Raw genomic sequence first — 119679 nt, 5'->3', positions numbered from 1 at the left:
ATTAAGAATAAAAATTCCCAGGAGTTTTTTTCCCTTTTCCCATTTTTCCTATTCAAATTCAATGGGAAAAAACTCCTGGGGAACAAACTCCCGCAGAATTTTTTATATATAATTGGGCTGATATATAGGAAACTCTCCTGCCCAGACCTAACTCAGTTGTCAAAAACATAAGTGGTGAGAATGTATTTGTAAAGAAAACTATGTGAAAACAAAAACAACACACATAGGTGTGATTATTTTGAGTAATTTTTTTCTAGTTTCCGCTCTATGTGTATTTCTCAATGGTTAGGTTTTTCGCAAGTGACGTGAAGGCATCATTTATATAACTGGGGATCTCTAAGCCAGCCCCTTTTGCAATCATGAAAACAAACCATAACAATTAATTTCGTAACAATTTTCTTTTATTTAGTATATACAATTTAAACTTTATAATAATTTGTTTTTTTAGTTTTAATTTCTTCTTCTACAATAAATACACACTCTTGTTTTTGTTATAAATTAATTTATACAAAAAATCCTTAATCAATCACAATTATATAATAGACGAAATTTGTATGTATTGTATAATAGTAGCACGACTTTTAAATTTAAATTTCCAAGCCATTGATTTTTATATGTATGTAAGTATAATCATTGAATCTATTATATAAATTCATGAGTTTTACATGAAAAATTGCCTATTTGTTATTGTATTATATGTATGTGTATAGTAATTATTATGAAAATGATTTCTCAATTGTTTCAAAATCTTGTATTTTTATGTAAATTATTTATTATTGTCTTATATTGTGCGTATTTAGTTTAAATAAAAAAAAAATAGGCGTATACAAAAAAAGTAATAAAACAGGAACAAAATACAGTTTGAAACAACATTTTAATTTAAAAAATTTTATGTATATTTAGGTTGGTTTAAGCTAGGGAAGAATCTAAAGATTTAACAAAACCTATTTAAATCAATTTGTACAGCTTAAATTTTGTATTATAAATTTAAAAAATATTCTAAGAATAAAAATTAAACACTCGTTTCTTTCAAGACTTTCAAAATAACAACTATTTCTTATAAACTTTTGTTTTTTGGTTAAAGCTTAACTAAAAACAAATTTACAATTTGTTTTTTTTTTCTACAAAGACAAAATTATTATTAAAGAAACTAAGAAAACTTAAATATTTTGCTTGTGGTTAAATTATACAATTAAATAACAACAAAGTATTGACATTGAGGGGTTGTAATAGTAGAACAAACATAATATAAAACCTAATTGGAAACTGGTGTCAAGCTTCGGCCACGTTTCAAATGAAATAATTCACGCAGTAATTCTTTAATCAAATCGTAAGCAGAGAAACTAATGCCAACAGCAATGGGGCCTTTAATCCAGTTCATACTTAAACCTTTATAAAAACCGTTCTTGATGCCTTCCTCCCTGCAAGATAAAATAAATTAGATATTTTTATTTATTGGAGTGGGTTTAATGCCATTCACTTACTTATATATAGTTTTTAATGTGGTATAAATGGTGGGATATTTGTTGTGTCCATCTTGGGTTACACCCATTGTTTGCATACGTCTTCGCACAATGTCTAATGGATAGCTAGATGTTTGTCCTACAGCACCAGCTACAGCGCCAAATGCCAAAGTGACTAGAGTATTTGGTTTAGCATTGCCAGTCATTTCTATAAAGAAAAATAATAGTTCGTAAATGTTCAAGTTTAATAAAAAAAATCAAGTAAAAGACCGATTGTGACGAATAAAGATTGAAAAAATTTTTGATGGAAACAAATTTTACAAAATAAATTGGGTTAAAAAAAATGTTGTTGAAAAAATCGATTATTTCCCCAAAAAGTTTGGGGAAATAATTGTTGATGAAAAAAATCATAGTCGCGGTTTTTTGTTTATCTGGGTTTTCATAGAATCCAATCATTGTCGGAATCGGTTTTGAAAACGACAGAAAAAGTACATTGGTTTCCTCAAATTATAAGCCGTTTTCGTTGGATACCATACATAAAGGTGGGCGACCGCGGAAAACCAGCAAACGGGAAGTCAAATCTTTTAAATCTGCAAGGTTTATTGATCTTTATAAGGTTAAGCGCAAAAAACCGTTTATTTCGAAAAAAAAAATAGACGGGCCAGGATTGATTTTGCCAAGGAAAACTTAAACTGGACTATCTCTCAATGGAAAATCGTACCTTTCTCTGACGAATCAAAGTATAATCCCAGGTATACCAAAGGCACCGTAAAACGCGAAGTAGGTAATGTTATGGTCTGTGGATGTCCGGAAATGACATCGGGTCAATTCATAAAAAATGGCATGATGGATCGTTTTATGCACAAAGACATCATGCCTGCAAAACAACATGCTTCCATATGCCGAGGAGCAAATGCCACTGGTACAGGGGCCGGCGGTTGGACAGTCAGGCAGCACTTAAGGCTTTGAAATATCACTTAATACATTCTAGATTAGTGGAACACCGCAGGTAAGCTCTTGAAGAGTTATTCGTACACTACTTAATCAGATTATGTTGGGTACCAGGGCAGATCTAGACCAGGGTACTAGAGAACGGAGATTAAGACCTCCGATCTGTCAATTACTACAGGATAATATTAATAACCGGTCACTGCCCAATTGTGGTCTTCATAGGTAAATGGGATAATAGCACACATGATTTGTGTAGGATGTGTGGGGATGTAGAGGATTTGGGGAGAGTAGATCAATTATGTGCAACTGCCCGAGACTACAGAATCATAGTTTTAACTGGCTAGTTAACAGATTTATAGATGAACTTGGGAGTATTGTTGGCTAGAAATTGTGTAACATACTAGTTTTTATCGGGAAAATAGATTTTCTGTTTAAAAGATACTCTACAGTGAATTCACTCTTTTAACAAGATCCCAATATCTCTCCACTGGCCTTAGCTCCAGGCAATTTGGAGGATTTGCATCTCTTGGTACAAATAGCTTTATAAGATTATTTTAGCGGATACCCCTGAGTACTTGGTAAGACTTTTTGAATTTTCGAAATCTTTAAGGAATCCACAAATAATTTATCCTCGAATTAACAGTTCAATTTATGAGAGATCGTTTCAGGTTCGAACTACAAGGATTTGGAACATTCTACCCAAATCCTTAAGAAGATTTAACTTATCAGATAATAACTTTAGAAATAAACTTGTAGAATATTTTTACCTTAATGATCATGTAATTGAAGATAACTAAATTTATAAAAAATCCTATTTTGAACGTAATTTATAATTTATATCATGTTATTTAATTTTTTAATTTATTATTTTTTTTTAATTTTCATGTTTAATTTAATATCTTGTTTAGTGTTTAATGTCCAAATTATTTTAAGCGATTACAAATTTATGTAGTAGAATTTGTTAGTGAGTAGTTTGTAAGCCATATTTGGCCCAATGGGCTTGGTTAATAAATTGTATTATCAAAAAAATAAAAAAATAGCACATTATTGTTCTTGTACCACTCAAAAAATAAGTCTTATGAATGGAAGCATCCTCTTTTGTAAATATTCCTTGATGTAAATTTCGGTATTTATAGAGCCCTTTCTAACAAATGTTTGGCTTCTTTTGCCGCAAGTGCATATTGCTTGCCATTCCAAGACATTTTTGTAATTTTCTGCTTTTGGGTCGTAAACTTTTCTACAACATTCCCACGAGCATCAGCAACATAAAAATATTGACCCGGAAGATGCGAAAAATTTTCCATACGTACGTATCGTCATCCATTATGCAACAGTTATATTTTTTGTATAAAATGTTACTTCAATTTCCGTGCTCCGTATTTGGCCTCTAAATTTTTAGCAGAGCTTTTTAATTCTTGTATGTTTAAAACCTTTAACTTTTCATACCAAATAGTCCGAGTACTGAGCTAACCGGACTGATTTCCTACCGGATGTGTTGGGAACTCTTTTCTATTTATTGGCTATAGTAACATCATGAGGACCATTTCTTCTACATGAACCAGGTTTTCTATCAACGGACAAGTTCTCCCGATACTGTTTAATAACATTGGAATCAGTTTGACGGCAGACCTTTGATTGTTTGGCCAAATTTGGTAGGACCAAGTTGGATTTTGTTGAAAATATTTAATAATTTTAGTACGCACTTTTTTCTCGTGACTCATTTTAATCAGATTAACAACAAGTGAACATAATTGACATTAAACATAATAAAATGCTTTAAAAAGCTAACTTGATCAAAAAAAAATCAAATAATACTTGGGTTAAAAGTTTTAATGAAAAACGTGTGTTAAGGTTTTTTCGATCTCAGTCCTTATATTCAATAATTCAAACACAAATTCCTAAAATTCAGACAGTAAAAATAATACAGAATTTTAATTTTGTTAAGAACTGTAAATTTTGAAATAAATTTACTTTTAAACTGTTTAAGATAATTTCATATTTTTTCGTCATTATGTTAAGCATCAAATGTAGAATTCAGAAATATTTTGTTAAAAACATTCATCATTTTTGTATAATTCGCCAAAAAGTACAAAAGAACATTTTATGAAAATTATCCATTTAGAGAAGCCTGAAACCAAACAAATATCTAAACAGTTTTGTAGCCCTGAGTAAGAAATGTATTTCTGATTTCTTTTCACACATTTCTTTAATAAACTGCATTATTCTTGACGTACTTCCGTGAATGTATTTCAAGAGAACGAATTTGAAATGGCTGAGCATAGATCTTATGTCTATGAATGGACATACCATGGCGAAGGGTATACAAATGTTCTAAAGTAATTAAAAACTTACCCGTATATTCACGTTTTAATGTTTCATATGTAAAGAAGGAGGTGCCCGCATAAGGTATAACACCCAACACCGTTGCCCAATAACCTCTATACAGGGTGTGAGGACCCTCTTCAACCCAAATTTTAACAAAAACGCTGCGCAGAGTTCTGAAATATTGAAATGATTTAAAATAAAATATTAAACATGAAAATGAAATTATTTAAAAGTATGTACCTATAACCAGTATATTTATCTGTAACAGCCATACGTGCTCTTGCTAAATCCAAGGGATAAGTCAGTGATTGTGAGGTTATGCCCGCCAAAGAGCCCGCTAAAAATCGTCTCAGTTTGGTGCTAAATATTTAATTATATGTACAAAAAGTTATTGGAAATTATAATTTTTATTTTGAATTTTCTAGTTTTATTTCAAAAGCAAAAGTATTGCAATTTAAATGAACCTACTCTGTACCATCTTTATCCACGTGTAAAATTTTCCTCCATTGTTCGTGGGCCGTAAATTGTATGGCAGCATAAGGCACTATACGGGCCATGGTGGCAGAATTGCCACGCCATAACGCCAATGTACCCTCTTTGGCATGGGTTTGTTTAAGGAAATCTATGGCACCTTTTAATGTGTAGCGTACATTTTTGCTGAAAAAAATTCAAAAATTAGTTTAACAAATTTGGAGTTTACAGAAATACATGCTTTTAAAACTAGTTACTCAAAATTGTGAATAATACTTGAACACAGCATTTTTTTATTTTTAAATATATTCCCCCTTATTCATAATCAATTTTTAAATTTATAAAGGGTTTATAAAACAAAATTTCCATACATAATTTGTTTTATTTAAAAATTGATTATGAATAAGGACTATTGTATATACATAACTTCCAAAACTTACTTGATTTGGAAATTAATTTTTGTACGATCCAGAGGAGCAATGGTGGTTTTGGCTAGTGCCCCCGCAACAGCGCCTGCTGTTAAACTAACTATAACCGTTTGATAAGTATTTGCTATAATTCAGGAAAATTTGTTTAAGTTATTTAAAGATTATAATAATTTACTAAAAGTTTACCTATTGCTTCCGGACTTTTAATATCATTTTCTGGCTGGTGTTGTTGTTGTTGTTGATGATCGGATGCTATTGCAGACTCATTGTTTAGTTTTGTTGCGGTTGTATTGATGGCGTTTGTATTTAAATTAGCATTAGCGGTTGCAGTGACGGCGGCGGCAGCTGTGGAAAATTGACCACCAGTTGTCTTAATGGGCATTGCAATATTTGGCTTCTCCAAAAGATGGCTCATTGGAGACTGAAAGTGTGGAAAACAAATTATCAATTTATTAAGAGGAACAGTTTATAAACTTATACTATATAAAGGTTCTAAGGTTATTCTTTGGTTCCAAACTTATTAATAAATCCTCTCTCTCTCTTACTTGTTTTGCCAACAAAAAAAAAAGTATGTTTATGACCCAGAATAAACAAATTAACATTTTTTTACTAGATTACGTATTAATTTCTGCGATAACAAGCGTTAATAGATCAATTTTATAAATACTTTTTACTCTAAACTAAATCCACACTTATTCAAATTATTTATGCATTCCTACAATTTAACAATGTGTTTTTGTTAATTTTTAAGCTTATTCTTAATTATAATAATAAACAACTCGTGACATCAATATTAGCAGATTTGTTTACTATAAAAGCATATGAATATATAAAATAAAATAAAAATATTTGTGTGTACATATTCTCGTCTAACAAATGCAATAATTTTAAAACGCAATATTCGCATCGAAGAGAAAATGAGAAGATTTGTATGCTAGTAAGGGGCTTGGTTTCGAAATAATTAATAAAGCTTAAAATGAAAAGTTCAATTGAATATTAATCTAATCTCCGTATTCTGAACTTTTTGACAGTGACCAAATACGAAAGTTTAACTTTATTTTTTAAGCTTTACTTTTTCTACTTATAGCTACCCAGATATATACTACGATTCTACCCAATATTGTTCTTTAATTATAAATGTACCAATATAAGGAGTGAGACCGAAAAAACCTTAACACACATTTTTCCTTAAAACTTTTAACACTTTTCTAGTTACATTTAAAAAGTATGTCAATTATTAGGTTTAATGTCAATTATGTCCATTTGTTGGTAGTCTGATTAAAATGAGTGAAGAGAAAAAAGTGAGTACTAAAATTTATAAATATTTTCAACAAAAACCAACAAAAGGTCCTACAAAAAGTTGGCCAAAGAATCATAGGTCTGCCGTCAAACTGATTCCAATGTTATTAAACAGTATCGGGCGAACTTGTCCGTTGATAGAAAACCTGGTTCAGGTAGAAGGAATGCTCCAAGTTTCTAAAGCCAATAAATAGAAAGCATTTTCAAAAGAGCTGCCAACACATCCGGTAAGAAAGCAGTCCGGTTAGCCAATATTCCTGACAGGAACTCTGCTAAAATTTTAGAGGCCAAAGACGGATCACCGAAATTAAAGTAAAATTTTATTAAAAAAATATACCTGCTGCAAAATGGATGACGAAACGTATGTTCTGGAAAATTTTTCGCAGCTTCCGGATCAATATTTATATGTTCCTGATGCTCGAGGGAATGTTGTAGAAAAGTTTAGGACCCAAAAGCAGAAAATTTTCCTAAAAAGTTCTTGGTATGGCAAGCAGTTGTGGCAAAAGAAGCCAAATATTTGTTACAAAAGGTTCTATAAATACCGAAATTTACATGAAAGAATGTTTACTTTCATTCATACGACTTCGTAATGTGTCCACTTATTTTTGGGCTGATTTGGCATCCTGTCACTATGGTAAGCAAGGTCTTGAGTGGTAAAAGAAGAATAATGTGGTATTTGTACCAAGAGAGGAAATTCCTCCAAACTGCCTGGAGCTATGGCCAGTGGGAAATATTGGGCTCTTGTTAAAAGAGTAGATTAACCTCCCATTCATTATTGTTGGAATACCACTGAATGGCTTTTTTTCCATAGTGGCATGATGCCTAATCGGGTCAGAAATATCGTGCCTGATATCACAAGTGATTGGCTTCTTTTGCCACAACTGCAAATGGCTTGCCACACATTAATCTTTTTGAGGAATTTTGCTTGTTTTTTGTCCGGTATTATTTTTGAACATTACCTCTTCCATCAGCCCCCAGGAAGTTGTGAAAGGTCTGCCAGTATATAAGTTTCATCATTCATCACACAACCTTCTATACCCTTCACCTTCGTGAGAAGTTTGTCATTCCGTTTGTAATTCCCACAATATAATTTACCGACCCTATAAAGTATATATATTCGGGATCCTTGTAGATAGCGGAGTCGTTTAAGCCATGTCCGTCTATCTGTTGAAATCAACTTTCCGAAGTCCCCAAATAACTTACATACACGATTCATACATCAATATCTCCGGAATTCATCCGTCTCGGTTGCTATCTAAAATCGAGAAAATCGGTCCATTAATATAGACAATATGGATATATAATGATAGACATTTCAAAGACCATTGCAACGACGTATATAAGACCATAGTAAGTTAGACCTACAAATTTTTGAAAAAACCAAAAAAAAAAATTTTAAAAACCAATCCCAAATTTTTTTTTTTTCAAAAAATGAAAAATACAACTGAAAAAAAATAAATTTTGTTTACCTAAAAATAATTAAAATTTTTATTTTGAAGTACTATTTGGTGAAGGGTATATAAGATTCGGTACAGCCGAATATAGCTCTCTTACTTCTTTTAATTTGTTTGTGCATATTTAAATGTGCATATTTACGATATAATAATATTAAAAATGAAAAGAAAAACGGATTCTATGAGCGGAATCGGATACAGATCACTTTTGAACGATGTTGTGTATATCCATACACGGATTAAAATATATCCCTAGTTTGGAGATTCTAGCACAACAATGACCCCAAACACACTTCTAGGATTGCAACCAAGTGATTTTGCCTAAAAAATATCTTTTCTGCCCATGTCCGCTTTAATCTAAGTACTATGGTGAATAGTACATAAGATCGAATATAGCAATCTGTTTTCTTCTTAATCAAAATTATGAAAATAATCATTATTTGTATACATAATGCCTACTAATTAAAAACTTATGTTCAAAGCAATTAAATAAATAATCAAAAACTTGTTATTGTTCAATTGCAAAAAGACCTTTGAGCCTTAACAAATAAAAAAATCAAAGAAATATAAAAATCAATTTTATTTATTAATATTTTTCAATTAATTTCTACAAAAGAATATACCTACCAAAGTATACCTACATTCTAATATTTGTATTAAGCATATTCATTAATCTTGTTAGCATCATGACTCGTCACTTCATAATCATTCTACATAGTACATACATTTTTATTTTGCCATAACAATGGCTAGACGACTTTGTAATCATTTTCGTTATTTTGCATTTAATAGATTAATATTATTGCAGTTACAAGTTCAATTAAACAATTAAGAAATACATTATTTTTTTCTATTTATGCTTGAAAACTTTGCTGACCACTAAATCTATTGTGATGCTTTTCATTTTATTGCGGTGTGGCCGTCGGAAAAATTTATATATTTCTTTTTAAATATTAAAAATAATTTGGCTTTAAGCCAAATAGAAATAATGAAATATGATCAAAATTTTCAATTTACTTATGTATTTATTTAAAATAAAAACTGCAAGATGTCAGCATTTAAAAGAAATAAAACAAAAAACGAAATATTCTATAAATATATATTTTGTTCACGTGCACACTACTTGATATTTGTATTTATTATATATTGTATATAGGGACCATCATGTGTGTGTAAATAAGGGGTAGAGGTAAAGAAACCACGTTGAGTAATAATTGAAAATGTTTTTAAATTAAATGATAAATTCTTCTTATATGTAAGTAGTCTGTTAAAATGTTTATAAGAAATGTTATGCAAATAATTACATTTATATAGAACAAACACAAAGAGTAATAGTTATGTACATTGTGGTGGCCACGTTTGTATGGAGGAAAAATAAGGTGTCGATATTCCCAACAAAAATTAAAGTTTAGTTTGTTTCAGATCATTGCAAACAATGTTTGTCCTGGCGTCAGTATTGGGTGAGCTCCAGATCAGTCCTAAACATATAAAATATTGATATCACATTAAAGGTCTTTGATAGGCGCTTTCAATTCCATACCTATAGCCCGTTTCTGTATTTCTCGAATCGAAAAAACTTTCCGCATGAATTGCAACAAAACCAGTGTTTAGGTTTCATTATAATTTCTTTCTTTTGTTGACGTTTGTCTTGCATTTGACACTTAATAACTGAAAATATTCCAGCAAGAACAGAATCTGTGTTGTCTGTTTTCGCATTCAAATACAGAAACACTTTTTTCTCGCACATCGAAAAACGATGGAATTTTTTGTTTCACACTTCATGTGAGAAGTTTTCCGATGCGAGAAATACAGAAACGAGCTACAGAATACCAGTTTTTTTGCTTCAAAAATGTCTAAATTTGTGTCAACAAAGCGTCATATGCTTTACTTCTTTAGTTTGAAAAAAAAGTGCCACTGAAGCACGCACACCGAAGCTTATGGTGCATGTCTTTCATCGGTTTCAACGTCTGATAGATAGTTTGTGCGGTTCAGAAGTGGTGATTTTGACACGGAAGACAAAGATCTCCAAGGCCAGTCAAAAAAGTTTAAAAACCAAGATTTGGAGCCATTACACCATGAAGATTGTTGTCATACTCAACAAGACCTTGCAAAACGATTGAAAATCAAATTGGGTACCAGACGAATTAAAGCTGAGAGACCTTGAACTACGATTTTGTATATTTGAAATGCTGCTTGAACGCTATAAAAGAAAATCATTTTTGCACATAATCATTACTGAAAAATGGATCCATTACGATAATCCGGCCAACAAGCAGGAACGACAGCCGGTTCTACGCACCGGAATGACCCGAGTTCACTCGGCCAAGGGTTGTCAACTCAGCAAACACAGCTGCTACAACAACAACACCAAAGCCACATTCCCACGACAGCCGGTTCTCCGCACCGGAATGACCCGAGTTCACTCGGCCAAGGGCTGTCAACTCAGCAATCACTGCTGCTACAACAACACAAAGCCAAAGATCCATGTAGCCAAGATAATGCTCTGTATTTGGTGGGACCAAAAGGTGACCGAAAAAAAGTGCAATACCTCGTGCCGTCCGACTACTATTTGTTTCGATCGCTGCAGAACGCTCTCTCTGGGATACGATTCACTTTGAAACCGATAATCCGAAAAGATGAGCAGTTCTTTTGGCGCGGAATCCATAAGTTGACAGAATGATGGGAAAAGTTAACAATGGCCAATTTTTACTAAACTATTTTCTCTGCGATCTGATATTACCTACATATATGTTCAAAACAATATCAATATGGATATCAAAAGCTTTCCAACTGGTATAAAACACTTTATAATTTCATTGGGCTATAAAACAAACCTTTAAGTTTAACTAAATTAGTTGCAACATTTCACGCAAAAAAATGTTATGGGCGGAAATATTCTCGAAACTTGCCTGTTCAAATTTTGTTTAAACTTGATAGACATGTTAAATTTGAGATTAGATTCACATGCAATTCTTAATAAGAAATAGATAGCAGTACAAATAAGAGTACTATTGAATTTAATAGTGAAATGTTATGCAGAGTGTGCCAATCGGCCATCTGTAGTGATATACCCATGTTAAATTCATCAGTAAATAACGTTCGACGTGGCGAAACTAGTTCCATGAACTGCAGGGATTTTAAATGATTTAAAAAAAATTATGATTTTATTTTTTTTATATGAATATTTCTGTTGGTCACTGTATTTTGCTATAATTTTTATATTTGATAAAATATGAAACAAAACAATAACAATTTAGGTTGTTTTTATTTATATCTTTTTTATATTTTATTATTAAAGAAATTTTCCAATCTTTAAAATTTTCGGCGGGCGTTATTTTATTAGCATGACTTGCCACATTGGAAACGAATAATTTCATCGCACGAAATTATGTGTTTCAAACAATAAATACTTAGATTTATGTACATAAATAAATTGTTTTAAAACAATATAGCAATAATATATAAATACATACTGATTTGTTGTGCTTTCGACCCTGACCATGTATAATGCCAAAAATTGTTTATTTTGAAAATGCAATTTCTTATTTTTAATATATAAAAAAATAAAACAAATATTGTTGATTTAAAAATTATTTAATTGATAACTAAATGCCAAGCAAGTCCAATGTACAATATACTTAAGTACTACATACATAGTAAATTTATTTTTATTTTAATTTCACCGATAATCCATATCTCAGCCTTTCTTCCTTATCATTTTGTTTGACTTGATTCTTTGTTTTCTTATCAATTTCAAGAGTAATTAATTTAATCATTCTTGCTTACTTTCATTTTGCAAATTTTAGGCAAACATAATAATATATTTATATTACATATTATGTTGTTTGTGTTAAAATAAAATTGTAGAAATTTTATCAGCTGGACAGAACTAGGCTACCGTTTTGTCTAAATTAGATATTTGTTTGTTTCTATTTGTTTAATATTCGCTATACATAAAAAGTTGTTATCTAATCAACATTTTGAAATGATAATTTGTTTAATCTTATTTCAGTTTCAATTATAAAACACTATTTCAACTGTTTAATATTTTAATAACTTTATAGAGATTTTTAAAATAATAAAAAAAATAATCTTATTTTTGGAAGATTTTTAAAAACTAATATATTGCAGATTGTAGTAAAAAAAGTTTAAATATTTTATAGTATACAGTATTAGCTAAAAATATGCTATAATCATCTCAAAATATGTCAAATATTACGTCAATCAAAACTAAATTTAACACCCGCCTTTTTGCTGATCTTTAAATAACTTCTAAAGTGCATCAAATTGAATGGTAGTTCTGAAAAACTGCAAAAGTGTCAAGGTACTTTATTGATTTTTGTAGAATGTGCGAGAGCTTATGGAATATATCATCTGTATGCTACAATACAATAGGATTATTTATCGCTTTCTCTGTCTGAATATGTATTAATTTTGAAGGGAATCATAATGTACACTAGATCTCCGGGTGGATGTGTACATTGTAAACTACCCTTCCTAGTTTAAATTCTCAATTTGAAATTAAAGTAGAACAGTGGGCAAATAGAACACGTAAAAGATTTTGCAGTGTTAATTGGAATTTAATTTTTATGAACTCTTCCGTTATTCATAACATTTGATCAACCCAGTTCTAGACCTAGTTCTTTCATCAGTGATTTTTGTTTGAAATTGTCATCCTCGAAACTAGTTCTACGGACGCTTCACGGAGCAAACACACTTTCTTAGGTACCGTTCTAGATGTAGTTCTTCCATCTTGTTTCAAGAAACAAATGGGGATTTGTTTATTTTTTTTTTGTTCATTTATAGAATATGGTTAATAGAATTCTTTGAGCTGCGGTTGCATTAGATGAAAAGATTTTGGTAAAAGATTCGATTGCCAATATTGGCGCAGAAAGCAATGTTGTATTTTCTTCAATATTGCCAGTATTTTGTCCAATTACTTGTCATTGGAGTGAGAAAGCTAGAAGAAAAATTGGCCAAAGAGCAAACCACATATGCCAAGATGGCAGAGAAACTTTTTTACACTGTTCTCGACTCAAAATGCTTATACCGCAAAATGCCAATGGCACACCAAGATAAGGTGGAAAATGACATAAATGAGAGATTTATACAGTACGTCTTGGAAGCAGACGATGGGGTTGAAATTCACATAGATAGCTGAGAGAGTAATTGTTTCAATTATAATCAGACTCCTGTGTACAGATCTTAGAAGACCTGGCATCACAACCCCTTGCGAGGGAGAAGGGGTTGTCCAAAATATCATTCTTTATAAAAGGTTGGGGCAAGAAATCATAAAACCCTTAAGATAATTGGCAAAGAAAACAGATGGTTGGACATAACAAAATAGAAGGTATTCCACCGAAGACAACACTGACCGTGGATGATTTTGACTAATCTTCTATGTCCTATTTCGAAGAGAAGAAAGGGAAGGCCTTTTTCATTCATAGAATGGACGCCACAACCGACTAACAACCAACCTATTCCAAAAAAAAATATGAGGGAGAGTCTGAGATCACTCCGTCCCAAGAAAAATCTCTATTTGTTGAAAAATAATAGTGCTGATCAACCTTCATCGAAGTAAAATGGCAACACTATCACTTTTGGAAGAAATAAGATAAGGTAAGATACATATTGTTCTTATCCAGGAATCTGGGCTGGATAATAAAAATTAGTTTCGGCTCAGGACTGAATTTTCTTTTCTCGCCACAACAATAAGACCCCTTTCACACTAGGCAATTTAGTTGCGCAAGTCTCTTGCCCAACAACAAAACAGCATGTAAAATTTTCTTCTCCTTAACCCGACATTACCTCTGGCATCTACAAACACAAGAGACTTGCGCAACTAAATTGCCTAGTGTGAATACATGGCAGACGCAACATTTTGCTGGCAACGGTATATCTACCATTGGACATCCCGACATTACCTCACACGTCATACTATACTTTCATCTGCCAGCAACACAGATAGGAATATCTTAATAGACTGTGATTCTAACTCCCACCACCTCTGTTGGGTTAGTTCTAACTGCAACTTAAGATGAGATGTTCTATTAGAATTTCCAAATGCAAATAAATGCCTATTCAGCTTAAACACTTAAAATATACCAGCATTTATTAACAGATTTATGCAAGAAGTAGTTGATATAACTACATATATGTTCGGACAAGATTATAGATGAAATCAGCGACTGGTACGTATCGTTTGTTTTTGACAGCCATTCATAGCAGACTACCGCGAGACTTGAGAAGAAAATGGAAAGAATTCAATTTCGTGTGCTCATTAAGAATTACATTTTGAGGAAAAAAACATCACTCGGATATATCACCGAATGAGTATTTCTAGTTTCTAACCCTGAAGAAATGGCTCGACGCAAAGAGATTTGACACCAACAAAAAAATACCTATTTTGATGACCTCGACAAATATAATTTTTCAGACAAAGTGTATAGAGCTCAAAGGATTCTATGTTCTATGTTCAAAAATAAAATGAATTTTTATCCAAAAACCTGCATTTCATTCAAAAAGTCAAGGATCTTCTTCAATTGCCAAACAATTTTAATTTACATATCATAATTGCTTGCTGTAGGTTATTGAAAATGATTGTAACATAAAATCAAATATGTCTAAATAGAAATCTTGACACTTCTGATAAGAAAAATATACTATTTGTATAGATAACCAAGCAAACTTAGCCATTTAAATATGTATGTATATGGGTTTATTAGTATGTATGTTTAAATGTAAAAAAATTCCATTATCTTGGAAATATTTACTATATTGAAAATAAAATAATATTAAAACAAAAACACTTGTTCAATTCTATTCAGGTAGGTTCAATTTATTACGTATTTAATAAACAACAATATTAATGTTCTACACAAATGTTTGTAATAATAATTTTATTGACATGAACACATGTCGTCTTTTTTTATTTAAATGTAACTTCATTTTCAGCCTAAAGTTGATGATGGCCTTGTTGTTAATTAGATTATTGGATTTTGTAATTTATTTATAAATCTAATAAATAATACTAAAATAATTTAAGAAATCATTCATTCAACTTTCTAAAAAAATTGAAATTATTTCGGTTCGTTAGTGGTATTAAAAAAAATTATAGATAAAAAAAGTTCATAATTCCACTGTTTCTAAAAATTTCAAGGTCTTGACAATATGTATTTTTTTTTTCTTATTTTCCAAATTTTATCTTTTTTTAAAAAAATACTTAGTTAATTTTATACAAAAAAAAAAAAAAACATGCAAATTCATAAATCGTCTATAAATTTTCGCACATTTTTTGTTCTAGATTAGTCAGGTTATAAAAAAGAAACAAAAAATAGTCAATCTAGGTCGAACAAATGATTCTGTATAATTAAATTTTCTAAAACAATTTTAAAGTTTAGTTTAGAAAAAGTATAAAACAATATGCAATTTGGTCCATAAGATCTATATGTAGCCGATTTATTTAATTTAAAATATATATGTACCTATTTAACATAGAAAATATATAAATTTTCTTTTTATTAACCCCCTGTCATCTAGTCACGTAAGATATTTCTTTGCAGCCTCTGTTTGAATGTTTGTTATTCGTATACATTTTGACGTCTTTAAATTTTCTCCAAAGTACAAAGTCCAAACAACTTCGTGTCTTACTCTTTTATTTTATTTTTCTTCTTTTTTTTATTCTAAAAATAAAAACAAACAAACCAGGAAAAATTACAAACAAATCAAAAATAACGAAATGAGAAACATTAAACCACTTCAGAATAAAACCAGCAGAACATACCACATTATTGTTATTAAATAACTACTTGTATAAATGTATTAAATATTTATGTACGTAATTGTATGAGCTGAAACTTAAAATCACCTTGATTTTTGTTATTGTTTACAAATTTACACTGCAATTTATTAATATTTTCTAAAGCAAACACTTAAGTTACACTATCAATGTGTTATAAAGACTTTATTTGAACTGACATGAACAAAATATAGTAATCAAAATATATTCTTGTTTACACATTGTTTGCCGGTACTTGTTGGATTAGGAATAGAGATAACCCGCCTCCCCCAAACCCCTTTGAAACAATCACGTACATAGAAAAGTATTTAATATATGTACATTCAATCTCATGTAAAGCTGTTTGTGTATTATTTAGTTTGTTGTTTATTTTTACAATTATAGTTATTTGTTAGCCTTTTTCTATTTTTATTTATAAATAAACATTATTTAGGTTATATTTTTATTAATTCTACTAATTTATTGTGTTTTTGTTGATTAACATTTCAGCGATTGTGGCTTCTGTAAAAAAAAGCAGGAGCAATGACGCCTACGCCGTTGCCAATTGACATTCGATATTGGCTTGTAGTTTTTAGTGTTCTAGTCTAGTAAGTTTGATATTTATGGCTTCTCTGTAAATCTATTACAATAAATTGGTAAATGTTTCCTTCAATATTGAAAAATACGTACTTTTCTAAAAAAAAATTCAAGTCCCACAAAAACTGTTCGATACGTAGACGAACATCATCACTGTTATGAATGTGCAAGTCATTTTCTGAGGGTGACCTTGTGTGGGGACTAGGGACAAATGTTGACCAATTCCGGTGGGACATTTGTATGGGGGCTAGGTAAAATTAGAAATACCCCAAACAAATATTATCAACAGTGAAAATTTCAGCCATATAGCTCCTTTCGTTTGAGCCTTATATTGTTTTCAACAGACAGTCAGCAGGACGGACATAGCTATATCGTCTTAGAATCTATTGAGCACCCATCTATACGTTACAAACGTTATTCTTAGTATAATATAGAGAAAATAATGACAATAATAATGGATTAATTTTGATTAAAAATAAATCTGCTGTAAATTGATAAGTTCTTTTTTGGGAATTTATTTCTATTGTTTTTAATCTACAGTTGAATTTTTAATGGAATGAAGCTACGTTTTTGTATCAGTAGTCGAGGTGATAATACGTTTCAAAATGATCAAAAATTTCTTTAATAAAAATTAATTTATTGTGCGTTGTTTTTGGTTGAAATTAAATAAACTAATAATATAAGTAATACTAATTAATAGAAGTTTTGAACTTTTAGATATTCAAAAAAGTAGTTATAGCCAATCACATTTGCAATTTTGGGCAAAAAAATGGACATAGCACTTTGGAAGAAATTAAACTTTAAATTAAATCAAACTAATCTATATATATAAAAATGAAATGGTCCATGTATGTAATGTCATCACGTGAGAACGGCTGGAGCGATTTGGCTGATTTTTTTTTTATTGGATTTCAGGAGATGGTTTGTAAATTCAAAAATTCCGTGTAAAACTAGGAAATTCTTTTTTTGTGAGTCCAGTCAACTGTAATAAAAAAGCTCCCTAAAGTATGCAGTACAAATTTAGATATTTTATTTGCAAATAAATAAGAACAGGAGAAACTTGAAGAACTAACATTAGTAAATGCTACCGGGCGAAGCCGGGCGATCAACTAGTACATTATATAGTTTATATGATATAATAGCTCGCAGCGATATTATCCTGAGATCGTGTTGTTTCGACTTGCAAAAAACCACCACTATAAAGAATCTTTGTATTTCTTTGGGTCTAGATATTAATGCAATTAACTGAAATGTGATTTTAACTCTGGTAGAGTAATCAACAATTATAAATGCATTTCCACAAGGGGAATACACATCATTCTTTAGAGACAGATGATTATTTGAGCCATTCTTGATAGATTGATATAATTGTCAATGTTAAAAATTTGATCATTTGATTTTGTTTTATTTTTCTCAACATTCGTTAATTCGAGTACAAAATTATTGAAACGTGCGTTATATAAGATAGTTAATGCTAGAAATGTGATTGTACGTTATATCGGTTTTTCGTTAAAGTGAGATTCGATACCCGGATTTGCCTGTATATATAATTGTATAAGTAGTAATGAAAATATCGAAAATACCATCAAATATCGTGGGTGACAAAGATTTCTACGGAGATCGGTGTTCAGGAAGCTAGACGTTATTCTGCTTTGAATGCTGTATATAATTGTTAACCAGGGAGTATTCTAAAGCTAACAAATTATGTTTTTTTTAGCTTTTAACGTTTTCTTCCGTTAAATTTATAACTTTTTAAAATTTCTCAAGTTTGAAAATAAAAAATATGGGATCAAAAATAATAAAGGGACAATGAAAATACAACAAAAAGATCTTAAAAGAGCACGTAGGAAGGAGATTTTGAAAAACAAAAAATTTTGTTGTAGGCGGCCCATATTGTTCGAGATATGAGCCTAATTTTATTATATTTTTTTTTATCGTTTGAAGGCTTTTTGAAACAACTTTAAAATGGGATTTAAAGTATCGCAAATTATTAACACATTTGGATCCAATTCCGGATTTTAAATTTTTGATCCGATATCTTATTTTAAAAATGTATTTAAAAAATTACCGTAATAATGATATGTATTAAAATTACTTAAGCACCTACAATTTGTTAACGAACCATTCGAATCTGTATCCATCCAGCCGGTATAAATTACCTAAGTAAATAAAAGTGTATTGTGTCTCAGTAAATACTAATAATAATAATTAATAAAATACATAGATATTTTCTGCACATGTTAAATTTAAATTCATTTTGTTTGATTTTATGCTCCACACTTTTTTATTCCATTTATTTCTTTTATTTTTGTGGGGCTCGTTTCGCACAACATATTTAACTTTTTAATTATCTAATATTATTATACTTATGTGTTGTTGTTGTCTTCTTAATTTTTCTCTCACAAACTCACACACTCATATCAATACGACTAGTTTTCGTTTGTTATCATAGAATTGTTATTGTTGTTTGGTAAAACAAAGAACAACAACAAAAATACTACGAAATAAATAGAATAAGAGATAATCAGAAGAAAAAACACAGATTTGCCCCCGAAAAATATATTTAATGCTATGACGTTTTTTCGTTTCTTATGTAGAATTTAATTATATAATTTAAATAAAACTAACAAAAAGAAATTTCGCATAGTTTAGTAAATATTATTAACAAATTTATATACGCACCCTGTACTAAAACAAATTTAAATAATTGTTGGACTTTGTGCCCCACAGGCTAGCTGTAGTCAATAATATAATTTACTCAATCACTTTAAATTCTTAATTGTAAAATCATTGAATGTATTATTCACTTTGTTGCTATTTCTTTATATACAAAACTGCAAATGTCTATTCGACACCCTGTTTTTAGATTTTTTTTATTTATTTATTATGCTCCTCTCATTTATCTTTCTTTGCTGAATAATTTCTATTTCATATTTTTCTTTTTGCACACACTACTAGAGAGATTGCTTATATCTTTTTTGTGATTTTGTAACAATTTATTGGTTTTTATTTTCGTAATTCTTTAATTTATTTTTGAATATGTAATTTGTTTTTAGTTTTTTAATAGACACATGCTCATATAAAATCACACCGTCACACAACTTCACCGTTTAATTCGCTAAATCGAAATGACAAAAAAATCGCGTAATTTTTTTATTCAGTTCTCATTGCATGAGTGTGTGTTCTTTTTTATTTGATATCAAAATAAAAAGCGAAAAAATGTGTTGCCAGAGTGATTAGAGTAAAGTTTTAATTTAGTGGCAAAGCTCAAAGAAATTGATCAAAAGAACGAGAAATAATAACAAAAAGCATAGAGAATAGACAACAAAAAGTTTGTTTTGTTTTTGTTATTTTGTTTTTATTTTATCATTCATGGACCACGGTTGCCAGATTGTGTTTAAATGGCTTATTAATATCAATATTACAGCTAATTCGATAAATAAACCTTTTATATATCAGCATTTGTTATTTTTAAGTCCATTTGCGGCTTGAAACCATATTTTATTATTTTTATTCATAACAATAAAGTGTTACCATGATATTCAAATATAAAAATTTCTGGGGAAAATGTTAGGTTAACAATTTTTATAGATATTAGTAACAATTTTATTTATTAAAACTAATGAAATTGCTATTTTTACGAAAACGATAAGCATTAGTGGTCATTTGTACTATTTTCTTTTACAAAAATACATAAAATAAGTTAAAAATATAATTATTATTTTACCACCTTCTGATAAATTTTTTAAAAGCTATTTATTGGCAACTCTATTTGTCATCACTTGTATGAAAGTGTCGAAAATCACTGTCCACCTAAATTCAGTAGGCAGTGAGCTGCAAGTGGCTGCATGTGTGATTGTGTTAGTGCAAAAGTATGTATGTATTGTGTTTTTCGAACTGTTACTTGCATGTGTAAACGCTAGGTAAAAGACTGCCTTTCATTTCTGCATTGTAAAAGTGGACTTAGTATAGAATGTGTCAAGGGAAATGTATATGTTATCCCCAGTAACACGAAGTCTGGTTATGTTTTAACTAATAGTTATACCACAAAGTATACAGAGGCGACACGACAAAAAATATATATTTGTCTCTTTCGCTCGAAACAATTTCAACCGGTTTGGTTTTGTGCTTATTTATATAGTTGTTTGTTTTAACGCACTGTCTGTATTAAACCGCAATTTTTTTTCTCTTTCTAACGAAACAATTTCAAAAAAAGCTGATTTTAGTGTTTTTGAACTGTCAAATTTGACACCTCTGTATACTTTGTGGTTATACTGACAGTTTTCATACGAAAATTATTTTAACCGACATTAAGGCATTACCAGACTTCGTGTTAACGGGGTTAAACAATTTTTCTGAAAATACTTAAAAATTAAAATGTTTTTACTTGTTTTTTTTTTCAAAATTTTTAAATTTAAAATGAAACTAAAATATTTTTTTCAAGAATCTTATTGTTTAGAGATTATTTTAACAGCTTTCAAAGTTTTTCTAACACACGTTCGAATTTTAAAATTTAATTTCGAATTTTCGAACATATTGCATGTATGATCTAGAAATTATTTCAACAGCTTTAAATACTTCTTAAACATAACTTCGAATTTAATTTTGAATATTGGAATATAATATTGAATTGTCATCCTGTATGCCAACTTTCAGCCTATTCGTGTTACAAAAACAGGTTCTAAATTCAGTTACAAATTTTGACATAAAAAACATTGCAAGTTAAATAAAAACTTTTAAAAATAATCATTAATTAAATAATGATACATGTACAATTGGCAAGGGGGCATTCCATGCATTGAAATAAATAAATAAATATTGGAGTTCTTTAAAATAAACAACAAAATCTTATCAAGAGAACAATGTATCAGGCATAATCTTATGTTGAACGAAAATATATAGAAATATGCCAATAGTATTAATTATATTGTTAAAATATTCAAAATATAAGACTTAAAAAAGTAGATATTTTTAAGGCATTGTCGAAGTTAGTTTAAATTTTTATTGCCCAGGACGATTTTCAGTTGACTGGATCAATGTAAAATATACAATATAAAATTTTGTACACCTTAGTTCTATTTAAGATGTTTTGCAATATTTTTATATATTTACCTATTGAATATTGTTATTTGCCTTAAAAACAATTCACTTGGTGTCAAAATAATATAAAAAAATACAGTGCAAAATTTCGTACACCTGTTGATGCACTTTCAACCAACAAGGGTTAATTTATTGCAGCTGTCTGGCAGCATTGAGATAATGCAGTGAAAAAGAAAGAAAGACAGACAAAAGAAAGTACGAAATTGAATGAATGAGTGATTTATTTTTTTCAACTCATCACGTTTTTAACATTTTATTAATTAAACACAACACAGACGTACTTAATTTTCAAACAAAATATTTAATTAAAACAAATTTAGTTTAACAAAATATATACAAGCCAAGTACTTAAAATAGTTTTTAAACAACGCGTAGAATAATTAATAACTTTTGTAGTCAATTAAAAACAAAGTAGACTTTTTGCAAAATGTGTGCATCAGCTTCACTAGATAATGGTACATCATCATCTCATTCAAATTCGGAAAGTATTGAGTTAAATGAAGACAATGCCGAAGAAAACATACCAATACCAGCTATAACATCGCTTGAAGAAATCTTGGAGCATTATGGACCCAATTTTAAATTGTTGCAATGTAATGCACAAGTTGGAGAACTATTGACAATTATAAGGGATAAGTAAGTAAATTTGTTTAAATAATTTTTTGGTTATTGCTTGACTAATAAATAGGTTAGATTAGCCAGCCTGCCTGCCGGCTCTAGTTGTAGATAATATTAGCAATTATTTTTTTGTTTTTGGGGGCATGTGGTCACTAAAATGTTTGTAAACAAATTTCTTTACTGGAAAATAATGCTGAGTAACTTCACATGGTATTGAAATAGATTTTTGCAAAAACCTTTTAGTTCATTAACAAAATTTTTGATTTTTTTTTTTTGTAAACAACAAAAATAATTTCTTGATTTTAATTTTTGTTCGTCATTGATTTTTCCTGAACTGATGAGACTTATGGTGAATAAATTGGCTGCTCAATTACATAAAAACAAAGTACACATTTTCACAGAAATATTTAAAATTATAATTTAAAAATATGCAGTGGTTCTCATGCAGCAATTCTGTTTTGTTGGTGGTGTCCATAGATTACGGAAATACCTACTTATAGTTTTTCTCGATCACTTCGTTTTAGTGAAATAACGATATTCTTAAAGTTACAACCATAGAGAAATAGACATAGAGACGAGACACTTCGATTTGCCAAACAAAAATACAAAAAAATATGTCTGAGACAAAAACTACATAAATACATTGACTAGCATGTATTTTGATGTTGCAAGAATTAGGTTTTTGACAATTACGTCTCATCTCTATGCTAACCTCTGGTTACAACACATAAGAGCGAAACTAGATATAAAATTCAACTAACAAATTACTGAAAATAATCACACATTGTTTTTCTTTTTACATGGATTTTATACTAATACATTCTCACCACTTAGGTTTTTGACAACTGAGCTAGGTATTTGACCAGAGTTTAAGTCATTAAAATTAAGTTTATAGAGATATACACACGATTCACAAGGTATCCTAAAATATCAAACATACGAGTGTTGTTTTTGTTTTACATAGTTTTTTTTAGTAATACGTTCTCACAACAAACGTTTTTTACAACTGAGTTAGTTCTTTGACAGGAGACTTTTCGAATTTATTGGTACTTAACGGATGTTTAGAAAAATATCGTAAACATTTCTAACTTTTTTCTATAAAATTATATTCATTATATGTAAGACGCTATTGATTTCTAAAACAGTTTAATTGTTTATTGATTCTATTTATACTTTCAGGAATACTTCACGCAGCGATTTCAAGTTTTATGCTGATCGCTTAATACGTCTAGTCATAGAGGAGTCGTTAAATCAATTGCCCTATTCGACCTGCAGTGTGGAAACTCCCACCGGAGCCATATATGACGGTTTAAAATATCAATCCGGCAATTGTGGTGTATCAATTATACGGTCAGGCGAAGCCATGGAACAAGGACTGCGTGACTGCTGTCGTTCCATTAGAATTGGCAAAATTTTAGTAGAATCTGATTCGGATACTCATGTGGCACGTGTTGTCTATGCACGTTTTCCTGACGACATAGCACGTAGGCAAATATTACTCATGTATCCTATAATGTCAACCGGTAATACGGTAATACAGGTAATTTATTATATCAAATAAATGTTGTTATAAAATGTATCTAATTAAAACATTTCTTCTTAGGCTGTTAATGTTCTTAAAGAACATGGTGTTCCCGAGAATAGTATAATTTTATCAAATCTTTTTTGTACTCCAATGGCGGCTAAATGTATTGTTAGCGCTTTTCCTCGTTTAAAAATCTTAACCTCAGAGTTGCATCCTGTGGCTCCTAATCATTTTGGTCAGAAGTATTTTGGCACCGATTAATAACTCTACATTATAAACGATAAACGCACGACTTATTTTCTCTACATACATTATACTAACTACTTACTATATAAGATAAACAAAAATATATTAAAGGAACTTTATAGCTTAAGCTGCAATTCAACTAGAATTTATTTCTGTGTATTGTATGTACTCTTGTTCATTTTTATTCACAAATTTTTTTGCCAAACTTTTTTGTACATACAACAATATAAATTATTATTTATTGGATGGATTTATTTTACAAATTTTACAAAGAAAAAGATAACAATAAAGTTTTAGTTAAAAATAGGTGAAATGACATTGTATGCATTTTGATATTTATTGACAATTTAGTTTTAGATTAAAGAAATAAATTATAAATTTCCCAAATTTTAAAATTCAAATATGTTCGTTTGCTTAAACGTTGGAGAAAATTGTTTTTAATTTGAAATAACCAATTTGATTGTAAAACAAATTGAATTCCAGAATAGCATTCTCCAGGTTTGAAAGAATTCTTAATTTTCTTCAATTCAAATCTATTACAAAAAGGCTTAAGTGAATAGTTTTTAATGGATTTTGTAAATGATTAAAACCTTTATCGTTACCACTAAGTCACCGTTACCGAAAAAATAATTAGCGTTACCGGTACATTTTCAACGTTTTGATTCGGTAGCCAACCTTGATTTTTAATTGTTTCTTTTTATAGTTTTATTTTAATAAATCCTTTTTACAATTTTGATTAAAAACAAATTGTTTGCCAAAAAAGAAAAAAGTAAACAAATGTTTAAATAATTTAAAAATTATGCTTGATTTGAAAATTAATTAAAAAAGGTCTGTAATTCAAATTTACTTAAAATTTCATTTCCAATAATTGAAATCACATTTTTTGGGTTCTTATTGGGAGTAATGTTCATACATAATTTAAAATTAAATTTTCTTACAATGGCATCAATTTGTAAAAAAAATCAGGTTTAATTACTTTGTTATTGCTTTCCTGATTTATAATTGTTAGATAGATGTCCATCAAATACACTTTTTACGAAAAATTTAAAATTATTGAAAAAAATATAATAAGCGTTATAAAATTCTAGAATCCAACCGAACCAAACATATTATTTACCTTAATCCGAAATTTTTGTATTGTACTAGAAATTTTGAAAATTTTAGTACTTGTTTAATTTTTTAAGTATGGATGGATTTCACAGAAATTTTAAAATTACTTTTTTTTTCTGTAAAATAATACCTAATGCTGGCGAAACACGATTTTCCACCTAATACGAATCAGAGGTGGAATATGTATGATATGAATAAATTTAGCAAAACATTTTATTTAAAAAAATATTGCTTTTGTCGCTGGCATTGTAATTCTGTCTACACTCAATTTAAAATTATCTGAATCACTCTGTTGCGCTTTGTGAACGTTTTGTTTATATTTTTTAAAATTCACTTTTAATCTCGCTCTCTTTCTCTCTTTCTGGCATACAAAATTATGTATGACAGGCAAATTGATTAGACAAAGTAGGGTATAACAAACTTTAACATGTTTGAGGTTGTGTGTGAAATAGGAAAAGAACAAGCATCAAAAGTACTTGTAAAAAATCCAAAATGGTTCACGACGTGTTTGAGTTGATGACGAACATTTTATTTTAATAACAAAAATATAAAATAATTTAGTAAAAAGTGAAAAATGAACACAAATTAACAAAAAAAAGTGTAAAAGAAAGAAAAGAAATTTGTAAACATATTGTTAAAATTTATTTAAGAAAGTTCCAAGAGAGCATTAAGTGTTTTTTGGTTGGCACGAAACGTAAAGAAAAAATTCTGGCGTCTCTGTATATTTGTTGTATGTGAAGAAGAAGTGTGAAGCAGCACTGGTATAGAGCAGACAAAAAAAATTGTAGTGCTTTATTGCAAGTTGGAGTAGTGTTGTATTATTGCAAAGAAAAATTAACAAACAAAATAATTTGTATGATGGCCAGTGTTTCACAATTAAATGATTTAAGGAGTTATTCCCGCCATTGGCTGGGCGAGTTTATCGACCTGTATCAGTTGGAGGAATGCTTGTGGCAACCAAAACATCCCGACTATAGCAACAATACAGTGCGCAATAAAGCCTACGACAAGCTAGTGGAAAAACTAAAAGAGGTCGAACCGAACCCCGACCGGAATATGGTGGTAAGAAAAATCAATTCATTGCGTTCAGCCTTCAGACGCGAATTCCGTAAAACCAATGCCAAACAAAACTATGAGACACGCTTGTGGTATTACGACAAACTGTCTTTTATAGCCGACCAAAACATCAAACGCACCCTAACAAGCTTAGGCGGCAGCAGCAGCGGCTCGGATGTTAAGCCGCCAAAACGTTCCCTTACATTGGCATTCGAAGATGATGATTCGATTGAATACGAAGATGAGCATCAAATGGAGGCTAGCAGTGCCCATTCGACGTCACAAACGGACTTGCAAAATGATCCCAGCATGACGACGACTATTGCAACAGTGGCCAATGGTGAGATAGTGCCGGTGTCCATAGTCAAAAGTGAGGACCAAAAGGTGCATCATCAGCAGCAACAACATGAACAACAGCAGCAGCAGCAACATCACCAGGAGCCACCGCCACTGCACCATCATCATCATCAACACCATCAGCAGCAACATCAACAACAGCAACAACACCACCACCAACAACATCATCATCATCATGCTGCTGCTCAACAAATTCACACTCAAACCCAACCGCAACATACGACAGCCGTCAAGGTGCTAGAAATCACATCACTCGATTCGAATTCACAAAGGGAAATTCAACAGGCCGTCAACTCGCTGGAACAACAGCAACATCAAATACAACTACAACAGCAACAACAACAGCAGGCCAACGGTGCCGCCACCGCTCAACTAACACAAATCCATCAGCAAGTTCCCACCATACAAATCGCACGTGAACACCTTCAACCACTATTTGGCACCTCGGCCGCCACCTATACCACCGCTGCTACAACTGGCTCCCAACGGCCGGAAGACGAATTCGATGCCATCGGCATGAATGTGGCCAGCAAATTGCGTGTCATGAACACGCATCAGCGTATTGTGGCCGAGAAACTTATCAGTGATGTTCTCTTCAATGGCCAATTAGACAATTTAAGTGTTAACTCACACTTGACCCAGTAGGATGTTGTGACGTTGAAGGTGGAAAAACTTCAACAGCAGCGACCCACTCACCATCCGCATCAACAACAACTACAAGAAAGTCAACAACCATTATCGTTATTGGAATGGTTTAGTCATTATTGTCTATCGTCTGCTGTTTAAACAAGTGACCCAGCCCCTGGTGGTAACTGAAATGTAAATCAGTAGACGATAAAGAAACTCTAGCATAAGGCAGATAATTTAAGAAATCTTAAGGTAACTTTACATACAATTTTTATGCATTTTGCGAATGTGTTTGGGTATATCTTTTTAATTTGAAGCTTAAAACTGGAATAGGCAAATATTGTAAAAATTTAACTGCAAAACTTAGATAGTTTTTTTTTTTTGGATTTTTTTTAAATATTGAGGTTAAATCCTGTGTGTGTTCTCATTAAGATAGACTTTGGTATGAATATCGGAAGTATGTTAGAAAGCAATGTATAATCTATACATTTTTATTAAATTTCCAGATCCTCATTGTCCCACTCTGAATTTTTTTATGTTAGATATAATTGAAAATGAGCGTTAACACCATTCTTATATAAATTTTGAACTTCGAACGTCGATAAAAGACAAACCAAAACGAATTTAAAATGTTTAAGCAATTTTGTATGACCATTAAGAACCTGTGTACCAAGTTTTAACACGTTCGGAATGGGTAAGGTCTGATGCCTTGTCGAAAATTATTTGTTTCCTCCCCATAGCTTTAATATAAAAATACATAGACTCGTTTCACACTAGGTAATTTAGTTGCGCAAGTCTCTTGTGTTTGTAGATGACAGATGTAATGTCGGGTTAAGGAGAAGAAAATTTTCCATGCTGTTTTGTTGTTGGGCAAGAGAGACTTGCGCAACTAAATTGATAGTTTCAAAGGGGTCATATTTTCAATATTTCTATTAACTTAGGATGCGTTAAAAAATTTGATCTATAAATGATGGTTTTAATTTAATTTTCAAAAATTAATATACTTTTTGATTTATCCACATGGTATTATTACTACAACATGTAATTAAACAATACCGTTGAATATTATATTTTGTTTGTATATTAAAAAAATTCAAATTTCAAATAAAGATTTAAATTTGTGTTCATTCTCTCATTAACACGAATCTTGCTTAATCCATTTTTAATTTTCAAATTAAAAAAAATGTATTAATGCATAAGAATTCTCTTATTTAAAGTTTATGATAAAAGAAAATAAACATTTTTAATATAGATTTACATTTATTTATCTTTAGGTATTACAAAGGTTTAACTGTCTACGCCCATCTCCCAATATAGTCTATAATCTTTAAAAAAAAACATTGATAAATTTTAATATATGTATGTAAAAATGATAAACAAAAACTATTTATAAATTATTTAGTATTATTAAAATAATACTGAAATTAGTACATATAATTATGTATTAAATACATCTTAAAAAAAACAATGTATATGTACATAAAGTAATTAATTGTATTAAGTTGTATGTAATTTTTTATTGCTTTAAATGTTAATTATGTTTCTTTAATTTCTTTAACTTTCTAATTAAATATGTAATAGTTAATTAAGTAATAATGATTTAAATAATAAAATATTCAAACGATTTTATTAATGTATTGTACAATAAAATTAATGTATAATTTCATTAATAGATTTTTTTTAAATTTTCCCTTTTTAGTCCCTTCATAAGTTTGTCATTCCGTTTGTAATTACTGGTAATTACTACATTTTTTCTTTAGCGACCCCACAAAGTATATATATACTGGATCGTTTTAGATAGCGAATTCGATATAACCATGTCCGTTTGTATGATGAAATCAACTTTCCATAGCCCCCAAATAACTTACAAACATGATTGATACACCAATATATTCTCTCGGCTCTGCCCGCAAATGGCTGAAATATAACAAAAATTTTCTTTAATATAGACAATATCAATATCTAATGATAGATATTTCAAAGTCTATTGCACCGATTTATATATGTATGTAGTAAATTGGACCTACAATGAGTCAAAATCGGAAAAAATATTTTTTAACCCGAATTTTTTTTCACCAAAAATTTTTTTTGTCATAATTTGTTTATCACTAATAAATTGATAAAAAATAAAAAACAATTTCGAAATTTTTTTTTTTTTAATTTTGTTTACCTAAAGTTATTTAAATTTGTACATATTTTAAAGTATAATTTGCTGAATGGCATATAAGATTCGGCACAGCCGAATATAACTCTCTTGTTTGTAATATTTTAATTTTAAAAATAGTTTTTGGAAAATTATAAATTTATTTTCGAGTGTTAAGGTCATATATAAGATTATCCTTCCGTTTGTAAATTCTAAATTGTTCATTTGCGATCCTATATTCTGGATCGTTATAGATAGCGGTGTCGATAAAGCCATGTCCATCTTTCCGAAAACATCATTGTATCCGCATAGTCCCGGTTCGATCATTACCATAGACAATATGGGTATTTAATGATAGACATTTTATAGATCATTCCTGCGACGTACATATATAGTGCCATACAAATTGGGTCAAAATCGGGAAAGATATTTTGATTTCAATCTTTATCTTAAATTAGACTTTGATGAAATGTTATTGGATGTTCAGAATGAGTTCGATTTGTTTAAGGACTCAATAAGATTTGTATTAAAACCGAAATTTTATTTCACAACTATGTAACTAAAAAAGTTTAATACATGAATTATTTACAATACATTAAGCACAGAGACAACTTAAATTCTAAGGATTATCGGCCTTAACAGCTGCCACCTTGGTAGACGTCTCACCTACTCCCAACCTTCTTAGACAATACTTATAAAACTGCAAACAAATTAAGAAAGAAGACAAACAATTACAAATAAAATGCTAAGATAACTCATTTCTACTTACGGTTACAACGGGCAAATCAATTTCTTCATGTTCCTGAACCAATGATCGGTTTTTTTGCATGGCACTCCAACCGAAATGCAAAGCAATTATGGTGGGCACCATAACAATAGTCACCAAATTGCGTGATACAAAACCAGATGATGTTTTTGGTGGTTTATCCATATTTTTTAACTATTTCGTTTCAAAAATTTCTTATAAATTAAAGTTAAAATTAATAGAATTAATTTTTTTGCGACTATTACGCGAAAACTTGTGTTATTTCTTATATTTTGTGTTTTTGTTGTACAGCTGTTTGTAATTTGTTGTTTTAAAATGAAACTGGGTGCTTCATAGTTATTTAAATTTCATGTCTAGTGTTGTTAAATGTAAAATTGTGTAATAATTACCGTTATGTAATATATTAATCGTATTTTAAAGCGATTTGCGGAAAATATCATTTACAGATCAAATATTTGTATTAATGTTTTAACTTAAATTTATAAAAAGTAGATTCTTATAGTTAGGGGAGTTCATATAAAATAAAATTTTGGACACTATTTTTTTTTAGAAATTTTGCGTATCCATATTTACAATTTCAGTTTATATTTGTTTAATTTTTCTCTGGGCACAAAACTTTTAGGTTTTGTGCCAAATCTGGTCAGAATATCGGTATTAAAATTGTTTAGTATTTAGTATGTATATAGTATATACTATATATGTACATGTTATATAATGGCTTATCTTTTTCTTGGGGTATTTTTAATATAATATATACGCTAAAACATGGTATTTTCATTATTAACCACTATTAACCATTATTAACTGAAAATATTTTCGACCCACTTGGTAAATTTTTTATCATTCTGTAGAAAAAACACATAATTCATGATTATTAATGGGGGGGTTTTATAATAAACATTTTTTTCATAAAAATGGAACAATTTGACGTTTATTAAAAAATTAACCAAAAATGGTTGATCGAAAACCTATTATTAGCTTCTCATACCATTCACTAGTAGATGAGGAATTATATCCGAATGAAAATATTTTCCACTTACAATATAGAAAGCATTGACATTTGAAAAATTTTCATTTCGTATTACGAAATTGCCGCACAGCAATGCGCATTACATAGGATAACATTCCCACGACAGCCGGTTCTACGCACCGGAATGACCCGAGTTCACTCGGCCAAGGGCTGTGAACTCAGCAATCACTGCTGCTACAACAACATAGGGTAACATAGTGACGAGACGTATTTTTCAAAATCCTAAGTCTGTTTTCAAAAACTTAACTCTTGAAACAACAAAATACATGCTAGTCAATGTATTTTGTTTTTGTATCAAACATATGATTTGTTGTATTTTTGTTTGACAAATTGGAGTGTCTCGTCTCTATGTATAATTCTCTATGGAACATTATATACTTCTTAGTTCTCTCTTTGTAGTGTAGTTTATTTTTATTATTTTCATACAAAATTTATTTAATAATAAGCAAAATATGCATGTATATACTTTTTAAAATATATCTACTATCAAGGCCACAATGAGATTTATTATGTACTGAAAGTCATCATATAATTTCATGAATTAATAACTAAATTTCGAATATTTCAGTTTAAAAGACGATATTTTAGTTCACAAATATAAATACAAAATGGTAATACATGAATTATTTACAAACATTAACATAGGGACTACTTAAAATCTAAGGATTTCCGGACTTAGCAGTTGAAACCTTACTGGACTCCTGGTTTACGTCGAACTTTGTCTCATACTTGTAAAACTGCAAAAACAAAAAAAGGAAACTAATTAGTTAAGAATGAAATCGTAAAGAAATATATTTCTACTTACTGGCAAATCACCCTCTTCAAGCTCCTTAACATTCTTTTGCATGTTACCAAAAATACTGAAACCGAAATGCAAAGCAATTATGGTTGGTACCATAGCGATAAATACAAATTTGCGTGATACAAAACTAGTTGATGTTTTTGGTGGTTTATTCATGTCGTTTAAAATATATCTAATAAATACAAGTTAAAATTAATGGAATTATTACTTCCGCTACTATAAAGCGAAGTGTAACAAGTGTTATTTCTAAATTTTGTTTTTGTTGTACAGCTGTTTGGTCATCTGTGTTTACATTTTAAATGCAACAGGGAGCTTCATAAGTATTTATGTTTTTTAATGTCTAGTGTTGTTAAATGTAAAATGGCGGATTAATTACAGTTATTTCATATGTCAGTTCCATTTATTAAATGTTTTGCAGTAGAAATGAGTGTTTATGAGATACAGATAGAAAATGTTGTTTAATTTTACAAAAATGTGTTAAATTAATAGAAAAAAAATGAAGAACACAATATAGCATACCTTAAAAACTCAGAAATACTTTGGAGAGTGCCATGGATTTATTACGGAATATAATTAGAAAATTATATGTTTAATTTAATTTTTTTATCAGGATTCATTAACAACCTAGTCTCTTGGCCATAATCGGTTACTAATAAATTTGCGTTATGACTGTATTTTGAAGTTAAAATAATAAATTTCTGTGAAATTATCTGAAATATACTAGCGGTATTCACAATGTAGAGTACTTGGCCAAGTATAAAAGCAGAAAAGCTATTTATTGACAAACATTTCAATCTCTAAAACTTAAAAAAATTATCATTTATTAAATAAAAATGTAATAAATTAAAGTTTAACGCTAATAACGCGCACAAATCAAATGAAAATATAAAGTGATAACATCCATAGTTTGACGTTGTAGGGGTGAATATTGACAACTCATCCTAATAATTGTACTTGGTTGATTCTGCCATGGCAAAATTATAAACAAAAAAGAAATTAGATTTGGTTTGTTTATATCATATTTTTATTAAAAAATTATATTAAACATGTTTGCTACTTTTCTAATTGGTAAAATAATTGATTTTTATTCCCATCCAACAATCGAGCGGTTTTTGGCTAATTCGAACGAATTTTCGATTTTCGTTAATAAATTTATTCAATTAATTTTGTATTCGAATCGAATTACGAAATAGGCCCACATCTATGAACAATTTTTACAAAATTGTTAAAGCTTTCTTTGAAATTTAAGTTGCTTTTGTAATAAATATATTTCATTTTGAATGTGTTTAGGACTGCAAATATAAAAAAATAAATATTAGCTAATTATTAAAACATTTTACAAAAACTTACAAATTGTTAGTTAGACCATTGGCTACTGTAGCTGCCAAATTACTTATATATTTCGGCTGCATTACCAATAAATGTACCATATTGCCCAAAGCGAAAGGATAGAGAATTCTAGCATAGGGAATTGCAAGTATTAGCTTTAAAATCGTATTTTGTGTATCAATATTTGAAACTTCAAAAATTGTCCACATGGAGCGTATTGCTTGAACCAATGCAAATGAAAATAGGGTTGATTGGGGATACAAATAGTAACATGATCCTGCAAGGAATGCTGATAAAATATGATTCCAATTATCGGTGCAATAATTTTTGCCATTAAACCAACAGTGAGCGAACTGAAAATTAAAAGAAATACTGGATAGTTTAACAAAGTAGAGAATAATTCGGGTCGATGAAATTATTATTATTATTATCAGTATAACTTATTTATTATTCCAAATACTTTTAATTAATACTTGTTTTTATAAAAATTTGTATGGCCTGATTCAGAACTACGACCGGAAAATATTTTTAAAATATTGGTTTGACCATAGATAAATACACATTGATTGGAAACTCTCCTGTCACAAACACATTCCCACCACTTAGGTTTTTGACAACTGAGTTGGGTCTTTGACAGAAGAGTTTCCGATCTAATGGTATTTATCTATGAGTTGAGTGTTTTTTTGCGGTCATGTTTCTGAATCAGTCTCTCTAATCTTAATAATTATTATTTCGAGATTTTGATGATTATTTTTGAAAACAAATTTTACTTACTCTATAAATTCCAATATAAGCAGTAAACAAAGTCATTGAACGTATACGAAAGTTCTTCAATTTGCTTAAAAGTTTAGATTGATTTTGCGATGATCTCACCGGACTCATTAACATTTTAATGAAATCCAAAGATAGACCAAATATAAAATATTTACGCATACCATCAAATATATATTGTTTGCAGGTACTTTGCGGGTGCAATTCACATTTCAGACATTGTTCTGCGTTTTCCATTGGTTGTATTTTTGGATTAGGACGTAATAACCAAAATCCCTGAGCATTATACATTTGTTTGCCATGCAAAATAATGGCACTGCAGGTCATAAACAAACAGGTTTGAATAATTTTTGAATTCACAATCGTACGACTAATGATATTTTTACGCATAAGGAAAAAAGTTTCAAATGCCTGAAAAAATATATGTATAACAATTTATACAATTCTCAATGTTATTTTCCAACTTACACATTGAAAGATAGTAGTTTCGTATAAATTAATTACACGTTGTGGACCCAAATATAGTATATTGGCACTCAGAAATGCGGGCATAAACAAAAAGCTGTAATAACCGAACTGGCCGCAAATGTTTCTTGGAATACATATAAAAGTGACAGTTAAATTATTTAAGCAATTATAAAACTTGCCAAATTTACCTTAGGATACATATTAGCATATCTGTTGCAATTCCAACACATGAACCCAGCACTGAACAGCTCAAATAATATTCCAAAGTTTTCCGTAGCTTCTTTTTATTAGTGGTTCGTATTTTAACGAGAGCTGGCAACTGCAGAAACAAAAAATACTCGTGAGATCCAATATTTATTGCAATTGTTTAAAAATAGCTTACTAAACATATTGGTGCAAAATATTTAAAATTTGATAAAACATATAATAATATATCCTTGGTTAAATGCTCCCTGCATGTTTCCGTGTGTATAATATCTTGACAAGTTCGTGGCCGTATGTGTTCTTGGAAAAATTTACTGAATGTCGTCATTTTATTGAGTTGTGTTCTGAGCAAAGGTTTTATTCGAACTAAAATGAAATTTACTAAGTTGAGTTTTAAAATTATACACATAATATCGTAGCTGCAGCTGCAAAAAGAACTAGGTATAATTGTTAACAAATATTTTATTCCACAGTCTTATTTATCATGCATTTACTTACAAAACTGATCGGTCATTAATATTCAATCATTTGAGTAGTAATACAATAATATTGGTTTATATTTGTTTGTGATATACAATATTGAATCAAGACCGATTATTATAAAAAAATTATGGGATTTTGGACTAATTTAGTATTAAAAAATGCCAGGGAATGTGCCGATTTTTTTTTAAAATCCCGGAAAGGAAAAAATTCCGATAAATGAGAAATAATTGAAATTTTAAATTTTTGGTAAATTATAGAAGAGAAGTAAAGGAACATTTTATGTATCAAACTTTTATACACTCACGAAAAATTTTTGAAAAAACACATAGCTTTTTTGTAGGCTCAACGACGATATGTTCTTTATTTAGCTTATGCATACAACAATACTTTGCGTATATTTACATTTTCTGAGTTTTTTATTTGAATTAATGTTGAATATATGAATATACATATGAATTTCGACAATTGTTTTGTAAACACAAAATATCTTACAAGAACTTATACGTTTTCTAATTGATATTGATATTTTTCTATTTTATTAATGAAGTTCTGTATATTTAAACCATAGAGAAACATTTAAACATTAAATAAAAATATAATCATTAAAATAAGTAGGAGATACACTAACATGATTTATTGTTGAAATCTGGCAGCTTTTAAATATGTTAATTCCGGTTATTGAAAATGGAGCGCTTTACGCAAGAACAACGCGTTATAATTTTCAATAGAGAAAGTGCACCGTTCGAAGAGTGGTCAACAAATTTGAAGAAACTGGGTCGATTATGGACATTAAGACTGCTTTTGACAAATGACCTTTGGAATGACCGGGCGATCCTAGAAAGCGCAGGCAATTCGTTCAATGGGTAATGGAGCAAAATGAAGTCAATGCCAATTTTTCGAAAAAAGTTATCTTCTCCGATGAAGCTCATTTCCATCTGAATGGCTTCGTGAATACACAAAATTGTCGAATTTGGGGCTCAGAAAATCATCATGCAATCCATGAGAAAATGCACCCACAACGAGCAACTGTCTGATGCGGATTTTAGTCTGGTGGCCTGATTGGGCCTTACATTTTGAAGATGAGGCCGAAATTGCAGTTACAGGAATATTATAACGAAGTTCTTGTTATCCGCAGCACAAATGAGGCAGGTCTTGATTGCTATCGCACGGGGAAAAAATTTATACCAATATTTTAAAGGAGACGATTGACTATTTAATTGGCAAAATACTGAGTCACTAAAAGGGCTATACAAATGTTGTAAAAACGAAACCTAAGTTTCCATTGTCTTGTCAATTTTAATTAATATAATTTAAAAGAAATACCAAAAAATATAAATAATTTTGGATTTCTTAAAAGTTTCCATTGTTTTGTAAGCCACTGTATATAAATTATGTGTAATGGTATGTTAATTTTTTTTGGAAAAAGGCGATACATATTAATAAACAATTATTTAAATTTTAATTGAATATATGTATTTAAAAAATTATTGTAGTTTTTGCATTGTCGTATTTGTAGCCGCGACGCAGTCACCTTATGAATTCGCCTGGGTTCGGTATTTATAATTTTTTTTTAAACTATTCAAAAATTATTTATTTTCTTAAACTATCGGGTATATATTTATATATATGTACAAAAAAGAACACAAAAATGCAAAGAAAGTATAAAATAAAAATATAATTGCAGAAATTTAACAATTCTAAATAAAACAAGTAAGAGAGCTATATTCGGCTGTGCCGAATCTTATATACCCTTTACTAAATTATACTTCAAAATACAAATTTTAAATATTTTTAGGTAAACAAAATTTATTTATTTTCCAAAGTTGTTTTTTTAATTTTTTGCACATTTTTTTCGAATTTTTTAATTTTATAAAATTTTTTTGTTTTTAAATTTTTTTTTGGTAAAAAAAAAACAATTCGGGTTAAAAAATATTTTTCCGATTTGGACCCATTGTAGGTCTAACTTACTGTGGTCTTATACGTCGTTGCAAACTTCTTTGAAATATCTATCATTAGATATCCATATTGTCTATATTAATGACTTAGTAATCCATATATAGGTCAAAAATCGATGTTGTCCTGGTTTTCTCCTCATATCTCAGCCATTTGTGGAACGATTTTGCTGATTTTAAATAGGAAACTTATCGAAAGCATGTCTCACAGAATTATTAAAGATTTGGATCCCGAAGATATCTGGGGTCTTCAGAAAATTGATTTCAACAAACAGACGGACAGACATACCATGTCCGTATTAATCGACTCCGCTATCTATAATGATCCATAATATATATACTTTATAGGTTCGGAAAATTATATTGTGGAAATTACAAACGGAATGACAAACTTATATATACCCTTCTCACGAAGGTGAAGGGTATAAAAATAGTTTGTATACAATTGTGTAAACAAAAAATTTTTTTTTCAAAACTATTCCTAATGCTTTTAATAATGTTTTCATTTTCGGAAAGCATTAATTAATACACGGTGTTGGCAGCTGAAAATAACTTTAAGAACACCAACATTTATTTGACATTAGTGCATTAGTGCATTTAGTATTTTTATATTATTTTAAGTTATATTTCCGTTAATTATTATAAAGGAATTTTGAGTACTGAAACGCTTCTTGTGATTTTAAATGGATTGTCTGGGTTTCCCTTCTGGATCATACATCCGCAAGTTATTACCCAGCAGTTAAGCAAGTAGTCAATGTATCCTTTAAAGAAAGTAATTGTCACAAATGTCTTATCACTTGGATGACTCCATTTTATATATTTTGGTCATTTGGCACGTGTGTGCACTTTGTAGTGCAGTGAGAAGACAATTGGTTACTTTGTGCATCCCAAGTAATCTAGCATGAAGACAATTGTCACTTAAGTGTCCTAAGTAATCTAGAGTACAAACTGTTTTTTTACAAATTGTGTTAATATAATTCTCATACAGTTTATTTTTATTTATGCTTAAGTATACTGATATCCCATAGCATGAAGTCAATAGTCACTTTGGGGTCTCTTAGTAACCTATGTGAAGTCACTTGAAACTTTTTTTGTACTGCACTTTATTTTACCCACCAGAAGCGTTGACTACTTTCGATCAGCTATCCGATAGTCACATTGTAATCAAAAGGGTTAAATTGACACCCTGCTTAGGACATGCACGTGCTAAAATAACTAGTCAAGTAACCAGTTACAAATCTAGCAAGGTAACTGACGCTATGTAACCAGTATGTGAATCCAATGCGTTTCCTACTTTGGACCAGCTATTTGACAGTCCCATTGTAATCAAAAAGAGACAATTGACTCCCTGCCTAGGACATGCCCATGTTAAAACAAGTAAGAAAGTATGGTCGGTCAAGCTCGACCATATAATACCCTACACTAAGTAAAAGAGCAAAAACATTTTTCATTTAAAATTTCAATAATTTATATTCTAGTCATTATACCCTTCCCACAATGGTGGTGTAGGGTATAATGACTAGTCACGTGGCTATTGAAGTAACTAGCTCCCACCCTAAATGATAGGTAAAACCACTAGTTCGGTACTGTCTCCTAGAACTGCTGGGTAGGATTCGAAAAGTTGATTTCAACAGACATACATACATATGATCATACATATATGATCCCATAGTGTTGAACTATAGACGCAAATGAGGGAAAAATATATAACTAATATTTACATTCTCCCAAATTTAATGACATACATTAATTTACATGTACAAGAGTTAGGTTTTTGTTCCCTCTCAGTAACGCCAATTCATTTACCACTCTGCAAAAACAAACACTTCCTTTCATGGTTTAGTAAAAAAAAACTGTATTACAAAATTATTTTATATAGGATCAACAAAATTAAAAAAGAAAGAAATATCAAAAACAATACATAAAAATTCCAATTTAGTCAACTTCCTCTACGGTGGGACCACCACGGCCACCTTGACCACCTTGAGACTTTTGGCCAGCATCGCCGGCACCATGCATTTTGGACATAATTGGACCACAAACACGTTGACAGTCCTTCAAATGATCATCAAATTCTTCCTTTTCGGCCAAAGTATTATTATCCAGCCAAGACATTTCGGAAGAGCACTTGTCACGCACTGTCGATTTATCGGAATCGGTAAGTTTGCCAGCCGGAGCTTCTTCAATGGCCTAAAATAACAAAGACAATAATAAATTTAATTGTTATGCTTACCAACACCCAAATCTCTCTAAAACTTACTTGCTTGCAACTGAAAATATAACCTTCCAAAGCATTACGAGCTTGAACACGTTGTCTTTGCTTTTCATCTTCATCTTTGTACTTTTCGGCATCTGATAACATTCTATCAATTTCAGACTTTGACAAACGTCCCTTATCATTTGTAATAGTAATCTTTTCGGACTTGCCAGTACTATTATCTTTAGCCGATACATTTAAGATGCCATCGGCATTCAAATCGAAAGTTACTTCAATTTTAGGTACTCCTCTGGGTGCGGGTGGAATACCAGTCAAATTGAAAGTACCCAACAAATTGTTGTCCTTTGTCATGGCACGTTCACCTTCATACACCTGAATGGTAACAGCATTTTGATTGTCACTATAGGTGGTGAAGGTCTGTTGTTGTTTGCAGGGAATGCGAGCATTACGTTCAATCAATTTAGTCATAACACCACCGGCAGTTTCAATACCCAACGACAAGGGGGTAACATCAACCAAGAGGACATCTTGAATCTGAGAACTGCCAACTCCAGTGAGAATAGCTGCTTGAACGGCAGCACCATAGGCTACAGCCTCATCTGGGTTAATAGATAAATTCAATTGCTTGCCACCGAAGAAATCTTGCAACATTTTCTGGATTTTAGGAATGCGTGTTGAGCCACCAACCAAGACAACATCATGAATGGAAGATTTATCCATTTTAGCATCGTTCAATGCTTTCTCAACGGGTGTCAAGGTGGAGCGGAACAAATCCATATTAAGTTCCTCAAAACGGGCTCTGGTGATTTTGGAATAGAAATCAATGCCTTCATGTAAGGCATCGATTTCCAAAGAAGCCTCAGTGCTGGAAGACAATGTACGCTTAGCTCTTTCACAGGCAGTGCGTAAACGTCTCAAGGCGCGCACATTGCCAGACAAATCGCGCTTGTGCTTGCGTTTAAATTCATCCACAAAGAAGTTGACCAAACGATTGTCAAAATCTTCACCACCCAAATGTGTGTCACCAGCAGTAGATTTCACCTCAAACAATGAACCTTCATCAATGGTTAAGATGGAGACATCAAAAGTACCACCACCCAAATCGAAAATCAGCACATTCTTTTCACCCTTTAAGTTTTTATCCAGACCATAGGCTAAAGCGGCAGCAGTAGGTTCATTAATAATACGTAGGACATTTAAACCAGCAATGGAACCAGCATCTTTGGTAGCTTGACGCTGGGAATCATTGAAGTAGGCCGGTACCGTAATGACAGCATCGGTTACTTTGCCACCCAAATAGACTTCGGCAATTTCACGCATTTTGGTCAACACCATAGAACTGATCTCTTCGGGTGCAAAACGTTTACGCTCTCCCTTGAATTCTACTTCAATTTTGGGCTTGCCACAATCACTGATCACCTGGAAGGGCCAATGTTTCATGTCTTGCTGAGTTTTAGGATCATCGAATTTGCGACCAATTAAGCGTTTGGCATCGAAAACGGTGTTTTTGGCATTCATGGCAACCTGAAAGAAGAAAAACATTAGATATTGATTGAGTGAGGGGGTATATAAAATTAAATGTTTCTGGGTCCTTATAAAATTCTAAAACGATATAGATATGTATGTCTGTTGGTCTGTTCCCTATGGACACGTCTATAGAGCCCTAATATAAATGGAAAAATGGTAAGAGTCGGCTCATGATTTCTCCTTGAACCCATACAAATATCAACCCGGAATATGGATCTTTGATACATAAATATCTATAGAATAGTAAAATCCATACAAAATTTGGTATTGAAAATAGGCAAAATCAGATAAAAATAAATGTACAAAAATCAATTTCAGTTTAAAATTAGGGGTGGGTATATAGGATTCGAAATTTGAGATCTTTTCAAACACATTCGTTTCTATTTTGCACTCTCCAAATGTTCAATAATAACTTCAAAATATTAATTTCAATAGAGGTCATTTTATATTTATAAATTTGTTAACATTTCTAAATTTATAAATTTAATGTGCATCACATCATTTCACCTACAATATAAATACTTATGTATGTTTAAAATGTATTTTTTTTATTATTATTGTTTTCGTATATTTCTAAACATAAACACAAGAGGAAATTATTTGGATGAACAAATTAAAAAAATATTTATGACCAAAAAACGAGAATATTCCACTTGTTTTTCACAACAATCTAAATTTATTCATGTATAATTTTAATGTGTTGCAGAGAGACTTCGAAAGAACATTTCGCATATAACAAACCTCCCACATGTATTGAAAGTCGAAACGCCTTTATTCATCATCTTTACTAAACGTGAAGATTTTAATTAAAAAAATTTCATAAATGTTATTGAAATGATATTATTTGTTAAAAATTAAATTTATTTTGAATTTTTGTTTTAAATTATAATAAATTTTTACAATTGTAACAACATAGAACAGCATGTTTGGTTGCGACCATTTTTGGTGTAAAGCCATTATAACAAGAGAGTGTTATAATTTTAATATGTCCATTTTTAAATGTCTGACGCTATATAGGGGCTATGAGTATGATTAGTTGTTTTGTAACATTTGCTGACATTTTAAATTGAATGTAGTTTATGACTTAATATTATTAAAGTTCCTATAAGATCGATGATCTTAAATTTGTTTGTAATAGCTCATACCTCTTAATAATCGAGTCCATCAGGCAAAATATCAATTAAAGCATTACTGGTATCAGGGATTTTATTGGGCGGAAAGCCCTATCGTGCCTTCAACAGACGTACGGACATAGCTAGATCGTTATGCTGAACAATACAGTCTGAAATTCTAAATATTATCGGCGATCAATAGATCAATCCTTCAATTGATCTAAATTTTTAGAGAGATTTGTTTTCATTAAGCTGATCTGAAAACGCTTTTTAAATGCTTAAAGAAGAGGTTTTTATATTGAATGCATCCATCACAGAAGCTTCAAATCATACGCTGATCTCGATCATACACTGATATTTCATCAATCTGTACATACAAGCACTTTAGAAATCCTGGGAAATTGTGCGAGAATTCCCGGGAATTATTTTCCTTATTTTTATGTAATGCTTTTTGAACTTGACTTTCTCTAAAATATGCTTAAAGCTCCAAAAAAAAAATGCAGAAGATTCATACAACAAAAAATATATAACCAAAATATACCAATAACAAGTTCATTATTCAAATTATTCCAAAAACTCGTGAATGTTCAGAGCTGTCACAGAATTCTATTCCGATCGAAAATGGAATTATTTTAGTAGTTTGCTTTTTCACAAAGAGTAAAACGAAAATTTTATGAATAAAACCACCTTCCGTAAAATTCTTCAAGTTTTAATTAACATCTTTACTTAATTTTTGATTTAATAAGCTAAACATTGCCAATTCAAAATTAAAAAAATTAAATTTTTATTTTTTGCGAATTAATTGGAATCTAACGAAGTCATTCCGATACAAATGACAAATGGTGAAAGGTTTGTATATAACCAAAATTAGAAATCGAGTCAGTTTATCCTTTATATTAAATTTTTATTGGATTTTTTTATTTGTATCCAATTACATTTTAAAACCAAAGACATTTTTTAGCTTTTTAACGAAGTTTATATTCTTAAAATTTAATAATTTGTTCTAGGCGGGAATTCCCGGGATGCCGGGATATTTCAAAATTAATTCCGATTTCCCGGGAAAAGAAAAACTCTAGTTCTTACCTCAAATAGCGACTGAAGTAGATTCATAATCAGGGCTGCGTTGTTCATGCAAATGCATGTTTGCAGTCAGTAACCCAAAATAAATGTTGACCAATTACTTTTCCGATTCAGATAATCATGGATTTTTGCTTGAATTTGACACACTCGGAACTAGATCTACGGAAGCACTAAATAACTAACACCCCTTTAGGAACTAGTTCCGAGATGCAGTTAGAGGAATTTTACTGTTTTTTTTTTTATTATATTACAGACAAAGTTTTAACGGCTTGCTTATCGCTTCTGGAATCCGTGTTATATTCATTCATTATAATTGATTTTAAAAATGTCCGCCTTAAAATCCTAAATTTAGAAAGCAGGTGATCTGGATAGACCAATTTAAATTTATTTTGTCGTAGAAAACATGATTGGTCTCGTGTTGGATCCCAAACAGTATCGCAGGCATTATTCAAATGGATAGGATGACAAGAGTTGGGCAATCAGTTATCTGAACTAATTTTGGTATGTAATAATGACTCTTGCCACAGTCGCCTACGTGAATTTTTCGACAACTCTCCAGTAACACATATTGAAATATTTCGGTCCAAAATCAAAAGTATTGTGATGTCAAGGATAAATATATTATTTTTTCTTAATTTCAATTGGAATATTCCCAATTTCAAATTGAAATTCTCTATTTCATTTGGAATTATCTAAATTTCAATTTTAAATTCTCAAATTTCTCATTTTCATTTGGAATTTTCTCAATTTTAATTGAAATTTTCTTAATTTAATGTTGAAATTCTCAATATCAATTGGAATTTTCTCAATATCATGCATAATGTTCTCAATTTAAATTAAAAATGTTGTAGTCTAAAACCATAGACCTAACTCGGTTGTCAGAAACCTAAGTGGTGATAATGTATTAGTAGAAAAAACTATGTGAAAACAAAAACAACACTCGTATGTGTGATTATTTTGAGTAATTTTTTTGTTTGAGTTTTTTTCTAGTTTCCGCTCTATGTTTCTCTATGCCTAATGTGCTGTTTTTCTATAGCGAACGAGTACTTTGAGTGGAAATTTAACATGTGTTTTGTTATTGTAACAAAAACAAAATACATGTAAAACGTCCACTCAAAACGTCTACTCGCTATAGAAAAACAGCACATAAAACTAGTCTCTATAAAACTCTACAGAATTACTTCAGAATCATAATAACATACCACAGAACAGGTTCCAGAAGTGCTTGTAATATCACCAGTTGTATGGATGTTATTAAATAATATAAAGTGGTTTTGATTATAATCATTCTAGAAGTATTGATTCATATTTTTATTAACATTTAAAATTCAAACATATTTTTCGATTTATATTGCATGTTTTATTTACATGCAATTCCATAAAAAAAACGAAACACCAACAAAGGGATTTTGATATTTCTTTCACCAAATAATGGTTTTCTATCAAAATCTTCTGGCAACGTTGATTACGCAGGCTGTATAGCAGTGGCCGGCACTCTTAGCCTCCACGGCCAACGATGTTCATAAAAATTATCAAATTAGAAACAAGAAAGAAAGAATATGTCTCATAACATGTTATTAATATCAAAGGTTCGATAGAATTAATTAATTATTACATTCTCAATATCAAATTTCATTAAAGAATTCTTTACAAATTAATTCCTGTGCATAATTCTTTAGTACTTCAAACATAGGGAATTCATTCCTTTGTGAGAATTAGTTCTCAATATAATTAATTTTTTATAGGGTGCCCCGATAGACCAGTCGATAGTGTGCTGAACTATTAATTTGAGGATTGCGGGTTCGATTTCCGCTAGATACTTTGAGTGTATCTGCAGACAAGCAAAATGGTTCGCAGTTAGTGTTTGTTTAAAATAAAACATATATTATTTAAAAGTTAATGAAATTTGCTTACATACCAGTATTTAAAAAAAAGTACTCGCTTGGGATATGTAAACAGGGGGCATAATAAATGTAACGACGAATCGTTCAGAAATTCCTAAATTTTTTCTATTCAAACAAAAGTATCTTAAGAATTTGTTACGTTAAAATTTCAGTTAATTAAGCTATAATTGAATTAATTTATTCAAAGCTCTTATTATAGGAATAATCCATGTTCTTTTTATGCCGACCACTGATGTAAAGTCCGACCACTGCAGAGAATGGTCCGTATCCGTTATATGATTGTTAATAAAATAAACAATTGCCTACTTTAAGGGTCTAATTTGAAAAGTCACTTACTTCATTAAAATTACACACGAAATTAAAATCATTAGACGAATCATATGTATTTCATTTCAAACAAATGTCAAATGTATAGCACATCATATCAGTCACTCTAAATCAAATTTACAAATTCGTCATTATATTTTAGTATCTTTTAGCGTATAACTAAATATTATGTATGGATTTCTTATATAGAAGTTGAAAACAACAAAATAAACAAACAAAAGCTTGTTCAATGACCATAGAAGTCCAGCCAGTTGTCGCGTACGTTGAGAGAAGAGGTCAAGTAAATCTTGATGCTTCAGTTAGTTTCTTTTAATGTTGTTGTTGCTGCTACTGTTGTCAACATAAATTTCATCCAAAAATATTAACAATAAATCAAATGGTGTGAAAAATAATTTTTATCAGTTTGTTTTTTTTTTGTTTGGATTTTGCCAAACCAAAAAACTATAAAACAAAATGCAACAAATTACACTTTTAGAATAAATAATGAAAAAGAGTAAAAAAAAAATCTTAAACAAATTAACATTAAATTAAGGTAAAACTAAATTTATTAAAACAAATGTGTTTCATAATTTTAAGTTACAAAAAAAAAAATAAGAAAAATATTTGATGAAAATTTGTTAACACATTTTTATAATAAATTGTTTTTGTATATAGAATAGATTGAACAGAGATATGTAAGTGTTTTGAAATATGTATGTATTGCAATTTGAAACAATAGAATTTTGCTTTCAATTTAAAACATGAATCATTATCGTTGTTTGTTATAAAACAAGAAAATAGTATGTAATTGGAATTCATTAAAGTTCCTCTAATATAATTATAGATTATCAGTAAATACGAAGGGGGTTTAAAAAGAAAATAAATATTAAATTTAATTATATTACAATTTATTAACAATTTATTTGGAATTATTTTACATCAAACAAATTGTTAATTTCAAACAACAGTTTACTTTGCATTTGCTGATATTAAAATATGAAGCAATCTCTCCTATCATTCGGGATCGCAATTACGTTTTTATTATTAAGTGTGTTCGCGTACTTTCCAGTAAAAATTATCCAGTAACTTTAATTTAGAGCGTAAAAATACATTTACTCTCAATCTAAAAAAATATCCAAAAAAGTACGCGAACAAAAATTTGTAAAAATAAGTTGTATTTTATTATAAATCAATTTAAAATGGTCAGGAGTCTTCAAAATTACTCTTTTTAAATGCTCCGAATTTGTTTGGTTCTTCCAAAATCAAAAATTTTAATACAAACATTCTTAAAGATTTCGATTAAAACAGGCTGTGAGTGTTAAAAATCATCTTTATATATAAATTCTTCTGTACGTGTGTTAGTAACTGAACTCCTCCTTAACGGCTGGGCCGATTTCGATGAAATTTGATGTGTGTGTTTGAGTGGGTCCCTGGATGGTTCAGATTCACAATTGACCTATATAGGAACAATGGGCATGGCACCTCCCTTACAAAGTAAAAAATTATTATTGCATATCTGGAGTAATATTATAGTGGGGGTCTTCATACTTTGTGTGGCAGAACAACGTTTGCCGGGACAGCTAGTATGATATAAAAAGTTTAAGAAAAAAAGTTTGAGAAAATGGAATTTGAGTCAATTCAAATGAATTTGGTATAAATTAATCGCAATTCGTTTCCAATTCAATTGAATTGCAATTTTTGTCTAATTCAAATGAATTTGTCAAAGTGAATTGCAATTAATTTACAATTCCTTTGAATTGAATTGATTTTTAATTAATTCAAATGAATAAACAAATCATTTCCACTTATTTGAATTGAATTGATTGAAATTTGAATTGATTTGAACTATTTTTTTATGTAAAAGACAGCAAGCATTACTCTCGTTTTGTATATCACATATGTAGTATAGACCAAATACAAACAATACTTAGATTTGAAATTCCCATGATATACTGGAATTGTCCGGTAGCTGGAATGTCCATGATATACTGGAATTGTCCGGTATCGTCTGGAATTGAATTATTATGTATCGGCGAAATTCCTATCAAAATGGGAAAATTTTGTTTATTTGCTAAAAGAAACTTAAATTTTTATTTTTCATTCCTCCTAGATCTGCTCTTGAATTTGATTGATTGCCACTCATTTTTGATTTCATTCATTTGAATTGCAATTCATTGTCCTAATTCATTTGAATGAATTCAAAATAAATTCAACTCAAACGAATTGGAAATGAATTGCAATTCACTTTAGTAAATCCATTTGAATTGCAATTCATTTTACAGATTCATTTGAATTGAAAACGAATTGCAACTCGTTTTACAAATACATTTGAATTGGATTTGAAATTGAATTGAAATTCATTTCTGCTTAATTCGTTTGAATTGATTAAAATTTCATTGAAATCTTTTTTGTTGTGAAAAGAATTAATTAAAAATTTTGCTAATTCGTTACGAATTAAAATCAAAAAATAATGATTCATTTACAGCTCTGAAATACACATAGAGCGGAAACTAGAAAATAACTGAAACCAAAAAAATTACTCAAAATAATCACACATACGAGTGTTGTTTTTGTTTTCATATATTTTTTATCTAAGGAGTGAGATCGAAAAATTCTTAACATACATATATGTTTATAAAAAAGAAACCACTAAACTTACAGCTTTAATTTTTTTTTTATTTGATTGAAATTATTATTACAATTTACAAAAAAAATTATTTTTATAGTTTTAATCACTAGTGATGAAATTTTGAACCTTTTTCGGAAACCCTTCCATTAACGTTTTTATAGTGCTTTCTGTCACTTTGCTCGAACATGTAGTCCATCTCCGTTTAAAATCTACCACACTTTTGGACACCTTTTTTGTACTCTTCAATTCTCTTTTAACAAGAGCCCAATATCTCTCCACTGGCCTTAGCTCCGGGCAGTTTGGAGGATTTGCCTCTCTTGGTACAAATACCACATTATTGTTCTTGTACCACTCAAGGGCTTGTTTGCCATAGTGACAGGATGCCAAGTCAGGCCAAAAATAAGTGGACACATTATGAAGTCTTATGAATGGAAGCAGCCTTTTTTGTAAACATTCCTTGATGTAAATTTCGGTATTTATAGAGCCCGTTGTAACAAATGAGTGGCTTCTTTTGCCGCAACTGCATATTGCTTGCCATACCAAGAACTTTCTGGGAAATTTTGTCTGCTTTTGGGTCCTAAACTTTTCTTCAACATTCCCTCGAGCATCAGCAACATAAAATTTTTGACCTGGAAGTTGCGAAAAATCTGCCAGAACATACGTTTCGTCATCCATTATGCAGCAAGAATATTTTTTTATAAAACTTGACTTCAATTTCCGTGCTCTGTTTTTGGCCTCTAAATTTTTAGTAGCGTTCCTGTCAGGAACTTTTTGAGCCTTGTATGTTTTTAAACCTGCATTAGCTTTAACTTTTCGTACCAAATAGTCCGAGCACTGAGCTAACCGGGCTGCTTTCCTACCGGATGTGTTGGGAGCTCTTTTGAAAATGCGTTCTATTTTTTTGGCTTTAGAAACATCATGTGGACCATTCCTTCTACCTGAACCAGGTTTTCTATCAACTGACAAGTTCTCCCGGTACTGTTTAATAACATTGGAAACAGTTTGACGGCAGACCTTTGTATGCTTGGCCAACTTTTTGTAAGACCAAGTTGGGTTTTGTTGAAAATATTTAATAATTTCAGTACGCACTTTTTTCTGGTCACTCATTTTAATCAGATTAACAAAAAAATTAATATAATTGACATTACACATAATAACTGACATGTTTTTCAAAGGTAACTTGATCAAAAAAAAATTCAAATAATACTTGGGTTAAAAAATGTAATGAAAAACGTGTGTTAAGAATTTTTCGATCTCACTCCTTATTAATATATTCTCAACACTTAGGTTTTTTACAACTGAGTTAGGTCCATAGAGAACAAAGAGCGGAAACTAGAAAAAAACTCAAACAAAAATATTACTCAAAATAATCGCACATACAAGTGTTGTTTTTGTTTTCAAATAGTTTTTTCAACTAATATATTCTCACCACTTAGGTTTTTGACCACTGAGTTAGGTCTTTGACAGGAGAGTTTCCGCTCTATGTATATTCTCTATGGTTATAGAGATATAGATTAAATAGATTTTCCGATCTATGTGTTGATTTTTAAAAAAATTAAATCGTGAATTTTAGAAATTCAAAAAATAAAAATTGATATTACCAAAGGTTGTGAATGTTTATTTGTTTACCCAATATGGTCCAAACCGGAAGACCCAAGGTCAAAATATAAGGCCGTGATAAAATACATATTTAAAGTTTCTTTCTTTAAAGTCATTTAGATCATTCATAGGGTTTAATATTGCAATGTTTTGTAATTTCACAATTTTATACATTTAATAACCTTTCCGATGATATCAAACAAAAGTATTCAAGGTCAACATCAACCCAGATTACATATAATTATGGCATATACGAAAACTTTTGTCGAAATTTTTCATTCCATAAGTATAGTCCATTGATGTCTGCAGCCCAAAATCCTTACGATTTTATATGTCTTATATATGGTAACTCGTAAATGTTTTTTTCTTTCGAATCAAATTGCATAATAAGCGGCAAAATTTAGCTTTCCTTTGGAATAATAAAAATATCTTAAATCTGTAGGCGAATAAAAATAATTGGCTTTATAATTTGAACTGAGTAATACAAAATATGCGCCGTTCTTTAGTCTTTCATATAGTTTTATCAGTTTTAAAATAAATCAATTATTTTTTGTATGAGAGTGTTTTTTCAAAATTAAAATTCATGTTTTGTCGTATATTTGACAAGTAAAAATTTGGGTTAAAAACAGATTACAAAAATATTAATATCTACTATTTAAATCAGGTTTTATTTCGGAAATCGTATGATCTGTTGAAAATTTATTTAAGAAATAGTAAAATGTCATAAAACATTCAAAGTCGTTTTTCTCGAAACCACTTTTTTTTATTTAATTTTGACGTTGTTGCAGCAAATGAGCGATATATATTATGTTAACGTAAATGTGATCTAGTTAAATCTTTATAAATATCTATTCTTTTTTAAATAAACACTCGAACATTCCAAGTGTTTATATTCACATTTAATTTCCATTGCAAATTTGATTCACACGCACCTCGTATTATTTCAATATCCCATGGTTTTATTTTATAATTGATTTATTAAACCTAATATGGATGTTAATTTTTTTTGCACATTGTTTTCTACATTTTATTATATAGTTTTTTTTCAAGATTGATATAATTTTACCTGATTTTTGGCAGCATCACCAATTAAACGTTCAGTATCGTTGAATGCAACATAACTGGGTGTTGTACGATTTCCCTGATCATTTGCAATGATCTCAACTTTATTATTTTGCCAAACACCAACACACGAATAAGTGGTGCCAAGATCTATACCAATTGCGGGAGCTTTAGACATTTTGGTTTAAGTCTAGTTTGGTTTTTATAACTGATAGATTTTTATCCAAATAATAAATGAGTCTTAATGCTGTCAAATCACACTGACAATCAATCTGTATTTGTTTAATTTATTTTTTTGTATACTGTCAATATAAAATGCACTTTTTTTTAAGATTTTTTTTTTCAAAGCAACCGCTTCTTGCGTTATTTTTGTAACGTTTTCAACGACGTCCAACGTAAAACTAATGAATTTTCTAAATGAATCACTAGATTTTATGGCTTGTTTTTGTGCTTTTTATAACGCTTTAAATGAAATTGATGTACAATTTGTGCAAAAATCTACAAAATTTAGAACTCTCTCTTTTTTTCAATAAGTGTTCATTTGCTGAAATGAATGAACAATTTTCAGCTCAATTTCTTGGGAAATTTTTGCAAAGAAAATGTATTTATTTATTTGTTTATATTTGATAATATTCTAGAATTATTGTTTTGTTTGTATGTATTTGAATTTCTTTTTGAAAATAAACAAACTGCTAAAAATTATGTTTGGTTTAAAAATAACTTTATTATTAAAATACTTTTTTAATTTCGGCCATCCAATTATGGCGTATAATTAATGTTGTGGGTGGATCACCATGACGTATCGGTCTGTTTAAACGTTTGTGTATGCCGGTGATTTGTAGGTTAAATATTTAATTCATTTAAGCATTTATCTTTTATCTTTTACCTTTCTTCTTTTTCTTTTGACCATCTGGCCAAGCGAAACCGCGAGTTTTTAAAACATCCTACAATTAGTTATTAAAAATAGTTGAATGTGTAATTGATTGTATTACGTTAGTAGAGTTTGCTATCTCACCTGCACATTATGACAGACATAATAGGCATTATCCATGGCCGCATCATTAAATATATCACATCCTAATGATTTTCCTCCAGAGCTTTTCTTCTTACTGCCACCTTCTTTCTTTTTCTTGTCATCGCCTTCACCACTGCCGCCATTACTGGATGTCGAGTCTTTACTATTGCGTTTTTTACGACCTTTTGGGGCCATAGCCTAAGTTTTCAAATGTTTTATTTGAACCGATTACTCAAACATGTATGATTTAGTTTGATATTATTAAAAGTGTGTTTAGAATTAGTTATTTTTGAATTTTTGGCTGAAATTATTATTGTTAGACAAATATTGATTTAATATTTAGCAGACAATTTTGGTAACCTTGGTAATTAAATACTACTACGATTTTTTCAAATAATCTGTTTATAGATCGTGATGGCCGAAAGTGGCCATCACGATTGGATAGTAGTATTCTGAAAATCTCGAAGGAAGCTAAATAACTTGTGTATTGGGTGTATGACGTTTTTTTTTAATTTTTTAGCTTTTATTTGAAACATATTCTTTTCTGAAGTGAAGCGAATCCCAGAGAAAGCGTTCTGCATCGCTCGAAACAAATATTAGTCGGACGGGCCAAACTCTGAACTATAAGGCGAGTGAAGCAAAACTTCCCAACCACTTTTTCTAAATAGTTTTTAACAGGATAGTAGTATTCCGAAAATCTCGTAGGAAGCTAAATAACTTAATGTAATTCTAGACTATCGTGCAAACGTAGTGAAGAGGGTATATGAAAATAGCACAAAAGGGCCATTTGGATATTGTATATTGGATGTACACTGCGGTCATAAGACCTATTCTGATAAATGGCGTTCATGTCTGATGGAGTGCGATTTACACGGTACAGAGGCTAGCCTAAGCCAGGGGTAACGAACGGACTATATAGTTCCTAAACCGAATTTTGATAGGACTTTTAGGATTAGAATACCGACAAGAAATGACTGGGCAGCAAACTATTTCCTTCGCGAAGATTCGATCTTAATCTACACTGACGGCTCAAAGATGAAAACAAGCATGCGCTCGGGAATTATCTCTGACGAACTCGGTCTTTTGTTCACACTCAGACTGCCATCGACTATAAATATCTATGTGACAGCCTTGCATCAATCAATTCTCTTAACTCCACTGTAATTAGGTCAACTGTATTAATGCGTTTCAGTCATTCGGGGGAATGAATTGGCTAATGAATGCGCTAATAACAGGTCATCATTGGACGTAACTCTTGTACGAAAAGTCATTCATACACCCTTGGCGATATCGTATTTGACCCTTGAAAGAGGGGTCAAATTCGATATCGTATCTGTATTTATAGGTAACTGTAATTTCTGAATTTTTTGTCTAGGACATGTAAATCTGTAACCCCCTGTTTATACTTGACAAATATTTATCATAACAATTAATGACGTTTGTTGTCAAGACAAAGTTGTCTAAGCAAAAGCATTAACAATTTTGTCATACATTTTTTATCTTGACAACGATTTTGACGTTTATCATGATACAAATTTATCAGGTATAAACAGGGGGTAATTACATTATGAAATACCAGGACTTCCTGAAGTGAAATATACACTTCCCTACCGGGAATGAAACCCTAGTTCAAATAGAGTTTACAACCATTTTGTGTAATAAATATATTTTTATTTTGTTGCTTTCGTTTAAGAACGAACAATATGTACTATTTTAAATATAAAAAGTCTTATTCATAAACAATTTATAAATTTATCAAAGGTTTATAAAACAAATTTTGAATGGACATTTTATTTTATAAACCTTTAATACATTTAAAAATTGATTAAAATTTAAATTATTTTTGAAAATATTCCGGCCACACAATGGAAGCAATCCATTTGCAATACGACGACACTCGTGTATAGACACCGGGCTGTTTGCTGCCACAAAATTCTCCATACGATATAATGCCCACAAGATAATAACGATATGTATTGCGATGCTTACGATGTTCCAAATTCAACTGTAGGGGTCCACCCGAATCTCCCTGACAGGTATCACGATTCTTTTCTAAGTCACGGCCGCATATTTGAGTCTCCACAATGCCAAGGGGAGTCTTTTCATTACGCGGTAAAGTTTGTTTACACTGCTGCAGGGGTATTAAAGACAGGCTTAATTCGGTTAAAATGTTGGTGGGTGCCTTGGCAAAACTGGTGGAACCATAGCCCATGGTAAATACACGTTCATAGGGTATATGATCGCTGGTCCACAGCAAAATAGGGCGAACAAATTTCGTAAATCTGGAAGGAGAACATTGCAGTTGAAATTGTTGTACATACTTTATTTTTTTAAGAATGAACTTACTCCACGGGTTTTTGTAACTTAAGCAAGGCTATATCATGATAAGTCATTGTAGCATTATATTTCGGGTGAACTATTATTTCCTTTATGGCACGTCTTTGAGGATTACTATTGCCGGTTTGATCTTTGAGATTTATAATACCCAATTTTACTATAATGGGAGTTTCTCTAAATGATTTTTTTTAAATAATTAAAGTAGTATATCAAAAATATTTTCTTATAATGATTTAGATTATCTTACCCACTTAAATAGCAACAGTGGGCTGCTGTTATCACAAACGTATGACTTATTAAGCTGCCGCCACATTTGAAATCGATTTTTTCCTCATTTGACAAAAATCCTATAGCAGCCTGTCAAATAAACCGTTAAATATATTTTTTTAATAAATAATTTTATTGAAATATTATTCACTGAAAAAAAGATAAACAAAGATTAATTAAATACTTGTTATACACATTCTCTCTCTTTCTATCTCTCTGTCTGTCTGAAATTGAACTGAGTTTCAAGTTGGGGCTTGTTAACCCCGCTTTATTTGGCCAATTATTAAAATAAATAATAAAGTGTCTAGTTACATTAATTAACAAACTTAGCTGGTACATTTAAACGCTATTTTGTTTTGTCATTTGACGAAAATTCTAAAAATTCGTATTTAACTTTTACGTTGTTAATTTTTATTTTTTTTTTGATGTGACGTACATACATTTTGTTATAGAAAAAATCTTAATTAATTAATTAAATAATTGTTATAGATACTGGTGATATAAATAATACAGATTTGTTATGGGTATATTAGGTTTTAGTTGTTATTTGTATATCAATTTCAAATATAGTGAATAAAAGGAATCATACTATGAGACTTTCAATATTATTTGATGATTTCAGGGAAATATAAAAAGACTGATATCAGGGATTCCTTTGTACACGCAGAGAAAAACACATAGTTTTTACATGTTTACCATAACCATTTCAAAATTTGTACAAGTTTTTTAACAATATTATGGTCACAGTAATTATTTATATGATTGCGGCAACCATAATATGTTAAAGTTACCATACAAATGATTTTAGCAATCATATATATGATTGTAGTAATTATATTATTTACTACAATCATATAAATGATTGCTTTAATCATGGAAATGATAATTTTAACATATTATGGTTGCCGCAATCATATAAATAATTACAGTAAACATGGGTGTAGCTTCACTGTTGTTTTTTAACAAATTATTTGAAATAATCCAAAAAATTGCATTGATTTTACGTTAAATTCCTATAAATTCTAAACGATTGTTGATGACGCAGGTTAAACGGTTTAATGGTGAATTCCATTTTAATATTTGCCCCATATGCCAACACTATTATTTATCTGTCAAAAAGTAACGTTCGCCATTTTCAATTTATGTAAAAAGGAACCATTATAGTTTGTCGTCAATAAGTGTAGGCGTCCAACAACAAGTAATTATTTTATTTTAATGTACTTTGAATTATTTTATTTATTAATTTGTATAAATTTGTTATTTTATAGAGATTAAATTCTCCTTTCACCTTAACATTTTGTCAACCTTTTATAATGTTAGTGGAAATAAATTTTCATTACTAACTTCAAGACGACCTGAGTTTTTAGTTTTTCAAGAGACGACAACGATATATGAGAATACAACACATAGTACATATTCTGAAAACTTTTGTTATTTTAATACTTTTGGTTATAAATTTCGTTTGTTTAATGCCCTCAGAAAATTGAGAATATGTACATATTTTTACATAAAACCAATAAAAAGAAATAATCGACAGTGTAATAAATCTGTCAATTTAAATGTTAACAAATATTGAATGAAAGTAGTAGGTCACTAAAGTTTAATACGATTTTATTTTCACACTTAAAATCAGTTTGAAGTTTTATTATTTAATTTAATATACTTACTTATATTGTTAAAGCTCAAAACAACATTCAAAAAAGTGTGAAACAAGTTTAATTGACAAACGGAAATGATTTAATTTATGTCCCCAAGAAGAACTTGTATTAAAAAGTAATTACATTAAAGCAAGGTTGACTACCGATTCGAAACGCTAATGGTAACGCTAATTTGGATTGATGCGGTAATGGTATTTTAGCGGTAACGGCAATTGCAGTTATTTCAGTACATAATTTCATCCTGAATTAAATTATTAGTAAAATATACAAAAATTTAATAAAAGTTGTAGATTCCAATAAAATCAATTATTGAAATCAAAAATTTTTAGTTATATAATTTAAATTATTTATAGAATATCGGTAACGGTAATTGTGGCTTAGCGGTAACCGTAGTTGAGTTGAATGGGTATTTTTACGTAAGCTTCAGCTCCATTTCGTTTTGAATACCAAAAGGTGGCTTACTCAACTTTAGTATTAATAGTTGGTATAGTAAGCAATGTATGTAACACCAAAAGAGCAACCAACAAAAATTATGGGTTACACCACTTTTGCGTTAATGGACTCAATTATGTGTTAAACTTGAAAAAAAAATATTTTTCAAACAAAAAACATGTGGCTTGAATTTATTTAATATGTTTCCTTTTTACTGGAGAATGCTATTGATACACGCAGAGAAAAAACATGGTTGTGATAAACATAATCTAAGAGCAACATATTATGATAAGATTTATGATTATGATCCAACGTTATCATATTGATGATCCATAGGGTCTTTTGTGCAGCCCTTAGCATCATCATGACAGCTTTAGGTTACGTATAAAGGCCCTCTGACAATTGAGGTCTCATCGTTTAGGTGTGCATTGTTTTGTCCAAACATTGTCTAAAGCAAATGGGTGGTATCTTAGACCACAATGTCCAGTAAATAATCCAGTAGGTATTCTCAAGTCGCTCTTTCCTAGCTATCGGGGTCGTCATGGAATTCAATCATGGACGGAATCGATTTTGAAAACAGCATAAAAAAGTACATTGGTCTCGTGAAATCGAAAGTTATCGGTTTTATTCGATCTAGAATTAAATTCTTTATCGATTAAACAAAAAATTAAGTTGGATTTCATATGTTTCAAAACCGATTCCGACAATGTTTGGATTCTATGACAACCCCGTATATCAACTTTTGGACAAAATAATGAATCTTTTTCAATTCAATCCAAGAATGAACTCATTCTATGCAGTATCCCCACGGAATGCCAAATAAATTTTCAGGTCCAACGAAAGGTTGAGGACGATTGCTTGTCCAAAAGATGCCAAGTTCGTTCGTTCCTCGCATGGCTGTCATGACCATTCATTTAACGTTTGAATGTTTTAAATTTTGTTAATCAAATCTAATCCAAATTGAATTGTAATAATTTTTCTGCATTCAATTTTCAAAAGTTATTGAAAAAATATATTTGATTTACCTAAATTGTAATTTGAATTAAACACAATTTGAATAATTTAACAAGGACTTAATTCTATAAGGAATGAATTCTTAAATGAATTTAATACTTTTGAAATACTTTAATGGAATTGTTAAATATAAAATTTAATTTGATTTTGAAAATTTAATTAATTCCTCAATTCAAATCTAATACAAATTCAAAATTGTATTAAATATTATTGAAAATATTTTTCTGCATTAAAGTTTTTAATATTTTTCATTTGGTTTTGCATTTTTTATAATCTTTTACAATAGATTTAATTTAATGATTCAATAAGGAATAAATTATATAACGAATTAAGCCTATCAATTAATTCATAATGAATGTTTTAATCGAATAGTTAGTCAAATTAAATTTGACTTTTAAAAATTAAATTAAGATAAAAATTCTGAGGACTTTTGACAAAACAACTTAAGTGAAATTTTAAAAATATTCAGTAATGCGTAAAAACTGTTGAATTGATCGAATTGTTTTATTATTTGTCCTTAAAGAATTTCAAAGTTTTGTATAATTCTTCTTTGAGAGCTTTCAAAATTCTTAAAGGACAAATAATAAAATGCTCTCCTTAAAAATTTCACTTAGGTTGTTTTTTTCAAATGTCCACAGAATTGAATTGATAAAAAAAACAATATTCTGAGACGGTGTAGTTACGAAACTTCTCAAAATAAACGTAAAATGATTAGATGGTGTTGGAATTATTGAATGCTCTGGTCAGTTGGGCTCGAACACATTTAATATGTATTAGTATTTTATAGCAAAACTAACAATCGTTGTTTACCGATCACATTTTCATATAATTGTTCAATTTTGTCACAGTTTTTTTTTATTATTTTTTTTTTTTTAATTACAAAACAAACAAATAATAGGAAAACAAAAATGCATTTATTTACCATATGAGGGTATTGACCAGGTGCTACAATTGAACGGCCATTAAAATCATCATTTACTGATTCCATTTCATATTGAATCAAATCTTGTCTTCCCTGATTCTCCTCATAATTGTAAATATTATAGAACTTTTGATAGTATTGATCATCCGGTGCATTTGGTGTGGAATAATTTGAATATTTGCGATATGCCAACTGAGGTTTAACAAGATCATCTACACTTAAAGCTTCATGCACTGACCAACCCTTGGAGTATTGATATTTAAAGGTTTGAGCACTAGGTTGAGTACTTTTGCCATCGTTATTGTCATCTGCACTAAATCTACTTTTAAATATGGGAGTATTAGAGTTACGGTTTGCTACTGCAATGTTGGCATACTGTTGGGGGCTAACAGCACTCGTTGCGGGAGGCCGACCAAGTGCTCTTCCTTGAGGCTGCACTGATCCTGGATTTCTTATTGTATTTCCATTATTGGCATACTGTTGGGGGCTAACAGCACTCGTTGAGGAAGGCCGACCAAGAGCTCTTCCTTGAGGCTGCACTGATGCGGGATTTCTTATTGTATTTCCATTATTGGCATACTGTTGGGGCCTAACAACACTCGTTGTGGAAGGCCGGCCAAGAGCTCTTCCTTGAGGCTGCACTGATGCTGGATTTCTTATTGTATTTACACTATATTGTTGTTTTCTTTGATTTGTAGTTATTATATTTTGATTTGGCACATTATTCGCAAATGTTATTTGACTTTGTATAATTGGATTTAGATTGGGACTGTTATTATATTGTAACGTTTGATAATTTACAGTTCCGCGATTTCTTTGATTTGAATTTAATACATTTTGATTTTGCACATTGTTCGAAAAGGTAAATTGATTTTGTGTAATTGGATTTGGAATTGTGGTATATTGTATCGTTTGAAAATTTTGTCCAATATTATAGAAATTTGTAGGTAGTATATTATTTTGTGCCTGATTGTATTTTAAAATACTAAACTGTGTATTAACTTTGTTAAAACTATTAATTATAAATAAACATATTATGATTTTCATATTATTTTTTTTCCTGTTGTGGTTAATTAATATGTTAATGATATTTTTATTTATTTATTTAATTTAGTCTATGGATATTATCCTTACAGACTGAGTGTTAAATTAAATTGTACAATGTATTCTTAATGTAAAGATTGTTAGTTATTTAAATTGATAATAATATTTCGTTTTACAACATCAACATTTAAAGTGAAATCTATAAAGTTAAACATTTCGTTAAAACTACAACATAATTTCCTAAACGGATCTGCCATTTCGTAGTTTGTTCGAAAAGTTTTAACATAAAGTGGGTTATTAAATCGTAATGAGCGTTGAGGAACATTTAATGATATCTTACTTAAAAGAAAATCGGACAAAACATTTCCATTTAAAAGATTTACAAGAAATGAAACGTTAAGCATAATTCTTCGGCTTTTTAATGTTGGCAGTCGAATCAAAGTAAGTCGTGAAGAATATGATGGAAGCGAAGAATATCCTCGATATACATCTCTTAAACAAAATAGCAAAAATTGTTTCTGGACAGATTCGATACGATCAATGTAAACATTATAGTAGGGGTCCCACACAATTGATCCATACTCTAAAATCGGTCTTACAAGTGATGTAAATAATGTTTTAGTGATGAAGGGATCATTAAATTCCTTTGCCCATCGTTTGATAAAAGCTAAGATTCCTCGAGCTTTGTTAACAGCCATCGTAATATGTTGTATGAAGTTTAATTTTCCATCTAACAAAATACCAAGATCCATAATTGCTTTTACCGATTCTAGTTTATAACCACCGATGTAGTAGTGATCAAAAACATCACACCTTCTCGAAAAAGTCATGTGCTTGCATTTTTTCAGGTTTAGTTCCATTAAATTATGGCTGCACCAATTATAAAAGTTATCCAAGTCCTTCTGAAGGTAAATATGATCTGGTGAATGTTTGAGGCTTAAAAATATTTTAACATCATCTGCGAACATCAGTACATTCGAATAGTTTATTGCTTCAGGCAAATCGTTGATGAAAAGCAAAAATAAAATAGGGCCGAGATGACTTCCCTGCGGAACACCGGATTTTACCAAAATATTTTTCGAAATTGTAGAATTGAATTTTACGGACTGTGTTCTGCATAAAAGATATGACTTTAACCAGCTTAAATAAGTATTGTTGAAACCCATTGTATCCAATTTTTTTAACAGAAGTTTGTGATTAACTTTGTCAAAGGCTTTACTGAAATCCGTATAGATGACGTCAGTATGTTGACCAATAGTAAATCCTTCATTAACCAAAGTTGTTAATTGTAGAATGTTAGTCATAGCTGAAGATCCTTTGCGAAAACCGTGTTGACAAGTCGTTAGTAAGGGAGATACTTGATGAACGAGAGAGTCAGTAATACATTTTTCAAAAAGTTTTGGAATAGCGCTTAGTTTAGCTATGCCTCTATAATTTATTATATTTGATTTATTTCCAGATTTGAATAAAGGAATGAGGAACGATTCTTTCCAAATTTTAGGGAAGTAACCACATTTTAATGATGTATTAAATATAATTGATAAAGGTGTTGCAATAGCTGGAGAACAATTTTTCAAAACACAACTTGGTATGCCATCTGGTCCACACGACAATGAGGATTTGAAGCATTTTAAACATTTTATAATGTGTGTAGTGTCGAGTAATGGGAATGATATCATTTGAATGGGGTGAACATTAAATGGATAGATTTCATCATCATCATATTCGGCATTAGAGTAAGTAGATGCAAAAAATTCAGCGAATAAGTTGGTAATTTCCGATTCATCACTTGACTCTGTACTTAAATATTTCATAACTTTCGGGGTGCCACAAATCTTCCTTTTTGTGTTAACAAAAGTAAAGAACGACCTCGGATTGTGTTTAAAATTACGTTTCATTTTGATTAAGTAGTTTTTATACAGTTTAGCATTTAACAAATTGTATTCAGCACGAAGAACAGAATATTTTCTATAATCGAGTGCGTGGCCAGATATTTTGTATTTTTTGTAATGCTTATTTTTTGAATTTTTTAAGGAAGAAAGTAGTTGGGAGTTCCAGGGTGGACCAGTCTGAGAACGTGGTAAACGTTTTGGAATACATTTTAAAATGACAAGTGTTTAGTTAGAATTTTGGCAAACGACTGTCGGGTCAGTTATCTTATACTCAACATTTATTGTTTGAAAACAAAATATAAATACTTGTTTCAGTTTTTTTTTGTCATTCTTAACCGAATTCTTTTTTAATATATTTGATAATCTACATAAACGTATAATTAAATTTTATATTGATCAATTTTTATTTATACTTACAATTGAGAGCAAAAGTGGAGTGAATATCTTGAATAGTTTTTCTTCAATATTTTGGAATTTATACAGTGAATGTGGGAATCTATATTTATTTTAAAATTTATTGGGAGCCCCAAAATTCACTTTAAAAACTAAATTCATATTTTTTTAAATTAATTTTATATAGATTTTCAATATACTAAATTTATTTATAAGAATCCACATCTCTTAGAGTTCTATTCTGATTTTATAAAAAATTTTCGCAGTTAAATAAAGTTTTAAAAATTAAACCTTTCCTTAGGAACTTTCCTATAATGTCGTCAAGCATGTCGATAGTTAAAATCAACAAATACTGGATGCAAAGGTTTGAAAGAATTAATTCTTAATTCCATTTTCGAAAATAAAATAAATCGTATATCTTAATCATTCCGTTTAAAATTTCATAGGCTTAATTCCTTTGTACTTCAAATATATTGAATTCATTCCTTTGAGAATTCATTCATTATTGAAACATTAAAATTTTCTTTAATTCAAATCAATAACAAAATATCTTTAAAAATGTTTTTAATGATTCATTTTGTCTTCAATTCAAATCTATTACAAACAGGTTTTAAACAATTTATATCAATTCATTTTGCAAAATTGAATTTGAATGAACAAAAATGTAACCATTCAATGGTTGAATGAATTCATTTATGAATAATTTGCATTTGGATTAATAAAACAATGAATGAATTATATTTAAATGCAAACCTTTGAATGAAACTAAAGAATTATATTTAGGGAATGGATTTATGGAATGAATAACGGACTTTTCTTAATTCCGAATTAAGATTTCACTGAATTAAGTTCAAATTTAATTAACCCTTTCAGTGGTTTTGTCGAATATATTCGACATTATAACATACTCTGTTTCTATGCGCTTTTTGGTATAATAAAATACAGTTAGTTTTAATTTTTTTGTTTTAAATAAGAGACAGACAGACAGACAGACAGACAGACAGACAGACAGACAGACAGACAGACAGACAGACAGACAGACAGACAGACAGACAGACAGACAGACAGACAGACAGACAGACAGACAGACAGACAGACAGACAGACAGACAGACAGACAGACAGACAGACAGACAGACAGACAGACAGACAGACAGACAGACAGACAGACAGACAGACAGACAGACAGACAGACAGACAGACAGACAGACAGACAGACAGACAGACAGACAGACAGACAGACAGACAGACAGACAGACAGACAGACAGACAGACAGACAGACAGACAGACAGACAGACAGACAGACAGACAGACAGACAGACAGACAGACAGACAGACAGACAGACAGACAGACAGACAGACAGACAGACAGACAGACAGACAGACAGACAGACAGACAGACAGACAGACAGACAGACAGACAGACAGACAGACAGACAGACAGACAGACAGACAGACAGACAGACAGACAGACAGACAGACAGACAGACAGACAGACAGACAGACAGACAGACAGACAGACAGACAGACAGACAGACAGACAGACAGACAGACAGACAGACAGACAGACAGACAGACAGACAGACAGACAGACAGACAGACAGACAGACAGACAGACAGACAGACAGACAGACAGACAGACAGACAGACAGACAGACAGACAGACAGACAGACAGACAGACAGACAGACAGACAGACAGACAGACAGACAGACAGACAGACAGACAGACAGACAGACAGACAGACAGACAGACAGACAGACAGACAGACAGACAGACAGACAGACAGACAGACAGACAGACAGACAGACAGACAGCCTAAATTATTTTTGACCCTAAAAGTGTTAGTTAATGGACCCTATATTATTTCAAATTATTTAAATTTTAGTTTAATTCAATTAAAAAATGTTTGCTTTTCATTCGAAAAAAACATTCCTTCATTCAAAGACTTTTAGTTGAATAAAATTCTTTCAGTAAATTTATAATGGAATTACATTTACCTTACCTTTGAATAATTTAATTTGTTGTTAATTCACATCTAAATCAAATTGAATGAAATTGTTTTTTTCTTCATTTAATTTGTAAATATTTTGTGTTTGATTTTCGTTTTTGAGCTTTTTCAAAATGATTGAAGAAAAATTCTTTAAAGCTAATTTACAATAGATTTGAATTAAAGAAATTATTTGAATGATTCAATACATTGTATTAAGCAGAGCTTCAAAATAATTAATTAAAATTTTAAGCTTAATTCACTAAAATCCTAATTCGCAATATCTAATTCTATAGCTTTATTCAAAGGCTTTCAGTTAAATTACATTTTTTTTAGCTTTGAATCAAATCATAATGGAATTAATTCATTTTGTTTTTAATCCTTAGAAAAGGAATTGAAAAAAAAATACTTAAACCTATTTGTAATAAATTTGAATTGAAGATACATTTTTAATAGATTTGAATTCTAGATAACCTGAATGATTCAATAAGGAATTAATTCCATAAAGAATGAATATTTAAAGGAATGAACGAATTAATTAATGCTGAATGTTGTAATGGAATCGTAATATAATTTGATTTTGAAAATTTAATTAAGAATTAATTCTTTCGAATCTTTGGTATTAAGGCCGTTTGTAATAAATTTCATTTAAATAAAAAGTAAATAAATTCCTATAAGGAATGAATTAAAAACTTTTAAACAAGGTTGTCTACCGATTCGAAACTGTAATATTATGTGCCGTCATTTCAGCAATGGTATTAGGATTTAAATCTTCGAGATTAACAGTCAGGTTTCCGGCCAAATAAGAGCTGCTTAGATAAGGCCAATACTTTACGTATTATAATAGATCAATCTCTCTCCCATATCTACTGTTCATTGAAAGCCTTCTATATCATCAGACGTACAGTCATATGAAAAGCATTGTGTAGGAATGGAGTACCCCAGAAAATAATTCGGATCATCATATGTACGAGGATACAGTTCTTCACAACAGAAGCATCAGCAAACTATTTCATACTAACGCTGGAGTAAAACTCAAGAATGCCCTTTATCACCTCTGTTCATCATCGAGCTGGATGATATTTAGAGAGAAGGCGAATTACATGCCATCTCGAGGATTTGAATTCTGCGGATGATATTTGTCAATTCTCGCAGAAAACCAAACTAGAAGATCTGAAAAGATTAGCGCGTAATGTTGTATTTGAGATGAATATCAAGAAAACAAAAGCCATGAGAATAAACAATGTTAGCACAGAGAAAATCATGCTACAAGGCCAACCATATGAATACGTAGATAGTTTCTGCTATCTAAGCAGTATAGTGACAACAAATGGCGGCGCAGAAACAGACGCTAGCAGCAGGCTCAGTAGAGCGAGAGCGGCATTCGGACAACTGCAAATAGTATGGAGATGCCAAGCTCAGAATATTCAATGCATGTGTAAAGTCTACTCTGTTGTACAGAAGTGAAACCTGACTAGTATCAAATACAATCACGCAAAATCTACAGGTATTTATCAACAAGTGCCACAGAGTCATATGTAGGATATTCTGGCCCACCACGGATCTCTGGAACTTAACCAACGAGGAACTCACATTGAAGCAAATTAAACGCAGACAATGGATGTGGATCGACCATACCATTAGAAAAAAGCGCGATAGTATTACAAAGGTTGGCGCTAGAGTGGAATCCTCAAGAAGCTGTGGTAGACCTAAGAATGCGCGAAAATAACAGCAGTAAACCGAGTAATATTACAAAAATGTATCAGATCAGATTGATAAGGTAACAAAAGTTAATATGTAATCTATGTATATAAAAATGAAATGGTCCATGTAAGTAATGGCATCACGTGAGAACGGCTGGATCGATTTGGCTGATTTTTTTTTATTCGATTCGAAATTTTCAGGAGATGGTTTGTAAAGAAAAAAAATTCAAAAATTCAGGGTAAAACAAGATATATTTTTTGAGTCCAGTCAACTTTAATAAAAAAGATCCCTAAATTATGCAATACAAATTTAGATATTTTATTTCAAATAAATAAGAACAGGGAGGTTGGAGAAATTTGAAGAACTGACATTAGTAAATGCTACCGGGCGAAGCCGGGGCGGTCAACTAGTTTGAAATAAATTATAGAATATCTGTAATAAGAGGTAACGGTACACAGAGGTTTAGAAACGTTTTGTTTTTGTGGAAATAATTTGGTATCTCGGGAACTATTTTAGATATGTTCGATTTGATTTACGTTTGTTCAGCTTCCTAGTGCTAATGGGGCTAGTAGCCTCTCAAAGTTGATAAGCTCAGGTCTCAATTTTTTTTTAAATTCGCCAAAAATCAATTTATTATCCGAATGACCTAAAATTTAAAATATAAATAGTACTTGAGAAGATCTACAAAAAAAATACGCTTACATGTAGAGATATTTAGGTTTATTGATTAATTTTTAGATATGGCGGGGGTATTTTTAAAATATCTGCTATATTGGTGATCAAATTCTAAATAAAATAAAGAAAACATGCTAATAGTTATCTCGTCCCTATAAAAAGTTACACTCATCCAAAGTAGGAAAATTTTTTCCCAAAAAGGCCCATTTATTTGTTCTTTTGTAGAAAACAATTTTCTTCGGTACTGTATACAATTTTTATATGATCCGGAAAGAGAGCTTAATGCAAAAGCGTGTAAAGTAAAATTTGGCTCACTTAAGTGAACAAACACCCCCAGACCTATCCAAACTGGGCCAATATTTGTTTAAAAAATGTTAGGTTTGAGTAAAAAATTCTATAAAGGCAAAGCACCGATCCTCGAGAAAGCTCCACCCGAAAACACCTCAGCTGCAACATTATCTCCAGTAGTTCCCGAGATACCGAATTATTTTCAAAAAAACAAAAAAAATTTCTAAAGCACTGTGCGGTAGTTGAGCTGAAACCCTTTCATTACATTGTATCCATATGGATACATTTTAGATTTTTGCACATTTATGAATATTTTGAAAAAAACAGTTTTTGAGCCTATTTTTGGAATATATTTAGAGATGTTTACAATTTATTTCATTGAATTATCGTTATGCGTGTTCGATTGATAGCAATTTGAAAATGTGTGAAAATAGATTTTTGAATCCAAACATTTTTTTTAAAAAAGTGCCTTCGATTTTTTGTATATAAAATTTGTAAAAATTATAATTTTGTAATAAAAATGATTTAGAATGCTTAGAAACATATTAGGGAAATACAAGTCCTGGATAAGTTTCCAGGACTACAAATTTAATTTGGTTAACGGATAAACCAGCACACGTAGGACGTTAATATTAATATCAGTCAATATTGATATCAATACCAACCATATGATGTACTTAAAACATCTTTTAACACCCCCAGTTAAAACTTGTAGCGAAAGGGTTAACATTAATTTTATCTGATGATTAACAAATCAAATTTAAAAAGATTTAAAGAAAATAATAAAGGAATTCATTTTTTGGAACTTATTTTTTTGATTTTGAAATTTTGTTTTACAACTAAATATTACAATAAATTTGGTATAATTAGATTTACTCCAACAAAATAACATTTGCTCTTATATAACATTCACACTAGTTTGGGTTCAAAAATATTTGAGTAAATATTTTCTTTTTTGAGTAAATATTTGCCCTGTGTGTCTGGCCGTACTTTAAGACTGCGGCTTATAAACAAATTATTCTATAGCTTAAATAAAACAAATATTATTATATGCATAACTTAAACTAAAGTATTTATGCATATAGCAATCTAAATATAAACAAAAAGTCCCCTTAAAGTTTTGGAAACTCTGAACGGAATCTGATACATCATTAAAGTAAATCACGGTCAATGTTGTTTTGAATATTAACGCAAATTTTTTTGTATTTTTTCGATTTTTTGTTAATGTTTTTATTTTATTTTGTCTTTTTTTCTGCACATTTTATTACAAAATATTTTTTGGGTTTTTATTTCGTCACTATTGTTTTGGGTTCACAAACCCAATTTGTTGAATTAACGAATTTGTATTTGTTGTTTTATTATTATTATCTTTTTTGTTTTTGTGTTCCAAACATGAGAGAGCTTTCACTTTCGTATAAACAAAAATTCATTGTTTTATTGCTATTTCTTTCAGTGTTTCGTGGTATGGTCGTCTGAGTTTAGCGGAGCTTAGACAATCCTAAGCTTAACCGTGGCCACTACTCACACGTTTTATTCAAATATTGACACATTCTGGGCATTTGAGCGAGTATAGCAAACCAAAAGTATACGATATTTACGATATTTACTCACTGTTAATGTACTCATGGTATGGCAATTGAATACGAATATAATTAAAAATTCAAAATTAAAAGAAAACACTAATTTTTTAAAAAAAATATTGTATTTGTAAGAAACGACACAGATAGTATAACTTTTTTGTAGTGCTTGTTTAGTTTAACTTTAACTTTCGGCCGAGTAAATTATCAATGAATTTGAAACTTTAGACGCGTGCAATTTCCGCTTTATAAACGTTTTGAAATTAAAAAAAATTAAAATAAAATGGTGGCTCCCAGCAAAGTGTTTACTAGTCCTTTAAACTGTTATCACTGTTCTCAGTCGATATTACATCCAGGCATGGGATGTATAAGATATTTTATAGACAATATCTTGCATCATGGCTTATCTGGATTAAAATATTTTTCGCCCTTACTAATAGTGAGTGAAATATTCATAATGAAGTTGTGCTAAATTGTGCTAAATGTTAACTGTGCTCGTATTGTGTGTTTTTGTTTGTTCCAGACTCCTTTGGTGATGAAATATAAAATGATGAATCGAGAATTGTTCCTGAGTACCCTCAAATATTATTTACAAACAGTATGTTGGGGTTCAATGGCAACCTCGAGCGTGTTTCTAATGATTTGTTGTCTAAGGTTAGCAAACATTTAGTAAATAATTAAAACTTAAAATATTTGAATATTATATAGAGCTTCATTTTATATATTTGACCAAAAGACCCAGATTTCAAATTACTTATGGTATTAATGTAAATAGAATGGATTTCAAATAACTTAAACATTTGTTATTGTTTGTGATTTAGTATATCTTTGTATTAGGGTTCCTATTCGGTAAACATTTTCTGGGGAATTCATGAGCTATATTTTAGAAATTTCCGTGGTTTTTATTATTATGAACAATAATATATTGCTTAAGGTTCTAATTGAATAAAATTAAAAGACAAACATTTGTAAAATAAAAATGTCAGACGTTTCAAATTGTTTAGTTTTATAAAATTCATAGAGTAACATAAAGACGAGACGTATTTGTCAAACACCTAACTCTTGCAACAACAAAATACATGCTAGTAAATATATTTTGTTTTTGTATCAAATGTTTTTGTTTGACAAATCGGAGTGTCTAGTCTCTATGTATAATTCTCTATGATTAAATTATGCATACCTTATAAGCATTTTCGCTGGAATTCAAGTGTAAAACAAATTTAAATTCCAGTCATACATTCACATTTCAAGGGTTGAAATGCACTTGTTAATAATTATTACGCTTTAATTCAATAGCATTCTCCAGTGAAATGGAAACTTGAATTCAAGTCGAACATTACAGTGCTATAAATAATGAAATTTGAAATGAAAATTTGCGAATTTATACGAATGTCTAATTTAAAACACTTTTAATGACAATATTAAGACAGACTTCATTGAATTTAGATAATTGACTGCACCAATACCGTTCAAATTAGAGCACAATAAAATTCAAAGCCCCTAAAATTCAAGCACTTGGTAATTTTGTTGGCATTTGACTTGAATGCATATGTAATTATGTTTTAAACCTGAAAAATATTTGAAAAATTATGGATTTAATTTATGTTTTCGTTTTACTGGAGAATGCTATTGAAATAAAGTGTAATACAACTGTAATTCAATTCCTTGACTATAATTCAAGTTTTGAATTACACTTGCATTCAACTTGAATTACAATAAAAATGCTTATTGGGAGTATTAAAAATTGAAACAGGTTTTCTTCAGTTTGAAAACCCAATATTCGAACAAATGCTGTTTGTGAAACAAAATGAAAGGTCCATGACCGATTCCAACTGATTACGACAAAAAGTATTTTCTTTTATTCAGCAATTTTATTAATAACATTTAGATCTGTATTGCCAGGAGTAGGTAGCCTGGAAAAAGTCAAAATATTTCTTAAGGTGCTATCAGACGACATGTATTTTACATATGAACTGTTAAATTTTCCATCGTGACAAACATAAACAAAAAAGCTGTTATGTTTTGAAATATTTTTGGGAAGTCAATTACCTTAACAACTAACCCATTGTCTATACTTGACAAATATTCATCATAACAATAAATGACATTTGTTGTCAAGACAAAGTTGTCTAAGCAAAAGCACTAACAATTTTATCATAACGAAGCAATAGTACTAATAAATGGAGACTATACACGCAGAGAAAAAATATTGAAAAAAAAATTTAAATATTGGCCTAGTTTGGATAAGTCTGGGGTTTAAGTCCACTTCAGTTAGCCAATTTTTACATTATACGCTTTAACATTAAGTTCTCTTTCCGGATCATATAAAAATATATGGGCCTTTTTGGTAAAAAACCTAAAAATTACGGCCCTTTTTATAGGGACGAGATAACTGGTACCAAGTTTTTTCTTATTTTATTTAGAATTTTATCGTCAATATAGCTGATATTTTAAAATAAATTTCGGCCCTCCGTACCCCCGCCATATCTAAAAAACCATAAAAAGATCGAGAAAAATTTATTTATTGTAGATCTTCTCAAGGACTATTTTTATTTTAAATTTCAGCTCATTCGGATCATAATTGGATTTTTGGCGATTTTTTAAAAAAATTTGAGACCCCATTAGAGCTAGGAAAATGAGTTACGAAACAATTCATAATTTCCTTAGAACATTAATTAGGAATTAATCCTTAGTAGTTCGAAGGTATTGAATTCCTTTTAGAATTAATTTCTTATTGAATTATAAAATTAGTCTTCAATTGCAGTATTTTACAAATTATTTTAATAAAATGTGTTGAGTCTTAAAATATCCATAAACATATTACAAATTAGCTTAAGAAAATGTTCTATTATTGAGTTTTTAGAATATTTAAAACAAAAACCAAATACGAAATAAGTTTTAAAAAATTTGGGGTATTCACACGGTCTACTATTTGGTCATATTGTCATAATGTCCTAATATATTATGATAGTTTAAGCAAATTGTGTTTCAAACAAAAAATTTCTAATCTTATAAGACTATTGGGGGATTCAAACGGTCTCCTATTAGGTCGTATTGTCATAATGTCATAAAATATTTTTTTAGTTTAAATAAATTTTTGTTGGGTTTCAAATAAAAAAGTTATAAACCAATAAGACTAGATATTGGTTATTGTCGTAAAAAATATTTTACGACATTATGACAATACGACCTAATAGCAGACCGTTTGAATCCCCCATATGTTTATTGTTTTGTCATAAAATAATACTTTTTTTTGTTTAAAACACAACAACAACTATTATAATATATTAGGACAATATGACAGACCCCAATTAAATAATGAAAATATATGGCGATAAGTAGTTAAATTATAATTATAATTAACAAAAACATTTGAAGGTAATTTCGTTATTTATTAAACGAATAAGAAATGAATTCTATACACATAAATACATAACTTTAAAAGAGGTTAGAGAATTATTTTTTTTAAGTTTTTATCAAATTTAATTAATTGGAAGCTCTGAATAATTCACATCTAAAGTATATTTTTCTGTATATAACTCTAGGAACTACCTGGGCAATTTTCGTATTTATACAACTCTCTTCGTACCCACTGTGCTTGGTCTACAGTTCTGCTGGATGTTTCCCGCACGCGTCATGAAATTATTTACAACTGCAACATCACAAGCAGTAAGTAAACATTTTCGTAATATTCAAATTTATTTAAAATGCATACTAAACTTCCCTTTAGACATTAGAAGGTCTTTTGCGACAGAATTCTAATATATTCACGCATTTAATACTGCATTCACCCGTGGCGCAAACAATATTATTTATGCTAAATAGTGCCATCATTTTACACTACAAACGTAAAAATATTTATAAAGATTATTGGTTTATTCAACCCTATGAACAATTCACAAATCCCACAACCACAGCTGGAAAAGGGGAGCAAGAGCCACTAAGCAACGATGAAACCAAAGGTCCTGAAACCAAAGGTCAATATCATGGGAAATGTAAAACCAAATGTGATCATACAAATTTAACGTGTAGGAAATTTTTGCTGGATGGTATGAAATCATATCTGGTCTATGGTATACCATTGGATATGTTAGCCATGTTAATCAGAGGTAAAATACCGCGTGGAACTCAAGGTTTAACGCAGAAAATCATTGAGAAATTTAAGACCTTTAGACCTAATATGACGGGATTTTTTATATCCTATGTTGGCATTTATCGGGTAAGTTTATAAAATATTAGAAATAAAATACCTTACATGATATATATATATGTTTCTTTTTCCAGTTATCTTCCTGCTTGTTGCGAAAATATTACTCTCATTTATCTCTGGATCTCCAACATGTGCTGTCTGCTTTCCTAGGCGGCTTCTCCTATATGTGTGTGAAACGCGTTAATTTTATATCGTTTTCCTTGGTCTTATCCACTCAGTTGTTGTGGCAACAGCTATGTAGCAGCATTAAAACATCGAAAACGGGTAGAAAACCCAATTTGGCTCTCTTGCTTATGAAGAATGTCCCAATGTCTCAAATTATATTTAGCCTAAATGGTGGCTATTTAGTGCATAATTATATTATAAATTATCATTTGGTCAGCACTTTAGCTAGAGGATTTTTGGATGCTCTCACCTGCAACAGGTTAGTATTAATTTAGAAAACAATGTTTCAAGTATTATTTAAGTCGAAATATGACTGGTTCCACTCCATTGTCTTCTTATGAACTAAGTATGGACACTATAGGTTAATTTCAAAACTAAAACAAGTCGGTTAAGCTCGACCATATAATACCCTACCCTGAGTAAAAGCAAAAACTTTTTCTTTTAATATTTCAATAATCTTTTACTCGTGAGTGATTTCCGGAAGTGGGCCTTATACAGGAACTATGATCAATTATAAATCGAATTTTGGAGATATATTGTGGGGATACCTATATAAATTAGACTTTTGACAAAATAGTCCTATTTTTGGATGACTTTTGTATGGGGGCTAAGTGAAATAATTGACCGATTTTAATAGGTTTCGTCCTAGGGCCGAAAAATTTAATAAATCAAACCTTATCGAAATATCTTTTAAATTGCGACCTGTACTTTGCGCACAAACGAACTATGGTGGTGTAGGGAATAATTATCCAGAAATTCTTGGATATTATTCGAAGTTTATTCTGAATATTTAACGTTATGTGAATAAACATAACTTTAACGCCTAACGGCCTTGATTGCGATAGTAAGGACGGATTATACGTTTGCGAAAACTAATGGTCGCATCTTAAAGTACACCGATCGAATCAGTATAATTTTCTGAGTTGATTATTGAATTTAGTGACACTCGATCTCATACAAATATCCTCTCTAATATGTATATACAAAAATAACTTACAGATAAGTAGAAACCACTGTCATATTTTGTGTAGATCGGTCCATTTTTTCATAAATCTCTTACAAATATTGTTATCAATCTTGAAAATAACATCAACTCATATTAAGAATTAAGAATTTTCTCTTAATACCAACAGTTATGAGAGGAACTGTAGGTATTAAGAGAAAATTCTTCAGAAATAAGAGTCATATAAGCAGAGGCCACACTATTGAATTTGTGATAATCGGTTCATAATTTGACCTCCCATACAAGTGTCCATACGCAATGGGACTCTAATAAATCTCTCATAGATTTGCTTATATTGATATGAAATTAAGCACAATTAAGATAAATTTTACACGTTATCGAATGTAGTATTTCGGCCCCAGAACAAAGTAGTATGATATAAAAAACAGAAGCTACACTACAATATTATGTGGGGATCGGTCCATAACTGAGTAGTAAAGGTTCCATATAAGGGCTGATCTCGAAAACTACTTTAAGTCGCATAAACCTATTATTATAAATGTTCACCATGAGTGGCAAGGGTATATATAAGTTTGTCATTCTGTTTGTAATTTCTAAATTTGTATATATTCTGGATTATATATATTCTGGATCGTTATAGATAGCGTTGTCGATATAGCCATGTCCGTCTGTATGTAGAAATCCACTTTCCGTAGCCCCCATATAACTTACAAACATGATTGATACATCAATATATCGGGAATTCCCCCGGCTCGGCTGCTATTAAAAATCGAGCCCACAAATGGTTGAGATATAAGAAAAAACCGGGACAACCTCGATTTTTGGCCTATTTTTGATCTATATTTGGATTAATATAGACAATATTGATATCTAATGATAGATATTTCCATTGCAACGATGTATAATAAGGATATAGTAATTTGGACCTACAATGGGTCATAATAGAGAAAAATATTTTTTAACCCGAATTTTTTTTTACCAAAAAATTTTTTTCCTTCCATTTTTTTCACTAATAAATTTAAAAAAAAAAGTTTGTCATTCCGTTTGTAATTTCGGCACAGCCGAATATAGCTCTCTTACTTGTTTTTTATATAATTTTTCTTTAGCACTAACTTTTATCTCTTCTTTAATTTCAGAATCAAAAAAATGCGAGAAACATTGGTAAACAATGACATACACACCTTAATTAATATAGCGGAATCAAATACTATTAAAAAATTCCTTTAGTAATTTAAAAACATTTCCTTAAGTTTATCAGTATAACAGTTTAACATAAGATTACTGATTATTTGTTTACCTTAGCTACAAATAAGATCTGAGAGAACAGAGCCACTGTCAAATCTGACATGCATAAACATGTCCATTAACTGAAAAACAAACAAAACAAAACACAAACAATAGTAATAATAATTGTTATTGACTATTATTCGTAAAGCACTTTTATTTTATAAGAATAAAGAGACCAAATGATATTTGTTAAGTTAAATATAATTTTTATAGTGTACAATTTATTAGTTAGACCCATGCCTGGTAAGACGATACTCCTATGAAGGCAACAATAAGAATTAATTTATATATTATATTATTATTAGCTTTAGATGCGCCACAAGTGTATCATTATTATCAAACCACCAGATACACCATGCAAAACGAATGGCCACCCAAGCCACCAGATATGGAAATACCAAATGCACCCTCAGCACAACCACCTTTGCCACAGCCGGCCGCCTATTATTTAGCACCGGTAACAGTGCCGATATTAATGCCGCCACCAGCACCACTGTCAACAACAACGACTACCACCATCACTGCACCAACAACGACCATGAAACCTTTTATGGTCCCCAGTGTTAAACCGGTATTATTTTTCAAACCTCCCTTAGTGCCAGCGGTATTTCCAAATAAATTAACCAGCGATTTGGACGATGCAACGGCCAATGTAACTCCTTTAAATCCAGCTCCAATGTTAAAACCAAATCCTTTTGTTAATCCTCAGGGTAAAAAAATTCAATTTTCTTCCAAAAGTGGTGCTGGAAATCCCCTACACACCAATAACTTTAATAAGTTCAATAATGGACCACAGCGCAGAGAAGAGGGCTCCTTCTGTCGACGCAGTTTTGATGGACGTAGTGGTTATTGTATATTGGCCTATCAGTGTCTGCATGTTATACGTGAATATCGGGTACACGGTACTAAAATCGATATTTGTACGTATCGCAAGAATATACCAGTGATATGTTGTCCCCTGGCCGATAAACATATTGATGATCAGCGGATTAGTGCACAGAGTGAGTTTAAAAAGTACTTAACAGCTTGGAAAAATAAATATTTAAAATAAATTTTTTGTAATTAATAGAATGCCAAGAATATCATGATGCTGTTAGGGGCATTAAATTAGGTTTACCGCGAAACTTTTCGGGTAAAATGTGTGTAGCCAGTATACCATTAATTGTGGGTGGAGAAATTACCCAAAGAGATGAATATCCTCATATGGTAATGTGTTATTATTATAATTTTTATAATTTAAAAATATTGATAACGAAGAAATTTGTTAAACATATTTAGGCCGCTTTGGGGTGGACTCAAAGTGATAAAGAACTGAAATGGGGCTGTGGCGGTACTCTAGTCAGTGATCTATTTGTGTTGACGGCCGCTCATTGTGCTACATCAGGAGGGTATGTATTTTTAAAAGTTCCATAGAATTAATTCTTAATAATTGAAATTTCGAAATAAAATTAGTTCAGAGGCTTAATTCCTTAGTAGTATTATACAATGAATATCAATTGCCAAAGGGCAAGTGGGTACCACATTTATTAAAAACCAATTGAATGAATCCATGACAGAAACTCATAGACGAATCGATTTGAAACTTTTCGAAATTTATATTTTTCTCATCCAAAGTTTATTGAAACGGATATAACTAATGTTTTTGTTTACAGCAAACCACCCGATATGGTACGATTGGGTACAGAAAATCTCAATCGCACCACCCACGAGCAACAGGACATAAAAATCCTCATTATTATACTACATCCCAAATATCGTTCCTCCTCATACTACCATGATATAGCGCTACTGAAACTCACTAAACGTGTACGTTTTTCACAGCACATACAACCCGCATGCCTTTGGCAATTACCCGATTTAGACATGTCTACAGCTATAGCCACTGGTTGGGGCCGTACTGAGTTTTTGGGTCCCAAATCCGATGAGCTGCAAAAGGTCGATCTAAATATTATCGATCAAAAGACATGCAAGGAAATCTATCGCAAAGAAAGACGTTTGCCTCGCGGCATAATAGAGGGCCAATTTTGCGCTGGCCATTTGGAGGGCGGTAAGGATACGTGCCAGGGAGATTCTGGCGGTCCATTGCATGCAGAACTGCCGGAATTTAATTGTGTTAAATTTATTATTGGCATCACATCGTTTGGTAAATTTTGTGCAGCACCCAATGCACCGGGTGTTTATACGAAAATTTATTCTTATTTGGACTGGATTGAAAAGATAGTATTCAGGGGCTGATTTAATTGTGGAAATTATGAAATAAATTTAAAATGTAGAATAAACGTAAATGTAAAATATATTTTTTGTGTGTGTTTTAAAGAATCGAACAAGAAATGACCAATAAAATATAAGAAAAACAAGATTTTTAATAATAAATTTTTCTGTGATTTTTCGAAAAAATATTGTACAATGCTTTTAATTTCTAGGGGGTTTCAAAAGATTAAATGAAATTAAGACAAATTAGAAATTCAAACGATTATCTTTTCGAAATGAATTACGAAATAACCCATCAGTTAGTTTACATTCGAATACTTGATTTTGTCAAAAGTAATATGAAATTTTTGAGAAACTGTGGCCAGTAGTAGTATTGTGTTTAAAAATGGGGTCAATTGTCCATTTTTATTACAGTGAAGCTGTCTGATAGCTGATCCAAAGTAGACAACGCATTGGATTCACATGCCAGTTACATAGAGTCAGTTACTTACTGGTTACTTGATCAGCTACATAACTATAATTATTTTAACATGTACGGGTGCTAATTGCACTCAAATATTCAGTTAAACAGACATCTCTTATCCAATCCATTAACCGATTGCTTGTAAACAAACCTTTCTCCGAAAACTCTACAATATATTACTTCTGGTGGGTAAAGCAAAAAAGAAAAACTGAGAAATAATTTATATAATACCCGTGGGTACGAATTACTCACAAAAAACTCCAGCACATAATAAATGTTTAAAGGGAATAAACTGTAGATTAATTTGAGACACTTAAGTGACAATTGTCATCATGCTAGATTACTTGGGATGTATAAAGTAACCAATTGACTTCTCTCTACACATACATACGTATCAAATAACCAAAATATATCATATTTTGACCCGAGTTCACTCGGCCAAGGGCTGTCAACTCAGCAATCGCTGCTGCTACAACGTTATTAGCGAATTTAGATATTGTGATTTTTTGCCAAGTTATTAGCGAATTTAGATATAAAAAATCGATTTTTGGTCAGAAATATGAGTGATCACAGATCGAGCTCCTTTTCGAATATAAAAAATCTTTTTTTTTTTTTGTCAGAAATATAAGTGATCACAGATCGAGCTTCTTTTCTTGATTAAACGCTTATTGGCCAAGTTATTAACGAATTTAGATATTTTGAGTTTTTATATAAAAAATCGATTTTTGGTCAGAAATATGAGTGATCACAGATCGAGCTTCTTTTCTTGATTAAACGCTTATTGGCCAAGTTATTAACGAATTTAGATATTTTGAGTTTTTATATAAAAAATCGATTTTTGGTCAGAAATATGAGTGATCACAGATCGAGCTTCTTTTCTTGATTAAACGCTTATTGGCCAAGTTATTAACGAATTTAGATATTTTGAGTTTTTATATAAAAAATCGATTTTTGGTCAGAAATATGAGTGATCACAGATCGAGCTTCTTTTCTTGATTAAACGCTTATTGGCCAAGTTATTAACGAATTTAGATATTTTGAGTTTTTATATAAAAAATCGATTTTTGGTCAGAAATATGAGTGATCACAGATCGAGCTTCTTTTCTTGATTAAACGCTTATTGGCCAAGTTATTAGCGAATTTAGATATTTTGAGTTTTTATATAAAAAATCGATTTTTGTTAAGAAATATGAGTGATCACAGATCGAGCTTCTTTTCTTGATTAAACGCTTATTGGCCAAGTTATTAACGAATTTAGATATTTTGAGTTTTTATATAAAAAATCGATTTTTGGTCAGAAATATGAGTGATCACAGATCGAGCTTCTTTTCTTGATTAAACGCTTATTGGCCAAGTTATTAACGAATTTAGATATTTTGAGTTTTTATATAAAAAATCGATTTTTGGTCAGAAATATGAGTGATCACAGATCGAGCTTCTTTTCTTGATTAAACGCTTATTGGCCAAGTTATTAACGAATTTAGATATTTTGAGTTTTTATATAAAAAATCGATTTTTGGTCAGAAATATGAGTGATCACAGATCGAGCTTCTTTTCTTGATTAAACGCTTATTGGCCAAGTTATTAGCGAATTTAGATATTTTGAGTTTTTATATAAAAAATCGATTTTTGGTCAGAAATATGAGTGATCACAGATCGAGCTTCTTTTCTTGATTAAACGCTTATTGGCCAAGTTATTAACGAATTTAGATATTTTGAGTTTTTATATAAAAAATCGATTTTTGGTCAGAAATATGAGTCATCACAGATCGAGCTTCTTTTCTTGATTAAACGCTTATTGGCCAAGTTATTAACGAATTTAGATATTTTGAGTTTTTATATAAAAAATCGATTTTTGGTCAGAAATATGAGTGATCACAGATCGAGCTTCTTTTCTTGATTAAACGCTTATTGGCCAAGTTATTAACGAATTTGGCATCGATTTGTTAGTACATATTTTTGCATATTTTACCCTTAAATACATATTTTTGCATATATTTGTTTTAGGAGTATATTTATGTCATATTTTGCGTTTTTAGAGCATATTTTACTGTTTAATAGTATATTTTGAGTTTATCAAAAACAAATTTTGTCTTACTTATTTTTCGCTGTTGTGTGACAGGTTTTTACTTCCTTTGTTTAAAATTCAAAATTGAAAAATAGATGGCTTTTCACCAAAAAAAAATTTAAAAAACAGAATTTTTTTTTAAAATTTAAATAAAATTCGAAAAAAAATTTTATCCAAAAAATGAAAAAACTGAAAAAAAAATTTTGTTCACCTAAAAATATTTAAATTTTTTATTTTGAAGTATAATTAGGTGAAGGGTATATAAGATTCGGCACAGCCGAATATAGCTCTCTTGTTTTAATATCAAATAAGCACTATTTTAATAATAGCTCCATCTAAATATCAAATTTTAGTTCTAATTCAAACTTAACCGTTCTAAGTGTTAAAGAAATATTGTCTTTTAAATTTGCTCCTGTAACATCAGTTGATGTCGAAAGAACATTTTCTATGTTTAAAAATGTTTTCAGATCCAATAGACAACGATTTTTATTTGAAAATTTAAGTAAATTTGTTTTTGGTTAAAAATTATGTAAAAGTTTGTTTTTTTAAGAGCATATTTTTGAAATTTTAAGAGCATATTTTAAAGTTTTTACTGCATATTTAAAGCGCCTAAAACGCTTTTTTTAGAGCATATTTCCGGTTTCCCTGGTGATCACAGATCGAGCTTCTTTTCTTGATTAAACGCTTATTGGCCAAGTTATTAGCGAATTTAGATATTTTGAGTTTTTATATAAAAAATCGATTTTTGTTAAGAAATATGAGTGATCACAGATCGAGCTTCTTTTCTTGATTAAACGCTTATTGGCCAAGTTATTAACGAATTTAGATATTTTGAGTTTTTATATAAAAAATCGATTTTTGGTCAGAAATATGAGTGATCACAGATCGAGCTTCTTTTCTTGATTAAACGCTTATTGGCCAAGTTATTAACGAATTTAGATATTTTGAGTTTTTATATAAAAAATCGATTTTTGGTCAGAAATATGAGTGATCACAGATCGAGCTTCTTTTCTTGATTAAACGCTTATTGGCCAAGTTATTAACGAATTTAGATATTTTGAGTTTTTATATAAAAAATCGATTTTTGGTCAGAAATATGAGTGATCACAGATCGAGCTTCTTTTCTTGATTAAACGCTTATTGGCCAAGTTATTGACGAATTTAGATATTTTGAGTTTTTATATAAAAAATCGATTTTTGGTCAGAAATATGAGTGATCACAGATCGAGCTTCTTTTCTTGATTAAACGCTTATTGGCCAAGTTATTAACGAATTAAGATATTTTGAGTTTTTATATAAAAAATTGATTTTTGGTCAGAAATATGAGTGATCACAGTTCGAGCTCCTCTTCTTGATTAAATGCTTATTGGCCAAGTTATTAGCTATTTTAGATATTTTGAGTTTTTATATAAAAATCGATTTTTGGTCAGAAATATGAGTGATCACAGATCGAGCTTCTTTTCTTGATTAAACGCTTATTGGCCAAGTTATTAGCTATTTTAGATATTTTGAGTTTTTATATAAAAAATCAATTTTTGGTCAGAAATATGAGTGATCACAGATCGAGCTTCTTTTCTTGATTAAATGCTTATTAGCCAAGTTATTAGCGATTTTAGATATTTTGAGGTTTTATATAAAAAATCGATTTTTGGTCAGAAATATGAGTGATCACAGATCGAGCTTCTTTTCTTGATTAAACGCTTATTGGCCAAGTTATTAACGAATTTAGATATTTTGAGTTTTTATATAAAAAATAGATTTTTGGTCAGAAATATGAGTGGTCACAGATCGAACTCCTCTTCTTGATTCAACGCTTATTGGCCAAGTTATTAGCGATTTTAGATATTTTGAGTTTTTATATAAAAACTCGATTTTTGGTCAGAAATATGATCGAGCTGCTTTTCTTGATTAAACGCTTATTGGCCAAGTTTATTTTTTTGTCAGATTATTATTATGATTTGTGAGTTTTTATATAAAATCGATTTTTGTTCAGAAGTATGAGTGATCACAGATCGAGCTGATTTTCTTTATTAAACGCTTATTGGCCAAGTTATTAGCGATTTTAGATATAGTGAGTTTTTATATAAAGTGATCACAGATCGAGCTCTTTTCTTGATTAAACGCTTATTGGCCAATTATTAATGATTTAAGATATTGGGAGTTTTTATATAAGTAATCGAATTTTGGTCTGAAATATGAGTGCTCACAGATCGATGTATTTTGCAGATGTATTTAATAAGTGGAAGAAGATGAAAGAAGTCCTGCGATTTGAGATACATATTCGAAAAAAAATTGGCGTGGTCAATTTGTTTTCAGTAAAAAGTTAAATTAGATTACTGTATACATTTAAACAAAAAATTACCCAAATCGGTGTAGTCGTTTTCCGATTTTAGATAAATCGAAAAAAGTGGGCGTAAATTTGGGCGCGGTCAATTTTTCATTCCGTAAAAACCTAAGAAGATATTAGTGATAATTACTGTCTATAAGGGATACTTTACTTGCTTAACTGCTGGAGTATTAGATTGAAAACTATAAAATTTAGAAGCAATTTTTAAACAATTTAAAACCATTTTCATAATTTTAAACAAATTATAATACTTTATTTAAAATAACCTGATAAGCAAGATAAACTATTAAAAAAAGTTTTTTTTTTATTAAAGCAAATTAAGGTTTTTTTAAAAAACCTTAATTTGCTTTAATAAATTCAATAACTTTTTGCAAAAGTCTTATTCATCTTGATTTCCACACTATCTCTTCTATCCAATCAATAAAATACGATATTCTAGTATAAACACTGGGTATATTTGTAGCACAACCCTCTCCAAATGAAGTCAAACCGACTATAAAGGGTACTTGAGTATTATATTTAGATTCCTTCATTATCAAAGGACCACCAGAATCACCCTGTAATATAAATTAAATTATACATTTTTTTTAGAAATAAATCAAAGCTAAACTTTGTTTAATATTACCTGACATGTATCCATTTTGCCTTGAGGATCTCCAGCACATATTTGTCCCAGACTTATGCCGTTTTTCAGTTTATCCTCTTTGGTGTAATATGGATTACAATTTTGATTTGTTAAAACATTGAGATAGACTTTGAGAAGAGTATTTGAAATGGGACCAGCTAAAATCATAGTTTTTTTTAAATAATTTTTACAATAATTTTGAGTTTTAAAATAGATGATATCTTACCAAATTTTGTATGACCATAACCCATAGCTGTTAAAGTTTGTTGAGGCAAACCCACTTTGGTCCACAAACAAGCAGGTGTGTAGCTAAAATTATTATTAATATTTTCTCTATTAGTTTTATAAAGCAAAATGTAAGAATATTTTATAACAAATATTTGGAGATATTTCTACACCGTTCACAATGAGTTGTAAAGTTCTTCATTTGTAATTTCTGTAATAATAATTTATATTCCCTTTAAATTCTAGATCTTTATAAACAGCAGAGACGATATACAGATTTCCCCAGATATCTTAGAATTTTTATATTAAAAATTATAAAAATCTGTCTTTAAATAACTATCAATACCTTTAATTTTAAACCTAAACAAATTTCTGGTCAATATCTTACATTTTCAATTTCGAATTCAAAAATTTTTAAAAAAAAAATCAAAAATATTCATAAATTTTAAAGTATTTTCAGAATATACGATTTTTAATATATGTTTAAAAATTTGAAATTTATTTAATTCATTCCTTGGAATATTCATTCTTTATAAAATGAATTCCTTATTAAACCATTCAAGTTTTCTTTAATTAAAATCCCAGGAATTCCGCAAAATTTTCAATCGCGAAATCCCGGGAAATTGTGCGAGAATTCCCGGAAATTATTTTCCTTAGTTTTATGTGCTGTTTTTTGAACTTGACTTTCTCTAAAATATGCTTAAAGCTCCAAAACAAATGCAGAAGATTTATACAACAATAAAGATTTAACCCAAATAGACCAATAACAAGTTCACTATATTTTGATCGAAAGTGGAATTATTTTAGTATTTAGCTTTTTCACAAGGAGTAAAACGAACATTTTTGGAATAAAACCACCTTCCTTGGAATAGAATTTTGTTTAATATTATTGACTTTTCTTCAAGTTTTAATTAACATCTTTACTTAATTTTTGATTTAATAAGCAATGTTTTGTTTTGCCAATTTAAAATTAAAAAAAATATTTTTTTTATTTTTTGCGAATTAACAGAATTAATTGGAATCTAATGAAGTTATAACTTAATCTAATAGAGTTTTTATCAAAACGGGGTCCCTTCGACTCTACTTGATTGTTCGCACGTAGTGAACTACCACGTAAACCAACCAAATTTAATAGAGCCATTCCGATACAAATGACAAGTGGTGACAGGTTCGTATATAACCAAAATTAGAAATCGAGTAATTTTTTCTCTGTATATTAAATTTGTATTGGATTTTTTAATTTGTATCCAATTACATTTTAAAGCCAAAGACATTTTTTAGCTTTTTAACGAAGTCTACATTCTTAAAATTGAATAATTGGTTCTAGGCGGGAATTCCCGGGATCCCGGGAAATTTTTGAATTAATCCCGATTTCCCAAATTATTGAAATCTCATTCTTTTTCAATTCTATTTAAATAAAAGCCTTTGAATGAAGCTAAAGAATTAGTTATTTGGGATTGGATTTATGGTATGAACTGCTGACATTTTATAATTCCGAATTAAGATTTTAGTAAGTTAAGCTTTGTTTGTTAGTCTATTATTACACTTTATTTTCACGAATATTTGTTTATAAAATACTAACCTGGATCCCTTTTGCAATTTCACTATAGCAATATCATTATAGGCCAATTGCGATTCGTAATCTGGATGCTGAATAATGCGTTGAATTTTGATAATTTCTGCGCCAGGCTTGTCTAAGTCTACGCCACCCAAACGTACTATTGAAGGGGATTCACTTTAAATATTGAAAATAAAAATATTATTAAAACTATTGAAAAACTAGTTGCAAAACATACCCTCCTAAGGTGGCACAGTGGGCAGCAGTCAAAACATATTTGCGAGCTATTAAAACACAACCACAATTATAGGAAACTTCAGAGTTTTTGGAAGAAAATTTACGCCAGCCAAGAGCGCACTATAAGAAATAGGAATCATGACTTTAACTTTAAACAATTTTGAACCAATTCAGAACCATATAAGGAAAAGTAATTTCTTATTTTTCTCTTACCATATAGGGAAATTCATTGGCATATGTTGGTATACCGCCCACTGCTTGAGATTCGACTACTTTAACTCTTTTAATGGTTTCTTCTTGAACAGGTTCTTGAGCATCATCTACACTGAGTAATGGATCTGTACTATTAGCATTCCTTTTAGAACGATGTTGATGTTGAACAGTATACTGATTGCCTAGATTAGTATATATTGAAGCACATTCCTTTTCACTTATTCTCTCTTCCTGGACTAGATTTACACTAGATGCTTTGGCATAAAATGGATTGTTATAGTAAAGATAATAGGGAATTGGTGGTGGGGAAGGCGTGGTTGATTTTCGTTTTTTCGATTTAACAAAAGCCTCTGGACAGCAAACATAATTCTCATAACTGGTGTAATAGCAGGAAATAGGAAATTGTTGATATTTTTGCCAGGCCTTCACTGCACTCTCACATTCCTGGTAACGTATGCAGCGTCCTTTATGATGAGCTGCTTCCACATAACAATTTCCCAAATAATCATACGTGATCGTCGATAACTTTGAATAAAAGCTGCCATAATTATGACCACTATGTTTATGGTGATCTGTTGAATAATTTTATGATTAAAATATTTACTACAAATGTATAACAAATTATTAAATGATTCATTTTATTACATACCTCCTTTTATTAATAAAACATTAACTATTAATAAAAATATTTTTAATAGTAATTGTGGGTAATTCATTTTTTTTCAATTATACTTTCAAATGAAAACGATCTGTCTGGTTTGAGTTCTGTTCGTTGAATGAATTGCCTCTGCTCAAATGAACTTTTACTTAGTTGTGCCAGCCAGCCAGTCAATAATTGATTGATTGATTTGTTCGAACTCTTAACATTTGTTGTATATTAAAAATTAATAAATTCTATAAAAGTGTGTTTATGTTAGTTTTTGTTCCAAATTAAAAAAAAAACAATCTCTGGAATTAAACATATTTGCAGTTTTTCAAACAATAAAATTACTTGTATTTTTTGTTTATAAACAAACGTACTGGGAATTATTGTACAAAAACCTATAAGAGAACAAAGTGAAATTATTAACAAAAATTTGCTGTATTATAAAACTTTATAAATATTTATATTTAAGAGTGATCATTGTACAGTAAACACACACTTTCAAATACCCTAAATAAAATTATACATGATTTTAAAATAAACAAACACAAAATATAATATTTTTTTTAGATAAAATATGGTTTTCTTTTTGCTAGTTAGACAACTAAATTACGAATAATATACAAACGATTTCAGAGCAATATCAATTATGGATCCAAAAATAAACGATTTTCAATTTAAAAATATAGTAGATTTATGCTATTTTAACCCTTTTTTATTAAAAAAAACTTTCTTTAAGAACATATAACAATTTTATGTTTTTCTGTAAGGTATCTTTACGGAGAACATTTTGGTATAAAAAATGTGTCCTATTTTTCGAATATGTCGCCCTTAGTAATTTGACCAATTTTTTTATTAAAATTTAAACTTTGGGCCACATGTTCTAAAATCCCAAAGCTGGGATCAGAAAACGGAAAGCAGCTTTGGATGATTCCGTATTTAATCCCAAAGTGTTTTCCCAGCCACAAAAGAAGTAAGGACCCTATGGGCAAAATTGTAACAAATACCATTTTTGGGATTTTCACTCCAATTTTTAGGAATTGCGGGATTTCCTTTGACCTTTTAAAAATTTTTTTACAGTTTTAGTTATTTAGAATGACATATTTAAAAAACATTGGAATTTCAATGAGTTTCATTAATAAATAAAGATTTTATTACATATTTATTGAGTTCCTAAAACAAAAATTTGTATCAAAATTTTAGCCCTGTTAAAATACAAGATGAGATTACAGAGTGTTAAATACCGTTATACTGTTTCCAAAGTCATTAAACAGTACAAGGAAGACTAGAACATTGAAAGAAAACCTGGAAGGAAAAAAGGTCTACCCAAAGCTAATGCTGGGTTGAAGTCGTAGAAGCGGTAAAGAACTTAAAAGCAAAAGAACGAGCGAAATAATTGTGATCAAATTCTATCTATAACGATCCAGAATATATATACTTTATGAGGTCGCAAATGAAAAATGTAGAAATTACAAACGAAATGGCAAGCTTATATACTTACACGCTTACACTCATGGTGTAGGGTATTAAAATACCGTAGTTGGAATTTTTAACAGTTTTTTTGGGGAATACTGGGATTTCATTATTTTTTTTTTTTAAATACGAAATTTATAATAATGTATTTAATTAACCCGAAACGTTTTTTATAAATATTAAATTTTAGTTACAGAAAAACTATAATTACTGACTAATAAAATAATATAAATTTGACTTACTTTTACTCCAAAAAAATCGTAATTTTAAAAACAAATATTTACACTGCATCTGTTCAACTGTGACGTTAGTTTTTTTGTTGAAATTTGAATAAGTTTTTATATTAATTACACTGTACAATAAGAAAATCGTACACACAGAAAAAATATCGGTTTCATCGGCGTGTATATAGGAAACTAAATAAACTATCTACAAGAATTGAAGAAAAGGTCGATCAACAATTATACAATAATCTTTTTTTTTATGTCATTAGCGGTATAGTGAAAAAATATTGATTTTGCCACGACCTTCCACCCACAGACCGAAACGCTACCCTTTTCTGATGATTCCGTGAAAATTTTATCAAAATCGGTCCAGCCGTTTTTTATACATACAGTGGTGGTGAAAACATATGCAACCAGCAACAGAATTTTACAAAAGTGGTTTAAACTACTTTAAGATGTAAACAAAATTATTCATTTGCTTATAATATTTTTTAATTAATGCTTTAAAAATAAGAATATGAAATTTAATTCAGAACTTTTTGCATTGAAAAGAAAAAAAATTTAAAAAACTACCTATGGGTTGATATTTCAATGGCCAAAACATATGCAACTAATTGCTTTTAAAACATTTCTGTCTATAAAACTTAATATTTCGTGGCAAATCCTATATTTTCAATGACGGCCTTACATCGGCAAGGCTGTGAAGCTATCAAATTGGCAATCAAATTTGCAGGAATAGCGTTCCAAGCATCTACCAATCCTTGAAACATAATATCTGAATTAGTGCAATTTTCGGTGTCGATTCTTTGATTAACGATTGCCCAAATGTTCTCAATGGGATTTAGATCTGGTAATTGTGGTGGCCATTCCATTACCGAAACTCTTTCTTGTGCTAACAACGATTTAACAACATGTGAAGAGTGCTTTGGGTCGTTATAGTGCTGAATAACTCATCCAAGAGGCTTATTATCCTCAGAATTTGGAAGCATTACTCTTTCCAAGATGTCTCTATAGATAAATCCATCCATTATTTCATTAATTTAGAGCGATGGGCCAACTCCAGCAGTAGAAAAACTGCCCCCATACCATTACGTTGCATCCTCCATGTTTCAGTGTCTTTTTGCAGTATGTGCTTGAAGCCGCGTGTTAAGTGGTCGTCTTACGTAACACATGAAATCACTTCCGATGATATTAAATTCGGATTCGTCGCTAAATAGGACAGTCGTCCATTTGTTTTCTGGCCAATTTAAATACTCCATAGCAAACTTCAAACGTTTCTTTTAATATAAGCGGTTTTTGCGCGTAGGGAAATCGTCGGTGAAGCATGCAGGATGCAACGTAATGGTATGGGGGTTGTTTTTCTGCTGCTGGAGTTGGCCCATCGCTCTAAATTAATGAAATAATGGATGGATTTATCTATAGAGACATCTTGGAAAGAGTAATGCTTCCAAATTCTGAGGATAATAAGCCTCTTGGATGAGTTATTCAGCACTGTAACGACCCAAAGCACTCTTCACATGTTGTTAAATCGTTGTTAGCACAAGAAAGAGTTTCGGTAATGGAATGGCCACCACAATTACCAGATCTAAATCCCATTGAGAACATTTGGGCAATCGTTAATCAAAGAATCGACACCGAAAATTGAACTAATTCAGATATTATGTTTCAAGGATTGGTAGATGCTTGGAACGCTATTCCTGCAAATTTTATTGCCAATTTGATAGCTTCACAGCCTTGCCGATGTAAGGCCGCCATTGAAAATATAGGATTTGCCACGAAATATTAAGTTTTGTAGACAGAAATGTTTTAAAAGCAATTAGTTGCATATGTTTTGGCCATTGAAATATCAACCCATAGGTAGTTTTTTAAATTTTTTTTCTTTTCAATGCAAAAAGTTCTGAATTAAATTTCATATTCTTATTTTTAAAGCATTAATTAAAAAATATTATAAGCAAATGAATATTTTTGTTTACATCTTAAAGTAGTTTAAACCACTTTTGTAAAATTCTGTTGCTGGTTGCATATGTTTTGACCACCACTGTATATATAGATGGTATTAGCGGTATAATGTAAACATTTTTACACGCCCTTTACTAATAGGGAGTAGATTGGGCGAAATCCGAGTAAAAAATTTAGTAATATGTATTTTTAAAGCATTTTGAGTTTGATAACAAGAACACGTATTTGAATCGTTTAAGAACATGGACCGAAAATAACATTTATTTATAAAGCAAGCACTAGATTTTTATAAAATTATATAAAAAATTCATAAATATTCAATAATCGTAGTGAATACCACCGATATTAAATTTTTTATTTCAATAATTGAGTTTATTGAAATAAAGATGATTTATTCCAATTTAGCGTTACCGTTACCTTTTTACCATTTTGAATCGGTAGCCAACAAAAATATTTGTTCTATTACAATTTCTTGTAAATAAATCGTAAAATGTAAGTCAAAAATCGTTAAATCTGGCAACATAGGAACCACTTTGTACTCACAGCTGTTTGTGGATCGTATTTTCATGTTTATTTGTTTTGCTTATCGTTTTTTTGTTTCTGTCTTTTTATTAATTTTGTTTTAATATTAATATTTTTACAACAATTCTCAAAATATATTTAAAAATTTCCATTTTAATTCTATTTAGGTACAAAAAATTCACAACTTTTGCGTTTGATTGTTAAATGTTCTATTAATTCTTTGAGTAGGTTAAATTGGCCCGAAGCTAAGCTCACTTGGGTACAAACGTGGGTCTCATTGTGGTACCTTGTGTCCATCCTATCATTCGTCTTATGTTCCTTGGACGTCGTCATTCTCCAGCCATCCTGTTGCTTTAATTAATTTGGATTTGTCCTAAATCGCCACTTGATAGGTTGTGTCGATAAGTATTTGTTGCCCAAGAATTCTACACTTAGGCCCCCAAATGGTGGACATTCACGGAGATGATGTTCAGTGGACGCTTAAGGGATGCTTAACCTTTTAGCATGTACACATACTATTTTCACAACTTTTGGGCAGATGTATTTGGCCCAGATTTTTCTGGTCTTGCAAGTCGGTACTCTATACCATCTTTCTTTGGCATTTAAATGAAGTTTGTATGAATTAAGTTCTTTACCCCTCAAGAGAATTATGCCATTAAAAGGTGTTATCTTCATTTACAAGTGCATCAGCCCTGTTGACGAAATATGTAAAAACATTGGCAGTATATTAGAAATAAGTGGATATTTTCTGTACATATTTGTTACGAGTTCTATAAAGTTATGCAAACCAGAGGTGGTCGACTTTGACGCCTTATATCTCCTTGTATTCTAACAGATAGTTTAATCAGTAGTTTAGAATAAACAGATTTATTACCGTGTCATTATTTTTATACATACATTAAATTAAATTTGATTAAATAAAAATCAACCTACAATTAACAGACCAAAATTAAAAAATGCTAAAATCTTTATTTCGAAATACTCATTTACCATGTTATAGAGTGTAAATTACATAAATACTTATTTATTTAACTTTATTTTAATAATAGATATTTAGAATTTTTCCAGTTTTCTAAATTAAATTATATCTATGTATTGTATAAAAAATATCAAAACAAAAAATATTTTTTTCTAAAAACTTGTGAAATATGCAAAAACTTACTTTTCAAGCAATAAGCTTGAAAAATCTTTTCTAATATAAAATTTTAGAAATATTACCATAGCGAAAACAATATCATAGTTACATAGGAAAACGATATCAAAACTATAGTTCGTAAATACAAAACCATAAATAATGTAAATACAAAAAAAACATACAGACGAGACGTAATTGTTTTTGTATCAGACATATGATTTGTTGTATTTTTGTTTGGCAAATCGGAGTGTCTCGTCTCTATGTATAATTCTCTATGTACAAAACCATTATCACATATGATAATTTGGCTTAAATTTTCGATCCAAAACGGCAGCGATTTTTTACTTTTATGGTCTTTTTTTGGATTTGAACATAACAATACAGTCATAAAGTTGATTTTCTGCAGAGTTGAAACATCTACGTTTGGTCGGCTATTAAGAATAAAATTAAGGTAAAAATCATTCCACTCCACCGAAGGTAACAAAAAAAATTTAGTGTTTCACTAAATATGGAATTGTAAAAGTTTTTGAGTAAACAGGGTATTTAGATTAAGGGCACTGTTACATGTACAATATATATTGACGGCGATCCAGTATCACGATATTTATTGAACGTTTTAGCATGCAGTATTGATTGATATCGATCCATATCGCAGAATAGGTTAATATTTTGAACACTTGATCTCTGGCCATGGATCACGTTTAGCATACTTAGTGATATCAACTAGCGTTACGTTTGTAAGAAAAATATTAGCGATACGCAGTACAAACAAATTAAACAAATAAGAAAGTAAAACATTTTACTAAATAATATTTTTAATAATATACCTTGGTTATTCCAATCAAACTATAATTTAAGTTTTTTTTATAAGTAACGGTTATTTTTATCTGTGTTTATTGTCATTTGTCTTATTCTCTCATTATACCATTTGCTAACTTATACAAATTGAGTTTCACCAAATAATTGTAATAATTTTTTGAGTAGAGTATTTTAGAGTTGGGTTGTTCATGAACGAACAAGTTCAATTGAACAATACAGTCAAATGAACAATGAGAAGTTGTTCAATCATCTGGTTCTTTATTGTTCTTTTTATTCACTTTATTCTTTTTGGTCGTCTGACATTACTGTAGATGTTTGAAGCCTATATTTTGAAAACGCGTCTCAATGGAATTTATGTTGTTTAAATTTCATATAATTCCTTCTTCTTTACTTTATTATTAAAATCATGTTATAATATGCCAAATTCTTTTTTCAAAAGTGACCTGTTCGTTTTGTTCACTGCAAAAACATTAAGCGAGCAATTGTTCATTCACTTAGTTCAGTCAAACATCACAGTATAGAAGTGAACAACTGAACAAAAAGAACGAACTTGCTCATTTATTTGTTCTGAACAAAAGCGACCAATCAGTAAAAAGAACTATTATGCCCAACTCTAGAGTAGTTTAACTTATTCCAACGTTTTTTTATTAAAATCACAATTTTCATAAAAAGTAGACTTGACACATTTGCTTACTCACCTAACTAATATGAACATTTATATCACATATTATTGTTTGGTAATAATTCCTACAATCAAACTATAATTTAATTTTTTTTTGTAAATAACGCCTATTTTTATCTTAGCTTATTTCCATTTGTCCTATTCTCTCATTCTACCCATTGCTAATTTACACAAATTGTACTTATAATACAACTCTGGGTATTAATTAAACTCATGTTATTGTGAATGAAATGTATTTCATTGCAAATTGTGCCGGTCTTTGGTCGTATGTCTGTTTTGTGTTCCTTTTTCTCATACAGAACGTGTAATAAACTCTTTTGATCGTTTTTGTTAATAAAAAGTGCAATTGTTAATAATAATTATTATAATTTTATAAAAATTATGTGTTTTGCAATCAACTAAGTGCCATTAATATTGCCATATACCGTTAGAATATATATTATTTTGTGCACAAAGTGCATGATCAATCTTGTCCATTTAATATTGATTGTTAAAAGAAGTTAATAAGATTATTTGATTACTAAATAAAATAAGACAGTTTAAATAACTGCCAAGGCTTACAAATCAATGCAAAATATAGTGGATGGTAAATTAAATTAATTTGGAAAGTTCTAAATGTGTTTGTTTTGTTAAAAATATGTAAATTTTTAAACAGGTAAAGTTTTCTTCGGTTCTTTGCGAATTTCATCACAATCCGCAACGGCAGGACTCCAAATTAAGCCCCAATCGCGGCTACAACAACATTCACAAACAAATACTGAAATTGAAGACTGTGTAGAGGAATTGAAAGAGCCTGGTATAGAACAGGCGTTTAATAGGGCTCGGCGCAAGATAGCAAGATGATTCAAAAGGGTGACGATCTCATAAATGGTGTTAATCATAATTATCAATATCCCATTGTAAATAACAACATGCAAATGGGAAATACAGCTGAATTTACTGGCAACAATGGAAATTTAATTCAGGCAATGAGGTTTGTATTTTTCAGTTATTTTGAAATGTTTTCCAATTTCCAATGTATGTGGTATTTCATCATGGCTTTGTAGTTTTGAAGATTATGTACCTCTAGAGAGCACGTTGCCATCAGTAGAAACGGTTCTACCTCAATATATACCTACACCACCACCATCTCTGCCTTCTCCTTCTGTTAACATTACTACCGTGAATACAACTGTTCCACAATTTGAGTTTCAACTTCAACATCAAACACAACTACAACATAATCAAAACATAAACAACCACCACCACTACTACGAACAGCAACAACAACAGCTGCAGCATCAGCAGGTTCATTCATCATCATCTTCACCCTTTTTTCAATTCAACCATAATATCAATTAGTAAGTATTTTCTCTCTCTCTCTTTTCTTTCTTATTTGTTTTGCTCAAATTTTTACTTTGTATGTTTTGTTTCTGTATTTTTATTAAAGGTTTTGTTTTGATATTACATTTCTTATAAGCTGTTGCATATTTTGCTTTGATGTTTACAATTTGTGTTTTGATTTGTATTGGGTTGTATTTGAGGGTAGTAAATTTAAAGAAAAACAAAAATGCAGTTTTAATACGAATGAAAAGGAAAATCAAATGTTTGATGTGTAAATGATTAATATGCAGTAAATAATTATAAATAGTTTAACTTTAATTATTGGAATAGTTTAATTATTTTGTATAATAAATAAAATCAAAAATACTACTACATAGTTGAATGCTAATTTTTTAATACCATTGAAATACAACCCATCAGCATCAAGTTGTTTGTGCGTGTGATTGTTGAATTTTCTCCTAATTCTTTATTTACTCCACAGAATATATACTTTGTGATTTACTCGACGAATTTTATTTGTTTAGCTCGAAACAATTGTGTTTTAAACTTTTTAGTTTGTGTTTTTTAACCAATCATATTTTTAATTTATTTATTAGTGATTATTGTGTAGTTTAACAAGTTTTGCCTTTTTTTTATAAAAACTTTTTATTTACTTTTAAATTAACAAAAATGCGTAAAAAGAATAATCGTAAAGTGAAAATTGATGTACAGCAGCAACACATTATAAAAGAGGAGTATATTTGCCAGGAATATAATACACAAGATATTAGATTTAGGTAATCAATTTAACTACTGGGAAAGTATCTAATCATACAATTTCAATTTAGTTGAACAAATTCTTGCGCATAATTTTCTATACGTTTTTATTTGCAATATCGCATACACTAACAACGTCATTGTTTAAACAACCTTGTAGAACGAAGTTATCTAAGCATACATAAAAAAGTAGATGTTAATTGTCAGAAGCCAACTCGTGTCTAGAAGAAATAATTTCTTTTTATAATCTTTCCAAATGAATGGCTCATGAAATGGTTATGAAAAGTTCTTGAATTAAAAATTAATAAAATGCCCCGTGGAACTTACTTAAACAAAGATGAAAAGTCTACCATCAGCTTGTACCGTGAGTGTGGCCTCACAATTCGTCAAATTGCTGATAAAATGGGTCGAGACAAGAAAACCATATTTATGTATCTAAAAAATCCGGAAGGCTATCGGAAATTAAATTTTGCTGGACGAAAACCGTTAATTTCTAAAAGCGTTGCTACAGAAATAAAGAGAATTGCAGTGGAACAACAAATGTCACCTGGTCAAATACGTTCTATATTGAATCTACCAGTAACCACAAGACGTGTACAACAAATTATAAGGTATGGAAAAGGTACTGACTACCAAACAATCTGGGCGGCAAAAGTTAACTTCATTTTAGTTACTAAAATTAGTTTTTTGTTTTGTGGTACCAGAAAGATACTGATGGCGAACATAGCACTGACATTGTGTTAATACTTTTTGGTAAAAAATATTTCTGCCAACTACAAACCAAAACTAAACAGAAATATTTTTTCTCTAAACAAATATTCTTGGTGATCATGGAGATCTTTTGTCGACAGCAACAGACAGTTTTACCTTAATCTTCGTAATGACTGCCAATATTTATAATTTGTGTACAAATTATTAACAACATCGGTATAAGTTCCAGATGTTGAGGGTTATGATTTTTTGTAATTTGTAAGCTTAGCTTATTTTGTTATGAAACTTGTTAAATCTTAATATTGCCTTAGATATGTTTATACCTAGGAATAATATCTAATAATATGAATATTTCGTAATACATTTAGTTATTTGTATGATTTTGCATTTCAAATAATTTTTGTTCTCTATACTTTTAGTGATGACCATGAGCCTAAAGGAGAAAACAAACCAACAATTGATACCTCACCAAATACTTCAATTAACCATTCGATACAGAGTCAGGAAACCATACTTAATGTATCCGATAATTCCACAGTTGATGCTGATGAAGCAGATAATTTGTAAGTTCTTTAAATTTTAATCAAACCTTAAGAAAATTCAATTCTAGAAAAATTGTAACAATTAAGCAAAGGGATTATGATATGTGTATGTGCTGAAAAGCGATGGATTTAAATAGTAAGCAAATGTTTCAAATTGACAAATGAAGTGGTGATATTCGATCAATTTCATGAGTTATAAACAATTCTATCCAACTAAATACAACATAACCACGACAGCCGGTTTTACGCACCAAAATGACCTGTGTTCACTCGGCTAAATAAATAGATATCCAATGATGTTGGAATGGCATTAAACAAAGGCCTTTCTTTGTATGCTATTCTATATTGAATATGACACTACTCAAAAGAGAGAGAGGGGGTCAATTAGCAATGACTCTGCCGCATAGATCAGCTAAATTTGAGTGATGGTCTATGTTATATTGATATAGAAGCTTTGGTCGATTGCCTGTTATTAACATATAGTAGTCACTACAAAAAAAAAACACATAAAAATTCTAGTAGGGTAAAATCGAACGAGCTTGTGATCAATTCACGTCACCTCTGATAGGGATGATCAAAGTTTCAAATCGTTCATGCAGAAAGTCTATTCGCTTGTGTGACACGATGCACCGATCTACTGGAACAACATGTTCTTATAGTTCAAATCGGATCAAAAGAAATTGGTTATCATTGATCCCCCGACATTGATGGACACATCAACGACATTTTTGAAGAAGTTTCCTACTATGTTTTAAGACTATTACTATTGATAGCAGTGGGTCTGAAAGAAAATGATTCTTTAATAAATTTACTAAAAATTTAAAAAAAAAACTATTTTATTTAAGGCGCTAATATTACAAAACCTCAAATTGAACAAAAAATACATACCCTTATATAATTTACTAGTTTGTATGTATAGTAAGTAGTTCTGTTAGGTTGACTCAATAACATAAATCCTTAATTAATATTCAAGGAACGTTTTTTAAGTATACATACCTACTCAGCATTTATTGTTACCCTCATAAATTGAAAAGATTTATTTATATTTTTATTGTTTATAATGATATAACTGATTTTATCATATTATTTTTTTTTGTAGACAAGATGAACAGTTTACTTATTTACAAAACTTAAATGTGAGTATTAAAATTTCGTTTCTATTTTTTTAGATTTAACTAAAAATTTATTTTTGTTTTTATTTGCAGTCTGATAATTTAATGAAGTTTAGTCAGGTGAGTTTAATAATATATTGTAATTTTACTAGTATTTAATGTGGTTCAAACCAGGAGGATCCTCGGCTACCTGAGTGAAATTAAAAAAAATTAGGTTCCGTTAGGATTAAAATTTTAGAATTTAAACTATCTAGGTGTTCAGGGAGCTTCAGAAAAATGCTTAGGAAATTATATACATAAACAATTTTTGACATCTTAAACATGTATCTTGTGTAGAATGACCATTTCAAAATAAAGCCATACATATTTTGCTTGCAGTAGCACATCTATGAACATACATATCGTCACCTAAAATGCAAGTGGGCCTAACATCACTTTAAAATTTTACAGGAGATACAAAAAACTTAATAAAATTGAAAGTGTTGTGGTTACAAATATGAATTTCTTTCTTTAATAAAGTCGTTATTTTTAAAAATAGAAATCTAAAAATTTGTTAAGACTTGATGCGCTGTACCAATATCCTTTAAAAACTCATTTTTGAATTTTTTTTGGTTGTTACGCCCTTTTGCATTTCAGGTGACGATATATGTACTTATTTTAATTGAATATCAATCCAGATACATAAACCTATATACATAAATATTTCTTAAATAATACAACTAACTAAATATCGTATATGCATACATTTATTATGTACAATTACATTTTATTGTTCCTCCAACATATGATGATCTTTTATATACAAATTTTGTTCGTGACGCTTAAAAACACAATAAAATGCCACTAAACCAATCAAATTAAAGATACATACAAGAACTATACAAACAATACTAATCACTAAACATTTATTATATCTAGAACGTTGTTTCCAAGGTATAGCACGATTTTGTTTCGAAGTAGCACCGAAAGCTTCCAACTCAACATCCATTATTGAAAAATTTTGTGTATTCCTTTCTTAAGTAAAAGAAATTTCAGTAAAATGTTTTTTTATTTTCAAAACAATTGGAAAATATTTGTTGTTTATTTCAATGAAAATCTCAAAGTCAAATCACTTTGTATTAAAATTAGCAGAAAACTTGTTACAGCCGATAAAACCTACAAGTATTAAATCAAAGATTAAATTAATCAATTATTTTCGATTAGTAAGAAATACTTGCATCATGTAATAAACCCAAATCAATATTTAATAATCTCATAGGTTGTATTTTAAAATCTATAACCAATATTTCAAATGAGAACTTTTCAACTGCTTTTTTAAAACGGACATCAGCATTATCCAATTTGATGCGTTTCAATATTAAACCAGTCTCTTTCACCTGTAAATAAATAATGAAAATGGAAAATTATTATTTTTTTAAAGCTTTTAAAAACCTGAATAAATTGTTTGATTTAATTTAAAATTTATTTTTATTTAAAATTTGAGAAAACATGTGATATTATCGAAAAACCATGAATTTATCAGCTAAGTGTGTGCAAGTTCAGAAATACTGAGTTTTTTTTCATACAAAATTTCAATATTACAAAAAAATTATATGTTACAAAACCACTAATTCCACAAAAAATCTTTAACAAGATTTCACTTATTTGAAAATTTCTAAATTTCACAAAATATTCTTATTTCACATGAACAAATTTACTTAAGTGATGCCAATTTCAATAAAAGAAATTTGTAGAAAATTGTATATGCAACACTGAATGGTGTCTTCGCTTACTTGTTTATTGTGTCTTGGCTAAATGTCTTCGAAAATAAAAAGGGTTTCCGGCAGAATTTAACAGTCAAGCAACACTTTACAAAACAAATATTTGAGGATTATCTTTAATTTGATTGATTTCAAAAATTCGATTAATAAAAACATTTCAAACATAGTGAAAATAATATGATTTCTCATGTTTTATACACAACACTATATAAATAAAAACTTCTGTTGATATTGCTTTTTGGCAATTATGTATATTATCTAAAGCACTCAAATCGAATTCGAATAACAAAACACTAATGTGCTGTTTTTCTATAGCGAGTGGACGTTTTGAGTGGACGTTTTACATGTATTTTGTTTTTGTTACAATAACAAAACACATGTTAAATTTCCACTCAAAGTACTCGTTCGCTATAGAAAAACAGCACATAAGATTATGAATTGCTCGAAACAACTTTGATATTTTTTTCCTTTTGACTTTTGTTTTTTACCTAAAAAAATAAATTACATCCCTCCCTCTTACCGCTTCAATGCTCTGATCAGCTACCAAACTATGTAATGCTATTTCCAAAAACGATATTATCAAAAAAACACCATTCGTTACGGCATTAAAGACATCATAACTCTCTTCATTGATTAAAGTATCGGCCAAAGCATAATACTGACGAAAGAAACCCGCCGTAATGCCAAAAAGATTACACAATAATGAAGCCATCAATGGGGTCGTACACAAACTCATATACGCCAATGTCTGAGAACAGATCAACGAATACTTTTCCGCCAATTCATCCAATTTATCCGCTAAATTGCAAAACTTTTGCATGCGATAGAAACGTTTGTGCAAACAAATTTGTTCAATATTCTGTAGGAAATTTGCCTCTTTCTCCAACTCTCTCATTTGACGATTTAAGGCCATAGTAAATTGTCTACATATGACAAAGATACCAAATAAACAATTCGGTATAATATTGGCTATGACTAAAGGATACAAAGTATAAACCGTCCACAGCAGACTTCTATCCTCATCATCGTCTCGCAGTTGTCTTAATATCAAAGTAATTTCGATGATAATGGGAAAAATAATGGTTTTCAATGTGACCAAGAGAATAGAAGATTGTATTACTTCCATTTCCACATCAACATATTCCATAGTTTCAAATAACTGCACCACATTGAAGAAATCCACAGCAGATTTGGTGTTTAGTAATTGTGATAGGTAATTGGTGGCGGCACCAAATATATTCATGTAATAATACAATGTCACTGCATTTTTTAAATCCAATTCCTCGGTTATGATTTCATAATACAAACGGCGTATATAAATCATGGTAAAGAGTATAATTATCGTTATGCACCAGACCACCAAAAAGTAGTTAACATAAAATCTCTTGGTACGCCAGGAATAGATGTTGGAATTTAAACCGATCAGCGAAAGCATGCCAATTAAAAATGCTATTATATATTTCACTAATTGCGTTTTGTTCATTTTTCTATATTTTCCACTATTTGTAGGAATTATGAAAGTGTTTCCAATATTTACTTAAGGATGTTTGAATTAAACTAAATTGTTGGAAAAAATATATTTAGTCTCTGTTAGATTTTGATGTTATGCGCAGGTATTTGTTTTCATTTGTATTTAGTGTTAATTATTATTTAATTGTTCTAAATGTTATCATTCTAAGATAATCATCTATTGATGAACATTGCTCTAGTTTGTTTGTTTGGGTCATATTTATTTGTTATTATTCAGTTTAGATGGCTTTAGTTTTTAGTTATTTGTTCAGAGTGATTAAAGCTGAAATTTTATTATTTTTATTTATATTGGGTATCACCACAAGCTGTTTTGTTGTATTGTCATTATTTTTTTTAATTTTAATTTACTTACTTCAGTTTTAATTAATATTTTTGAAGAATTTACAATATTTTCCCCAAAATTAACTAAAATATCGACTTCAACTAAATAATGAATGAACTGTTTATTCATAAATTGTTTATCTTATTGCGATTTTGTTACGGATATGATAATATTATTGTTTCCAAATATTAATTTTAACCATAATGAAAAAACAATATTACTACTCTCTTTACATTAACATTGTTATCTACTACAGTTAAAATGGTTATCAATTATCGATATATTATCAATATATTGACTGGACACAAATTTACCATCACTATATGACTGAGGAATACATTGAACAATCCCTGCGTACATTACTACATTATAAACCACTATTCAAATCTTAACAAAAATAATTATGGTGACAGTTTGTCATTTCACAATATTAATAAGCGACCACCACACTATAAGGGTTGTTGACTTCACGTTGCGTTGCGGATAGCATATCTGTTCAAACCAACATCAGAAGTGCTCATTGTTAGTTATTGTCACTAATGTCAGATCACTTAGCTAACTCCAATGGATATATTTTAGGCCACATGACACGTATGTTCTTTTTGTAGTGCATAGAGAAGTCAATAGGTTACTTTATATTCATAAAGTAATCAAGAGTGAAGTCAATAGTCACATAAGTGTCTCTAAGTAATCTAGAGTGTAGTCACTTTAAACGTTTTGTGAATAAATTGTACAAACTGATTTTATACAGTTTATTTTCTTTTTGCTTAAGTATATTGAGATCCCATGTAACATAGCGTAAAGTCAATTGTCACTTTAGTGTCTCTAAGTAACCTATAGTCTAGTCACTTTAAACGTTTATTTTGTACAGCACTTCAGAAAGTATCTATTTTAGCCACCAGAAGTAATATATTGGACAGTTGTCGAAGGAAGGCAATCGGTTATTGGACTGTCTATGAGATGTCTTTTTAACTGAATATTTGAGGGCAATTAGCATTACAGTTATGTAGCTGATTAAGAGCTAGTTTCTTACTTGTCAGTTAAACTCAGCTTAACACGCTTTAACCAATGATTGTGTTTCTCACTAGTGGATTAATTTTGTTAGCATTGCCATACTTTTCAGTCAAATCACATGTTTATTCTTCAAATTTTTTCATATAAATATGGCAATACTATACATTTTATAAGAAAAAGCAACCGCGTTACATAACTTTTTTTGTAAATTTTAACTTTCTAAAAGAAAAAGCGACATAAAAGTATATAAAATGTATATTAAAAATTATATTGATGTTAATAAAGCAAATAAAAACAAAGAGCTGCTGTGCTGAATTGTTTATTTTATTTTCCATCTGTTTGTGCTTTGGCATTTTATACTTAGGTTTAACTCACCAATGATGCTCAGTTAAACCTAAATTATATAGCATATAAACAATAAGTGAGAAACACAATTTTTAGTTTAATTTAGGTTTAAGCGAAGAATGTAGGTTATCTCTATCCCAGAAACTAGCTCTAAGTAATCAATCAGGTAGCTAGTAAGGTAACTGACTCTATATAATCGGTATGTGTATCCAATGCGTTAACTACTTGGGACCAGCTATCAGACAGTCTCATTGTAATCCAAAAGTGTCAATTGATACCCTGCTTAGGTCATGCACGTGATATCTACTTATGTAACTAGTTGTGACCCTAAATGATAGGTAAAATCACTAGTTTGGGACATTCTCCTAGAACTGCTGGGAACAAGCCTTTAGATTTTTGACAGCAGACTTGTGTTTTTGTTCTTCTCTATGTCTTCTTCTGTGGTTACGGGTGTCAATTAAATTTTGCGATTTTTTGTTTATTAAAATTCAATACATTAAAAATATTCTACATATGCAAAGGCTTTTGCAGTTTATATAAACATGCTAATTTATTTGCACTGTACGAACATTAGGGTATTCTAGAAAAATATCATTTCTCTGGTTTAATATTCATTGGCTGGTTTAAAAAGACAAGAATGTCAGTGTTTATTTTAACAATACTTCCGTAGAATAAGATGATCTTTATTTCAAAACTATTTTTAAACCGCTCGATGAGTCTTTCAAATACTTTTAATATGTTATCAAAATATGTACGTACTTTAATTTTAGTTAGTAACACGTAAAACTTTTTTGTCTTACAAATTGTATCACCCTAATGTATATTTGTATCTTTCAATACATCATGCATATTTAGGGGCTTCACAGAATATTATTTGTGAATTTGACATTAGTCATATGATGTACACAACTTGTGCATGGTTTTGCTTTCTTTTTTATTAGTTAGTACTGATCAAGTGTTCCTTGTAAACGAACATGCACAATCTTGCTTGTTTATGAATGATCATCAATGAATGACGTCATCGACTGACACGTAATGTTCTTGTTTGTTTTGAGGTTTAATTGTATGGTGAAATCATTAAAAACTTTTACGAGTTGAACAGACACACACAGCACAGCTTTAATGCAACATCAACAGCAGTTACGTTGTAGACCTGCAACCATGAAGTTGATAACATTTCAAAAATTTAGAGTGTGTATATATGTATTTTTAAAGAATATTATTAAGCAAAACTGCTTTATGTTGTATAAAACAAATAAATAATAAATATACTACATACTATTTATTTTAGCAATCTGTGCTGCAGCAGTTAATACAAGAGCAAATTGACATTAAACCGGTAAGTTTACAAAATTCATATAAAAAAGGATTTTGGTTGAAACTAAATCTAAACCTGCATTATTTGTTTACTTTCATTAGAATCTTAATTTAATACCAACTTGTGAAGAACATGATAATGGCGGCTATAATTTTGGCATACAAATCAATAAATGTGCCCATCGTCCGGGACTGGTTTACTCCAAAGAAACTGAAAGACTTTATTTAAAAACCAATGAAAATGTTTACATTGATTGTTTCTATACGCAAAAAATGCCCATACAACCGCTTAAAGTAAGAGTTTTTGCTGTATTCGAAAAGGATGCCAGTGCACCAGTGTTGCGCTGTCAAAATCATTTAAGCACAGACAACGGTAAGTCAATAAAACGGTTTAGATTTTCTATGAATTTTTGTGAATTTGTTTGTTTGTTTTCTTGTTGCCGCAGATAAAAATGAAACAGTGCGTAAAAGTTTAGTACGTTGCAAAAATCCTGATGCTGTTTACTATGGCTCCGACACGGGCAAAAGTATTAATGATCGTTATTCGGTGGTTGTACCTTTAAATAGCACGGTCAAGGGCAGTGAAGCCAATCAATTTAAACAACAATTGATAGTCAGCTTTACTTGTTTTAATTCCTGCATGAATCGTAAACAAACAGCGGTGATATTTCTATTGGAGGGCATGAAGTATGTTTATATTGTTTTATATTAACAATATTATGAAATTCTTTAATATCATCCCTTTTTTTTCTTTATTTCTTTCTTTTTGTTGTCTATGGCAGTGGTGAAATTTTAGCTCAACGTACATTATCAGTTAAAATATCTACTTGTCCCAAACGTGACAGACGTTTACTTGAAGGTCCGGATGTTAATTCTAAACGTAAACATATTGAAGGTAAACAAAGTGTTTAATAAATATTTTATAAGAAACTACTTTTTTTTAAAGTCAAACTCTTAGTATTTTTTAGTATTTTTCTCAAAAATTAAATTTTTTTATAACAAATAAAATTATTTGTTTTTTTCCAGAACCAAATTTTAGCACAAATGAAGCAAAAATGCCAAAATATGACAATACTTCCATTAAAGATGAATACAGTCGCAGTAGTTTTGATGAAGCTGGTAGTGATGATGGCATTTCCAGTGCCATTACCGGCAGTGTACATCATGAGCAGGAAACGGGTGATTTTGTTTTAACATTGAAATATAAAAGTCGGCAACAGCTACTGCAGGCTATAAGCGCCATGTACGGCGATGCAATTAGCATGGAATTACGCAAAACTTGTGTTAATGCTAAAAGAACACGTGATAGTGATTGTTTAAGAAAATTATATCGTAAGTTTCTATTTTCTTGATTTTCTATGAACTCTTTAAAACTATAATTTTTTTTCCATTTACAGATACTGCTTATAATATAAAAACCCGCAACAAACCTCCATCTATTTCAACGGAATGATTTTATTTGATTGCATTCATTTGTATTCTATTCCATTTTAATATTTTCTGTTGTTCTCTAAAATTTCTATTGTCTCCAGATAATAGTGTAAAATATTATAGTTTAACTTTTAGTTATATATCTAAAGTATATCAATAATTTTATACGAGAGATCAAAATCTTCAAAACTTGCTGAAATATTTATAATACGAGTATTTCCGTCTAAGCTTTAACAAACTAAACTACATATTAATTAAATAATTAATTAAATTTTGTTGTTATAACAGAAAGGCTTTAAATGTTAATTTTCTTTTGATTTGTGATTTTTGTGTTTTTGTTTAAATTAAATTGATTTGTACTGTATACAGAGTGTCTTTTAATAAGAATTCATTGTTTGTGCCTTTTCTAGTTATGTTTCTTATGTTTCATGTTTCTTAATAAGAATTTACTTATTGCAGTCATGATTTATTTTTTTTTTATTTTAATTCCAAATATATAATTCTTAATATGTACCATGTACCAAAATTATAATTAATATCAGTACAAGTAATATAAATGAAAACTTATATTCATATTTTTTGAAAATAAAAAAATAAGATTTTATAAAATCAAATGAAATGAAAACAATAGCAGTTTGGATTTGCATTGCTGATTAGTATAATTAAAAAAGGTTATTGATAAGTACACACATTTGGTGGGAAACAATCTAAGATTTATTGTAATATTAGAAAATATGCTTAACCCTTATGCGACTGACAAGGTACCTATTGCGTTTTGAAATTATTTTTTTTTTGTTGAAGTTGATAAGCGTCGTTTTTTTAAACTTCTTGAGAGCTCCTAACTTTTGGTACTTTATTAATTTTCATAGGTTTAAAAATAGTAAATATATTAAAAAAGACGTAGCATGCCAAGTTACTTCCAACAGTGGGGTACATCGATGCGTTTGTATACCTAAATATTTTATTACGGACTCTTGCACTTGAGCTCATTTTATTATTATTTACATAAACTTCACAACAATCACATAAGCGAGATATCATAAAAAACATATTTGAGACAGACGTCAGTGTTAATTTGCATTAGCAGTCTTAATTTAAAGTAACTTGTGAATTATCCCCATCCTAATGCGCATTAAGTGCCCTGGAGACGATCAAATAAACAGTCGTTCTTTTTCGGCTACACGTACGCGTTGTCGGCAATGATTGATGAAAATCAAAAAGTTTTTATTTTTTTATTTGACGACTTATTATTTGATCATCTGCTGTTGTGATTGACAATCAAATTTCATTTGCTTTGTGTTTACCGTTAACGGATGAAACAAAATATTCATATTATGTGTTTTACGTCTCTGATTAACTAAAAAAACGTCACTTTTTTCGAAATTTTTGGTAATAATGGAAAAGTGCGTCCAAATACAAATGGTGATTGACGTATTTATTTGTACTTCTCCTTTAAAGCTTCAAGCATACGACACTCACACATATCCACAGATTGACGGGTTTATTTGATCGTCTCCAGGGCACTTTAGCTTTGACGTAAATACACAAAATCAAACTGAATTTATACTGTATTTAGCTATTTCAATATTGCAATACCGTCGACAATCAATCAGCTGTTGGAAAATTGTTTACTATTGTAAAAGAAAATGTAACCCAGTAGAATAGAAAATAAAGAGTGAAATAAAGCTGTAACTTCTAAACGGTTAGCCAGGTTTCAATATAATTTCACATTCGCAAAGAAGATGTGTTGTAGAGTTTAAGTTTTGAATTTGGACCACCTTGGCTGACCAGGGGCGCGGCCACTGGTGCCCAAAGTAGGACACCTCGGGTATGTTGAATTTTTAAAACGATCCTATTTCTTCATTTGTGTTCCAATTTCAAGCAAATTATATGTATGAGGAGATTCTATAGCTTATCTCCTAAACTGTAAGAAATTAAAATTTGAAAATTAATTTTACAAACTTTTTTTATAACAGCGAAACCAAGTATTTCCCGATTTTCTTTATTGGACTAACAACACATGTATGTATCAAATAGAAAAAGAATTGTTCAAAAATAATGACTAAGTCCAAAGTTATACACATTTAAATTTCAAAAATTTTAAAAAGGCAATTTTCCGCTAATTTTTTGGAAAAAAAGTACTTTTTACATTTTATGTTATCGCAAACAATTTCTAAGACGACGTATTAGGAATTTATACTTTTTGAAAAGCTAACATTTCATCAAATATTTTAAATGAAATTTTTTTTTGAAAATTGTTGATACCAGTTCCATTCAAAAACGCCTATTTTTAATGTAAAATTCAAGTTTAGGGCAAAAATTCTCAAATCGCATAGTCGATATCAAAATTAGTAACCCATTTTAGATGGCCAAATATGTTCTTAATTATTTTGTAAAAGGTTCCGATAACACCGCCCTGGTGTGGATATTATAGCCAAAAAAAATCCAATTTTTGGGATTTTTCAACACTTTTTTTGGGAATTGAACAATTCCTGATAACAAATTTCAAAATTTGTTTTTGTTTTTGCATTTTCAATAGAAAAATCTATATACATAACTGTAAAATTTCATTAAAAAATATTTGCAAAATTTGTATCTTCGCAAAAACTCATTAAAAAGCATTTTTTGTCATATTTTTCAAAAAAGTATTTCATGAATTTTTTAATTGTCAAATGTTATATATACTTTGGAAAAAAAGACAAAATCACCTATCCATTGATATTTAACACATCTACCTTGTGTTTTTTACGGGGCAATTAATTGGGAACACTTAACATCCAGCAGACAATTTACCGATTTGCAACAAATTGTTTCAACATTAAACAGTTTACAAACAACTGTTTACTAAATGCAAAAACTGTCGTCTGTCAGGGTTAAATTTTAATTCACATTAGTATGCTGTTAATGCAAATTAACTCTATCGTCTGTCTACGGTATAAAACAGATTTTGGGTCGAAATTTTGTTTTATAAATTTAAATATTGAGGTTATTCATTTCAAAAAAATGGAAAATTACACTCTGGTCAAAATCGAAAAAAATATTTTTTAAACCGAATTTTTTTTCACCAAAGGCTTTTTTCGCTAAATATTAAAAAATAAATTTAAAATTAAAAAAAATATTTTTAAAATTTAAAAAATAAGTAAAAACATTAAACAAATTTATTAAAAAGAGATCCGTCCTTCCCTAAAGTATTTAAGATAAAGATTTGATAATATTTGTTGGTAAATATAATCTAAACATAAATCTTTAAGATAAAGTTTGATAATATTTGTTGGTAAATATAATTTTTTTTTAATTTTTGTTGCTGATAAAATTTTATTAGTAAAAAGTTCTGATTTGTGAATAATTACATTTATTTTATTTATTTATAATAATTCACAGTTTACAATAGAGACCATAAGTTGGCCATATATGATCGCTTAGACTAACAATTGATGATTATACTCAATGTAGATTAGAGAATTTTTTAAGGAAAGAAAGTAAAAAAAAGGAAAGAAAAGTGAAGGAAGAAAGTAAGAAAATCAGATCAGGTCACTTTTGTTATTCATCAGCACTTTCAACAATATGTATACGAAGGATTTTACGCAAGTTCTTTGCGAATTTAGATATTTTGAGTTTTTATATAAAAAATCGATTTTTGGTCAGAAATATGAGTGATCACAGATCGTGCTGCTATTCTTGATTAAACGCGTATTGGCCAAGTTATTAGCGAATTTAGATATTTTGAGTTTTTATATAAAAAATCGATTTTTGGTCAAAAATATGAGTGATCACAGATCGAGCTGCTATTCTTGATTCAACGCTTATTGGCCAAGTTATTGGCGAATTTAGATATTTTGAGTTTTTATATAAAAAATCGATTTTTGTTAAGAAATATGAGTGATCACAGATCGAGCTCCTTTTCTTGATTAAACGCTTATTGGCCAAGTTATTAGCGAATTTAGATATTTTGAGTTTTTTATATAAAAAATCGATTTTTGGTCAGAAATATGAGTGATCACTGATCGAGCTCCTTTTCTTGATTAAACGCTTATTGGCCAAGTTATTTGCGAATTTAGATATTTTGAGTTTTTATATAAAAAATCGAATTTTTGGTCAGAAATATGAGTGATCACAGATCGAGCATTTAGATATTTTGAGTTTTTATATAAAAAATCGATTTTTGGACAGAAATATGAGTGATCACAGATCGAGCTGCTATTCTTGATTAAACGCTTATTGGCCAAGTTATTTGCGAATTTAGATATTTTGAGTTTTTATATAAAAAATCGAATTTTTTGTCAGAAATATGAGTGATCACAGATCGAGCTTCTTTTCTTGATTAAACGCTTATTGGCCAAGTTATTAGCGAATTTAGATATTTTGAGTTTTTATATAAAAAATAGATTTTTGTTCAGAAATATGAGTGATCGCAGATCGAGCTCCTCTTCTTGATTCAACGCTTATTGGCCAAATTATTAGCGAATTTAGATATTTTGAGTTTTTATATAAAAAATCGATTTTTGGTCAGAAATATGAGTGATCACAGATCGAGCTGCTATTCTTGATTAAACGCTTATTGGCCAAGTTATTTGCGAATTAAGATATTTTGAGTTTTTATATAAAAAAATCGATTTTTGGTCAGAAATATGAGTGATCACAGATCGAGCTTCTTTTCTTGATTAAACGCTTATTGGCCAAGTTATTAGCGAATTTAGATATTTTGAGTTTTTATATAAAAAATAGATTTTTGTTCAGAAATATGAGTGATCACAGATCGAGCTCCTTTTCTTGATTAAACGCTTATTGGCCAAGTTATTAGCGAATTTAGATATTTTGAGTTTTTATATAAAAAATCGATTTTTGGTCAGAAATATGAGTGATCACAGATCGAGCTTCTTTTCTTGATTAAATGCTTAATGGCCAAGTTATTAGCGAATTTAGATATTTTGAGTTTTTATATAAAAAATTGATTTTTGGTCAGAAATATGAGTGATCACAGATGGAGCTCCTTTTCTTGATTAGACGCTTATTGGTCAAGTTATTTGCGAATTTAGATATTTTGAGTTTTTATATAAGTGGGCGCATTAGTGGACATGGAAAATTTTTTTATTTATGTAAAAACTTTTGCGGACTATGTATTGCGAACATTAAAAAAAAATTAGTTAAATCGGTCCAGTCGTCCTAAGGTTTTAGCATGGTAAATTTTTCTTTCAGGAAAAACTTAAATAGAAAAGGAGCTCCATTTCACTAAAGGTATTTATAGACGGCAATACTGAGTATTAATATTTGTCAAAGATTCAAGTACATATCATAATACAATTTCATCGTCTAAACAAAATTTGTATTAGATTTTCAAAAAATAGGAATGATTTTTTTGTTTTACGGTCGGTATTCAAAATTTGTTTAAAACATTTCAAAAACTCTTTATTTTCATATGTATCGGGTATGTATTTTTAAATACAAATAAGGAGACAAAAATGTCAAGAAAATATAAAATAAAAAACAAAAGTTTTCAGAAAAATATCCATCAACAAAGAAATAAAATATTTGTAATACTATCGTGTAACCAATAAATGGGTTTTCTAAACGATTTTTTGAAATATCGAAAAAATTCTGAAAACAAAATAAATGCTAAATTTTATAAGTTTGCTAAAATTTATAAGTTTCCATTGTTTTGCTAATGCTAAGAAGTAAAAGAAAATATAATACTTAACAATTCCGAAATATTTGAATAGAAAACCTAGTAAATTTTAATTTATATTTTCGTTTAATTACAGAATATACAGTCAGCGTCAAAAGAAAGTGTACAACTTGTTTTTACATTTAAAACGTTTTATTTACATATTAAAAAACAATTTTTTCTCCAGTTCTAGTATATTTAACAAAACACTTAATTGTTCTTTTGCAATATATAAACAAAAAACTAAACTATTTCAACTGCAACAAAAACAGTAACAACAAAACAAAAAATACTCCATTTTTAACGCGTCAGAAAAAAGTGTACACATTTAGAATTGCAATAAGATTTTTATAGCTACATAAACTAATATATTGTTATTCTTTATTTTTGCCTAGATTATAATTTTTTGTGGATCTTGCTGCTAGTCTCATGAGATTTTAAGATAGTAGCTTTTCTTGTTTGATCGCGAGAACTTTAAAACCAAAATGGGAAAACAAACTGCAATTGAAACAAGAAAGTAAGTCCTAAAATTTAAAAATGAAGGCAAATCGTCGCGTGAAATCTCATCTATAATAGGAAGAAGCCATAATAATGTAAAAAAAATTATAGACAAACAAAAAAATTTAGAATTTTAGAAGATCAGCAACGTGCCGGAACACCAAAACGCCTTAACAACCTTGAAATACGATCGATTGTGAGAGCAGTGAAGAAAGTATTCACAGTAAGTGCAGTAAAATTATGCGAAGAATTAACAGATTCGTCTGGAGTGAGAGTTGGTAACAGTACGGTTCGCCGAGCGCTACATCCAAATGCTCTATATGGTGGAGTTCCGAGAGAATAACCCCTCATTTCCAAACGAAATAAAGAGCGACTTCGAGAATTCGCAAACAGGTATAAAAACCAAGAAAATTGTTTTGGAATAATGTGCTGTTTACGGACGAAAGCAAGTTTGAGATTTTCGGAAGTAAAAAAGGAGTAAAATTTGGGGAAGCAAAAATCAAGAGTTTGACCAAAAAATGTACTATCCACCGTAAAGCATGGTGGTGGTTAGGTGATGGTGTGGGGGTGTATGACGGCAAATGGCATGGGAAAACTCATATTTATTGATAGTTTGATGAGCAAAACCGATTACCTAAACATTCTTATAGAAAATATGGAACCTATCATTAGAAAATTAAATCTAGACCGAACCTGGATCTTCCAACAGGACAACTATCCGAAGCATACTTCTTAACTTGTTAAAGAATGGTTGTTGTATCATACACCGAAACAACTGGAACAACCCCCACAGTCACCGAACATTAATCCCATTGAACATCTGTGGTAGCATTTGGACAGACAGATCAGAAAATGAAATATTACCAGCAATGACTCTCTACACGAAATCCTGCAGGAAGAGTGGTTCAACATCCCAACATCGGTGACATCAAAATTGGTAGATACAATGCCAAGGAGGCTTCAAACTGTTTTAAAACCCAAAAGATGTCAAATAAAATACTAAACACGTTTTTTCTTCTAATTTACCTAAACTGTACACTTTCTTTTGACGCGTTAAAAATGGAGTATTTTTGGTTTTGTTGTTACTGTTTTTGTTGCAGTTGAACTAGTTTAGTTTTTTGCTTATATATTGCAAGAGAACAATTAAATGTTTTGTTAAATATACTAGAACTGGAGAACAAATAGTTTTTTTTTATGTAAATAAAATGTTTTAAATGTATAAACAAGTTGTACACTTTCTTTAGACGCTGACTGTAGTTACTTAACAAGAAATGTAACCTACATTAGGTTTTTTTTTAAAGAATATTTGAAATAAACAAAATAATAATTTTGTAATAATTCTTATTAATGAAAAAAGTCTTTTCGACTCAATCGTAGCATTCAAACTGTACCTTTCCAAGCGACAAACTATTCAAAATACTTTAACTTTTGTCATACCATTGCGTTCATAAGAATTTAACAACATGTGTTAAAAACAACAACAACAACTCATTCTAAGGAATAATGTAAATATGTAATTGAAATCATGAGTTCAATTATAGCGTATGTTGACGTTTAGGACATTGAACCGAAAATATGAAAAAAATGTCATCTATTTTTTATTATAAAAAGAAATCTAGTAGACTGTTTACATTTGAAGAAACCACAAAAATATAACGACTGAATGTTTTTTGTTTGTTTGGTTGGTTGGTGTATTTAAAAAAAAATCCATACGCATGCGTGCTAATATTACTTTGACTGCCAGATGATAATGGTGACGGTGACGGTGGCGATGACGACAACTTCTGCAACACACAATGTTGTATTAATGATGTTGATGATGGTGCGATTTGCACGCGTTGTAAACAACACATGGGCCAAATATTGCACAAAGTTTAACAGATGTGCGATTTTGTACAAGTCTTAACAAAAGATTTATAAATTTTAATGTTTTGGAAAACAGAAATATTAGGCAGGTTAATAAAATAATTTCTTACTATTAAAGATTAACAAAACGACTAACCAACAAAAACTTTGCAAGCCTCAAGTTACTACAAAGAAGTAATAACGTTGTAGTCATAAACAAAAACGAGCAACTTGATATGAGGGTAGAACATTATTCCTCTCTCTTGTCTAAGGAATCCTTATGTGACTGTGAATACAGATCACGTTGTCATAGTCTGCGAATTATAATAGAACAATCTGTAGGGTGGCGCTCTCTTTTATATCTAGCTTTCATAGATTTTGAAAACTCTAGCCTGCAAAGGAACACCGAGGAAGATTATCGACATTATAAATTATCTTTATACAAATGTCAGTTGCCGAATTCTCCACAGCTTTATCAATGCTGGTGTTAGACAAGGTTGAGTTCTCGCTAGTCATGTCAAGACACTTATAACTCTGCTTTCTCCATAAATAATCCATAAATGATCCTGGAAAATGTATCGTCATTCTGTTACCTTGTCTGTTAGCAACTTCCGTCGGTTCAGAATAAGTGTTGGAAGTCATTCCTTTGGTCGACTTTATCACTCTTTTCGATCCTCACACTTGTCAGTTAAAACCAAACTTAACATATTTAATACATGTGTGAAAGCGACACTTCTGTATGGATGTGAGTCGTAAAATACAGCTACCAACGACATACAGCCTCTTCAAGTCTTCATGAATCGCTGTCTGAGAATAATCATACGAAAATTCTGGCTGAACACTATCATCTCTAATGCACTAAATACTACCATCAGCTATAGCGCGCACACTAAGCAAACCCGATGGAGAAGATACCAAAACTGGTATTGATTGGAATCCCCAAGGAAGTCTCAGACAAGGCCGACCATCCCATACTTGGCGTCTTCAAGTTGACATTGAAGCTGGCAAACAGCTGGACAATAAAGCGGGTGAGGCAAAACTTAACAAACCACTTCATTCCAAATACTTTTTAACAGGTATTGCAACATATGGTCGAGCGTTGTCATGATGGAAAATTATGGTTTCATGACTCACAAAGGGACCAATTTATGGACCCAAGTGAGCTAGCTAATACTGGCTGCCTTCATAACTATGTCTGACCGTATATTCTGGACGTTTTTCCGCCAATGCTCACTCTAAGGACCAAATTGCATGCACTAAATACAGAAAATTACCCTTATATTTGACTTTGGTGTCGATTCGGCTGTTTGACCGGTTTGACATACGATGTTAAACGCATCGGATTATCTTAATGGTTCTATTTTTCATCACAAGTAATGATTCGGTCCATTTTCTTTTATAGCGTTCAAGCATCATTTCGAACACGCAAAACCGTTTTTCAAGGTCTCTCGACTTCAAATAGCCTTTGAATGAATACTGAGTTTGCATACTCTTGTTGAGTTTTACAACAATCTTCATGGAGTTATTTGGTCTTCAAACCAGTTTGGCTGGCCTGGCTCGCAAATAACTTACATATATGATTCATACATCAATATACATATCCGATAAATCCCGGTTGTATTGCTATTTAAATTCGAGAAAATCGGCAAAGAAATGGCTGAGATATTAGCAATCAATTTTTTATCTATATCTGGATCGTTATAGATTTTGGACCCATATCTGGATTACTATGTCATTAATATATACAATATGGACATCTAACGATAGATATTTCCAACGACGTATATAACGCCATAGTAATTCGGAAAGTCATGTAAAATATTTTTATACTGAGTTTTTGTTAACATAAAATTTGTTTCACTAATAAAATTTTCAGGAAAATTTTGTTTTAAATTAAAAATAAAAATTTTAGCAACAAATATTTTCAATCTTCATTTTAAAGTATACTTTGTTGAAGGGTATTTAAGATTCGGCACATCCTAATATAGCTCTCTTACTAGTTTTTTACTAAAATAAGAGAACAATATTTTAGGAGAAATAGAAAAATCTTTTTTGAAACTTAAAGGACCATAACATAGTTATTTTCCAACCGATTTTCAAAAAGGTAAAATATATATGTACATATGTATATTTTAAACTAAAGAAAAAAACTTTTAAATCAATTTCAAAACAACTTACTTATGATATTTTGAAATTGTAACTTTAAGAATATCATTATTTCAATACATTTGTGAATAAAAAAGAGTTCTAAACGAAGTGATCAAGTATTTTCGAACTATATGGACTCCAATAAAACAGAATTGCATTTAGACGAAATTTAAAATTTGTATTGTAGGTAACTGAAATAACTTGTGTGCCAAACCAATATTTTGTGTTACACATGGCAAACAATCTTATTAGTTTTTTAGTATTTCTTTTTTAAAAGATACATTTCCAATTAAAACTAATGAAGTAACGTAATGACAATAACCTACCCAAACATTAAATATGTTAAGAATTATTATTTATTTATTATGTATTAAGAATTTCTTATGTCTGCCATGTTAATGAACTCTTTTCTTTCGTTCGTATTAAACTTACTTTGTAAGTGAATGAGTGAGTGACTGAAGTGACACTTTATGGAGAAACAAAAATTCTGCAAAAATTATTGTATGTATGTATTTCTTTTCAAACCACCTGTTTTAGCGTATTTCCAAAAAAAAATATTTTTTGTTTGTGAACGTTGGCAGCAGACCAATAACTACCGGAAGGCATCGCTAAACTTTTAACGACACTTGTTGCCTTTTTCAGTTATATTTTCCTTTTTTTGTTTTAGTGTATTTGTATTTTTAAAATATTCATTGTTAGATTTGAAATATTTGTTCGTATTTATATGTAAGTATGCGAGTATGTACAATATTTTTTTTAGTTTTTATTTGTAGTTTTCGAATACCAACTTCTCTTTCAATACGTGCCTCGAATAAATTTGTTAATTCTGTGTAAATGAGTTTAAAAAGAAAAACACTGTTTGTTTGTGGCTTGTTAAAAAAATTGACTCAAAACATTTTGAGTTTCTCTAATAATTAGTGGCACGTTAGTTGTTGCAGTTATTTAGTTAGTCAAGTTTTTGACTTTTATAACAAAGTTATCAAAATAAAAAATCTCATGTTAACACGTATTTTAAATAAATATTTGTTTACTTAAATAATTCATAAATACAAACAAATAAAAACTTTTGTAGAAAAGTTACACACCACAAATATGCAGTTTAAGGGAATGTTTGGGATGAAAATTTAACTGTATGTACTCGTACTCGTAGGTATGTACAATAGGGTGGTGTTTTTGTATGAACAATTTTAATTGAGAATTTTGAAAATATTAAAAAAATGGGCTTTGACCGGGTGAAGGGCTACGTAGTGTCTCGTCCCATAGAGACGAGACACTCCGTTTTGTTAAACACACAAACAAACAACCAATCATATGTCTGAAACAACAACAAAATATATTGATTAACATGTATTTAGTTGTTGCAAGAGTTAGGTTTTTGACAATTACGTCTCGTCTCTTTGTTACCTTACACTGAGTCTACAACAGACATGAAATGCTGTTAAAACATGATGTTATAAAAGAGTTGTTAAAACACATGGTTTAACAACCGTGTTAAAACATTGAAAAACCCCTGAAATGATGAGTCTACACCTAACACTAACATCATGTTAGTGTTAATGTTAAGCATTTCATGCCAGTTGTAAAATCATTATTATATATGTATTTCTTATGGATCGTACAGCGATAACAACCAAGACCAGCCTCATTAGTTCGAGAATTATTTTCTGATTTTAGATTATTGATAACCTCCCGGAGAATAGTTTTTGTAAATTTCTATGCTATTAAATTATCTAGTCTTCGAGTAGTTTTATGAGGTCTTCTTCCGAAATATTAAGTTTTTACAGTAACATATTTCGTCAATCCGTCTGTCTGTTAAAAAAAAGATAGGGCCCAAACGAAAGGAGCTAGCTGTTGAAAGGTTTGTTTGGTATTGAAATATCGGTCCATGATTTCACCAAGCCCCCATACAAATGTTCGCGCGTCTCCAGTCTATTGTTATTTTGTATCAGATTTCGTTAAACGGTTGTTGTTCCAGCTAAGTAGATGGAACAACCCCTTGGGTGGATTGTTTAGAGGCATGATGAACTTTTTTCGTCCTCTGCCAGGGATCGAACCTGGGGTGCTTGGTTTTGTTAGCTATGACCTTTTCCCATGTTTCTGGCAACATATGGATTCCGAGCCAAAAGAACTGCTCATCTTTTGAGACAAAGAACGAATCAAGCAAATATCGGATATTCTGTTCCAAAGTGAAGCGTATCCCAGAGAGAGCGTTCTGCATCGATCGAAACAAATAGTAGTTGGACGGGGTACGGTCTGGACAATAAAGCGGCTGAGGTAAAACTTCCCAACCACTTCATTCTAATTAGTTTCTAACAGGTATTGCAACATGTGGTCGAACGTTTTCTTCCGCCGGGCTTCACATATTCTTCGGGTTATAATTCGGGGCAAAAATCGTCTTTCAAGGTCTCTCGGCTTCAATTCGTCTGGTAACCAATTTCCCTGCATTTCGATGAATCCTGCTGTTTGGAAACGTTTTAAAATTGCTGATGAGTAACTCCCAATTATTTTGCAAGCTCTGGTTGAGTCTAACAAAAATCATCATGGAGTAATGCCTCCAACTATTGGTCTTAAAATATTTTTTTGCTGTCCTGGTCGATCTTCTCGCACGTTGAAACCAATGAAACACATTCACCATAAGCTTCGGTGAGCAATTGGTGTGCTTCAGCGGCACTTTTAAAAAAGTAAAGCAAAACTTCTCGCATATGACGCTTTGTTGGTACAAAATTCGACATTTTCGAAGCAAAAAAAAAATATATATATAATGTTCAATAACTAAGAACAAATGACAGATATGTACCCTTCAAAACTACATAAAAGTTATTAAAACCCAAAACCTCATTCAAAAGATGCCTACGTATCAAATATACAAAATAGAAAACCTAGTAAATTTAAAATTTTATCTTATTCGAATAGAGTTTCCATTGTATTGACAGTCAATGTATATTCAGGATCGTTATAAAATTCTAAAAGGGAAGAACTCAGGGACGAGACATTTTTCCTTTAAAGTTTTTGAACTTAGTTCTGTATTTCAGGTAGGATATGCCAAATCCGATCGAATAATGTACTGTCTACTTAAAGAATTCCTCTACATGTTCGCTTTCAATAACATTTACAGAATTTATAACTATTTTTTTATTAGCAATTCTAAGCTTTTCTAGGGGGATTCTTTTTTTTTATTTATGTTGACAAATTTATTATAAGTGGTATCGTTAAGATGCATACACTTGAATGTACCTATAACAACATCCAAATGTAGAATTTGTAACTCATTGTTTGTTGTTGATCATTACTCGAGAGAAAAAATTAAAAAAAAAAAAAATATGTACACAATAATAATAATGTTTATTAAATTAGCATTTGTATTGTTGTACGCGATTCGTTTGTTTTATAAATTATTTTTGTTTTTTTTCTCTTCATGTTGTTATTTTTATTATCGTTAGTAATCTTGAAGTAGTTGTTGAACTTGTGAGATAATAAAATCATTTTTAAATTAAGTTAAAGAATATTTTACATTTCAATACTCGGACAAAAGTAATTGTTTGTATTTCACTGTAGTTTGAAGAGAAACACCGATTTGCGGTTGGTCACACACATCATCATCGATGACTAAATATTGTAATAAAAATATCATTGTTTTTTTTTCATTTCTATTGTATTTTGAGTGAATTTAAAATTAACTAAAATGTCTTATTAAATATTTATAAACTGAGGTTAATATGTATACAATTTCGTCTGAGAGGATATCACGTACTATAAGATTATATGAATAATTATTAACTAAATGAGTAAGTTTAAATTATAATTAACAATAATACATTGTTTCCTATATTGAATTTTAAAAATTCTTAGTACTTCATCAGTTTTTATATTAACACTAGAATATCTAAGTGTTTTGTTTGAGTTTAACCCATTTTTGACTATGAAAATGGTATTGTGTTTATTACATTTTTTGTTGATTCAAATTTTTGGCGCCCATTTTAATGTTAAGCCGAAATTTTTAATGTATGTTTTGTTTCCGACTGACCTGAGCATTTGAAATTCTCTAATAAATAATTTTCTTTTATAGCGTATATAACATTATTTCGGACATGCAAAAACGTCTTTAATGGTCTCTCGATTTCAAATCGTATGGTACCCAATTTCTATTCTTTGGATAAATCCTATAGCATGCAAACGTTTTGAAAATATTAATTGAGTAGCTCCCAATGAATATCCTCTTGAGTTTGACAACAATCTTCATGGAGTAATGCCTTCAATTCTTGGTCTTCAAACATTTTTGGCTAGCCTGGCCGATCTTTGTCTTCTGTGTCAAAATCCTCAATTCTGAACCGCACAAACCATCTTTCGCACATTGTTAACGATGGAACACATTCACGATAATTTTTGGTGAGCAATAGGTGTGCTTCAGCGGAACTTTCTTTTCAAAATAAATTAGTAATGCAAAACTTCCTGCATATGACGCTTTGTAGATACAAACTTCGACATTGTTGTTTACACTATAATGTTCAATAACTAAGTTGGATTAAATGAGAGATATGTACCCCTTAAAATGACATATTAGTTATTAAAAACCAAAACCGCGTTCAAAAGATAAGCCATCTATTGTAAATCCCGCATTTTTATGTTATACACCCAATAGAAATTTCCCAGCAAAGTGTTTATCAAAATAAGCAAGTGATTTGAAATCGACAGCCACAAAATAAGCAAACGATTTGAAATCGACAGCCACGTAGCTGAACGGTTTAAAACCGCTTTGATAAAATGTGAAATACAAAAATTGAAAAATTCAGAATAATATTTTAAAAACAAGTAAGAAAGTATAATACACTAATTAAAAGAGCAAAAACATTTTTCTTTTAAAATTTCAATAATTTATATTTTTGAGCGATTTTTGGAAGTGGGCCTTATATGGGAGCTATGACCAATTATGGACCGATCACCATGAAATTGGGTCGTGTGATTTATGTCTATATGAAAGTTAACTATGTTGAATTTTGTGTGTATATCAACATTTTTAAGCGATTTATGCACGTTAAAGTGATTTTCGGAAGCGGGTCTATATGGGAGCTATGACTAATTATGGACCGATCGTAACAAAATTTGGTGACATGAATTTTGTATATATAAAACTTATTTGGAGCGGAATTTGTGGAAATACATATATTAATTAAATATTTATGACCAATTTCGGTAGGACATTTGTATGGGGGCTAGGTGAAATAATCAGCCAGTTTCAATAAGATTGGTCCATGGGCCGAAAAAATAATATGTACCAAATTTGATCGAAATATCTTCAAAATTGGGACCTGTACTCTGCGCACAAGGTTTACATGGACA

At 30.1% G+C, this 119679-nt stretch overlaps 12 protein-coding genes and 1 long non-coding RNA gene across 16 annotated transcripts; 5 read left to right on the top strand and 8 right to left on the bottom strand.

The window, feature by feature from the left end:
- Window positions 1-379: 379 nt before the first annotated feature.
- On the bottom strand, window positions 380-19879 carry DPCoAC (dephosphocoenzyme A carrier). 2 transcript variants are annotated; one of them, XM_065516203.1, is made up of 8 exons: window positions 19448-19879; window positions 5825-6059; window positions 5651-5762; window positions 5208-5396; window positions 4980-5099; window positions 4767-4912; window positions 1485-1671; window positions 380-1421 (listed from the first exon to the last, which is right to left on the bottom strand). In XM_065516203.1, exons 2-8 carry the CDS (start codon window positions 6051-6053, stop codon window positions 1256-1258), a joined length of 1149 nt encoding a protein of 382 aa, XP_065372275.1. In that variant the 5' UTR covers window positions 6054-6059; window positions 19448-19879; the 3' UTR covers window positions 380-1255. The 2 variants fall into 2 exon arrangements, with proteins under 2 accessions (XP_065372275.1, XP_065372274.1); XM_065516202.1 differs by lacking the exon at window positions 19448-19879 and adding an exon at window positions 6184-6303.
- A 2236-nt stretch (window positions 19880-22115) lies between these two features.
- kri (krishah) lies at window positions 22116-24572 on the top strand. Its single transcript, XM_065510316.1, has 3 exons — window positions 22116-22501; window positions 23663-24023; window positions 24087-24572. The coding sequence occupies exons 1-3, from the start codon at window positions 22293-22295 to the stop codon at window positions 24267-24269; spliced, it is 753 nt and encodes a 250-aa protein (XP_065366388.1). The 5' UTR covers window positions 22116-22292; the 3' UTR covers window positions 24270-24572.
- Window positions 24573-25972: 1400 nt separating this feature from the next.
- Window positions 25973-29054, top strand: LOC135964121 (transcription factor MafB). The gene is made up of 2 exons (XM_065516199.1): window positions 25973-27656; window positions 28679-29054. The coding sequence occupies exon 1, from the start codon at window positions 26220-26222 to the stop codon at window positions 27420-27422; it is 1203 nt and encodes a 400-aa protein (XP_065372271.1). The 5' UTR covers window positions 25973-26219; the 3' UTR covers window positions 27423-27656; window positions 28679-29054.
- A 1013-nt stretch (window positions 29055-30067) lies between these two features.
- Window positions 30068-30578, bottom strand: LOC135959212 (uncharacterized). The gene is made up of 2 exons (XM_065510305.1): window positions 30317-30578; window positions 30068-30247 (listed from the first exon to the last, which is right to left on the bottom strand). The coding sequence occupies exons 1-2, from the start codon at window positions 30476-30478 to the stop codon at window positions 30167-30169; spliced, it is 243 nt and encodes an 80-aa protein (XP_065366377.1). The 5' UTR covers window positions 30479-30578; the 3' UTR covers window positions 30068-30166.
- Window positions 30579-31721: 1143 nt separating this feature from the next.
- On the bottom strand, window positions 31722-32374 carry LOC135959206 (uncharacterized). The gene is made up of 2 exons (XR_010576515.1): window positions 32149-32374; window positions 31722-32080 (listed from the first exon to the last, which is right to left on the bottom strand). It is a non-coding gene; the product is annotated as an uncharacterized LOC135959206 (long non-coding RNA).
- Window positions 32375-33146: 772 nt separating this feature from the next.
- LOC135959197 (uncharacterized) lies at window positions 33147-35272 on the bottom strand. The gene is made up of 6 exons (XM_065510286.1): window positions 35096-35272; window positions 34902-35032; window positions 34714-34837; window positions 34249-34656; window positions 33496-33827; window positions 33147-33437 (listed from the first exon to the last, which is right to left on the bottom strand). The coding sequence occupies exons 1-6, from the start codon at window positions 35243-35245 to the stop codon at window positions 33371-33373; spliced, it is 1212 nt and encodes a 403-aa protein (XP_065366358.1). The 5' UTR covers window positions 35246-35272; the 3' UTR covers window positions 33147-33370.
- Window positions 35273-39182: 3910 nt separating this feature from the next.
- LOC135964119 (heat shock 70 kDa protein cognate 2) lies at window positions 39183-51293 on the bottom strand. Its single transcript, XM_065516197.1, has 3 exons — window positions 50794-51293; window positions 39613-41094; window positions 39183-39542 (listed from the first exon to the last, which is right to left on the bottom strand). The coding sequence occupies exons 1-3, from the start codon at window positions 50965-50967 to the stop codon at window positions 39288-39290; spliced, it is 1911 nt and encodes a 636-aa protein (XP_065372269.1). The 5' UTR covers window positions 50968-51293; the 3' UTR covers window positions 39183-39287.
- A 371-nt stretch (window positions 51294-51664) lies between these two features.
- On the bottom strand, window positions 51665-51999 carry LOC135964120 (small lysine-rich protein 1). The gene is made up of 2 exons (XM_065516198.1): window positions 51805-51999; window positions 51665-51733 (listed from the first exon to the last, which is right to left on the bottom strand). The coding sequence occupies exons 1-2, from the start codon at window positions 51997-51999 to the stop codon at window positions 51665-51667; spliced, it is 264 nt and encodes an 87-aa protein (XP_065372270.1).
- Window positions 52000-53438: 1439 nt separating this feature from the next.
- LOC135953576 (uncharacterized) lies at window positions 53439-85333 on the bottom strand. The gene is made up of 11 exons (XM_065503529.1): window positions 85219-85333; window positions 84570-85141; window positions 84358-84476; window positions 84144-84296; window positions 82563-82645; window positions 82337-82494; window positions 82141-82268; window positions 58435-59446; window positions 54389-54498; window positions 54151-54315; window positions 53439-54086 (listed from the first exon to the last, which is right to left on the bottom strand). The coding sequence occupies exons 1-11, from the start codon at window positions 85283-85285 to the stop codon at window positions 53642-53644; spliced, it is 3012 nt and encodes a 1003-aa protein (XP_065359601.1). The 5' UTR covers window positions 85286-85333; the 3' UTR covers window positions 53439-53641.
- On the top strand, window positions 68162-74826 carry LOC135964117 (uncharacterized). The gene is made up of 6 exons (XM_065516194.1): window positions 68162-68435; window positions 68520-68650; window positions 71542-71665; window positions 71727-72215; window positions 72281-72630; window positions 74472-74826. The coding sequence occupies exons 1-6, from the start codon at window positions 68280-68282 to the stop codon at window positions 74560-74562; spliced, it is 1341 nt and encodes a 446-aa protein (XP_065372266.1). The 5' UTR covers window positions 68162-68279; the 3' UTR covers window positions 74563-74826.
- snk (snake) lies at window positions 74796-76941 on the top strand. The gene is made up of 5 exons (XM_065516195.1): window positions 74796-74865; window positions 74928-75623; window positions 75692-75828; window positions 75901-76010; window positions 76275-76941. The coding sequence occupies exons 1-5, from the start codon at window positions 74802-74804 to the stop codon at window positions 76855-76857; spliced, it is 1590 nt and encodes a 529-aa protein (XP_065372267.1). The 5' UTR covers window positions 74796-74801; the 3' UTR covers window positions 76858-76941.
- A 7437-nt stretch (window positions 85334-92770) lies between the features above and the next one.
- On the top strand, window positions 92771-104817 carry LOC135964113 (cellular tumor antigen p53). 3 transcript variants are annotated; one of them, XM_065516189.1, is made up of 11 exons: window positions 92771-92999; window positions 93073-93366; window positions 95236-95379; window positions 96458-96494; window positions 96564-96590; window positions 102733-102780; window positions 102861-103131; window positions 103205-103445; window positions 103541-103653; window positions 103785-104090; window positions 104156-104817. In XM_065516189.1, exons 1-11 carry the CDS (start codon window positions 92866-92868, stop codon window positions 104209-104211), a joined length of 1671 nt encoding a protein of 556 aa, XP_065372261.1. In that variant the 5' UTR covers window positions 92771-92865; the 3' UTR covers window positions 104212-104817. The 3 variants fall into 3 exon arrangements, with proteins under 3 accessions (XP_065372261.1, XP_065372263.1, XP_065372262.1); XM_065516191.1 differs by lacking the exons at window positions 92771-92999; window positions 93073-93366 and adding an exon at window positions 93917-94125; XM_065516190.1 differs by lacking the exons at window positions 92771-92999; window positions 93073-93366 and adding an exon at window positions 94400-94716.
- On the bottom strand, window positions 97204-99748 carry Gr94a (Gustatory receptor 94a). The gene is made up of 3 exons (XM_065516193.1): window positions 98751-99748; window positions 97688-97846; window positions 97204-97625 (listed from the first exon to the last, which is right to left on the bottom strand). The coding sequence occupies exons 1-3, from the start codon at window positions 99711-99713 to the stop codon at window positions 97551-97553; spliced, it is 1197 nt and encodes a 398-aa protein (XP_065372265.1). The 5' UTR covers window positions 99714-99748; the 3' UTR covers window positions 97204-97550.
- Window positions 104818-119679: the final 14862 nt, after the last annotated feature.

The sequence above is a fragment of the Calliphora vicina genome, chromosome 1 (genome assembly GCF_958450345.1).
Source record: "Calliphora vicina chromosome 1, idCalVici1.1, whole genome shotgun sequence".
Lineage (NCBI taxonomy): Eukaryota > Metazoa > Arthropoda > Insecta > Diptera > Calliphoridae > Calliphora > Calliphora vicina.
This window is presented reverse-complemented; position numbering and strand designations above follow the sequence as displayed.

Bases quoted from the DNA above. Each gene is read 5' to 3' on its own strand.
- DPCoAC (XM_065516202.1), bottom strand. From the start codon at position 6,240: ATGTTAATTTGTTTATTCTGGGTCATAAACATACTTTTTTTTTTGTTG. The intron at 5,100-5,207 runs GTAGGTTCATTT...TTAAATATTTAG, and splicing joins GTGGATAAAGATGGTACAGA to CACCAAACTGAGACGATTTT. The intron at 4,913-4,979 runs GTACATACTTTT...TCAATATTTCAG, and splicing joins GATAAATATACTGGTTATAG to AACTCTGCGCAGCGTTTTTG.
- kri (XM_065510316.1), top strand. From the start codon at position 22,293: ATGTGTGCATCAGCTTCACTAGATAATGGTACATCATCATCTCATTCA. The intron at 22,502-23,662 runs GTAAGTAAATTT...TTATACTTTCAG, and splicing joins TTGACAATTATAAGGGATAA to GAATACTTCACGCAGCGATT. The intron at 24,024-24,086 runs GTAATTTATTAT...ATTTCTTCTTAG, and splicing joins CCGGTAATACGGTAATACAG to GCTGTTAATGTTCTTAAAGA.
- LOC135964121 (XM_065516199.1), top strand. From the start codon at position 26,220: ATGATGGCCAGTGTTTCACAATTAAATGATTTAAGGAGTTATTCCCGC.
- LOC135959212 (XM_065510305.1), bottom strand. From the start codon at position 30,478: ATGGATAAACCACCAAAAACATCATCTGGTTTTGTATCACGCAATTTG. The intron at 30,248-30,316 runs GTAAGTAGAAAT...ATTTGTTTGCAG, and splicing joins TTGATTTGCCCGTTGTAACC to TTTTATAAGTATTGTCTAAG.
- LOC135959197 (XM_065510286.1), bottom strand. From the start codon at position 35,245: ATGACGACATTCAGTAAATTTTTCCAAGAACACATACGGCCACGAACT. The intron at 34,657-34,713 runs GTAAGTTGGAAA...ATATTTTTTCAG, and splicing joins AAACTACTATCTTTCAATGT to GCATTTGAAACTTTTTTCCT. The intron at 33,828-34,248 runs GTAAGTAAAATT...TTTAATTTTCAG, and splicing joins CTTATATTGGAATTTATAGA to TTCGCTCACTGTTGGTTTAA.
- LOC135964119 (XM_065516197.1), bottom strand. From the start codon at position 50,967: ATGTCTAAAGCTCCCGCAATTGGTATAGATCTTGGCACCACTTATTCG. The intron at 41,095-50,793 runs GTAAAATTATAT...TTCTTCTTTCAG, and splicing joins GTGATGCTGCCAAAAATCAG to GTTGCCATGAATGCCAAAAA. The intron at 39,543-39,612 runs GTAAGTTTTAGA...TTGTTATTTTAG, and splicing joins ATATTTTCAGTTGCAAGCAA to GCCATTGAAGAAGCTCCGGC.
- LOC135964120 (XM_065516198.1), bottom strand. From the start codon at position 51,999: ATGGCCCCAAAAGGTCGTAAAAAACGCAATAGTAAAGACTCGACATCC. The intron at 51,734-51,804 runs GTGAGATAGCAA...AACTAATTGTAG, and splicing joins ATGTCTGTCATAATGTGCAG to GATGTTTTAAAAACTCGCGG.
- LOC135964117 (XM_065516194.1), top strand. From the start codon at position 68,280: ATGGTGGCTCCCAGCAAAGTGTTTACTAGTCCTTTAAACTGTTATCAC. The intron at 68,651-71,541 runs GTTAGCAAACAT...ATATAACTCTAG, and splicing joins CTAATGATTTGTTGTCTAAG to GAACTACCTGGGCAATTTTC. The intron at 72,631-74,471 runs GTTAGTATTAAT...CTTTAATTTCAG, and splicing joins GATGCTCTCACCTGCAACAG to AATCAAAAAAATGCGAGAAA.
- snk (XM_065516195.1), top strand. From the start codon at position 74,802: ATGATATTTGTTAAGTTAAATATAATTTTTATAGTGTACAATTTATTA. The intron at 75,624-75,691 runs GTGAGTTTAAAA...TGTAATTAATAG, and splicing joins TCAGCGGATTAGTGCACAGA to AATGCCAAGAATATCATGAT. The intron at 75,829-75,900 runs GTAATGTGTTAT...AAACATATTTAG, and splicing joins GAGATGAATATCCTCATATG to GCCGCTTTGGGGTGGACTCA.
- LOC135953576 (XM_065503529.1), bottom strand. From the start codon at position 85,285: ATGAATTACCCACAATTACTATTAAAAATATTTTTATTAATAGTTAAT. The intron at 82,269-82,336 runs GTAATATTAAAC...TTTATATTACAG, and splicing joins GCAAAATGGATACATGTCAG to GGTGATTCTGGTGGTCCTTT. The intron at 54,316-54,388 runs GTAAGATAATCT...AAAATCATTTAG, and splicing joins CACTGTTGCTATTTAAGTGG to AGAAACTCCCATTATAGTAA.
- LOC135964113 (XM_065516189.1), top strand. From the start codon at position 92,866: ATGATTCAAAAGGGTGACGATCTCATAAATGGTGTTAATCATAATTAT. The intron at 93,367-95,235 runs GTAAGTATTTTC...CTATACTTTTAG, and splicing joins TTCAACCATAATATCAATTA to TGATGACCATGAGCCTAAAG. The intron at 103,132-103,204 runs GTAAGTCAATAA...TTGTTGCCGCAG, and splicing joins TCATTTAAGCACAGACAACG to ATAAAAATGAAACAGTGCGT.
- Gr94a (XM_065516193.1), bottom strand. From the start codon at position 99,713: ATGAACAAAACGCAATTAGTGAAATATATAATAGCATTTTTAATTGGC. The intron at 97,847-98,750 runs GTAAGAGGGAGG...ATTTATTTACAG, and splicing joins CTGATCAGAGCATTGAAGCG to GTGAAAGAGACTGGTTTAAT. The intron at 97,626-97,687 runs GCAAGTATTTCT...TAATACTTGTAG, and splicing joins ATTTGGGTTTATTACATGAT to GTTTTATCGGCTGTAACAAG.